This window comes from Podarcis vaucheri (genome assembly GCF_965113315.1).
Source record: "Podarcis vaucheri genome assembly, chromosome: 7".
Lineage (NCBI taxonomy): Eukaryota > Metazoa > Chordata > Lepidosauria > Squamata > Lacertidae > Podarcis > Podarcis vaucheri.
This window is the reverse complement of record NC_138765.1, coordinates 86101345-86223240: the sequence shown is the minus strand read 5'-3', so window position 1 is coordinate 86223240 and position 121896 is coordinate 86101345. Positions and strand designations below refer to the sequence as shown.

The following is a 121896-nucleotide window of genomic DNA, read 5'->3' as shown; positions in this document are numbered from 1 at the left end:
GCAAATGCTGCCCGTGTGATCCTCTTAACCTGCTACTTTTGGAGATGGAGATGGTTATGGTACCGTCACCTCTCCTCCTGTCCCCCCTCTCGCCCCTCCACTATATTTTTCCAGCAGGGATGAGGAAGCAAGCAGGTGCTAAGAGGGTTGCCTACTGCTGCCAAGAACTTGCGCTCTTGTTCCCAGGCACCCGCCTGTTGGCTCGTGGTCATCGCACACTACCGTCATTTAACGTCACACAAGAGTAACACTCTGACCTGGATCCACACAGCTCAGTAGAAACCACTGAAGTTTATTTGCAGCCACAATGCTTACACTGTATGCAGCAAACACCCTTACAAGTCATCCAGCAATCTGCTCACGCAAAAAGGACCCAACACACAGTCGCCAGAGGAGAAAGAACAAAAAAGAATAAAAACCGAGGAGGTGCTATCTGGGAAGAGAAACCAGGGCAGGTTCGGGCTGGCCTTGGGTGGGCACAGAACTAGCAGCAAGAAGAACGGGGAAGTACAAGGCAAACAGGTCATTTCCCCCCATTATTTTCTCTTAAGTAAATTTAAATATTGAAAAACATTGATGTTGGTGCAGCATTTGGGGGGGGGGGGCAGAATGGACTTTTCTCAAGGGGAGTTACATGTCATGCTGGGCCTGCCTTGGTAGCAAGCCTGTGCCCACTCCCCACAGTCCCTACTGTCGACAGGTGTAGACAAGCGGCAGAGATGGCCTCAGGAAGCCCATGGCCAGGCTCTACAAGGCAAGGCAGTTCACCGAGGCTGCTTTTTGGAAGGAGAGAAACTATCTCAGGCCCTCAAGCAGATTCTCTATGCATTTTCCAGCAGCTGAGAAACAAGGAGGTTCACACACGGAGGGAAAAAGCCTGGTGCAATGTTCTGGGGAGGGGAGGCATGGACAGAGCAGCTCAGGCTTCCTTGGTCTGGCCAGCTGGGACCAGGCGGGAAGAGAGCTGTGTCAGTTTGATGGGGCAGAAGGGATGGACACTCACGGAACAGCATGGAGCATGGCATGGCTTTGAGTTCCTAGCGAGAAGGGGTGGGGAGGGGAGAAGGAAGATTGGGGTAGGATGGTGCAAGTCAAAAGGGATGTATAAGAAAAATATACATTTGGAATTTTACACTTCTTGTGCCTCTCTCTCTACACTGGTTACTAAATATAACTCTGCACTTTCACACCCCCTTGCCCAGGAACACGGCAGGCGGCCAGGAGACACAGCTTCCTCACTCACATACAACCCTCACTTCAGCATTGGTGCACTAAACTCTGTAAAAATTTCAGTCACACTTTTTTTTTTTAAACTTGAGTCAATATAAACCTTGTTCAAAATGTTATGAAAAAATGTACATGTTTATACAAGGCAGGCTGCGGCAGGACGCTGGGGTTCCTCTCCAACATTCACCCAGGGAAATACGCTGGTCTCCCCCTTGCTCCGCCCCCAAGGAAACGAGCCCCCTCTGCCCTGGTGAACTTTTTTTTTTTAACACCCCTTCCTCCTGCAGCCTAGCCCCAGGGACCAGCAGGGATCAGAAATGCCCTTTTGTCTTTCCATCGGAAAAGTTAACCTCCCCGGCCCGGGCCAGAGAGAGGTTCCTCGCGAGATGTCAGCTCATCATGTCGTTGCTGTTTACCCCATAGGCGGAGTTCTTCATAGAGTCATTTACCTCCCGCCGGAATGCAGACAGGTTCTGTGTAAACCTGCCAAGGAGGCAAGCCAAAGCTGGGTTAGAAAGTGGGCAAAATCCACCATCCCAAGATGTTAAGTCAGCATATTAAATACAGGCAGCAATATTTTAGGCATGTCCAATGGACATGCGATTGCCAACGTGTGGGCCTTGGAAGAAGGCAGAATGGGGTGAGGCGCACTTAAACGCGCTCTGCCGACACACGGGACCGGGAGAGGAACCCCTGCACGAGGTGGTCACCATCTGTACTGGCAACTGAACTCTCAGAATCACTTGGAAGGCTGCTCAGTGAAGTATAAGGACAGCTCTCGATTTTGCTGCAGGGATGTGAATTGGTAACCTCATTTAAGGCACTTTAAGAAAAGCAAATGAAAATAAAGTGTACAGCCCTTTCTTGAGGCACGGCAAGTCAGTGTTTGGTAAAGACTTGCAGGGGTCATCATTTGTGTCCTGGTTTCTTGCGAGGTTCTTTAGGCCCTGACTCTCTTCCCATTAAGTTCTGCCCCTCTCGGATCTTTCCCTTAAATTTGCTTTAACATCCCCATTCTCTGAAAATCTCTGTTTTGAACAATAATTCTGTAATAATCAGCTGGAAAGTTAGGTTGATAGCAGCTGTGTGCACACATTCCCTTAAGCTGGGCCAATTGGTACCTGCAAAATATTCTTGGAATGGGTTTCCACAGCCACCCTAGGCAGGCTGTCCTATCCCTGAACTGCTCTTCAAGTTGGGAAGGCATTCTTAATGGTTGGGGTGCAATGGCCGAAGCCAGGTCCGCTCCCTTACTTTTGGTCAAGAACCGTTCCCCCACCAATTTCCTTTGACATCCGAAAGCTGTTGACATTTCCTACTTTCCACTCCCACCTCTCTAAAAGAATCTATTTAGGACAGTTAAGCATGCTCACTTTTAGCCTGCAGAACAGGCTTTGCAAAGTATTACCGTATTTTTGCCCTATAGGACGCACCGTCCCATAAGGCGCACCTAGTATTTTTTTTTTGGGGGGGGGGGAATAAAGGAAAAAAAATTATACCCCCCCCAGGCACGGGGCTGGGGCAGGGGAAGCCCGAGCTTCCCCCGACCCCAGCCCCCAGAACAGGCAACTCTCCTCAAGCCGCGGGAGCCCAGCGCCGGGCTCCCGCGCTTTGCGGACAGCTGCGCGAAGCCTGGGTGCGCTGAGCTTGGCGCGCCCAGGCTTCAGCATGCAGGCAACTCTCTGCAAGCCGCAGGAGCCCAGTGCCAGGCTCCCGCACCTTGCGGAGAGCTGCGCGAAGTCTGGAGAGCGAGAGGAGTCGGTGCGCACCGACCCCTCTCGCTCTCCAGGCTTCAGCGAAAGCCTGCATTCGCCCCATGGGACGCACACACATTTCCCCTTCATTTTTGGAGGGGGAAAAGTGCGTCCTATAGGGCGAAAAATACAGTATATTCTTCTGCTCAGGGCCTTGGTAATTAGGAAATGCCAGGACTTAATGAGAAGGGCACGTGGGGGCAGAGGGGAAGACTGCTTTAAATACTTGCAAGTGCAGGGTACTTGCTTCTGCCCTCAAGTAAGAGTTACTGTGAACATTCCCCATTCCTAATATCCGCCCCGTGTCTGAGCCACTAGTGTTGCCCAGCAAATTCCAAGCAGCTCTTAAGGAGCTCATGACCTCATATGTTTTCCAGTGGAGCAACGTTACAGAGAGAAGCTCCGGAGGCAAAGAGTCTCCCCTGATGCCCCCTGGAGGGCCTTGAGTTGCTGGCAGCCTCAGGGGAGATTTCCATCCCCAGCTGTTATGCAGTCTGCTCTCTGCAGCAGAGGAGAGATACTGACCTATCGCGATTCTTGGTGAGCAAATTACGCTCTATGCCTTCCATGAGATTTTCAAAGCAGAGGTGCATAGCTTGCTGCTTCTCTGGAGGCTGGCTGTTCACTATACTGTTCCGTAGGTCTGAGAAATACTGGAAGGGGGAGAAAAGAGGGGATGCTGGTTAAGTTATCCAAGGGACTGCGCTGACAGGAGTCAGCATCTCCTGAGCACTCGTTTTAAGGAGTCCCAGCCGTTGAACAACTCTCTAAGAAGTGCCTTACCTTTTCATTGAGCAGTATCAAACCAAGCAGAGGCCGAGACATGGACCACTGATTCCTGCAGTCCTCAAAGATGATGATATTCAACACTGTTGATAGCATCTAGAAGGAATGAGCAAAATCAAGCTAGCTGTTACACTCTTCAGAGATCGCAGGGACTTTTTTTTTGGAAGGACGTATGACTGAATGGAACCATTTAAAGAGGGAAGGGTCTGCTGCACCTCTGCTTGTAGGCAGTCAGTCAAGGAAACGTAACTCTGGGTGATTACCATGTGCATCCCTAAGCACACCATCGAATCCCCGTGGCGGGGTGAGCTCCCGCCGTTCGGTCCCAGCTCCTGCCCACCTAGCATTTCGAAAGCACCCCTAAGTGCAAGTAGATAAATAGGTACTGCTTTATAGCGGAAGGTAACGGCGTTTCCGTGCGCTGGTGCTGGCTCGCCAGAGCAGCTTCGTCACGCTGGCCACGTGACCCGGACGTGTCTCCGGACAGCGCTGGCTCCCGGTCTCTTAAGCGAGATGATCACGCAACCCCAGAGTCGGTCACGACTGGCCCATACGGGCAGGGGTACCTTTACCTTTACCTTTAAGCACACTAGAAGACTCATCCAGTCTGTTCAGTGTGACCTGGATGAGCATGACAGGTAATGATGGGCATCAGCTAAGTCACTACCCTTGCTGGGCTGGGGCACAGGCTCTCTCTTGCCCCGTCTAGTAGCCTTAACTTTGCCTTGGCCGGTGCACACAAGAATAGCCACACAATAATTCTCAAGCTTGCACTGAAAGGAAGAAGTAGGGAGGCCGCAAATTAGCATCTTGTTGCAGGTGCTTCCCGACTGGCCTCTCGCTCAGGAGAGCTGAGACGCATCATCAGCTCTGATGTGACAGGCTGGCAGCTCCATCAGGTCTCCTCTCCTGTCAACTGCTGGGACAGCCATTCTCCATCAGATGGCCTCAGTGGGAGACACAGGAAACCGGGCTTGTTCCATCTGCTTTGCTAGATGCCCAGTTCCACCAGGCACCACCTGCTCCTGAACTTTTTAAAAAAATAATATTGTAAACCTGTAAGTAGAGACTGTCTTGTTTGGATTGTATGCAAGCCCCTCTGGGAGTCATTTTGCCCAAAGAATGGGATTTGTTGTTGTTGTTTAGTTGTGTCTGACTCTTCGTGACCCCATGGACCAGAGCACTCCGGGCACTCCTGTCTTCCACTGCCTCCCGCAGCTTGGTCAAACTCATGCTGGTAGCTTCGAGAACACTCTCCAACCATCTCGTCCTCTGTCGTCCCCTTCTCCTTGTGCCCGCCATCTTTCCCAACATCAGGGTCTTTCCAAGGGAGTCTTCTCATAAGGTGGCCAAAGTCTTGGAGCCTCAGCTTCACGATCTGTCCCTCCAGTGAGCACTCGGGGCTGATTTCCTTAAGAATGGAGAGGTTTGTTCTTCTTGCAGTCCATGGGACTCTCAAGAGTCTCCTCCAGCACCATAATTCAAAAGCATAAATTCTTCGGCAATCAGCCCTCATTATGGTCCAGCTCCCACTTCCATGAGTGTCATAGGATTAGCCAAGGAGGCCACCGGCTGCCACCACTACCTGCACCCCCCCTTACCTGCTGGATCATCTCTGGGTGCTGCTGCATGATGTGCAGGAACCGGTCGCTCTCCTGCGTCAGGGGGGCAGCCCTCTTCTTGGTGCTGCGGGAGAGCTGCTTGAAGAGATAGGTGACAATGTGGTCCAGGCAGGAGCAGCAGCCAGTGCAAACCATGGTGTCTACAAAGACAGGAAAGAAGGGGCAGAATGGCGTGACTCCCAATACCTCAAGGACCACCTCTCCCCATATGAAACGACCCTGACTATGATCGTCACCTGAGGCCCTTCTTCGTGTGCCTCCTCCACAGGAAGCCCAGAGGGTGGCAACAGAAAAACAGGGCCTTTTCAACAGTGGCTCCCCGTTACTGGAACGCTCTCCCCAAGGAGGCTCGCCTGGCGCCATCGTTCTGTATCTTTAATTATCTGTCTAGGTGCCTATGGCTGCAGGCTTGCAATGCGTCTCAATTGCCCAGTCTCCTCCTCCTGACCCCTGTTCCACCACCACTGACAGCTGCCTCACAGGGAGGCACCCCACCCCACAGGTCACTGGCCCCTTGTATCTTCCTGCCCACCTGCTTCATCTGCCCATACACCCCCCGACTCCTCAGGATCCTGCCCATCCCTGACACATCCAAGGAGACACACAGAGAACATGGATACACTCACCTAGTGCTGTGAGACCTTCCGAAATGGAAGAAAGAATATACATGATTACGTGCGGCTCCAGGCTAGCTATAAAATTCATGTGGTCCTGGGTGAGTACTTCCAGTAATGAATAATAGGACTGGCTGAGTTTAGGGTAGTCCTGCAAACAAAGGAAGGAAGGGAGAATGCAGGTATGAGAGATGTGAAGAGTCATATCCTGGGGCGTCCCAAAACTGCTACAGGGAGCAACAGCACAGTGCTTATACAACCCCACTGCAACCCTGCTGTCAGAAGCAGTATGTTTCAAAGCATAACAGGGGAAATATAGCTTTTTGATTGTTGAGCTTGTGCAAGGCACCAGCCCATGTACTGTGAACCCTCAACACCAGAATTTCAAGGTGTGTGTTTGCAAAGAGAGGTGGTAAGTAAGAGGAGGAATTTGTGGTTTTATTCTCCACAGCACACTTCCTCGTTCTTCAGCATCTACTGACCAACTTCCCATCTGGATCCCACGACGCCATGTTAACCCCATGGTTTTGTCTAGCAAGGGGCATTAGCCTTACTGCCCAAATCACCTGTTAGTAGCAACATGCAGGATTCAGTGCAGACCTTGTAGCACAGGTTGTCAAAAACTACATGGAGGGGAAATACATAAAGGCATGAAAAAGGTGGAATCTTAACTTAAGCTCCGAGAAGGAAAACACTGATAGCAGGTTGCCCATCTGTGGCGCAGAGTAACTGCAAACCAACTGTGACACTTGTGCACAGGCAGCACAGTAAAACAAGGGGCTGTATGTGAAGCAGCACTGAGCCAGGATCCCATCAGTGCAAGGATTATCACTAGTGCAACAGACCTTCTTCCCCTGCACGCCTGCAAATCTGTTGCAGGGGCTTCTCCAACACTCAAGCAGGTTTGAGGATTGTGCGGGGAGAAGTATTGTTGTGCTAGTGATAATCCTTGCGCTTATGGGGAGGAGTTCGTGGAACGCTGCCCAAGGTGCCCCCGAAGTGGGGGACGGTTTGAGGTCCTGATGCAAGGCGGACAAGCTCACCAGAAGGTCGCTGTGGGGGATGGAGAGCAGGAGTTTGATGAAGGTTTGCAAGGCGTTATCAAGTGCGTCGTCCCCATACAGACGGAAGACACCGAAATTGACGTAGCTGCCGCTCAGGGCAGCTTTTAACATGGAGAAGCAGATGGAAATCCCTTTGAGCTTCAAGGCATACACTTGATCCTTTGGAACCTCCCCCAAGGTTAGGATGCGATTTCCTGCAAAAGTATTTTTTAAAAGGCTAGTTATCTCAACTCTGCTCAGTACATTTCCCCTTTAACCTCAGCCCAGAGTATATTATTCTCAGGAGGTCAACAGAGAAGTGGAAGTCAAAAAGCCACACTGAATGTGCAGGAGACTATTACTTCACTCTCAACAAATCGCCTTCACAAGGGGGTGAGGCCAATACCAATCTTTATATTGATACATAAAGGTGCTTTTTAATGTACTCCTGTTTTTAAACATTATAACACAGCATAGTTTGCCCTCTGTTGCTGCTCGCTGTGAGCTTTGCTTCTACTCTAAAACAATCCAAAAATTCATGTGAATGACGTAGCACAGAATGTAATTAGAGAAGAAAAAGTGAGACTATCAACAGCGACCTGGGAAAAGTGCTAGAGGGCAAGGAAGTTCTGGCCTGCCTGCCTGTCTTTTGGCAGGGTCTTTTCTCCCTCCTGCTCCAGGACTTCAGACAGCAGATCTGCTCCTTTAGATGAGGTCTGTGACTGGAGAATGTTGCAGGCTGCCTCTTCCCCCCAGTCACGGAGTGGGGCATCCCTTGGCCATCCACTGCAACCTAGTGCAGCCCATCAAGTGACGCCCGTTCCCTTGAAAGAGACCCACCATAGGTAGTTATCATTTTACTCGTCTCCCGGAAGAGCAGGATGCCATTGGGTGAGGAGACATCAAACTGCAGCCTCTGGGATCTGGAAGGAAGCAACAAAGTTGTGAGTTGGCTGAAGCATAGGGAGAAAAAGAGCTGGAGCTCATATAATGGCCAATGATAGGCCCGTCCTCCATGAATTTAGCTATCCTTTTAAAAAGCCACCGAAAATAAAAAGCCGTTACGGTCTCTTGTGGAATTCCACAGACAAGTATGCGCTGCTCAAAGGACTACTTCTGGTTTGTCCAGATCTTCAGAGGCCCCTGCCAACAGAGGCAACCAGAGGGCAGGGGGTCTTCTATGCTGTTTCCAGGGAAAACTGACCTGGTTCCTGGGGTTACACTTAAGTTTCTTGTGAGTTTTATGTTGTGAACTGCCCTGTGATCTTTGGGTGAAGGGTGGTATCCAAATAAATAAATAAAATAAACAAATGTTTAAATGTTCTCCTGTGATTGTTTCTTGCATTGCTCTTTGTTACTGTCAAGTCTGCGTATTCAGATTTATTTCATAAAATTTATACACGGTTTGCAAAAAAAAAAAAAAAAGCAAGTGGTTTACATAAAAGGTAAAACAATATTATTATTATTATTAGTAATAATAATAGTAAGAAAAAATGACAACCGTAACTGAAGATTTTCAAAAAGTTTAAACAACAATAAACCAAAAACAGATTAAAACTCACACCAGCTTTCTAAACATCTGTGAAGGCTTGTCTAAACAAAAATGTTTTTTTTTAGCCAGCCAGCACCAAATAAGAGTATAATAAAGGCGCCTGCCCGGTGTCAAAAGGCAGGAATTTCCAAAGTGTAGGTGCCACCACACTAAAATAGTGAGTCCTTACAAATGCGGAGTAGCTATTACATGGCACCTGTAGTGGTGCCAGTTCCACCGATTGAAGCAGCCCAGTGGGTGTATATGGAGGCCCCTGCAGATATAAGAATGGCCCCCTTGCATTCCTAGGCAAGTCAGCCCTGGCCTAGCAGTTCCAATCCTCTTCCCCTCACCTACCTGTTGTGCACCAGCTCGGCCATCAACTTGAGCACAGGTGTGGTGCAGGCTGGGTCGTGGTACCAGAGCTCAACTGCCCGCTGCAGGATTGGCATGTAGGATGGGTAGCTGCGAGGCAGAGGTTAAGGAGGCAACACTGCTTCCAGGATGACTTTAAATATTCAGGTTCTTAAAACTCAGGGTGTTATTTGGCTAAAGGTAGGAGGGCAGGGGCACTCACAAAAGACACCTGATGTTGCCAGATTATAGTGCAGATAATAAGCCTGAAAAGTGGATGAGTACTTTACTGGAGGGACGCGGGTGGCGCTGTGGGTTAAACCACAGAGCCTAGGGCTTGTCGATCAGAAGGTCGGCAGTTTGAATCCCCGCGACGGGGTGAGCCCCCGTTGCTCGGTCCCTGCTCCTGCCAACCTAGAAGTTCGAAAGCACGAAGTGCAAGTAGATAAATAGGTACCACTCCGACAGGAAGGTAAATGGCATTTTCCGTGCGCTGCTCTGGTTCGCCAGAAGCGGCTTAGTCATGCTGGCCACATGACCTGGAAGCTTTACGCCGGCTCCCTCGGCCAGTAAAGTGAGATGAGTGCCGCAACCCCAGAGTCGGCCATGACTGGACCTCATGGTCAGGGGTCCCTTTACCTTTATCTTACTGGATCCCTTTGGCTGAGATCCTGGTGGGATCCCACTGCCACCACTATGTATGCACGTTATTGGTGGGTTCTCTTCCCTGGCCACAGTCATGCAGCGTCTCCAGATGTCAAGACAAGAGGAATTCTACAGGTGGCCTTCTGTGGCCCACAGGCCCTGCTTCTTGATCAGGGAAGCAGCTGAGAGCCTATCACCTGAGCTGCAGTATCATCAGAAGGGTTGAAGGCAACACAAGGCAGTTTTCAGCAGCGGCAGGAAGAAGTAAAGGGACATACATAAGGATTAAGGATTAAGGATACATCCACTCGAAGAGCATCATAAAGCTGGTCTTGGCGTTGAAGGCAAAGGCAATCCCCCTTAAATCTCTCACCAGGCCAACCAACGTCCTCTGTGTGAAGGGAGAGGTGTGGGTTAGGGGGAAGAAGCAACTGTAGAAATGGATACAGTATGATCACACCTTGTGCAGGGATTACGTTCTGAGGATGGTTCGTACATACAAAACCATGTGCACTAAAACCACTCCTTGGAACCACCCCTGCACAAGTATCATTGCCTTCCAGACCAAGGCCAAAAAGGCTTTGCCCCCCAAGAAGGTGTAAAGCTTTTAAACATCCACCTTGCTTACCAAGGCAAGGGCTCTGGGATGTTCTTGCCGGTCATCCGAGTTCCCCCGAGAGAATCCCAGAGCCCACCTGCTGAGCAGGACCTGCCCGTTAAGCAAGTTCCTTCCCTGGAAGGAAAACCCGCTGCAAAAAGAGCTCTTAAACTCTCTTTGTGTGCACATAAACTGTGCAATTTCAACCAGCCCATTTTCAACCACACAAGGTTGAAATTGTGAGTCAGCTGCACGTAAGATGAGATCGTGCTGTACTCCCTGAGCAACAGCATCGGAACACAGTTCAGCTCAGTGCTCATCTTCCCCCCTTAGTGGGAAGACACGGAGGACATTGCGTGCATTTCACTGGTGGAAAGTTCCCTGGAGGGTCGCCAGACACCGACATCTACAGGCCCATTGTCTCATTTGATACCACTCAAAGAAGAACAGTGGGACTTACTATGAATGTTCCTTGTGGTGGACGGAGGGTATCCAGAGGGAATTCTTCCTGCCCTCTCACTCACTCTCAAGGCAGGGCTTGCGCCCAAAAGGCAAGCAAACTGAAGCATCCATCAGGAGGAGGCTTGGCACAACGCCACTGAGACCAACCAAAAAGTCTGAATAATTGGCATTAAACAAAACCCCTCAAGATTAGGGAAGGAAGGAGAGGGATGCAACAGCCTCTAAGAAAAACAGGTCAGGGGTACAATAGGGTGGTCCGATAAAGGACTCTGGGGGGCATGGACCTGTCCGAAGCCTATGGAGGTGTGGGCCAAAGGCACGCCCCTGAGCGGTGACCCGGGGGAGCTCCTAGTTGACGTGCCTCAGCAGGAGACTCCCCCCTATAGTGTTAACCCTTCCCGTGTCTCCAGCAAATGGGATGGAGCCGGATAGCCAATAGGACCAATGCCTAAGCCAATGCCTCTCATTCCTGAATTCAATAAAGTTGTGGCCTAATTCGCCCATTTAACCTTAAATTATGGTGTCTTGTGTCTTTATTTATCCTTGGTGGGGGGTGGGAACTCGCCACACAACTGGCTTATGCCATCAGCAGCAAAATAGCCAGGAACTAATATAGCCCCAACTCTCCTGGATGTTAAGCCTAGGTGGGTTCTCGGTCACTCAGTGGCGATGGGGCAGGCTTCTCTCTGCTGGCTAGAGATGAGGAACGGCCTGCTTCCTCTGGAGCAAAGAGTACAGCCTCTGTGGAGTAGGGCTAGGCAGCCAGCTAGATGCAACCTCTTCCTTCTTACCAGGACTTCCCAAGGTCTCTGGTCAGGAGATGGGATGATGGGAAAGATGGGGAACCTATTTCTTTGACACGCTTTGTTGGGAACCTCAAATGAATGGTGTACCTCGGGTTAAGTACTTAATTCTTTCTGGAGGTCCGTTCTTAACCTGAAACTGTTCTTAACCTGAAGCAGCACTTTAGCTAATGGGGCCTCCTGCTGCCGCCGCGCCACCGGAGCACAATTTCTGTTCTCATCCTGTAGCAAAGTTCTTAACCTGAAGCACTATTTCTGGGTTAGTGGAGTCTGTAACCTGAAGTGTATGTAATCTGAGGTACCACTGTACTTTGCCATTCACCAGGCGACTTTGGCAATGCCAAAATGCTTCTGAATCACTTTGCTCACAGAAGGATTCAGACTCTGGTGTCCAAGTCTTGGTGACTTAGCCAGGCAGCCTTGATGATGTTGTATCACAGCAACTGAACCCTGGTCTCTGTGTTCGTCCCAGGAGGAGGATAAGCTTTGTGAAGACAATACAGGCAACAGTCTGAAAGGGTGGGCTCAGAGCTGGCAATATAGATTCCCAAGAAGTCTAGAGTGCCTCAGATGCATTGGAACATGCATTTACTATCAGAGGGGGTAAATCTGGTGGTTGCCTGGGCTCCTGTGATGGAGCAGAGTGCCTCCACTGCACAGGATGAAAAGGTACTCAAGATGCACAACTGCCTTCTAAGTCAACGTTTTCCCGGGCAAGAAAAATACCGGGCGTATACATCAAGAGGTGAACAAGACACGTATCTCAGTTAGTTACTCTACAGTGGTGCCCCGCAAGACAAATGCCTCGCAAGACGAAAAACTCGCTAGACGAAAGGGTTTTTCGGTTTTTGCGTTGCTTCGCTAGACGATTTTCCCTATGGGCTTGCTTCGCAAGACGAAAAACGTCTTGCGAGTTTGTTCGCTTTTTTCTTAAAGCCGCTTGAAGAGGCGCAGTTGCGACGGACCGTGCTTCGCAAGACGAAAAACATCGCAAGACGAAAAGACTCACAGAACGAATTAATTTCGTCTTGCGAGGCACCACTGTATTTGTTTTCAGTATTTAAAATGCCATTTGTTTTGTTATTTGTTTTCCATTACTGAACAGGAGCAAGTGCATTTGACTTCGTTAATCTCACATTTTTGTTCCCGTTTCTTTCAGTAGCAGACCTAGCTAGTCATTTGCTGTCTAATTGCAGGGCTTTCCATCCAAATGACATAAAACTGAGAAGCACCCTGCAACTCTTTAATGGTATCAGACTTGCCAAATTTCAAATGGAGAGGACAAACGGCCTGTTTTATAGGCAACTTTAAAAGGTGCAGACAGTGTCTGACTGCTCTCTTTTCCCGCTCCCTGCAACCAGTACAAGCTGTTCCAGACAGTTTCCATTTTTTATCCCAAAAGAAACAAATGGCTTTTCCCCCATTTAAAACTCATTCTTTTGAATTGCCATTTGTTTTTATACTTAAAAGCAAATGGGGTTCGTTCACTTTGTTTTTTTTTAAAAAAATCATTTAAAAAAGCAACATACACCTCTACTGTACACCCCAAAAATTTCTGAGAATCTGGAATTGTTTTGTACTGTGGCTATCAAGCAGATATTGCATTGCCAGGGAGGCTAGAGTGTATTTTTCTGAAGACCCGGACACTGGTGACATTAACTGGTGCCTTTCTTTTGCTGGAGTCAAAGTATGGCCAAAACTGTTGCTAGGATGATCCCCTTCTTCCGTGTTTCTCCTTCCTGAAGGGAAGGTGTGAATTGTCAAGGGCACATTTGGCTGGGGCTGGGACTCTGGTTTGTTCTGGGAGCGATGGTGTCATCTGACATCAACGCTGCGCCCCGATTCTGCAATCCTCTAGCCCCCAGATGGGCGGGGTACAAATAAAATAAGAGTAAGAATAATGTCTCAATTAGCCTGTCATCGAGGACTTCTTCCCCGTATAGTTTGAGACTCTGACCAGGAACCACAGAAAGGTTTGTTTTAGAGGTTGTTTCCATGATTCAGTGTTTAGGCCATAAATTCATTCTAAGCACACCACCATCTTGTCGCAGGATGAGAAGAAAAAAAAAAGATGCATACAGGCTAGCATCTGCTGCCAGTGACAGTTTTAAGAGTCCTGTGAAATGATCAGGGCCAGATAAGAGAAAAAGCCAGGGACAGCCCCCCTCTGTTGCCAACTGGGGTATAAATGGGTGGGAAATAAATAAATACCGTATTTTTCGCCCTATAGGACGCACCGTCCCATAAGGCGCACCTAGTTTTTTGGGGGGGAAATAAAGGGGAAAAAATTATTTCCCCCCCAGGCGCGGGGCTGGGGCGGCCCGAGCTTCCCCCAACCCCAGCCCCCAAACAGGCAGCTCTCTGCAAGCAGTGGGAGCCCAGCGCTGGCTCCCGCTGCTTGCGGAGAGGTCCGCGAAGCCTGGACGCGCTGATCTCAGCGTGCACAGGCTTCGGGATGCCGGCAAGTCTCCCCAAGCAGCGGGTGCCCAGCGCTGGGCTCCCGCTGCTTGCGGAGAGGTCCGCGAAGCCTGGACGCGCTGATCTCAGCGTGCACAGGCTTCGGCATGCAGGTAGCTCTCCACAAGCAGTGGGAGCGCTCCCGCTGCTTGCGGAGAGGTCCGCGAAGCCTGGAGAGCGAGAGGGGTCGGTGCTCACCTACCGCTCTTGCTCTCCAGGCTTCAGCGAAAGCCTGCATTCGCCCCATAGGACGCACACACATTTCCCCTTCATTTTTGGAGGGGAAAAAGTGCATCTTATAGGGCGAAAAATACGGTAAATAAATACCCACGGCGAGAGTCTGTTTGCTGAGTGGTTGTCTGCCCACTTCCCGCTGAATGAAATTAAGGACTGGCCATTGCTCTTTTCAGGCCAGGATTGCATGAGGAGCCTGATGGCTTTACAGTCCAGGCGGCAGGAAGCATCCTGAAAGCCCAATGAGGTCTGTATGCAGTGAGAAAAAATTTAAGTGGCCAAACACAGGCAGCCACCTAACTAAGCACTGAAGAAGGAGAAAGGGGAGGAAAAAAATTACTGGTAGCCAAAAGAGAACGAGGAAGTTCAGAGAGGCAGAAGGGCTCTGACAAATGCCTAGCCCAGGAGTAGGCAACCTAAGGCCCAGGGGCCAGATCCGGCCCAATTGCATTCTCAATCTGGCCTGCGGACGGTCCAGGAATCAAAGTGTTTTTACATGAGTAGAATGTGTCCTTTTATTTAAAATAACAACATAGTCCAGCCCCACACATGGTCTAAGGGACAGTGGATCACCCCACGGATGAAAAAGCTGGCTGACCTCTGGTCTAGCCTCAACAGCAGGCAGGAGCAGGAATTTGAGGTGTGTGTGTGTTGAGGGAAAGCCTCCTCCTAATGGCCTGATGCACTATGCTTGATTTGTAAAAGACCTGCCTTGAGCCCAAGTCAAAGGATACCGTCCTCCATTGACAGGTAATCCCTGCTTCAGATTCTGAAGGAGGCTGGCCATCACTAGAGACTGTATGTGGAAGAGCCCTCTAGCTTGCACACACAAGCTGAGAGAGAGCCTCCAAGCCAAGTTTTGCCAACCAGGCACCCACTACAAGTTTGGGACTCCAGTTTGCATCAGTCCCAGTGAGCAGGGCCATTGGCTGATGGGTTAAGCTGAAGTCCAGAATGTTTTGCCAAGCAGGCGACAGAAGGCTTGTGCGAGGAGGTGGCTGAAGATTGGGGGAGCGAGAGCTGGACTTTCCTTACCTTTGCCTCCTGCTCATTGAAGGTATTGGTGCTGAACATCTGCGCCACCGTCTCGAAGGCAGCTGTGAGGGGCAGCATAAACTGCTCATACTGATCCTCGTCCTCCCCTGGAAGAGAGGCATGAAGGACTGTTATCTTCTACAGCCCTGTGCACAGCAACACACGCCACACATCTGGGGTCGCCGTCAGCAGAACTAATTCTCCTCAATTGGCCCGTCTAGTGAACTTTGGGGTGCTAACGTGTACAAGATAAAGATCAACATTCAGATTCCTCCCCACCCCTGCCTAGCAGATTTGTTTGCTGTACAGGAAGTTAGCTTATTAACTGCCCCCACCAATAATTAAATTAGTTAAGACTAGAAGAGTCTAGTGGGCCCGTAAGAACAGAGTGCAATACCTAGGTCCACCATGAGGAGGCGCCCAAGTGCAGTGTAGAAAGTTGTCCGACATCTCATATCACTCAGGTTGGACTGATTGTTAATACCCAGGAACGAAAAGTGCTCACTCTGTTGAAGAACAAAAATTAGGTTATTGAGGAGCAGCTGGTCAGGGGGTGAAGGGGCAGGTTTTGTGCCCACTGGCCAGTCAAGAGCACGCTGTCTTCCTCGTCCTGCTTTCGGCAGTTGGGGCAGCTTGACTAGAATTTGGTCATCAATCCCAGCTGTCAAGTGCGTGTAACTCCACTAGATTACTTACAATGCACAGGATTTTTCACTTACTCAAGTGTCATGATTTAGGTGTGGTTTTGAAATTCAATTTGAATTGTCAACAGAAGTGTGAATAACAGGAAATTATAGCAAAACATCCTCTTTTTAGTATTTACTTGCGCAATTTGTAGCACTTAATCTAGCATTTGAAATGCTATCACCAATACTAGCCAGCCATAGAAAGGCCTGGACCTGTGCATACAAGGCAGAGCTGCCATGAGCTTGTGGGGCACAGCGGTCAAATGTGGATGACTCAAGTCAAATGCCCAAGCATTGTAAAGGTAACAGGCGAAGCAACTTTGAACCGGTCTGTATCCTGAAAATTAACAACTGCAAAAAGCTATGCAAACCCTTACCAAAAGGACTAGAACAGCCTAGAAAACAGACCTTCAGCACCTTCCAGAGGTCATTAGCCATACACTCTAATGGGAAAGGAAAAGGCAAGGATCCTGACACGCTTCTCTTCACAAGGGCTGGGGGCATGTGTTTATTTAAAATATTTTAATCCCAGGCTCAAAGCAACTCTAATACACTCTAGGAAAAAAAAAAACATTTTGCATACTCTCTACACCAGGGGTAGGCAACCTAAGGCCCGCGGGCTGGATGCGGCCCAATCACCTTCTCAATCTGGCCCACGGACGGTCAGGGAATCTGTGTGTTTTTACATGAGTAGAATGTGTCCTTTTATTTAAAATGGATCTCTGGGTTATTTGTGGGGCCCTCCTGGTGTTTTCACATGAGTAGAATGTGTGCTTTTATTTAAAATGCATCTCTGGGTTATATGTGGGGCATAGGAATTCATTCATTCCCCCCCCCCAAATATACTCTGGCCTTCCACATGGTTTGAGGGACGGTGGACTGGCCCACGGCTGAAAAAAGTTGCTGACCCCTGCTCTACACAGCAAGAGGAACTGGTCTCTCTCTTGCTTCTGCTCGTATTTCGGATGCTTTGATATCTCAGATCCAGGGTTGTGGAGGTGTGTGCAAAGGAGATGACAGACAGACTAGAAACTCATGCAGTGGGAGCTAAGGGGCCTGCCTAGCTACCTGGGGATGCAATAGTCATTTCCAGGCAAGCAGAAAGACAAGGCTTTTATAAACTGAAAGGGTTCTCTCTCTTTTCCAGGTTGTCATTATCGTACAAGGGACTAACAGAAGGGCAGGTCTGCAGGCCGGATTTGAGGGTCCAAAACAGTCACAGCAGACATCCCAGAGCTCCGGTGCCATGTGGCTTTGGGGACAAACCTTTGTAGGAAGGACAATGGGTTCTGCCCAAGAACAAAACAGCAGGCTTCTGGCAATCTTGAAGGGCAGCCGTGTTCCAAACACGTAGCCCAGCCTCTAGATCTGTGGTTCCCAAGGTGGGTGGTACGTCTCCTTCCGGAGTGTGTGTGGGGGGGTGACCTGGGGGTGCTAAGAGGCAGGAGAGCAGCAGAGGGGCACCGGAGGTGTAAATGAGTGATAGGCTTTGGAAACCTGGCATCATTGGATCGAGTTCACCAATTTTGTTTAATTAATTGAACTAATTGTCTTTTGGATAAATGTACAATTAATGGTTACTGTTTTGAATTTTGCTGTGCTATTATCTGCCTTACTGGGCTGTGCAAACCACTATTCTGTATGCTATTTATAGGGTGGGGGCACTGCAGGGGCTGGGACCTCAAAAATGTTTGGGAACCACTGATCTAGAATAACTCATTTGTGGCATATCTACAAAGACTTGTGAGGAACTGAGCCAAGAATGCTGGGGGTGTCACATGGGAATTGGAGGGGGCGGCAGAGATGCTGCTAGTACTGCTGCCCTCAATTCCTCAAGTTACAGTCTCTCTCCATCTCTGCCTGTCTCTCACATTGTCAGCACAGAGGCCTCCCATGATGATTCATGCATGGATGTGGGAGAATTTTGCCATCTAGAAGCATGGCATGAAAAGCCACCACAGGGGGCAGCGCAGCACAAGCAACAACCCTTGAGAGGAGACATGAGAGCTGCCAAGTATTCAGCAGAGACCTTGGGAACAGAAGCTACCTGGGCCAGGAAGACTTCATCCTAAGGACCAATCAGGGACACCTTTCACCGTGCAAATCCACTCAACCTCAGTGAAGCACCAGAGATGGCTGAAAGCTTACCGTGTGATTGTTCAGCATGAACTGCACAGCGCTGAGTTTCACCAGTTTCCTAACGCTGCTGTAGGTAGAAGCCATGTTAAGGAAACAGCACCAGTCAAAAACTGGTTAGAAAGCCCTGGGAGGATGAAGGGATGGTTCCTGGGATTGCCAACAAGGTAGCCTCATGCAAACCTGGGAAGATGGGTTCCTCAACCTGGTACTCTCCAGATTGTTCTGACTACAACTTCCATCAGCCCCAGCCAGCGTGACTGCAGTTGCATTCACACACTCCGTCCCTGACCCATAGGTCAGGCTGGCTAGTGACCCTAAGAACTTGATAAGTGCCTGCTGGATCAGGCAAATGGTCCATCCAGTCCAGCGTTCTGCTCTCACAGCGGCCAACCAGATGCCTGTGGGAAACTGGCAATTGCGATCTGAGCACAAAAGCCACTCTCCTTCCGTGGTTTCCAGTAATGGATTTTCAGAAACACTGCTGCCTCCAACTCTGGGGGCAGAACATAGCCACAAAGGGATTTCCACCTTCCTTCTGCTGTGTGCAAGTTACCTGCTCTGCAAGTACATTCATGTGGTAGATCTGCTCCCTAGTTATGGTCAGGACTGCAGAGATTAATCTGCATTGGGCTGGGAGTTGAAAAGGCAACGTCTGGGTCCTCTTCCAGCCCATAATTATTGATTAATAGTTTGCTTTTAAAAATCCTAGTTGCACCTACCCAACTAGACTAAGCTTCTTCCCCAATTTATCTGCACTTTATAAATACAAAGCGAGTTAAGAAAATGAACTTAACCTGTTCTAGTGCAAAAGAAGAGTTTGGATTTGATATCCCGCTTTATCACTACCCGAAGGAGTCTCAAAGCGGCAAACAATCTCCTTTTCCCTTCCTCCCCCACAACAAACACTCAGTGAGGTGAGTGGGGCTGAGAGACTTCAGAGAAGTGTGACTGGCCCAAGGTCACCCAGCAGCTGCATGTGGAGCAGCGGAGAGGCGAACCCGGTTCACCAGATTATGAGTCTACTGCTCTTAACCACTACACCACACTGGCTCTCTACAAAACCCTAGTACTTAGCTGGAATCAATCGCCTAGGGGGTAGGGGCCATTTTTTTTCTGGGCAAAATGAGAAATGGGATGATGATTTTGAGGCAGACCAAAGTTATCAAGTGCCAGGCTGGAAATGGGACAGTCAGCCCTGAAGGACATCAAAGCAAGGAAGCCTGGCTTTGCCTGACAGCTGCCTGCAACTGTGACGATGTGTCCGTTGGGTGCCCAAACCCAAGGAAGAGGTCTGCTGAAAAGGATATCCAATGGAGAGGTCGTTGAGAAGCTGTAGTGTCTTGGAGGTGATCGGCTCACACCGCCCCCAGTACTTCAGGTTGGTGATGCTAGAAGGGGAGAAAAAAATGCACTCAGATTCAAGACTGCCCCTCCTTTCTCTCACCCATTTCCATCCTCCCCTAAAGCCACAGACAACGACACAAGCCAGAAAAGACCAGCGTAAAGTCACAGTACTTACATTTGGTTGACTAGAAAATTATCCTTCAGATAATCTTCACTACTTGGATCCCAAAGCTACACTGGCCCAAACTCAGGGCCCGTGGAATGCTGTGGCACTGATGGGCCGATTTCTGCAGCAAGGGCAAGAGAATCCTGCGGCAGTGACAACATGCCCCTCTGCCGTGAGGCAACCTGCCCCTTCCACCACCGGCTGCAGAATTCCAGAAGCCCTTGTGAAGAGTCTCACCCAGCAGCCACAGGCCTCAAGGTGGGCAGCCAAGGGCTGATTCGGCCTGGGGGCTAAGGAGGGAAGTGCTTGACCCCCTTGACCCCTCAGGAGCTCGACTGGCTCATCCCAGGCCACACTTCCGAGAAGGGAGCCTTCAACCATTTAAAACTAAGTAATGCTACCAGGGGGTGGGCAGGGCCAGAACAGTCCTTCCTTGGAAGGTGGCTGCCGTGCAAAACAGAGCATGCCTTTTCACTCCTGCCTAGGCAGGTGAAACTGCTGCTGGGAGGAGAAATCTCATGTGGGGGAAGGTGTAGAGGAGGAGGACAGGTGCATCTCTGGAGCAGCCCATCAGCCAAACTCAGGCCCAAAGTTCAGCCTGTAGCCGGGAGGTGTTCCTGCTCTACTCTCTGAGCATCCCAGCAGAGGCTCAAGGGCTTGAGATGTATGATGGACAAGCGCAACTGGCAAGGAGTCAGAACACTTACATTTTCCCTATGAAGACACTCAGGACCATGGTCTCATCGTTCAGCCCAAGGACCTCCGAGAGCCGCCGATATAGCTAGAAGCGGAAAACAAAGTCAAGCTTAGAGGCTTCAGTAGAAATTGTTGTTTTTCCTTTAAGACCAAAGGTGCCTGGAGGAAACAGAAGCCTAGCAGGTCAGGAAAAAGAAAACACAACACTCAATGGCTGTTTAGTATGGCACCTGCCTCCTAGAATATAACAATACTACTACTACTACTACTACTACTACTACTACTAATAATAATAATAAATAAAATACTTTTATTTATATCCCGCCCTCCCCAGCTGAAACAGGGCTCAGAGCGGCTAACAACAATAAAAGTAACACAGTTTACATAAAATCAATCAATTAATTAAAATGCATTCTAAAATCAATTCATTCTATAATCAATTCAAAATCAAATTAATGGCAACCACTGGGCTAGAGTTCTATGAGGATTACCGAAGGAGGGGGTCAGGCTGTGCCTTGGCCAAAGGCCTGATGGAACAGCTCTTGTCTTACAGGCCCTGCAGAAAGATGTCAAGTCCTGCAGGGCCCCATTCTCTTGTGACAGAGCATTCCACCAGATTGGGGCCACGGCTGAAAAAGCCCTGGCTCTGGTTGAGGCCAGTCTAACCTCCCTGTGGCCCAGGATCTCCAAGATGTTTTTATTTGAAGACTGTAAGGTCCTCCGCGGGGCATACCAGGAGAGGCGGTCCTGTAGGTACGAGGGTCCTAGGCCGTGTAGGGCTTTAAAGGTTAAATCCAGCACCTTCAACCTGACCCTGTACTCCACCGGGAGCCAGTGCAGCTGGTATAGCACCGGGTGAATGTGATCCCATGGCGAGGACCCCGTAAGGAGTCTCGCCGCTGCATTCTGCACCCGCTGGAGTTTCTGGGTCAGCCTCAAGGGCAGCCCTGTGTAGAGTGAGTTACAATAATCTAGCCTGGAGGTTATTAAGAATACAAGAGCCTGCTGCAACAGGCCAATGGCCGATCTAGTCCAGCATCCTGTTCTCACTTTGGTTACGCAGTATTTGAGCACAAGAGCTACTCTCCCCTCCAGTGCTTTCCAGCAACTGGTATTCAGAAGCGTTTCGGCCTAACCATGGAGGCAGAGCATAGTTATTGTGGCCAGAGGTCATCAATAGCTATATAGAGCTCAGGCTTTCTTTCCTGCTGCTTGTGGGGAGGCTCTTTCAGGCTTCACAGCCATGCTGCCCTCTGTCTAGCCCAGACCTCACCCAGGTATTCTCCATTTGGAGGCAGCTGCATTCACTTGGAACTCCTCCAAGCACCCTGCATCTCTTGATTTGGGTACGGAGAAGACATTTGACTTCTTTGGCCACTAGCCTTAACTGTGGCTGACTTCCAACAGCCAGCAACTCACATAAAAGCAGTCGCAGTTGGAGCCTTTCATTATGGCATGAGAGCCAGGTAGGCCCGAAAACATAAAAGCCACTAGGAGGAAGAGGAGGCATTTACCTTGGAAGACTTCTGCACCTGGTCTCCGATGTAGATCTTCCGGAACTGCTCAAAGAAGCTCAGCATGGCAAGCTCGAGCTTCTCATTGCCGGCCTGAGCCAGGCGCGAGTCGGTTAGGTTCATGAGCTGAAGAACCCTAGAGAGGCAACAAGTGAGGGGGTGGGAATTGAAGGTCATGCAACATCACAGAGGCTCAGTACTTAGCCAGCAAGTTTGAGATTGCCCCTGCCATGAGGAAAGGTGCCTCTTGTTACCCCATGTTAGATGAACGCAGGCATTAAGAGCATGAGCTGCAGAACTCTGCACAAATTTTTGACACTAGGAGAGGGGGCTAACTGCAGGGCAGACACTTGTGTCACTGGACACCAGACTAAAGATGCAGCCACAGGACAGTTAGGTAGCCTGCGGCCATGACAGTCACCACTGGAAGGTGCCTCTGAGACGCAGAACTTGCTCCAGTTCACTGGTGTCCAACCACCAGCTAGCAGCATGCGAGAAGAAAGAGTTCTATCAGTGGGCAGAGGGAATATTCAGTCAGGCTTCTGTGCTCTCTGCAGGCTGAAAATGACTCAATGCACTGCCCAAACTTTTATGTAGGATTCAAGCCAAAGAGGGTGTAGTGGTTTTTCTTTGATTAAACACTCCAGTTGTGATGTTTAAAACAGCTTTTACTTGGTCAGAACAACAGCAACCATTGGGAACTCACAAAAGCAGGGTTCAAAGGCTTGTAAGTAAACACAGGTATATCTAGTGGCATTCCTATGCATTAACTTTACACAAGCAGAAAAATTAAGTCACAATCTCAGAGGGAAAGCATGCATGTGTGATCAGAGATGGATGCCGCAACTGGCGTGGATTAATTGAAGAAAATCCACCACAAGGGCTTAAAAGTCTCCCAGGGATCCCTGACCTGTGTGGAATTTTAAGTATTCAGTCAAGTTCAAAATGCTTCTCACCCAACATTTTCTGCTGTTTTAGAAGTGTTTTCGACACTTTCTTAATTATGTTTTACCCCAGAATGCACAACTTGTATTTGGCAAGAGGAACCTTTCTATGTGCAATCAGTCTCTGCGGAATAAGATGGAGATTTGTATAATCTATTCTGCTTCCACTAATTCTGGAATGGACGCTCCTCAGAGTTCAAACTTGCGCAGTACACAGCCCTCGTGATAATCCTGAAGGTAAGAGCAGCCACAGAGCTGCGCCACTAATTCTCCCACCCACCCATCCCAGATAACAGCTCTTCATTATGGCCCTTTCCATATTCTAGTGTTTTCAGCATGAAGAAACCAGGGCTGCTAAGGAATCCAACGGCTCCTACCGACAAACCAGCTCGCCGTCCATTGCGTCCTGCTCATCTGTGCTGGCAAATGACACTCGGCCACCAATCACAGCCCCAATGATATAGACGAGCCACGTCAGGCGTCCTGAAACCAGAAGAGCAAGAGTCCTGATCCACAGAAGTGTTTCCCTGAAAAGCTAAGATCAAGGTCCAACAACTGGGGAAGGTGGGATTCCCTTGCATCTACAGTCCATACTAAAAATATCTCAACCACTGTACTTCTGAAAAAAAGGGAGGAGTGAGTGAGTTTCTACTGTTTTCCTGACAATCTGTTGCACTGCTGATCTGTTCTTATAGTTAGACCTACACTGGCTCCCAGTACGTTTCTGAGCACAATTCAAAGTGTTGGTGCTGACCTTTAAAGCCCTAAACGGCCTCGGTCCAGTACACCTGAAGAAGCGTCTCCACCCCCATCGTTCTGCCCGGACACTGAGGTCCAGCACCGAGGGCCTTCCGGCGGTTCCCTTACTGAGAGAAGTCAAGTTACAGGGAACCAAGGAGAGGGCCTTCTCGGTAGTGGCACCCGCCCTGTGGAACGCCCTCCCACCAGATGTCAAAGAGAAGAATAACTACCAGACTTTTAGAAGACATCTGAAGGCAGCCCTGTTTAGGGAAGCTTTTAATGTTTAATAGGTTATTGTATTTTAGTGTTTTGTTGGAAGCCGCCCAGAGTGGCTGCGGAAACCCAGCCAGATGGGTGGGGTATAAATAATAAATTATTATTATTATTAGTAGTAGCAGTGGTTTTAAATAGCAGATTATGCCAGCACTTTAATTTCTTCTTCCTCCTAACCACAGCCAACCTTTGAACAAATGCTATTCTTTTTTCTTTAACCTCAGCAGTTTCAACCAGCGTCTAATAGGTTCTAATGCCCCTTTCCTCTGATATTTAGATGAAACTTGCCACCTACTCTCTTACTGCCCCAAAGTTCTTTGCCATTTCCACTGCTCCATTACTGCAACACATACTATAATTTGCAGCAAATGATGCAAGATGGGGCAGCAAAACAGAGTCCCTTCCTGCCGTATGCCGTATCTGCTTTGCTGACAAAATCTCTGGAGGAAAGCAATTTATGTCCCCTTTTCCAAGATCTGTTCAAAGCGGTTTATAACCTGAAAAATTCACAGCAAATACCCATGACAAACTAATTAAAATATGTACAAAGGGTCACAATCTTAAAGTACACTGGGTTGGCTAAAGGGTGAAGAAGCAGCAGCACCCTATACAACCCCTTTCCCCGAAATCTTCTTTGCTGTGATGCACAGGAGTGATGCAGCTGATCTCTGGGCCCTCACCTTCCTGCACAGCCACATCCACAGGGATGGCCGTCGCACTCTGCAACAGCTCCTGGTAGGACTGAGCTGACTGGTCAAACAGCTGCACAAGGAGAGCACACGTCTTCTCATATTCACAGCGCCCGATAGTGGACAGCTGGTCTAGCTGCTGCTGCACCAGACCCGTGTCGTCCAGCGGATCTTCCAAGCCGTCTCTGCATGGGGAGCAAGCAGCAAGGCAGGGAGAGAGAGTGAAACGCGGCTCCCAGAAGGTGGACCAAGCTTGTTTCCCAAAGAACGCTGCTCAGTTCTCACCTCTAGGCTGTAAGGCAAGGCCCACTATGCTGTTGTTTTGTGGCAACTCTCTGGAGGAGACCAGCAAATCCACCTGTAAATCACTACCTGGCAGCTCTCTTGAGCCTGAGGCCCACATTTTGTTAAACTGGATATATTCATTCATTCATTCATTCATTCATTTATGCTCATGCAATTTGACTTGTTTACCTTATGATAGAATTGTTTAGCTGTTTATTGGTCATGTTGATATGATTTTGTAATTTTTCTATATCATTTTTCTATGGTTTTTAATTTTTTTTTACTTCCCTTCCCACTCTGGGGACTGAGAACATTCAAATAAGAGGGAGCTACAAGTAAGACTGGTAAGTAAATAAATAACCACAGCATATTTTTGTGTGGGTAATAACTCCCACAACAACAGGTCAATATTAAAATCCCCAAGTTGTAAAGCATTTAAAAAACAAACATGCAGATGCAGCAGATAAAACCAAGTTCTTAAAACACAGCAACCCTAAAATCACCCCAACACAGACCAGAATGAAAAAAGGCCTATGAGAGGGGGAGGGGGAATCATGTGTATTTCCCTGGGAAGGATGTTGTAGGGTTAGGGGGCCACCACAGAAAAGGCGCTGCTGCTGCTGGTACTCACCAACCTAACAGCTTTTACCCGTGCACTGGACAGCAGCTGCAGGGCCAAGCTTATAGCTTGGGTAGGTACGTATGGGTACATGGGTCCTTCAGATAACTGGGTCCTGAACTGCTTAGGTACCAACAAGGGGTTGTGCAGGCTGTTCTCCCTCCACTCCTCTCTTGGCATCTTTACCTCAGTATGATGTGCACAGACTCCAGCCTGGAGGTGATGTAAGCTTTGGTGACTTCAGGCGTGTAAGTCTCCAGCATGTGTGGCTCTGTGGCTTTGACGTAAGGAACGGACGCTGCCAGGCGCTGCCACAGGCTCAGGAGATAGTGAACGCTGTTCGGAGCAAATTCCCAGTGCTGTAGGAACAAAAGGGAGGAAACGGAATGCCACTTGCGGGCTGGCCAGCGTCCCCCACCCCGACCCCCAGCCTTTGGGCTTCAGGACATGGGAGCCATTCAAGCAAGCAGCCGTCAACATTTGTAAATAGAGTAAGCAGGACACTGCAGATCTGTTTGGACACCTGTATGCTTCTAAAGGGGAACCTAAAGTCTGTACTTGGGACCTTGAACATCCTTATTTTGGGTGGGTGTGTCATGCATCTCAGCACCTGAATACAACAAAGGAAGCTCCTCCATTTTTATAAAATTAAACAAGATTCTGCCACGCTGGCCAAGGTAGCAGATTTTCTTCTATTCACCACTCCAGTTGCAACGTTTACGGTAGCTTTTATTTGGTCAGAACAAGAGTAGCTTATACAGAGGCACTCCCTCACCTCAGCTTTACACATGCACAGAAATTACCGTATTTTTTGCTCTATAAGACGCACCAGACCACAAGGCGCACCTAGTTTTTGGAGGAGGAAAACAAGAAAAAAAATATTCTGAATCTCAGCAGCCAGAACAGCAAGAGGGATCGCTGTGCAGTGAAAGCAGCAAACCCTCTTGCTGTTCCGGCTTCTGGGATAGCTGCGCAGCCTGCATTCGCTCCATAAGATGCACACATTTCCCCGTACTTTTTAGGAGGGAAAAAGTGAGTCTTATAGAGCAAAAAATACGGTAAGTCTCAGAGGAAAAGCATGCCTGCATTATCAGAGCTGGATGCCTGGTTAAGGAAGAAGAATTCAGTGTCTACTTTCTATCAAACTGGTCCAAGGCTGAGATTCCGCCCCCCCCCCCAAACATTACAGAAACATACAGTAAGCAGATTCTCCTAACAATATCCTTTCACACACTTTTAAAATTCCCTCACATGCAGGCTACCTAACGTCAGTACATTTCCCAAACATGGGGAGAGGAGATGTTTCAAAGACTGGTGGCCCTGACAGACGGTACACTTTGCCTTGCTGTGGTCTGAACGGCTGGAAGTGTTTTCTGCTCTTAATGAGCTAAAATGCTGTGCAGCGAGGAACAAGCCAAGGCAATTCTGCATAATGACAGGGGGCACAATATTACCTTATGCACCTTATATACCCACAGCAGGTGACTCTGAGAGGGGAGCCCACCACTCCCCTCTCAGTTTCAACCTAATGAGGTCCAAGGTTGCAGTGTGATTTTGGGTGCTCTCCCCCTGCTGAAAACCCTCCCTCCGCAACACACACCCACACAGTGCCAAACCACGCAGCTTCTCACCTGCAAGCTGGTCACGGTGAAGTTGGCAATGAGGCGGATGACCTCAGGGTAATTTTCCACTTTCACCAGCTCCCCGAGCTGGTAATTGCTTTTCAGGCGGGCCAGAAGTCGACAGAACTCATGGTAGTTGTTTGGGTCTGACAAGCTCTGGGAAAGGAGCAAATTTCGAACTGGGTCATGGCACAGGAATCAGTAAACTGGATTGATTATTTAATTTGTATCCCACCCTCCATCTGAAGCTCACAGGGCAGCTCACAACATTAAAGTGTGGCACAGCACAAAACACGTTTGCTCCCATGGCTGGGGACTAGTGAAGGCTCATCACTGTGGCATACAATGAATGGGTCTACCTGAGAGTCCAGGCAACAGCAGCCCAACACTGCTGGTGGGAGGGGCTCATCAATTACAGTATCTGAAACACTAATTTGTTCAGGCACTAAATAACTGAGTACCTAAGACCTCTGACTCGCTCTGCAATGTTGGTGGGCATCCTACCACCGTGAACCAGCCTGGCACACTGTGTGGAGTCAACAGCTGCCCTTGTCTTCAGATGGGGCACAGCAATGTTGCTCAAACCTGTTGTGCACCAAGAATGGTAGGTACTGGCCGGGTGAACTTTATGAAGCCTGGAGTAGGCTGAGGTTCTTGTGACCTGCATCTCTTTGTAACTTCCTATTATCTAGCAGAACAAACAAGTCTACAAAGAGAGACCTTGTTCCAAGTTCCTGCCTTTACCTACCACAAAAGGCACCGTCCACACACAAGAAGGAATCAGCAACTGGGGGGAAAGGTTTGCAGAAGTGGGGGGGGGGGAGAGGAAACAGAAGGAGAGACTGCTGGGTCTATAGTCCAGCATCCTCTTTTCACGATGGCCAACCAGATGTTCCAATCAGAAACCTGTGCAAGAGCACTCTCCTCTCCAGTGGTTTTCAACAACTGGCATAACAGTCCAATGAGAGCAGAGCACTATCAGTGGATATGGAAGGAGTGACTAAAATACTGAAGAGTTCACACAGCAATACACATATGTGTGTGCACTATAGGTTGCAGAGCTCAGCACAGAGACTTGCCAAAAAAATCTTTTGCCACATAATGTTGCTGGTTTCAGTATGAAGCACTCACATACTGACAGATCTCAATTCTGGGACATTTTCTCAGGTACAGCCACTTATTTCTTTCCCCTGATTTTGCCTGCCCAAAGTTAACCACGTGTACGATGAAGCTTTGTGTTTATTCACCCTCTCAAGCTTTGCCCTGGTTGCCAGCTAGTTTACCACCTGTTGCTCAGTTCCATGGGCCTTTGGATCTCCACTGTTTCCAAGCTTCAAGAGGCAGTTTGTGACAAAACACACATATGCGCGGGCGGTTGACTCCCATCCACAGTTCTGACAGACTCACCTGAGGGTTTTCCAGTATTCGCTTGACACCATCAACGAGATGAGACAGGAACTTCGCTCTTTCTGCATTGTTAAATAGGGACCTACGTACAGAGGCAATTTGCACTAGACACGATAAGACCTAAAGGTAGGAGCGTGAATAAAGGGAGAACCGTAAGTTGTCTGGAATAAAATAGAAACCAAATTCACACTTGAATTGACATATAGGTTGTGGAAAGACAATGCAAACCAGCAGGTAACCATTTTGTGGAGGGGGCGGGGAAGAGAAAAACTTCCTCCTGATCTCCAACAGGGTGATCAAACCCACCATGTGAATCTTCTCAATGGGATGTATGCCCCTGGAACATATGCCCCTGCCCACTAAGTCAGGAATGCCACACTCACCAGAGGTGAAAACGTAGGAGGGATGGAATGGTACAGGTCAAAAAACAGCTGTAAAGTTGAGGAATCTAGAAAGGCTGGAAGAAACAAACAACACATCACCGTGGATACCCAAACTCTGGCAAAGTGGTTCAACCCAGCACTCGTGACTATCTCAGGCCTTCAACTTTGCTCAGCGCAGCATCCCTACCAACACCCTTGGCGCTGACGGGTTTTTCACCATCATTATGATCATTAGAGAACTGGGCAAAAAAAATGAGAGGCACAAATACAAGATGGGTGACACCTGGCTTGAGAGCAGTACATGTGAAAAGGATCTAGGAGTCTTGGTTGACCACAAACTTGACATGAGCCAACAGTGTGACGCGGCAGCTAAAAAAGCCAATGCAATTCTGGGCTGCATCAATAGGAGTATAGCATCTAGATCAAGGGAAGTAATAGTGCCACTGTATTCTGCTCTGGCCAGACCTCACCTGGAGTACTGTGTCCAGTTCTGGGCACCACAGTTCAAGAAGGACACTGACAAACTGGAATGTGTCCAGAAGAGGGCAACCAAAATGGTCAAAGGCCTGGAAACGATGCCTTATGAGGAACGGCTAAGGGAGCTGGGCATGTTTAGCCTGGAGAAGAAGAGGTTAAGGGGTGATATGATAGCCATGTTCAAATATATAAAAGGATGTCACATAGAGGAGGGAGAAAGGTTGTTTTCTGCTGCTCCAGAGAAGCGGACACGGAGCAATGGATCCAAACTACAAGAAAGAAGATTCCACCTAAACATTAGGAAGAACTTCCTGACAGTAAGAGCTGTTTGACAGTGGAATTTGCTGCCAAGGCATGTGGTGGAGTCTCCTTCTTTGGAGGTCTTTAAGCAGAGGCTTGACAGCCATATGTCAGGAGTGCTCTGATGGTGTTTCCTGCTTGGCAGGGGGTTGGACTCAATGGCCCTTGTGGTCTCTTCCAACTCTATGATTATAAGATTCCTGCATTACAGGGCGTTGGACTAGAAGGCCTTCCAACTCTAAGATTCTAAAACTGGAGGCCAATCTGCAGCGCCACGGCCCTAATCCCCACTCTCAACAGCTTTTAAAGATGCTGAAAGACCTCAGGAGATCCATGAGTGGTTCTTCTCATGTCACAAATAACTTGGCTTAAATTCAGTGTGAAATGAGGCTTCGACTTAAAGCTGATCTGTCACAAGGAAGCAAAGCAGGAGTTATCCATACATAAAAAGTGGTTCCCTGCATGTGGAATGCTTTCCCTAGGGAAGCTTGCCTGCTATATTTGTTACGTATCTTCAGGCACCAGGCAAAAACATTCCTCTACTCCCAGACCATGGCCTTTTAAACTGTGTGTGTTTTTGTTTGTTACTGTGGGGTGTATTTCTGTGTTTTCCTATTGTAAACCGCCCTGTGATCCTCGGATGAAGATGGTATAGAAATTTTAAACATCACCGCCCACCCAGAGCTGAAAGTGGAAACACAGAGCTTTCAGACTTCAGTATAGTCATACCTCCATGTTATGTTTGCTTCATGTTACGTTTTTTCAGGTTACGTCCTGCGGCGACCCAGAAGTACCAGAAAGGGTTACTTCCGGGTTTCACTGTTTGCACATGTGCAGTAGTGCTAAATCGCGCTTTGCGCATGCGCACAAGCACCAAATCACGTTGTGCACCTGCGCAGATATGGCGCTTCAAGTTGCAGGCTTTTCATGTTGAGAACGGGCCTCCGGAACGGATCCCGTTCGCAACCAGAGGTCCCACTGTACAAACATTAAGAAAATTCTCTAATATTCAGCAGCTGCTGCTGAATGAACCTAGCATGCAGAAGCAAACTGTTTTCTTTCTAAGACAACAACAAAAAGAAAACCAATGCTATTTGCAGAATGTTTCTGCTGAAAGATTTTCCCCACCCCATGCTGGTTCCCCACTGAGGGAGGCGGTCATTCTGGAGAGAATTTTTTTAATTGGCATGAACCGAGTAGCAACTATCAAGTACAGCCTTGTGTAAAAGTGCCATCTTATGCTTCTTGTTTTCGAAGCTTCTACTAAACTAGCCCTCTTCAACCTGGTGCACTCAGTACGTTTGGGACTACAATTCCCATCAACCTCAGCATGTGGGGCTGTGCTCCCAACACTGCCCCCACTACATTGCGGGCCAGTTGCAGTCAATGCGAGTGTCAGTCCAAAACCTAGAGGAGGCACCAGGATGGTAAAAGTTGCACTAAACATCCACCCATTCATTCACCACATGGAAGGGAAAGGGGACAGGGAGGGAAGAGGAAAGTAAGTACACTGGTACCTCTGGATACGAATGGGATCCGTTCCAGAGCCCCGTTCGCATCCTGAAGTAAACACAACCCGTGTCGGCGCGTGTTGCTGTTTCCGCGCATGACGTCATTTTGACTGTCTGCGCATGCGCGAGAGGAGAAACCCGTAAGCAATGTGTTCCGTTACTTCTGGGTCGCCGCGGAGCGCAACCCAAAAGCACTCAACCTGAAGCAACTTCAACCCGAAGTATGACTGTATTTTAAAAAATCAAAACTCAGGCAACAATTTCTAGACATTTTACAGTTCCATACTCATCTTTATCCACACAAGCTACAGCGTGGAGCATTCAAAGCACTTCACTTGTGCCAACCTGGTGCAGTCTGCCTGTTTTGGACTACAGTGGTACCTCGGGTTACATATGCTTCAGGTTACAGACTCCGCTAACCCAGAACTATTACCTCAGATTAAGAACTTTGCTTCAGGATGAGAACAGAAATCGTGCTCCCGCGGCGCGGCAGCAGGAGGCCCCATTAGCTAAAGTGGTGCTTCAGGTTAAGAACAGTTTTAGGTTAAGAACAGACCTCCAGAACGAATTAAGTTCTTAACCCGAGGTACCACTGTACAACTCTCAATAGCTCCAGCACAGGAATACTTGAATTGGGGATCTGTCAGCACTCTGGTCACTCAAAGAGGATGGGAAGACTGCGCACAGCTTGCAAAGTCACACCTGCTACTGATCAAGTTCCCCTCTCACAGCTCAGTTCCCAAGGCCTCTCACGGCTGGGCCAGAGCAGGGAAGAAAGGCGCTTTACCTGATCTCCAGCTGGTGGGGATCTGCACGGTGCAAAGGTCATCTGAGGACTCATCCGTGGATGTACCAATGAAGTCGAAGTTTAGGCAGTTGTGTGTGAGCTTGAGAAGCTGCATGAGGAGGCCGTGCTGGCTTTCATCGTTCAGGTTCAGGTTTTTCCCTGAAGCCTACCAAAAGAAGAAAAATAGAATGGAAAACCACATCTGTTACTGGGCAGAGTTCAAGACAGCTGCCAAGCCTAAAGGAAAAGGGAATCCTGGAGTGGGAAAGCAAAAAGGTTTCATCTCAGGGCTCCGCTACCAGAAACACTGGAATGTCCCAATCTTACAGTAAAAGAAAAAGTAAAAGCTTTATTTCCTGTGGAGCTCAGTTTTAATAAGTAATAATAATGCTTTTATTTATTTATTTATTTATTTATTTATTTATTTATACCCTGCCCATCTGGTTGGGTTTTATATCCAACACATATAAAAACATAATAAAACATTGAACACTAATGTGCGACAAGCACACAAAGTGCAATGAGATTGATTGAGTGGGGGGGGGGAGGCTTGGTTAATTTCATTGTACACAGGTTGTACATTGGCAATAAAGGTATTATTATTATTAATTATTATTATTATTATTATTGTTGTTGTTGTTGTTGTTATGCTGTAGTTCCCTTTTCAGGACAGCTAAATTTCTCGTCAATACAGCTCAGCTACCGCATTTTTCGCCCCATAGGACGCACTGCCCCATAGGACGCACCTAATTTTTTTTTTTGGGGGGGGAATAAAGAAAAAAAAAATTTCCCTCCCCAGGCACGGGGCAGGCGCGGGGGAAGCCCAAGCTTCCCCCAACCCCAGCCCCCAGAACAGCCTGCTATCTGCAAGCCTAGGGAGCCGCGCTGGTCTCCCCAGGCTTGCGGAGAGGTGTGCGAAGCCCGGGGGGGTGGCTCTTCAGCGCGCAACAGGCTTCGGAATGCAGGCAGCTCTGCGCTACCCTCCGGAGCCCCGCGTGGCTTCGCGCCAGGATCCAGAGGGTGGCGCAGAGCTGCAGGAAGCCCGGGAAAGCCTGCATTCGCCCCATAGGACGCACACACATTTCCCCTTCATTTTTGGAGGGGGAAAAGTGCGTCCTATAGGGCGAAAAATACGGTAATTTAAAACCACGCAGGTGTTTGCATGACAGAGCATTCTTCACAGAAGCAATTTCAGGGTCCTAAACCCACAGCTAGAAGAAAACATAGTTCAAAATTCCACCCACCCCCCACCAAAAAATGTTGTTCCCACATCACCTGTTTTAGTAAATTGCACGAGAGAGTGAAAATATCAAACAAAGATGAATCTCGGAATGAAGAGGCTATTTTCCTGTGCTTGGTCAGTGGGTGTGTAGTGTCTGCCTGCGTGGGGTGGGGAGCAGGGAAAGAGAGATAGAGAGAGAGAAAGAGATCATTAGAACTCAAGTGTCTGTTAAAGAGTGCAGAGTCAAAGTAACCATCTCAATAAAGGAAAAACACGAAACAGCAGAACACCCCATATACTGCCCTCTGCCAGTAAATAAAGCATGCTAACCGCCTACAGTACTAATTTCATAGAATTCTAGGGTTTGAAGGGAATCCAAAGGCCATCTAGTCTAACAGCCTGCAACGCAGGAATCCCAGCTAAGAACTTAGAAGTCCGTTTAATCATTTACAGTTCTGAAAAACAAAACTGTGACAGCCTGGCAGCATTCAGGGAATGCCCAAGTTTCCCGACTGAGGTTGACTGTCTCCTTTGCATGGGGGGCAGGCTGAGCCATCTAAATGCCGGGAAAGGAGAAGCTGGAGGAAGAGGGTGATTATTTGCAATTTTGCAAAGAGTGGCTTTGCCATTCTTACTGAAGAAATGAGGACTTTTGGCTGAGGAAGAACTCTGCCATCAGTTAATGCTTTTCATAGAAAGCAGTGCCCTTCTGAGTCTCTGGATAGGGAAGAGGTGTAAACGAAGCCTGAGACAGCAGAGACTAGTCTCTGGAGGGAGTGCTCAATTTCTTACCACCAAAGGACATGAAATCGGTGCATAACATACAGCAGCAATCCAAAGGAGAAGCGTTGACACTGAGTTTACTGGCGAAGGCTGAGGCACTTACTTGATTAATTTCATTCGTTAGCTGAGACAGGATTGTCACTCCTATGATGCAGTGTTCTACACTGTCCTGGAGAAGGAACAGGCAGAGTCAGACTGAATGACAAGAGAGGTCAAAGCAGCAAGATGACAAATGTTACTGCACACACACACACACACACACACACACAGAGAGAGAGAGAGAGAGAGAGAGAGATAGAGACAATTAAGATCCCTTGGGCAGAAGTGATTCTGTACTGTGCATTGATGGTTTTTTGTTTTAATATTTTGGGTACTCTCTATGACTGTGTTTCATTATTTTAATTTATTGTCGCAAACCACCTTGAAGGGTTTTCCATCAGCCCCAGTGCCAAATGGCCTTGCTGGCTGGGAATTACAGTCCAAAACAGCTAGAGAGCGTTAGGTTGGTGGCGACTGTCTGATGGCATCCTGGGAAGCTTCTTGGTTAAACCACTACATACGCCAAGTGGGATGGGTGGGCTGGAGGAAACGGCCAACCTGTAAAAACCTTGTGACGTCAGTGATGACGTTTCTGAAAACATATTCATCTTTCTGACAGTCAAACCAGCCCAGCTTTGTGATCCTGGCGTAGAGCTGAATTAGTGCCTGCGTAACGAAAGTGGCCAGCTTGGGTCTGGTGGCAAGGTAGTTGAGCACGTAGTTCCCTGAAAGACACGGAAACATCCAGATGAAGCAGAATGGCAAAGACAGGAGCCAAAAACTGATAAATAAAGCATCTCCTGAAGCTGACCTTTTGAAACAACCTTCCCCCCTGCTGCAGCAACACAGAAAAGCCACCACAGGGGCTTGGACTATGCTTCTATAGCTGTGCCTGTTGGGTGTCCCTGGCGACTACATAATATCAAACCAAGGAGTAAGTGGGACATCTATTGTAATTTCTACACAGGCATGCGGGACGCGGGTGGCGCTGTGGGTTAAACCACGAGAGCCGAGGACTTGCCGATCAGAAGGTCGGCGGTTCGAATCCCCGCGACGGGGTGAGCTCCCGTTGCTCGGTCCCTGCTCCTGCCAACCTAGCAGTTTGAAAGCAGTCAAAGTGCAAGTAGATAAATAGGTACCGCTCCGGCGGGAAGGTAAACGGCGTTTCCGTGCGCTGCTCTGGTTCGCCAGAAGCGGCTTAGTCATGCTGGCTACATGACCCGGAAGCTGTACACCGACTCCCTCGGCCAATAAAGCGAGATGAGCGCCGCAACCCCAGAGTCGGCCACGACTGGACCTAATGGTCAGGGGCCCCTTTACCTTTTTACACAGGCATGCACATGCTACTTGCTATATGTTGAGGACCCCACACCACATATGGAATGTGTTGGGAAAGGAAATGGTGAGGGGGGAAACATCTGGCTCTGGAAGGATCCAGACCCTTCTGAGGTTAAATGTCCACTTCTCTGTCATTAGCCAGAAGTTACTCTATCTACCTACAGTAACCTCAAAGCAAGTTTCTTGAGGAAAGACTTGCTCAGGGTGACGCATAAATACACTGGCTAGTATTCAACTAACCTCCGACCCACCGACATTCATGGACCTCACTTAATCATGTTCATTAATTTCGGTGGGTCTATACACTTGAGCAAAACTTAGTTGAATACCACCCATTTATGTTTAGGTTACTACAAAGAGTTCCCTACGTATGGCTGCCTTTGAAAAGGGCTCAGAGGCTACAATTGTTCCACAATGCCGCGGCCAGGCTGCTGAAGAGGGGCTGCCAAGACAAAGCATGCCGCCGCCTTACTGACACAGCCAAGCTGGCTTCCCAAGTTGCTTCTGGGCCTAATTCAAAGTGCTTGCGATGACTTTGAAAGCCTTTTATGATTTGGGACCAGAATTTCCGAAGGATGATCTTTTCCTGTGTGGACCTGCCCACCTGCTGACGAGTGTCAGAGGCCCTGCTGTGTGAGTATCAACCGCCCCAGAGATATGTTTAGTTGGGACCAGGGAGAGTGGGGCTTCTGCCTGGTTGCTTCTCTGTGAGTGGCTCTGCAATTCCTCCACAAGGGACACTCATCTTGCCCCCTCTAGCGGCCTTCCATGGGATGAACATAATCTTCCTTTTCAGGAAGGCTTTTGGGCTATAAAGGGTTGGTACCTTTTCGAAGTACAGTCATACCTTGGGTTACAGATACTTGCGCAGAAATTAAGCCAGAAATTAAGGCTGAATAAGTCCCTCCCAAGTGCTACACTTAGCAGGTTACACACTTCAGATCTGGGGATGATGTAACATTGGCTGACCCCTCTCTCAGATAAACTGAAGTTTAGATGTTCTGCTTGGGAACATGCGTGCTTCATTTAAGATTTGGGAGGGGGAACCTGCAGCCTTCCAGATGCTGCATACTACAACAAACCCCATCATCCCTGACCACTGGGATCAATGGAGCCGATGGGAACTGTAGTACAAGAACATATGGAGGGCCAAAGGTTTATCATCACTGGTTTGGATTACACGCCCAACGTCAGTTTCTTAGTGATGAGGAGCAGCCATTGTTTCTTTATCCCAGAATCCTAGGTGTGCAACCTAGTATCTGCAACACTCGGGAGAGATTTATTCAGCTAGTCACCACTATCTTGGACCTGGGCCTCCAAGCTGATCTTAATGCTACAACATCAGCCTTGTGCTTGTACCCTTTTTCTCCTCACTTTTCTCCCCTGTGTAACATCTTGTTTGATGAAAAGCTCAGGAGAACTCAAAAGCTTGCTGCACGTTTTTGATATTTTGGTTTGCCCAACTGCAGATTTTGGCGTCCTCTTTTAATACCATGGGCATCTTATAAACTCCTCATGTAATTGATTTTGGTCTTGGGCATGCTGGCTCTCTTCTTCTACTTACGTATATCTATTCGCTGTTCCAAGGGCAAAGGGTTGTTTGTGCGTGACACCAGTTTCGTAAGGCATGTAGCTGCCAATAACTGGGAGTAAGATGACTGTAAAACACAAACAGAAAGCAAATGGTTAAATTGTAGGCAAAAGCAGGACGGGACAAAGCTTCCCAAGTGATTGTCAAAGGTCAAGGATGTAAGTATGTTCACACTGGTGATGCAGTGTTAAGGCATGAACTGGGAGCCGGTCAGCAGTAATTTACAATATGTCAGTGAAGTAAACTCTGTATTCAAAGAAATGAAAGCAGCTCTGGCCTAGTGAACACAGCAAATCTTCCCAGTAGGCCTTGTCCCAATGAGGCAGTAGTGAGGACTGCAGGTCCCCACCTTCCCAAGCAACTTGAGACTTATTCGCCTTGTCTGTCTTTGCTCCAGCCTCTTCATACCTCTATGGGTTCTAGGAGACCTGGGCGGAAGACTCCCTGCCTCATCTGGGTGTCTCAGTCCCCCTCCTCTCCAGCCTCTGCTTCTGCCCGATTCTGGACTGCTCTCTGTCACAGCTTCTTCCTGTTCGCTAAACCGTTACCACTTCAGCTTCTGACACCTCCTCCTCCTAGTCCGCTCCCTCTTCTCCCTCTGGCCATTCAATGTCATCCCACCACCAATCCCGTGCCTCTGAGCCCTCTCTTTCCTTGGGTGTACCCCAGCTGGTGCCTTCCACCATTCCTCTGCATTCAGCCAGTCCATGACAGACAGGAGGGTCTGATCCTCAGATGCATTCACAGGAAAGACTGTCGTGTATATTGGAGGAAAGAGTGTGTAAGAAGAGCACAAGGATTTATCACAGGAGGTGTTCAAGGCTAGGAACTGTGGAAGTCTGCTGGAGGTGCCTCAATTCTCATGCTGGTCTGCAATGAATCTTATGAACTATCATTCAAGAGTGGACCACATTAATTGGATTTGGATTTGATATCCCGCCTTTCACTCCCCTTCAGGAGTCTCAAAGCGGCTAACAATCTCCTTTCCCTTCCACCCCCACAACAAACACTCTGTGAGGTGAGTGGGGCTGAGAGACTTCAAAGAAGTGTGACTGGCCCAAGGTCACCCAGCAGCTGCATGTGGGGGAGCGGAGACGCGAACCCGGTTCCCCAGATTACGTGACTACCGCTCTTAACCACTACACCACACTGGCTCTTCTGAAATAGTTCCACTCAACTTCCTTTATAGTGCTTTAGAAGTATTTTAAATAGAAAGCCCTGAGAAAGGACCAAGATGTTCTGTGCAAATTACTCCAAAAGAAAGCAGAAGGAGACCCAATAGTGATCAGTTCTCAAGTTCATGGCTGTAAGCAGAGCAGAGGAGAGAGCACGCCAGCAGGACCCCTGCAGTGCTTTTCTGTACCAAGCCATGAGCTCAGGCAAATACCCAGAGAACACTTTAGGTGGTTTGAAAGCAGGGTGGTGGGTTTCTCTGCCTACGTACACTCCCTCTTTCAAGGAGAAGCTGGCACTTGTTCAAGCAGTCTGGACTGTTGGTAAACTCAACCAAGGCTTTCTCCGCCTGGAGCCGTGTTGTGGTGTCGGTTGTCTCATACAGTTGCTTGCACAGGTTCTCTAGCTGGGCTAGACTCTGTAACAAACCAAAGAGGAGAGCTTGATTATTTTATTTTATATTTCTGGTGGGACTTCCTTTAAGGGCACCTGCTAGTAAAAATGCAGGCATGGGGAAGCAAAACACAAACCTTGAAACCCTGACATTTTGCTTGGGGATGAAAACCACACTCTAAAAGAACTGTGTTGCCACCTTATAGGAAGCAAACACCAGATTTTCATTCTCCTATTCCAGCCCTTTGAAAGCACAGTGGTACCTCTACTTACATTCACCTCCGGTTACGTATCCTTCGGGATATGGATGTGGCAAATCCGGAAATATTTTTCCGGGTTTCGCTGCGAGCACATGTGCAGAAGCGGTCCCTCTGGTTGCGGAAACCTCAGGATCCGACCAAAGCTCTGGAACGGATTCCGTCTGCAATCCGAGGTACCACTGTAATAGCAATTCAAAGGGAAACCTGGAAGGAACCCTGTTTCCAAACTCACATAGCCCAGAGACTCTTCTAAATACCACCACCACATTAAATACCAGCTCCGTCCTGGGATCAGGACTTCCAAGGCCTCCAGTTCAGTGGGCTCCTTTAGGTAGTTCTGCCAACCATGTTTGTAGGCCCGGACACACAATCTGAACCTGAATAAGCCAAATATTTAATTTGTGCAAGTTGTTTTAAAAATTGAGAATTGTGTCTAAGTACTGAGGCTTCACAGTTCTCATTCTACTAATTCACTGCATTTGACCATTTTTAGATAGCCATTTACCATTTAATTTTCCAAGACTTTATCATGACAGTGAAGTAACAATCCAGTAGAAAATATGAAATTAAATAAAGGGGAGGAAAGTACCAACCTCCCCACACATCCAGGATTCACAACCATTACCTCATAAAATAAGGTACATTCTCAAGTACACATTGATTTAGATGTTACACCAAAAGCCAACCTGATACAGAGAGAGTACAAGACAAATGTTATGAATACCAAGCCACGCTACATTTCATCAGGATTTGCCACCACCATGATTGGCCTGTCATATTAAATAACAAATGGCCACCTAACGGAGGCAAAATCCATAGGCTTAGGTGAACCCCAAGATACCCTCAATTTATAACTTCATTTCTCAGAAATGAGAATAAACTTTACTTTGTTGAATCAAATGATTAAAGAAAAACCAGGATTCCTTCCAGCCCTGCAATATGGTCAAACAAGCAGTTATGAACAAAAAAAAAAAGTGTTTCATATATTAAGTCCATATTTGATTTATCAGAAATTGATAGAAGACACAGTTTGGGGTCTAAAGGAACCAGCACACCTATTATTTCAGAAAAGTCCTTCATGACCTCTACCCAAAGGTTGTGCACACACTTGTAAGATGCCACATGTGTGAACTGGGTCTTTTTTTGTTACATCTCCTCCAATACACAGGAGAACTGACTCTAGTTATATGTAAAGAACTACTGATGGGCTATTTTAAAAAGATTTTTCTTGGATATTTGCGGAGGCAGATTTAAATGGGGGAGCGAGACATGGTTTCCTCCACTGCACATTATCCACTGCTCTTCTAAGATCCGTCTCCCAAACAGGTTTAAAAGAAAAGATGCGAGAAAACAACAAAGAGTGTATAAAAGAGACAAGTTCTCTAAGGAAATGATTGGCAATGGAATCAACGTGGTTCTCTTCTCCATGTATGTTGTGGAACACAGTTTCCTTAGTGATTCCCAAAATCTAATTCACATTATGTTGCACAATACTATTTATAAACTTTATGCCCATGAGGAAATAAATCATCTAAGGCAGGCATGGGCAAAGTCCGTTTCGGGGGCCTAATTCAGCCCGTCGGTTGGTTTAATCTGGAAATAACAACTTCAGTCCTAAAAAAAGGCCCTTTGGCCAGCCCTTGCGGCCCTTCACTTCATCAAATCTGGCCCTCTTTGAAAAAAGTTTGGACACCGCTGATCTAAGATATTTGAAGATCAACGGCCTGGAATGCAAAAGTACTTCAAACATGCCAAGATTTACTATGACTGAGGAATTCTAACATCTGTTGATATCAACAAATGAGAATTTCCAACACACGTTGGTTCTGTACATTAAACATCAAGAGTGCCAAGAATGATTGGTACATTATACAGGGTTGTCTGCTACAGAGAAAAAGGGCGTATGTTGTTTCTATATATGCACCAGCATTTGGGTCTATTTCACTCTCTAACACCCATCCTCATTATGTGCTTACATTTTATTTGTAACAGCAACCCTCAATGTTAATTCCCAGGAGCCTGACACTTTAAAAGTCTAGACATTTTTTCAAAATGTGCTCAATTCCTGAAGCTGAACAGCATAAATTTATTTCTGAAATGCTGGTTCTGAAAGCCAGGGGATGAAAAACCAAATGCCTTGTATTGTCTGAGGTTTTATGCAGATGTCAACTGGTTTTTGTTCCAAGGCATCAACAAGCAGTGCTAGAAGACTCCCCTGTGCCCTGCCCACTATTTATTTTGCATGTGCATCCTATGGGGCGAATACAGGCTTTCGCTGACAAACCACACCGACCACTCTCGCTCTCCAGGCTTCAGGAAGCTATCAGCAAGCCTGGGGAGCCCGCGGGAGTTCCCGCAGGGCTCCCTAGGCTGCGGATAGCAGCCTGCTGCCCGGCGCGTGGGCGCCCTGAAGCAAGCGCCCCGCACGCCGGGCAGACATCCGCAGCCTGGGGAGCCCTGCGGGAGTTCCCGCAGGGCTCCCTAGGCTACTGATAGCAGCCTGCTGCACAGAGCGCGGGGAGCGCTGAAGCAGAGCGCCCCGCACTTCGTGGAGACATCGGGCAGCCCCACAAGCTCGGGGGACAGCGGGGAGGCGCAGCGCCGCCATCTTGCTGTTCCCCGACCTGGTTTGGATTCCCTGACCTGGTTTTGGGGAAGAAATAAAGGGGGGGGGAATTCCTTTATTTCCCCCCAAAAAACTAGGTGCGTCCTATGGGACGAAAAATACGGTAAATCTCTCAGTTGCAAAAACCATCTCCATCTTTCTGCATTCATTATTTGAAGAATGAGGGCAGCGGATATGGAACTCTATTATTATTATTATTATTATTATTATTATTATTAAGGAATTCTTAGACTGCCTTTTAGGTATAACCATCACAATGTGGCTTATGTACATCTACACAAAAAGTTCTAAAATAAACTACTTAACACTAGATGGCCAGATCACACTATTAAAAACCCCAATGAAACCATACAGAACAAACTGCAATGTTGAGAGCCACAGGAAAACTCAGTTTGTGGCCACTTAAAAAGACTGATTCATTCAAACACACTCTAAGATGGCTTTTGGAGATTCTTAGGGATGGCTGTTTTCCTTTCCAAATGACAAGAGTGCAGAACATTTCAACCCCCTTGGTGCCCCATTCTGTGTCTGTCCCTCCAGCTATACCATCCTGTTCAGACTTGCCAAATAATCATTTCCCAGCTGCCAGCCAATGAAGGCATGTGTTTGGCCAACCCAAGGGTGGGGATTATTCCTTACTATGGCTGGACAATATCAAGCCTTTGAACCTAGATAAAGTAGTATTGAGCATAGCAGCGATGCAGTGAAGGAGCCCTGTGCACACTAGATAAGGATACAAGCATGAGACAGCGAGCAGGAGAGCACTGAAGAAGCACTAGCTGGAGTTTTCCCCAAGGTAAATCTCAAAACAAGATGTAGCAAGCACTCCACCTCCTCTTTCATAATAAAACTACAGGAGTCTGCTAGATCAGGCTAAAGGGAGCCCATCTAGTCCAGGATCTTGACCTGTTCACACAGAATTTGAGCACCAGAGCAATCTCCACTCCTAGGGTAGCCAGCAACTGGAATTCATGAGCATTGTTTTCTCCAACTGTGGAGGCAGAGCTGAGCCATTCTATGAACTTCTACCATGTCACCTCTCACTCACCTTTGGTTTCAGAAGACCCTATACCTATTGTAATTTCAGAAAAGTTGACCCATTTGATGCATGCTTCTCAAGGCACCAAGCCAATGGACTAAACCACTCCACGGTGCATGTTTTTTGATGTTTAATAAGAAACAATCTCATGTCTGGTAGGTTCCCATCAATTTTTTATTTGGTACTGACAGCATACCGATATCCACTATTACTGGCTCTCTCTGTTCCTGTGAAAACAATGATCTTATTTTCTAGTCTGATTTTGGATTGAACCTCTTCATGTCCCAATGTCATATCGAACCATGTATTATGGATTTAAAACAGCAACTCACCACCTAACTCTTTGTTTTGTTGTAGAGTATTTTGATTACTTCATAAAGTAAATAAACAATTTTTTAAAAAAAACCCTACCCTTATTGTCTAGTATGGGCAACGGCGAAATACTTTGAACGGAACCCATTAAGCCAGTAGATCCCACTGCACCCTTTCAGAGCAGGGCTTTGATCACCTCTTTTAAAAGGCGGTGACGGAGGGTTTAACTGATGGTGCCATGGGAAGTGAGACAAACTCTACTGCATACCTAGTACAGCAACCATTGTTAGAAACTGGGATAGAAAAACTAGGAGCCAAATGGCTCCTGGAACCTGGGTTGTGGGCGCCAAAACAGAATGTCTAGTCGCCATTTGGGGGAAGGGGTCGGCAACACTTTTTGTTTATTATTTTGATAAGCATGAACTAATACACAATTCACTTAAGTGAAACACTGTTAATATCACATTTTTAACAGAAATTGTTAATAGATGTTTAATTTGGTGTTTACAATAAAAATATTGGTACCATACTTCAATTTTCAAAACACTCTACTCTTTATTGTTAAACTCCTCAGTATATTGTCTATCCTTAACACATACTGTATTTCGAAGCTTCAAGATATATACTTTTAGGCAATCCTCGAGTATCAGCCAGGCACAGAAAATGGCATGCTGACTTTTTGAGGTGCTCACAAATGCAGAATCTATAAGTCTGAAATGCGCCTGGCGCCAGGCTTAATTTTGAAGCCTGGTGGCAACCAACAACCCACTGGGCTCATGCACCGAGTGTGAATGGAACGGTGGAGTTTGGCACCCAAATGTAAAATGCTGGTGGAACAGGGGCATATGTGAAGTCAAAGCTGATGCTTAAATGCCTCAGGTGTCTTCCAGCAACTGGATGTCAGGAAGTGGACTGGAGAGAGAACTGCACTTCTTGGGAAATGTGAAACATCAGGAAAAGCCCATCTGCTAGTGATGGGAGTGCTGACAGCAAAACTTTCGATGGCCAATTCCCGAGGACCAAAGGGTTCCCAAAAGTCCCTTAGTAACTTTAACTGAGGCCAGGGTGGAGTCTAAAGCCATTCCAGAAGTTGAAGTCAGAACCAAATGGGAAACACTATATTGGTCAGGTGACTGATTTAAAAAGACGGCAGGTACTGATAGCATGCTGAACAGTTAAGTGGGCATTGGTACTGATAAAATGTCAGCCAGTGTAGTTAAGAGTATAACAGATGTCAGTACTGCTATAGTACAAGCAGTTATCAGCAAGCAGTGTTAGAAACTCAGATGTATAATCTAATCACCGAATGGCACCTTAAAGCTCGGTTACGGTTGCCACAACTGATAATCTAGGCACTTTTTGTTTTAATAGAGTTGAGCTTTTTGATTATTATTATTATTATTATTATTGCCACTTTATACTCTGGGGGTAGGGGTAGGGGGAATGCTACAGAAAGGACTGAAAAAGTGCTACTTTATGTTATGTAGATTCTCTTCCCAAAACTCAAACGACTGAATGAAAGAAATATACACCAAGTCAGTTGTTTTATAGTAGCCATCATGATGTGTGGTGTTGGGGCTGACATCACAAGCAGTCCCATAACAGCAACACAGACAGATACACTTTCAACAGGCAGCGATACTGAAGAGAAGAAAACTCAAAAGTAGACAAGTGGGGCAGCAGCAGGGTTAGGGAAAGCCCACCTTTGCGGTACTTTTTTGACTATCGCAGAACCTGCTGTTTGGAGAAACCTTCAAATGGGACTGGGACATTCAAATGATGGCTTCAACATACTTTCCAGTAATGGCAGCATCAAGCCACTCTGAGCATCTTCTGCAATGGATATGCAGAATAACAGCCCTTCCAAGTCCAAAGCAAAAGTCATGAGCACCGAGCAAAAATACAGTGGTACCTCGGGTTAAGAACTTAATTCGCTCCAGAGGTCCGTTCTTAACCTGAAACTGTTCTTAACCTGAAGCACCACTTTAGCTAGTGGGGCCTCCTGCTGCCGCTGCTGCACGATTTCTATTCTCATCCTGAAGCAAAGTTCTTAACCAGAGGTAATGTTTCCGGGTTAGAGGAGTCTGTAACCTGAAGCATATGTAACCTGAGCTACCACTGCACACCAACTTTCTCCCTCAGTTAACAGTGGCAGCCTTGTTTTTCAAGCCGTTACAGGGCTAGAGAATAAGCACTGATCTGCTCCTGTATCCAAACCAGCCAGCCCCAACCCAGTGTCCTCCAAATGTTTTACATTTAACTCCCCTCAGCCTTATATGGCCAAGCTGGTTGGGGCTGAAAGGAGTTGCAGTCATGGGGAGATGAAACTAGGCTGGGGAAGGCTTGCATAAAACTACACAAATTATTCCTGCACCGCAGGGGGTTGGACTAGATGACCCTCAGGATCCCTTCCAACCTAAAATTCCGTGATTCTAACTTGTGGACCTCCGTGGCCTAAACAGACTACCTTTTGCCAATTCCCAGGGATCGCAAAACATAGGACTGATCAAGACCCCAGCAGGCCATAATCTGTATTGGACTGTGCTTGCCTCGATGACTTACAAGTTGCCCAGGAGTGCATTAGGGTGGGGAGAGAACATTTACATAAGATCAGAACTAAAAGAGCCATGCTATCTTGTCCAATTTCATGCCATTCACCACCTCTACTCTGATCTGGCTATCTACCGAATCCAGATGACAGCAGTGCACCACAAACTGAGAGCAAGTACAGGGCTCTAGAAGAACAGCTCTAGACAACATGTCATGTGCTACAGAGTGAGGAAAAAAACCCTCCAAGATAACTATCCAATCTTACCTAGGAAGGATTATTTCAAAAGCCCAAATGTGATACCCAACAAGGCCTGCTTCCAGAAAAGTTCTGTTCAAATGCAATCCACACCAGCCATCAACATCCTGCTGTGACAGTAAAGAACTCTCTCTTAGAACAATTTCTAAAACCACCCAACTAGTTTCACCATTAAATCCCAGAAAGGAGGACAAACAGCAGGACAGCTGAGAGAAACAGTCAGGGAGAAGGTGGTTCAAGCAGCTACTTCTCTTGATATGCAGTTGAGTTCAGAGGCATCTACCATGTGCTACATTCAGATGACAACTGGACTGAAAGCAACAAGGGCCTGTGGACTAAAAAAACAAGACAAAATGGCTAACCTATCTGCAGGAAGAAAACTGCAACTCTCTGCACCTGTGGCAGTATTTTGAAGGGTTGCCCAAACAAAACAAGGAGAGGGAGGGGATGTTATTTTTTTTTTTCGATTTACAGATACCTTCTTGGGTTTTAGAATGTGATGAAAGGTTACACATTCGTGGAGGAGAGGGCTATCAACGGCTATTAGTCAGGAGAGCAGAAATGCTTCCGAATACCAGTTGCTGGAAACTGCAGGAGTGAAAAATGGTCGTGTTCAGGTTGTGCTTGCAGGTTTCCCACAATGGGCATCTGGTTGGCCACTGTGAGAACAAGATGCTGAACTGGATGTACCATTGGAGTGATCCATCAGGCTCTTACCTGCTGGGTAACTTCCCTTCTCACGTACACATACATTATTTGTTAATCACTTCTTTTTCAATATTAAACTGACAGGTAACACCTGGTAAACACAGGTCTCTCTCTATTGAACTGGAACTTCCTATTATCTGACTAAAGGTTGACCTGAGGAGAGGTGTGGACAGGCTTCTTGCTTGCTGGATTTACTTACCATTTTTACTAGAACCCCAAGATCTATCAATCACAGCTGGTGCAAAAAACATACACTTAAAACTGAACCCAGGAATGTGCTTTGCATTCCAGAGCTCACAGTTTTTTCCACAAAAGGGGCTCCTAGTTACCCCAAGCTTTCTCCCTTTTAGAAGCACAAATTAGGTTAGTTGTGTGTGTGTGTGTTTATGTGTGTTGGGAGGAGGGTAATTTTGTTGCTGCTACTCTTAAACTAGGAGACAGAACTCCTTGCCAGTTTGCTGCAAACAATCCAGAGATCTATCAGCAAATCCAGATTACCTCTCTGCATTTGGACCCCATACATCCTGCAATGAAATATATCCACCCAAGCATTGGTGTGGGGAATCATACACTAGACCTGCAAATAACTGCTTGCCAGGTCAATATCTTTATGCAAGGAGGGCTAGTATTTTTTTGTTTTAAAAGCTGAGAACTCATGTTCATTTATTCACAAGATCACCACATATAGTCAGTATGATCCAAGCAATAAAGTTCTGAATTGATTGAGATGTGTTAAATCCAAGCTGCTTGGAAGCCAACCAGAACCTGCAGTTGATCAGGGAAGCAGTGGGCTTTTTCACATTTGGTATACACCAGACTTCACTAGAGAAGGACATTCAAGATACTCCTTAATTTTAGGGTTGTGGGTTCAAGCCCCACATTGGGCAAAAGATCTCTGCATTGCAGAGGGTTGGAGCAAATTACTCTTGTGTTCCCTTCCCACTCTGAAATTCTATGATTCTCCTCGTGCCAGTGTGATGTAGAGGTTAGAGGGCTGGACTAGAACCTAGAAGACCAGGATTCAAATCTCCACTCGGACCCAAAGCTCCGTAGGTGACCTTGACTCAGTCGCTGCCACTCAGCCTAACAGGGTTGTTGTGGGGATTAAATGAGGAAGGGGAGAAACATGTACGTCACCTTGAGCTCCTTTGAGAAAAGGTGAGATACATATGCAATAAATAAATACATTCATTGGAATGAATTTAAATTATCATCCCCGTTGATGGTAACTCGAAACTTTTGATAGTAGAGCGAAGTTCAATCTCTAGCTAGGGAATCAGGTGGTGGAAAAGGCATTCACTGAAGACTGCAGAGCTGCAGCAAGCTAGAGTAGACAATCCTGGGCTCAATGGACAAGAAAGCTCACCTGGTATAAAGGCAGCCTGAACAAACTTAACAGAAAACCGGATGTTTTGCCATTATGAAACTTGAGAAACTTATTTTACATTTGCGCATATGGTGTATTAAAACAAATGACTAGTGAATATATCCAAAGATTAACATAAGAACATATAAAGAGCCTGCTGGATCAGGCCAATTGTCCATTGTGTCTTATTCTCACAGTGGACCATCATGTGCCCAAAGGAAAGCCTGCAAGCAGGACCCAAACACAGGGAGCACTCTTGCCTCCTGTAGCGTATTCTGAAGCATTGCTGCGCCAACTGTGAAGGCACAGTATAGACCTCATAGCCAGTGGTCATCAATAGCTGTTTCTTCTTATCTTCTTTTGAAGCCATTCAGGTTGGTGGCCACTATCGTCTCCTGTGGGAGTGAGTTCTATAGCTTAACTATTCTGCTAGATACAGATAGGTGTTGGTCTGCCATAGTCAAAATAAAAAAATTCCTTCCAGTAGCACCTTAAAGACCAACTAACTTAGGTGGTCTTTAAGGTGCTACTGGAAGGAATACTTTTATTCTGCTAGAAAGAATGATCTACATACATAAAGTTCACATTTAGTCAGACGACTACTAATTCTTATTAATGGCAAAACTAAGGAAAATGGAAAAAAGAAAAGAAATCTATCTGGGAAACACTTGGGGCACTTCATGCATTCCAACAGACAGGTGCTCGCATTCCCACTTGGTGTCAACCATAGCCACTTGTAAATCTGAGGGGAGATGGTACACACATACCTCCTCTCAGTCTGCTGCTGTTCCTGGGGGCATAATTATAAGGAGTTACACAAATGCCTTTCAGAAAAGACATGTCCACCTATGATGGGTGGTGGAGGAGCGGGGAGCCATTTTTCTCTGCAATGTGCAAAGTGACTCCAAAGCATTTCATCTCCAAGAACTTGCACAGCCAAGTTACGAGCAAATGAACAGCTCACCCTTGTGGCACTTGGAGGTACCAAATCCAGAAGGAGCAGGCTGGGGGATGTTATGCCCAGAGCCACTGCCCTGGAGGAGCCCAAGGACCACATCCCCCTCCGAGCAACTCCTGCAAGCCAGTGGTCGTGAGCTACACGGGCCGCCCAGGGCTCCGGCCGTGACCGGGGAGCCACGCGCTTCGAACCGGCGGCCACCCTCCCACCGGCCCGGCCGCGAACTTCTCCCGGGCGCCCGTCCTCCTCCTCCTCCATTCCGGCGCAGGCCCAGGAGGCGCCCGCCGAGCTCGGCCCGCGCGCGCTCTCTCTCACGGCCCCCGGCAGGCTAGGCCCGGCCCCCGAGTGGCCCCCGCCAGGCTAGGCCCCGAGAGCCCCCTCAGGTCTCTGGCCCGGCGGCGCGGCCTGTCCGCCGAGCCCCGCTCTCCCTCGCGCATCCCCTCACCTGCACATGATCCGCCATTTTGCTCCATTCATGTTCCGCTCCCGCCGCCGCTCTCGCTGCCGCTGCCGCCGCCGCCGCCGCTTCTCGCCCCCTCCCACCGCAGGCGACCCAGCCAGGGCTGCCGCGCCTGCGCACTGGCGCCGGCCCTCCTCACGCACTCGGCGTCAAGCGGGGGCCTCGAGGGCTGAGAACGAACCAGGGACGCCGCCGCCGCTGCGGCCGCCGCGCGGGCTTTCGGAATGGCTCGGCTGCTCTGCGGCGGCGTAGAGGAGGGAGCCGCCGGTCGCGCCGCAGTGACGTCACCGCGCAGGACGCGGGGCGGGGGAGAGAGAGAGACTGTTGCGCGCGCGCGCCGGGACGGGGCAGGGGAATGCGCGGGGTGGAATCGGACTTTGTTTACATGGCTTCTTAAAGGGGCCGCGCGTCGTGGCGCGGGGCAGGGCTCCTCCACGGAGGGCGGGCGGTAAGGAGCTAGTCTGAAACAGCCAGCCTCTGAGGGGCAGGCGGTGTGGGGACAGGGAGGAGGCGTCTGAGGGAGCCTTCTCCAACCGGGCGCCCTTCAGGTGTTTTTGGACTACATCTCCCGTCATCCTCAGCGTCGTACGGCCGCGCTGGCAGGGGCTGATGGGAGTTGTAGTCCATAAGCGGTCAGACCAGGCAGCCCCTTTTGACAGGGGCCGACCAGATTCGAAATACGAACATAAAAAGAGCATCCATCAAGGAGCCCAGCCTCCTCTTTTCACAAGGGGCCGATCAGATAGGTGCCTCTTGTTGGAAACCCACAAGCAGGATCTGATCCCAAGAGAACTCTCCCATCCTATGGTTGCCCAGCAACCGGTATTCAGAAGCACCACTTCCCATTTTACCCCTTACCCTTGGCTTGTTCTTGTTTGTGCCAAGGGCATTTCCCATAGTACCCCAAGTCGTATTTATTTATTGCATTTATACCACATCCTAAGGAGTTCAAGGGACGTGGGTGGCGCTGTGGGTTAAACCACAGAGCTTATGAATGTTAAAATGTCGAGGTTCTAGGGAAAAATGGGGGTTACAACTGTAAAGATTAAGTAAAAGAAAAGAATAAGGGAAAAATTTGATAAAATTAAGTTTTGTTAGGATTTGCTGAAATAATTTTGGAAATTGGGATGTAGAAAGGGGAGGTATGGGGAAGTCGATGAAGTAAGGTTTAAGGAAAAAAAAGGATATGAAATGATACATGTTTGTTTGTTTGTTTGTTTGTTTATGTTTATTAAAACTTTGTAAAACCAATAAAAATTTCTTTAAAAAAAACAAAAAACCACAGAGCTTAGGACTTGCTGATCAGAAGGTTGGCAGTTTGAATCCCCGCGACAGGGTAAGCTCCCATTGCTCAGTCCCAGCTCCTGCTAACCTAGCAGTTTGAAAGCACATTAAAGTGCAAGTAGATAAATAGGTACCGCTCCGGCGGGAAGGTAAACGGCGTTTCCGTGCGCTGCGCTGGTTCTCCAGAAGCAGCTTAGTCCTGCTGGCCACATGACCTGGAAGCTGTACGCCGGCTCCCTCGGCCAATAAAGCGAGATGAGCGCCGCAACCCCAGAGTCGGCTACAACTGGACCTAATGGTCAGTGGAGTACGTCAGCACCAGATTTAGGGCGATGTGGGTGGTTCCTGTGCGCAGGGTGCACTGAACTGAGGGGGTACAAAATTGAGAAGATCCATAATTGAGAAGATCCATTGGGGGGGGCATATTACAAAAGTCTGCCCCTGTATACATGGTTCCCCTTGTGAGGTAGTTCAGGCTGAGGGGTAGTGACTGTCCTTCCAAGTTCACACAGTGAGCTTCATGGCTGAATGGGGATTTGAAACGGGATCTCTCCCAGATCCTAGTCTGACACTTTAACCACTACACCCCACTGGCTCTTGCTCCTTCTCTCTAAAGCTCTGTAGACATGGGGATATTCACACTTACCTTTCTTCACTCTTCCCAGGCACAATCTGCAATTTAAAACCTCTGTATCCAAGCTCCCTTCTCTGGAGCTTTTCCTTCAGAAAGCTCTGGAACAAGACAAAAAAGTTTGCTTGGAAACAGGCAGGGCAAAAGCTAAGTGTGGGTAAGTCCATGGTGACAGGAGAGATGTACAGTACAGTGGTTCCTCTAGTTAACGAACTTAATTTGTTCCGGAGGTCCGTTCTTAACCTGAAACTGTACTTAACTAGAGGCAAGCTTTTGCTAACGGGGCCTCTTGCTGCCGCTGCTCCGCCGGCACACAATTTCTGTTCTCATCCTGGGACAAAGTTCTCAACTCAAGGTAACTCTTCCAGGTTAAAACAAAATAAAAAAATTCCTTCCAGTAGCACCTTAGAGACCAACTAAGTTTGTTATTGGTATGAGCTTTCATGTGCATGCACACTTTTTGAGATACACTGAAACAGAAGTATCTGAAGAAGTGCGGATGCACACGCAAGCTCATACCAATAACAAATTTAGTTGGTCTCTAAGGAGCTACTGGAAGGAATTTTTTAATTTTGTTTTGACTATGGCAGACCAACACGGCTACCTACCTCCACCAGGTTGGTGGAGTTGGTAACCTGAAGCGTTTGTAACCTGAGGCGTTTGTAACTCGAGGTACCACTATATATAGGATCAAAGCTTCCCGGCTTGGTCTTACATGGTAGTGGGCCTTGACCGGCTGTGGGGTGGAGGAGATTGAACTGGAGGCAGTTGAGGCAGCAGGAATGAGCACTGAGCAACCCTAAGGGGTCAAGCAGGGTCAGCTCACCATCTCACAACCCCTCCCTTCCTCTCCCGCTTGCACCAGCAGGGGTCCTACTAACATAATGGCATTACTACCCAGCATGTACCGTATTTTTCGCCATATGGGACGCACTTTTCCCCCTCCAAAAATGAAGGGGAAATGTGTGTGCATCCTATGGGGCGAATGCAGGCTTTCGCTGAAGCCTGGAGAGCGAGAGGGGTCGGTGCACACCGACCCCTCTTGCTCTCCAGGCTTCAGGAAGCTTTGCGCAACCCTCGGGAGACTGGCTCCAATGGCCGCGCAGAGCTGCCTGCAGTCCCGGGCTCAGCGCACTTCTCCCCATCGCCAGCCCCACAAGCTCGGGGGACAGCGGGGAGGCGGAGCGCGCCTTCCCACTGTTCCCCGAACTGGTTCTTCCAGCCCCGCACCTGGGGGGAAATAATTTTTTTTTCTTTATTCCCCCCCCCCAAAAAAAAACCCTAAGTGCGTCCTATGGGCCGGTGCGTCCTATGGGGCGCAAAACATGGTATGTTTCCCCCCTGCCAAGTGCAGTAAAAAGATTTAGGAGCAATCCTTTCACCATCTGTAGTTATAAACTGACAACAGGATCACTTTGTGTATAAGAACATGAAAAGAGCCTGCTGGATCAGGTCAACGGCCCATTTATTCCAGCATCTTGTTCTCATATGGGACGCAGGTGGCGCTGTGGGTTAAACCACAGAGCCTAGGACTTGCCGATCAGAAGGTCGGCGGTTCGAATCCCCGTGACGGAGTGAGCTCCCGTTGCTCGGTCCCTGCTCCTGCCAACCTAGCAGTTCAAAAGCACACCAAAGTGCAAGTAGATAAATAGGTACCACTCTGTTGGAAAGGTAAATGGTGTTTCCGTGCGCTGCTCTCATTCGCCAGAAGCGGCTTAGTCATGCTGGCCACATGACCCGAAAGCTGTATGCTGGCTCCCTCGGCCAATAAAGCCTTTACCTTTTATAGCTATTCAAGTTGGAAGTCACCACTGCCTCATGTGGGTGTGAGTTCCATCATTGTTTTTATTGTTGTTGTTGTTGTTGTTATTATTTTATACCCTGCCCTTCCTGGTTCAAAAACCAGGCTCAGGGCAGCTAACAACAAATTTAAAACACTTTAAAACACTTAATTATAAAAGCAGCATAAAATACAGTATAATAACATGAATAACAATGTAAATCAAAAATCAATCAGATAATCCCCAGGGCTATCTGGCTGAATTGGACCTACTTGGGCCAGCAAGGAGACCAGGGGAGAATTTGCTGTGGGGTCTCAGAGTGGGTGATCTTCATAAAAAGGGGAGGGGAAGGGAAGGGAAGGAAAATAAAAGATCCGGCTAAATTCAAATTAAAGGCCAGGCAGAATAGCTCTGTCTTACAGGCCTGAATGAAAGAGATTAAATCCTGAAGGGCCCTAGTCTCATGAGACACAGCATTCCGCCAGTTCGGAGCCATCACTGAAAAGGCCCTGGCCCTGGTGGAGGATAGTCTGACTTCCTTAGGGCCCGGGACCTCTAAACTATGGTTATTCATGGACCTTAAGGTCCTCTGCGGGGCATACCAGGAGAGGCAGTCCCATAGATACGAAAGCCCTAAGCCACATGTATGCACTGCATGAAGACCTACTACCTTCCATCTGCCTTGAAGTTTACAACCTTCAGCTTCATTGGGTGTCCAGTTCTACTGCTGAGCGAGAGGGAGAAATACTTTTCTCTGTGTATATATGGCACAGTGATCTGTGTCTTCAGCTTCTGCCCTTCTCGATGAGACCGCAACCACAGGAAGCTGACGTGAAAACGCTTTTTAGAAAGCGAGAAAGAGAAAGGGTGGTGGAGGAAGGAAAACGGAGCCTTGTTGAGCAGTGCTGAGTGCGCGGTGCACCCACAGAGAGGCCGGGAGTGGGGCCAAGGAGACGTTCTGTGTCCCCACCTGCTGCTGCTGCCGCTGCTCCTCCTTGACCATGGAAGAGACAGTGGCGAAGAAAGGCTTGCTCTACTTGCTCCAGCACCAGACCTTTGGGAAGGTAAGACGGGCTTCTCCTCGCTGAATGTTGGAACAAGGTGTTCGCTAAGATCTCTTTGATACCCAAACAATTTATTGTTTTGATGCATTTACATTCTTAATCTGAGCATATTAGCATGTCTTTTTAAGAGCAATATTTTGTCATATAATCATCAAAGCATTGCCATTCATTTTTTTTTTTAGTTTTTGTTTTGATTGCTGTCGTATGGATGCTGTTCATTTAGCCAATTTTAAATATTCATTTAATTTGAGAAGCCATTCCTCCTTGGTAGGTAGTTCTTTAGCTTTCCATTTAGACGCTATTACTATCCTGGCTGTGGTGGTCGCATATAAGAAAATTCTTTTTTTCGATTTTGGTATTTCTTTTCCTAAAAGGAAGCTCAGTAGGTAAGCCTCTGGTTTTTTCGTTAATGGGATTTTAAGCATTTTTTTCAACTCCTCATGTATTTCTCCCCAGAAGTACTTAATCGGGGTGCAACTCCACCACATATGCTTTGTTGTACCAGCTTCCTTGTTGCATTTCCAACAGAGGTTGGATTTCAGTTTATAGATTATAAATACCACCTGCAGAACATTTTGATGAAATTTTCTTTTATTGTACTACAGGCAGTAAACCTTATATCTTCCTGCCAAAGTTTCTCCCTTTGCTCTAAATACATTGTGTGGCCGAAGTCTTGTGTCCATTTAATCACTGTCTCTTTCACTTCCATGTCAATCATGTCCAAATCTAGCAAAAGGTTATACAGTGGTACCTCGCAAGACGAATGCCTCGCAAGACGTAAAACGCGCAAGACGAAAGAGTTTTCTGTTTTTTGAGTCGTTCCGCAAGACGAATTTCCCTATGGGCTTGCTTCGCAAGATGAAACGTCTTGCGAGTTCTTTTTTTTAAAAAAGATATTTATTGCAATTTTTAAACAACAAACAAACCACCAAACATATAAAATACCATCACCACACAGACAGAAAAAGTCAAAGCAAAATTAAGAAATGAACAAAAATTGAAACAAAAGTACAGATAAAATACAGTTATTCATAAGTCATATTTTCATAATCTTTGGACTTCCTCACATCACCCTTCCCTGCGTTCTCAGTCACATAGTTATAGACAGCAATTTATTACCTTATTTCAGTTCTTATTTTATAAATCTCAGATATTATGTCCCAAGTTTTAAATAACTTTATCGTAAATTACCATATTTTTCGCCCCATAGGACGCACCGGCCCATAGGACGCATCAAGTTTTTTGGGGGGAAATAAAGGGAAAAAAATTATTTCCCCCCCAGGCACTTGTGGGGCAGGTAGTGGGGAGAAGCGCTCTTCTCCCCGCTGCCCGCCTTGCCATCAGGTCCAGGGACAGCAAGGAGACGCAGCGCGTCTCCCTGCTGTCCCCGGAGTGGTGGGGCAGGCAGCGGGGAGAAGCGCTCTTCTCCCCGCCGCCCGCCTTGCGATCAAGTCCAGGGACAGCAGGGAGACGCAGCGCGTCTCCCTGCTTTCCCCGGAGTGGTGGGGCAGGCAGCGGGGAGAAGCGCTCTTTCCCCCCCCGCCCGCCTTGTGATCAGGTCCGGGGACAGCAGGGAGACGCAGCGCGTCTCCCTGCTGTCCCCGGAGTGGTGGGGCAGGCAGCGGGGAGAAGCGCTCTTCTCCCCGCCGCCCGCCTGGAGATCAGGTCCGGGGACAGCAGGGAGACGCGCTGTGTCTCCCTGCTGTCCCCGGAGTGGTGGGGCAGGCAGCGGGAAGAAACGCTCTTCTCCCCGCCGTCAGCCTCCAAACCACTTCGGGAGACAGCGGGATGGCGGCGTTCCGCCTCCCTCTGTCCCCCGACCTTGTGGGGCTGGCGCTGGGGCTCTCCTGAAGCCTGGAGAGCGAGAGGGGTCGGTGCGCACCAACCCCTCTCGCTCTCCAGGCTTCAGTGAAAGCCTGCATTCGCCCCATAAGATGCACCCACATTTCCCCTTCATTTTTGGAGTGGAAAAAGTGCGTCTTATAGGGCGAAAAATACGGTAAACTGCTTGACTTGAACATACTATTGCTTCAAATTTCATCATTTCCTTAAACATCACTTATTCTCATATATCTTACAACAAAATTACTGCTGCCGTGTTACTTTCAATCGTGCATTCTCCTAGCATTCATACAGTTTATAGTGTTTTTGTAAATAGTCTTTAAATTTTTTCCAGTCCTCTTCCACCGTCTCTTCTCCCAGGTCCCGAATTCTGCCAGTCATTTCAGCCAGTTCCATGTAGTCTATCAGTTGCGTCTGCCATTCTTCCAGTGTGGGTAAATCTTGGGTCTTCCAGTGCTTTGCGACGAGTATTCTTGCTGCTGTTGTTGCATACATGAAAAAAGTTCTATCTTTCTTTAGCACCCCTTGGCCGACAATGCCCAGAAGGAAGGCCTCTGGTTTCTTAAGGAAGGTATACTTAAATACCTTTTTAAACTCATTATAGATCATTTCACAGAAAGCCTTAACCCTTGAGCACGTCCACCAGAGATGAAAGAATGTTCCTTCAGTTCCTTTACATTTCCAACATTTATTATCTGGCAAATAATATATTTTTGCCAGCTTGACTGGGGTCATGTACCACCTGTATATCATTTTCATAATGTTTTCTTTCAAGGCATTACATGCCGTGAACCTCACTCCGGTGGTCCATAACTTTTCCCAGTCAGCAAACATAATATTGTGCCCAATGTCCTGTGCCCATTTTATCATAGCTGATTTGACAGTTTCATCCTGCGTATTCCATTTCAACAGCAAGTTATACATTTTTGAAAGTACCTTGGTCTTAGGTTCTGACAGTTCTGTTTCTAATTTCGATTTTTCCACCTGGAAACCTGTTTTTTTGTCCAAATTAAAGACCTCCCTGATCTGAGCATAATGTAACCAATCTCGCACTTTGTCCTTTAATTTCTCAAAACTCTGCAATCTCCAAATATCTCCTTCTTTTTCTAGTATTTCCCAATATTTCGGCCATTTGGCCTCCATATTGAGTCTTTTCTGAGCCTTGGCTTCCATTGGTGACAACCACCTTGGGGTCTTGTTTTCTAATATCTTGTTTTCTAATATCTTGTTTTCTAATATGTTTCCTTTTAGCAGAGCCTTTCTTTGATTTCGAGATACCCAAACAAATTATTGTTCCATTTTTGCACCTGGCTCTGTTGAACCTGTCTATGGAAACCAAACAGGATTTGAAAAGCAAAGAACTGATTTCTCATCTCTCCTAACAGCAGCTCAGGGCTGAATTGACAAACTCTGTAAGGCCTTTCATCTTAAGAATTTGGATTGCTGGTGTTCAAGGGTTTGGCAAATTGCCCTTCTTGAATAGATACATCATAAACTAAAAGTATCTAAAGGGCAGAGTGTGAAAATATATATAGAAAGAGAGACAGAGAGAATTATTTCATTTCTTATGCCAAATCTGAGAGTTGTGGTCACTCATTGCCACCAGTCAGGGCCGGATTTAGATTAGATGAGGCTCTAAGCTATTGAAGGTAATGGAGCTCTTTATATGTCCAGCTGTCCTTTGTCAACAACAAATTGTTGCTGTTTTTTGTGTTGAATATATGCTATATGGTAATTTATGGACCTAATAGGTATCTAAAGCCATTTGCACATAACAAAATATGTATTTTTTCAAAGTAATTGATATAGAAATGAGCAAACCAGTGATATTTTAGTGAGCAGGAGGGGCCCATTACTTACATCATAGGAGCCTATACAACACAAAACACTGTTGCTGTATGTAGGTTTTATTTTATTTCTTTTTTATCTTATATTTTGGAAATGTACATCCAGTTGTTGTTTTTCCTTTATTTTTGGGGGGCCCTAAGCTATAGCTTGTTTAGCTTATACGTAACTTCGGCACTGCCACCAGTGTAGGTAAATGTCTGGCTCAGACATTTAAGACTAGAACCTTTCATCTCAATAATGATGGAACTCACAAGTGGGGAATGCTTTTATATTTGTACATATTTATGATTTGTAAACGGAACCTTTGTATGAGTTAATACTTTATTATTCCTTTGGAGCTCTGCTGGATCTGTGTATTTTTGTCCTTACAGGCTGTGATGCTTTATGGCTTACATTATGTATTCCTTTTTGGTTTTGTTATGCTTGCACTTCTTGTTCTTGTTCTTGTTCTTGTTGTTAATAAATTAATACAATTTAGCAAAAAAAAAAGACCAGCTGGTCCTTCTCCAGCCTCGAACCTCCTTTTTTGCTTTAGGCTAGAAGCTCAGGGATCACTTCCACCAGGCTCCAGATATCTTGCCTCTCCTGTCCTTTTAAAACCCTTTAAAAATTGCTCTGCTCCCTCTGAAATTTGGCCCCACTTTGCCTCCGAATGTATAAATTATTGTAACTCACCCAGGGAATTGCTTGATAAAGGGCAAATGAAAAATACTCTTAACGAAGAGAAAGAAAACAGGCGAATTTCTTCAACGCGCAGGCTGTGCCCTGAGTCTTTTAAGGATCAGGCTGGATAGAGCCCAGCCTTTCCATAGGCAGGAGCTGAACACAGGGCTTAAATACCTTAGCACTTCTTTCAAACGTTGTTGTTGTTTAGTCGTTTAGTTGTGTCCGACTCTTCGTGACCCCCTGGACCAGAGCACACCAGGCACTCCTGTCTTCCACTGCCTCCTGCAGTTTGGCCAAACTCATGCTGGTAGCTTCGAGAACACTGTCCAACCATCTCGTCCTCTGTTGTCCCCTTCTCCTTGTGCCCTCCATCTTTCCCAACATCAGTGTCTTTTCCAGGGAGTCTTCTCTTCTCATGAGGTGGCCAAAGTATTGGAGCCTCAGCTTCAGGATCTGTCCTTCCCGTGAGCACTCAGGGCTGATTTCCTGAAGAATGGAGAGGTTTGATCTTCTTGCAGTCCATGGGACTCTCAAGAGTCTCCTCCAGCACCAGAATTCAAAAGCATCCATTCTTCGGCGATCAGCCTTCTTGATGGTCCAGCTCTCACTTCCATACATCACTACTGGGAAAACCATAGCTTTAACTATACGGACCTTTGTTGGCAAGGTGATGTCTCTGCTTTTGCAGTATAGAAAGGTTTTTTTATGACTAGAGAAACAAACCTTCATGTACGTTTTTTCTCCCCCTCAGAAATGGCGGAAGTTCTGGGCTGTCCTGTACAGGGAAAGTGCCTGTGCCCTGGCCCGCCTTGAGCTCCTGGAGTCGGCGGAGAAAGCCAAGAAAGGGGAGAGCAGCAGACGCATCATCAAGTTGGAGGACTGTGTTCAGGTGGCTGAGGCAGGTGGAGAGACCGGCAGCCCCAAGGAGACAGTGCCTTTCTTCCTGGAGACCACCGAGAAATGCTACCTGCTGGCTGCTGAGAGGCCCGAGGCGGAGGCCTGGATCCTGGAGCTGTGCAAGCTTGCTTTCACTGTGAGGAAAATGGCACTCGGTAGTACAGGTCATGTCTCATGCAGAGGGAGGTGTGGAAAGCTGCACCTCATCATCCTGTGTGTGTAGCAGTTTAGAAACTGCCTTTCACTGGCCCATGGTCTGTCAGAGGACTGACGAAATGAAATCCTTCTTCACTGTAATGGTTGGGAGTTACTCGTGCGTAAACCTTCCCCTTTGGAAGCTTGGTTGCATAGTTTAAACCGTTTTGACTGCACAGCCCATCTCAGCGTGGCTGCCTTAGTCGCTAGCAGAATCTGTCTGTGGGCGTTTCTTAAACCTTTGCCAGCATAAAAGCTGTTTGACACCCAACCGTCTCCGCCTCTCATTGCGCGGAAGTCTTCTGCGCAGGGAGGGCGTGGGTAGTGGAGGACCAGTGCTCTCCTCACTGACTTCCAAGGAAGAATCCCGGAGCCCTTCCACCTCCTCTGCCATTTGCTCTCCTGGATCCTTGGTGTTACGCTGATTTCCTTCCCCCTCTATCAAGCTACATCTCCCCCTTGTGCTGGTACCTTCCCCTGCAGAATCGGAGAGCCTCTCCTTCTCCTGATGCTCTGATGTCAGTTCCCTGACATTCACATATAGTTAAACTTGTGGGAATGTTCTGGGGTGCAGGAGAGGATATATTGACTAATTATATCCTTATCCAACTTGTGCTAACAAGTTCCCAAAATATCAGCAGAGTTTACAAACATTCCCCTTTAAGTTCGCAACGGTAACGTGTGCACAGGTTCACTAGAACCTCTATAATAATTACTCTGGTAATTTCCCCTTTGTTCCCTCTTAAAATACAAGACACAACACAGTCTTTATAAAAGTATAAAAGAGTTTACTCACGTTCTGTTCACAACATGATCCCAGACGGCAGACAGGCTTAAAAAGGTAAAATACACTTAGAATCTATCTTATAGGAAGATAGCCCTCTCCTCTCTTGGCTGAGAGCCAAGAGGGCATCCTGCTTCTTCGAAAGGTGATGGCAGAGAGAGAGAGATGGCTGCCTGCCCTGTGCTTTTGTCATTACCTGCACAGGTGAGGCCACACCCACCTCTGGTCACATGCGGAGGAAGTCCGTCCCCAGGAAGTTTACCTGCTTGCTGGACAGACATCCCTCCCCATGTTGTAACATGTACACTCTAGGAATGTTGTCATTGACTGCTCCTGTGTTTACATCCCACAAAACTTTGGAATGCCTTGTCGCAGGAGGCAGTGACCCCCAACTTGGCATCCGCTTGGTCACCATGAGGACAGGATGCCAGACTAGACGAGCCCCCTTTGGCCCCATCCAGCAGAGGGCTCGTCTTATAGAATCATAGAATCATAGAGTTGGAAGAGACCACAAGGGCCATTGAGTCCAACCCCCTGCCAAGCAGGAAACACCATCAGAGCACACCTGACATATGGTTGTCAAGCCTCTGCTTAAAGACCTCCAAAGTAGGAGACTCCACCACACTCCTTGGCAGCAAATTCCACTGTCAAACAGCTCTTACTGCCAGGAAGTTCTTCCTAAGGTTTAGGTGGAATCTTCTTTCTTGTAGTTTGGATCCATTGCTCCGTGTCCGCTTCTCTGGAGCAGCAGAAAACAACCTTTCTCCCTCCTCTATGTGACATCCTTTTATATATTTGAACATGGCTATCATATCACCCCTTAACCTCCTCTTCTCCAGGCTAAACATGCCCAGCTCCCTTAGCTGTTCCTCATAAGGCATCGTTTCCAGGCCTTTGACCATTTTGGTTGCCCTCCTCTGGACACGTTCCAGTTTGTCAGTGTCCTTCTTGAACTGTGATGCCCAGAATTGGACACAGTACTCCAGGTGAGGTCTGACCAGAGCAGAATACAGTGGCACTATTACTTCCCTTGATCTATATTTATATTTGTATTGATATGTGAGAAACAACCAAAGCATGCACACACCCTTCTAATTCTAAGGTGTCAAATCAATAAAATAAATGTTCATAAAGACACAGGGTGGGCGCACACACATAGGTACATAAGCCATAATTTCAAATGGTGCAGGAGAGCAATCCTGGAGCCATTTGGACTCTCACCTCAAATATTTCTCTTTGGTAGCAGGAAACCGCCTTTCTAGATTGTTTATTTACAGGATTTACAAGTGAAAAACAACTAACTGCTTGGAATGAAGGGGCTTATCCCTCTGCAAAACCGGTCTGGCAAGTACCATATCTGTTGAGCAGAGCAGACCAGTCAACAGAGCATTTCCTTTGTATCAATAGGTGTGAATTTGTGAAAGGATTCGGGATATTTACCATTTCAAAAGGATGGCCCAGATAGGGCCATCAGCAAAAAACATCATCAGATAGTCTGACAGACAGGAGACAAGCCACTCTCTCAAATTTCTGTTGTAGACTGCCTCATTCCTGTGTAGGATGCTTTTGGGTGATCCTTGGCTAAGGGGCTGGGAAATTTCCAAAGCTTTTAAAAGTTCTTTCACACCTTTGTTCAGGGTCCTCGCCTCTTACCTAAGGTGTGGAAGAGATCATAGAATCATAGAATCATAGAGTTGGAAGAGACCACAAGGGCTATCGAGTCCAACCCCCTGCCAAGCAGGAAACACCATCAGAGCACTCTTGACATATGGTTGTCAAGCCTCTGCTTAAAGACCTCCAAAGAAGGAGACTCCACCACACTCCTTGGCAGCAAATTCCACTGTCGAACAGCTCTTACTGTCAGGAAGTTCTTCCTAAGGTTTAGGTGGAATCTTCTTTCTTGTAGTTTGGATCCATTGTTTGTTGTAACAGGAAAATAAAGATCTGCCTTGCTTTCACAGGATCCTGCCTCAGCTGAGGCTTCTCTGAGGTTCCTCTTTGAGGTTCCTCTGATACGGACCGTGGGGGACGCTTGAGTCCCTTAATGGGGAGCTGGGCTGTAGAAGCCACACACCCCGCTGTTTTCTGGTAACAATATGTTCTCTTTGGGTTTTAGAGAAGCACTGAAGACTGGAAAGTGATGCTGGAGAAGGAACTCCTGAAGGGCAAGGCCACGTCTCCCACTGCTCTCTCCATGGAAGAGAATTCCCTGTACAGCACCACCTGCAAAGGTAGGAGAGGAGAGCAAGAGACCCCGAGTTGGGCAGGGAGCAAAGAGGAAGGGGCTGCCGCCATCGAGAGAGGGTGCTTGTGTTGTGAGTCGAGGATCCCCCCACCCGCATAGAATTATAATAAGACACACAGACACATTATTTTAGGTTAATGGGCAAAATTAGGACACAACTTTTATTGGTTACAGCATGTGAGTAGTATTGGCTTAGGCACTGGATGAAACAGCAATACAAGACTCCACCCCACAGAGCCGGGAGTCATATCAGGGTTAATAATAATAATATATTTATACCCCGCCCATCGGGCTGAGTTTTCCTATCCACTCTGGGCGGCTTCCAATCGAGTATTAAAAACAATACAGCATTAAATATCAAAAACGTCCCTAAACAGGGCTGCCTTCAGATGTCTTTTAAAGATAAGATAGCTGCTTATTTACTTCACATCTGGTGGGAGGGTTTTCCATAGGGCAGGTGCCACTACCAAGAAGGCCCTCTGTCTGGTTCCCTGTAACCTCACTTCTTGCAATGAGGGAACTGCCAGAAGGCCCTCGGAGCTGGACCTCAGTGTCTGGGCTGAACGATGGGGGTGGAGACGCTCCTTCAGGTATACAGGACCAATGGGAGGAGCTTGTTGATGCAAATACAACTGGAGGTTCCCCCGTGACGTCACCAGGGGTCGTGCCATGGCCCTAGCCACCAGCAGGGCATCGGACAGGATCCACGACCGCCGGATTCCTTTAACGGAATACCCAAAAGAGGAGGGGTAGATGATGGCGCATACCCAATCCTCCAACACAGCAGACACATTCCAATGCCTAACCGCCAATACCAGAAAGTTGTGATGAATTGCTACAAGGTAGGCGGAAAAACCAAGAGGCTGGTGCCAATTTGCCAAATGGATAAAAGAAGTCCTACCAGGCCCCTTGGGCAACCAAGGCAACCAACCGAAGTCCATAGCAAGGTCAATACGCAAAAGAAGCTGACCTAAGAGGGAGGGCAGGAGATCTGAAGAAAGCAGGAACAGACTGGGAGCTGAGCGCTGCCGCGGCTGTTTAAATGCGTCTAGCCCCGGCCACCAGCTGGCCTTATTGGTCGGCTGGGAGGCTTGGCTGCGGCAGCAGAAGCAATCAGGAGCAGGGAGCTGAGCACGCCTCCCTGCTCCTGCAGGAAGCTGCTCCCGCTCACAACCCCTCCCCTCTGGGAGGAGGAGAGGCCTTGTAAACAAGATTTACATTTAGCTGAGATTCCAGCATAGCAGGAGTTTGGACTGCATGGCCCTTTGGGGGGGGGGCAGTCTTTTCCACTTCTACAATTCCATGATTCTGTGTCGGGGGAAAGACCGAAAGGATCAGCTCTCCAACTCCAGCTGCCCAGCACTACTCTTAGAGCTCCAGCGTTTAAACCAAGACGATGTTCTGTTCTAGCATGCATGCTAGTGATGTATGGAAGTGAGAGCTGGACCATACAGAAGGCTGATCGCCGAAGAATGGATGCTTTTGAATTCTGGTGCTGGAGGAGACTCTTGAGAGTCCCATGGACTGCAAGAAGATCAAACGCATCCATTCTGAAGGAAATCGGCCCCGAGTGCTCACTGGAAGGACAGATCCTGAAGCTGAGGCTCGAAGACTTTGGCCACCTCACAAGAATAGAAGACTCCCTGGAAAAGACCCTGATGTTGGGAAAGATGGAGGGCACAAGGAGAAGGGGACGACAGAGGACGAGATGGTTGGACAGTGTTCTCGAAGCTACCAGCATGAGTTTGACCAAACTGCAGGAGGCAGTGGAAGACAGGAGTGCCTGGCGTGCTCTGGTCCATGGGGTCATGAAGAGTCGGACACGACTAAACGACTAAACAACAACAGGCATGCATGCAGCGTGCACCACAGTGGAGCCTGTCTTCCAAGAACTGGCATGTAAAGTGCTCACTCCGACCGAGGCGGCGTCATGGAAAATCTGCCTTAGCTCTCGCTTGCCCTCTTCCTGACTGTGGTTTTGCGGGCCGCGCAGGGCTCACACCGATACGGCTGCCTGTTCTCCCCAGGCACTTATCGTCCCTTCCCCATTTCCTGCCCTCCTCCCTCCCCCCACTTGTCCTTGTTATAAGAATTTAAGGTCTCAAATATATAAATTAAATGTACAAGGCAAACTCGTACGTAAATACTTAAACCGCATGTCTGAAACAGTACAGGAAGACAGTCCTGAAACCATTTTGACTCTCCCAAACTGACCAAACGTTTCTCTGCAAGGAGGGAAGAACTGAAAAAACCTGCTCATTGTCTCTGTGCTCACAAATCCTGCTTTAAGGGCACATTTAAGGTGTGAATAGGGTGAGCCTGAGACCTGTGACCTGGATTCAGGAATTAAGTAGTTAGAAGGTTTGAATCCCAGCGACAGAAGCTCCCATTGCTCGGTCCCTGCTCCTGCCAACCTAGCAGTTCGAAAGCACGTCAAAGTGCAAGTAGATAAATAGGTACTGCTCCGGTGGGAAGGTAAATGGCATTTCCGTGCGCTGCTCTGGTTCGCCAGCTTAGTCATGCTGGCCACATGACCCGGAAGCTGTACGCCAGCTCCCTCGGCCAATAAAGCGAGATGAGTGCCGCGATCCCAGAGTCGTCCATGACTGGACGTAACGGTCAGGGGTCCCTTTACCTTTAGTAACCTGCCAGACAGGAGATAAACAACACACTCAGGATTCTGTTTTAGACCGCCCCCTTCTGTGATGTATGTATGATGTTTCTGGGGGTGATGTGGAGTTTGAGGGTGGGCAATTGAGGGTGGGCAATTCCAATAGTCTATATAAGGGCGGGCACACCTTTGTTCTGGGTCCTCCTCCTCTCTCCAGCGTGTGAGGGGAGCACCCTGTTGCAACAGCTTTAATAAAGATCAGGCTTACTAGCCTCTCAATATTCTCTGGCTGGCCTCTGTTATTTTCTCCTACCGATGGAGAACCTACAAAGGACTCTATAAGAGCTCTTGTGTACCCCATAAGGGAATAAGGCCAATTTTTGTTGACAACACCTTCAGTGTCTTTGGGCGGAACCTGCACCTTAGAAAGGGGGCTGGGGGCAGGACATTGGAAAGAAGCCTGCGTTGACACGGAATTCCTTTTTATTTCATTAAATTTATGCACTGCTCAATTGTAAAAAAGACGGAGAAGAAATTTCAAAGCAGATTTGCAAAGAGAATAAAGCAATAAAAACCTATTAAAAACATTCAGAAGATAAACTCAGCAGTTAACTAAAACATACAGCAGAATACTACATGTCTGGGCAGGCTTCTCTAAACAAAAATGTTTTTTAGCAGGCGCCAAGAAGGAGCACAGAGAAGGCACCTGCCCCGTGTAAATAGGCAGGGAGATCCAAAGTTTGGGTGCTGCCACAGGAGAAGAATGGGAGCCACTTGCCACGATGGCTATGCTTACCTCCCTTGTCCAAGGCAGTAGTGCTTCTGAATACCAGTTGCATGTGTCCCACTAGGGCAGGCATAGGCAAACTCGGCCCTCCAGATGTTTTGGGACTACAACTCCCACCACCCCTAGCTAACGGGACCAGTGGTCAGGGATGATGGGAATTGTAGTCTCAGAACATCTGGAGGGCCGAGTTTGCCTTTGCCTGCATTAGGGCATCTGGTTGGCCACCGTAAGAACAGGACGCTGGACTAGACGGGCCACTGGCCTGATACCGCAGCCAAGATCTTTTAAAGTTCTTATGTTTCCTTCCAGCTGCTGAGAGGCAGTTTCCCGTGGCCGTGAGGGCAACTGAGGCCTCTGAGCGCTGTCAGATCTGGGGCATGTTCTTTCTCTGTGCCAAAGTGGATGCCTTGGAGCTGCGGGACAAGCAAGCGGGGGAAGTGATCTACACCTGGCCGTACAAGTTCCTGCGGAGATTCGGTCATGACAAGGTAATGGCAGTGGGGTGTTTGTCTCCGGCGCAGCACATTTCAGGGGTGCAATGCCAGACAGTTGCTGTTCCTAAGCAGACTTCGTGGTGTGGATAGGAAGTTGCCAGTGGCCTGGTACTGCCTCCTTTCCGCTGACCATGCCTCCCAGATGTGCCTCCTTTCCAGATGTGTTTCCGCTCCCTGCCTCCTTGCTGTTCCTTCCTGGCTGTTTAAGGGAGGGAGGGTTGTCCTGCTCACCTGGTTTTCCACTGACAGTGTGCACCCACCTTGGGCAGCAGTAGGAGATGGTACGCCGCTGGGGAAGCGGAGGAGGGAGCTGAGATAGGAGCCAAGTCTGTGAAATGGGTGGTAGTGGGGGAATCATGATGTGCTGGTCCTGTGGGTTACCTAAGGCGAGGTCCAAGTCCGGTCCCTGGTCAAAGGTGCAACGTGGAGGCAGTCCATAGTAGCTGAAGCTGGGTGCAGGGCAGGGAGTCGGGTGAAGTCAGGAACAGGCTTGCAAGCAGGGAGCCAGGGCGGGTCAGGAGGTCAGGCAGGAAAGCAGGACAGGGTTCAGGCAGGAACTAGCAACCAACAATGTTGCTCCCACAACTTGGGACTGGGGCTGGCCGGCTTTTATCTGCCCCGAGGCATAGGGCGGCCCCGATCCTCTGGTGACTCGCCCCTCCTGGCCTGGAGGCGAGCACTCCTCCTTCGGGAACTTAGTTCCCTCCGCCTCTCTGCCCTGAGCCTCTGCAGCCCAGGAGAGGCTGGAGGGTCACCGGACCCAGAGGCAACTTCAGCTTCCTCTGACGGGGCTGAGAGTGGAGCACCTGCAGGCAATGGGTCCTCCATCACCTCCGGAGCCAGAGCAGACTCGGCTGGTGCCTGCACCTGAGGACCCAGCACAGGTGAGGACCCTTCAGGCTCAGGCCCCAGCCCCGGCTCAGCTGGTTCTGGAGGCAGGGAATCATGTGCAGGCTGGGATCCCTCAGGTTCAGCCTCTGAGTCCGAATCCCAGGCCATCACACATGATTTTGCAGAAACATTTCCTGTCTTTGGAGGAAGTTTTGTGTCAGCTGGGTGGGGCTTTCCTGCCCCCCTCCACTCTGCCTCCTGCAGGATGCCCTGAGTTCTTCTCTTCCCAAATCCCAGGGAAGGAACCATGCAGAGGAAGTAAGTCTTGTATTGCAGGGGTTTGGATTAGATGACCCATTGGGCCTCTTCCAGCTCTACAATTCTATGTTTGAGTTCTCTAAGGGCTGAACCAAGACCAGTCTTGGGGCTGAACCAGATGTGAAGATGGAGGGCTGTGATGGGAACCCCCACCTCACAGTTTCCTGGTCCTACCTAATATCTGCCACCCAACCGTGGCGGTCCTAAGTCTCACCTGGCTTTGCCTAGCAGAGAGGAGCATTTTAAGTCCCACGGGAAGCAGTGAGGGCCACCAACTTGCATAGCTTTTAAAGAGCATTGGATAAATTCATTGGAGGAGAGGGCTATCGATGGCTACCAGCCATGGTGGCTCTGTTCTGCCTCCTCAGTTGGAGGCAGCAATGCTGATGAATACTAGTTGCCAGAAACCACAGGTGGTGTGGTTCTTGGGCTCAAATCCTGCTTGCTGGTTTCCTAATAGAGGTATCTAGTTGACCACTGTGAGAAGGGGATGCTGGACTAGATGGGTCCCTGGCCTGATCCCTGGCTCTTCCTAAGTTCTTAGAAGATGGAGAATTGTTATGGGAGCTCCCGGCTCCCAGCCTCCTGGTCCCATTGACTCCCCACCCCCCCATTTTTTATTAGTTTTCCAAATTTATAATGAACAGATAGAAAAAAGAATGTCAAAAAACAAACAAGCAAACCGACAAACATTTAACCTGATTATAGTAGTTCCACTTTTATTAACATTGTTAGGTGACTTCCTCAAATCCCCCTGGCTGAGTTTCCATATAAACCATTGTAACTTTTCCAAAATTATTTTCACATAAAATTTACTTGGTCAATTAACATCTTTCTTTCTTTTCATTTTTAACTTTAATATAGTATTTTACACATCACATTTTCAAATCCTAAGCCTATTTGGTACTCCCAAGTGATTCTATTTACCGTATTTTTTGCTCTATAAGACTCACTTTGTCCCTCCTAAAAAGTAAGGGGAAATGTGTGTGCGTCTTATGGAGCGAATACAGGCTGTGCAGCTATCACAGAAGCCAGAACAGCAAGAGGGATTGCTGCTTTCACTGCGCAGCGATCCCTCTTGCTGTTCTGGCTTCTGAGATTCAGAATATTTTTTTTCTTGTTTTCCTCCTCCAAAAACTAGGTGTGTCTTATGGTCTGGTGCGTCTTATAGAGCGAAAAATACGGTATATTATCTTAACATATTTAGCTAAATTTGAATTTCTTCCACTCCTCTTGGTGCTCTTCCTCCCTCTGGTCACGGACTCTTCTGGTCAGGTTGGCTAGCTCCCCAAAATCCATCATCTTCATCTGCCATTCTTCCACTGTTGGTACTTCTTGTAGTTTCCAGTTTTTGGCCAGCAAAATTCTAGCTGCAGTTGTGGCATACAAAAACAATCTAACATCTTTTTTTGGGCAATTCCAAACCTATTATTCCAAGTAGAAAGGCTTCTGGTTTCTTTATAAATGTATATTTCAACATTTATTCAACAGCTAGTTTTACAGGGGTTAAGTACCATCTATACATCATTTTCACCTGGTCCCATTGACTCTCTGCTTACCTTGATGGGCCTCACCTGACTTTGCCCAGCAGAGAGGAGCATTTCAAGCTGCTGGTCCACTTGTCCCTCCCTACAGACTGACCCCAGGAGACCTTGTGTTTCTTCTCCTAGGCCATCTTCTCCTTTGAAGCTGGGCGGAGATGTGCCTCTGGCGAAGGCAGTTTTGAATTTGCCACCAAGCAGGGCAGCGAGATCATCCAGGTCATTGAAGGTGCCATCAATGCTCAGAGGAACTCCACCAGTGCATCTTCAGGTGCCACCCTTCTTGCCGGGGCCGCCAGTACAGCCAAGCCTGTCGAAGGTGCCCAGGGGGCGAAAGCCACTGGGCTGGTAGAAGGGCAGTCATTCCATACTGCGGGCACCAAATCCCTCTCCTTCGAGTCCACCTGGCAAGGAAGACCAGCGAAGGGCAGGTTAGTCAAGCCCACGGCCAGCTGCCCTCTCTCCAGCACCAACTGCCCCTATATGGAGGGGTCTGATGCCCACCCCAGGCGAGAACTCCAGCAGGAATCAATGTCTGAGTACTCGGAGCCATTTGATGCCATCTCCAAGTCGTTGGGAAGCTCAGGTGGCAGCTGTTTCCCCTTGCCTACCACCGAGGAGCCACCGGGGGCAGCGGGCTTGCATGCCAGCACCAGAGGGTTGGGCCTGTCCCCTGCCTCTCTGGGGCTGCACCACATCTATGATGACCCAGAGGCTCTGGCCCACCTGGTGTACGATGAGCCTCAGGAGTTTACAGGGGACGCCTGGAAGGTGCAGGCCACTCCCGAGGACCCTATTGGCCACGAATACCCCTACAACCCAAGCTTGGATGACTACTCTGTGCCTAAGATGGCGGCAGCTTATGCCCCCTTGCAAGATCAAAATGGGCTTGGAGAAAGTGCATATGATCAGGTGATCTTGAGCCTCAAGAACAAGAAAAATGCACAGTGAAAGGAGAGGATGGATGGAATGAATGAATGAATGAATGAATGAAGGGGTGGATGGGAAATGAGAGGATCGCTTTGTTTCATTTGTTGTGGGAGATGAGCCCAGATGCAGCCTCCCTGCCTGCTCAAGTACCGTATTTTTCGCTCTATAAGACGCACTTTTCTCCTCCTAAAAAGTAAGGGGAAATGTGTGTGCGTCTTACGGAGCGAATGCAGGCGGGAGGCTCTGCTCAGCGCTCCCTTTAAAGAGCCGCGCGGAGCGTGTGTGCGGCTCTTCGGGGAAAAGCCCCCAGGAGCCACACACACACTCCGCACACTCTTTAAAGGGAGTGCGGCTCTTGGGGACCCTTAGCCGCACGCAGCCTCTCCCAGGCAATGGAAGCCTTCATCCCACTGCCCGGGAGAAGCTGTGCGCGGCTATCCCTTAAGCCAGGACAGCAAGCAGGATCGCTGCGCAGCGTTCCCGCTTGCTGTCCTGGCTTCTGGGATTCAGAATATTTTTTTTCTTGTTTTCCTCTTCCAAAAACTAGGTGCGCCTTATGGTCTGGTGCATCTTATAGAGCGAAATGTGGTATGTTTATAGAGGAAGTCTGCTGACCCTTTGTTGCGACCGCTGGGATAATCCAGGAACAGGGGTTGAAGTTGGTACAAAAATGGTATTATACACCTGTAAGGTTATATCATATTACAAAATCTGGAAGTAAGAATTGTTGGAGGAAATGTGGAGTGATGGGAACGTACAGTCATATGTGGTGGGATTGTCCATTAGTTAATGAATTTTGGAAACAGATTGGTATAGAAATTCTGGGTAGGAAGGTGGGAATATCTAAATTAATGGTTCTTATTAGTCTGAGTAGCACCGAGTTCAAAACAAAAGAGGAATGTAAATGGGTAAAATGGATGGTAACTGTGGCCAGACAGGTTATAGCGAGTAACTGGAAAAATGTAGAAGGGTTGGGGTGAACCAATGGAGGAAAAGATTGAATATTATAATTTTAGAATATCTAACTGTGAAGATACACAGAATGAAAGGGTTTAAGGTCAATGAGAAAGAGGAGGAATGGTTTGAGAAGATATTGAATTATTTGGGTAGGTTTGAACAATTTGGGGCAATTAAAATGTTAAAAGTCAAATAAACTTTGTGGATGGAGGAGTATTAACGTTTACAAAATTGTACATATGGTTGATTTGAATATGTTATTATTGATTATGTATACCCAATGTATCAGCCGCCTGGGGGGGTTCACTGTTTGTGGTTTGGTTGTTGGTAAAACATAAAAATTTTAAACATAAAAAAGGAAGTATTCTGGCCATCATTATTGCAGGTAGATCCAACTGAGTGGGAGAGAGCAGGCTTGCTGCAATTTTGAAGGCTGTGTGCCATGGGATGCATTATTCGCCAGTACGGCTTCTCTACATGAAATATATTAAAGGGTGAAGACTATGATATATAGCTGCTCCGCAAACACGCATAAGGTTTTTCATTCTGCAGGGCGCTTGCCTTCCACTTGTGGCTCAGCTGATCTGAGGTGAAGCAAAGTTCTGACCTGAGCCACCAAGAGGCCTTGGTCTCTCTTCCACTCTTCTGAGCTGCTCCCACTCATTTACCTGTCAGGAGTTCAACCTACACTCGAGTAGGACCCTGGCAGAGACACATGCTGGACTGGCATGTTCCCTCCCTCCTGGGTGATCGTTCAGGAGCTTCAAAAGCTTTCTTCAGCCCGAACATCACAGCGACCGATGCCAACAGATATCGACACACTTAGGGATCCACAGAGTTTGTGCAACTTGTGTGACAGACCTCAGCAACTCAGCATTTTGGCTAATCTACTTTATTTACATATAAACACACACGGAGCGCTGCAAAATGGCTCCCTCTCTCTCTAGCATCAGAAAGCAAAGAGAGAGAACAAAGGACAAGAGTCCCACTTCACAGAACACAGTAACACAAACATCCTGTCTCCGTCAGTTCCCACTCTGTGGAGTCAAAACATATACAGTGGTGCCTCGCAAGGCGAAAAGAATCCGTTCTGTGATTCTCTTCGTCTAGCGGTTTTTTCCGTCTTGCGAAGCAAGCCCATTGAAGGATAAGCGGATTAGCGCTATTAGCGGCTTTTAGAGGCTTTTAGCGGCTTATCTGCTGATCGGATCAGCTGATAAGCGGCTTAGAAAAAAGGGGGGGAAGGAAAAAAAACCCAGCAGGAACTCGCAAGACATTGTCGTCTTGCGAAGCAAGCCCATAGGAGATTCGTTTTGCGAAGCACCTCCAAAACGGAAAACTCTTTCATCTAGCGAGTTTTCCGTCTTGCGAGGCATTTGTCTTGCGGGGCACCACTGTACAGTGATACCTCGGGTTACAGATGCTTCAGGTTACAGACTCCTCTAACCCAGAAATAGTACCTTGGGGTTAAGAACTTTGCTTCAGGATGAGAACAGAAATTGCGCAGGAGCAGTGGGAGGCCCCATTAGCTAAAGTGGTACCTCAGGTTAAGAACAGTTTCAGGTTAAGAACAGACCTCCAGAACGAATTAAGTTCTTAACCGAGGTACCATTGTAGGGTCATGTGATAGACAAAAATCCCAGGACTGCAATCATGGAGCAGGAATTCTAACATTACCATCCGAGGCAGTGAAGGAGCCACAGGCCCTGGAGTAACTCTGCCCCCACTGCCCCGGCTGACCACTGGATCCTTCTGGACAGGAATGGGTAAAGAAGACTTCCTGTTCCAGGAGTGCAAAGATCTTGCAGAGCTGTGGGGTGCCCCTCTATCCTTTGCCTGCTCCTTGGCCCTGACCTCTGATTCCATTACCAACAGAAGCTGGTCTCCACTATATCTTGAGGGTACCAAGTTGACCTGGTGCAACTTCTGCTGCCTGGCTTATCTTTACCTGTTGCCTTGTCGGCAATTTGTGGAAATGGGATTTAAACATTCAGCACCACTGGACCCAGCAGTGCCGGATTTACATATAAGCTAAACAAGCTATAGCTTAGGGCCCTGCTCTCTTCCCCCTCCCCCAAATTTCACTATTAATCTACAGTGGTACCTCAGGTTACAAACGCTTCAGGTTACATATGCTTCAGGTTACAGACTCTGCTAACCCAGAAATAGTGCTTCAGGTTAAGAACTTTGCTTCAGGATGAGAACAGAAATCGTGCTCCGGCGGTGCGGCAGCAGCAGGAGGCCCCATTAGCTAAAGTGGTGCTTCAGGTTAAGAACAATTTCAGGTTAAGTACAGACCTCCGGAACGAATTACCGTAAGTACTTAACCCGAGGTACCACTGTACTAAGGGACGCAGGTGGCGCTGTGGGTTAAACCACAGAGCCTAGGACTTGCCGATCAGAAGGTCAGCGGTTCGAATCCCCGTGACGGGGTGAGCTCCAGTTGCTTGGTCCCTGCTCCTCACAACCTAGCAGTTCGAAAGCACACCAGTGCAAGTAGATAAATAGGTACTGCTCCGGCGGGAAGCTAAACAGCATTTCCGTGCACTGCTCTGGTTCGCCAGAAGCAGCTTAGTCATGCTGGCCACATGACCCGGAAGCTGTACGCTGGCTCCCTCGGCCAATAAAGCGAGATGAGCACCGCAACCCCAGAGTTGGCCACGACTGGACCTAATGGTCAGGGGTCCCTTTACCTTTACTACCACTGTACTCTTAATTGTATTTCAGTTCACTTTGTTTTTACTTTGTTTACTCAGTTTTACTTTGATAAAATACATATTTTGTTATGCGCAAATGGCTTTAGATACCTACTAGGTCCATAAATTACCATATAGCATATCTATTCAACAGAAAAAAGCGACAATTTGTTGTTGACAAAGGGCAGCTGGACATATAAAGGGCCCCATTACCTTCAGTAGCTTAGGGCCTCATCAAACCTAAATCCGGCCCCGGGACCCAGTTGGGAGCTTGTTCATCAAAGAGGTCCTACAAACCTGGAGAGAACTAGTCTCACACCCACTGATGGTGGCAGAGAATTTTCAGTCGCAGCCAAATCAAAACCAAAAAACTAGGTTGGATAAAATCTGGGAGTCCCAGTACTTGGCAATTTCAGTGCAAATTAAAGGAAGCATATATAAGCATCCGTCCCCAATACAGTGACATATTTCTTGGGGAAATTATCATGGTTCGTTAACTAAGCAGACTTGAGGAAAAATCTTTGTGGCAGACCAGAGCAGTTACAATTATGTTCTTGTGTTGTTGGGTATCTTCTGTGCTGCCATTCAAACTGTGAGCTTCCAGAGTACGAGAGATCCCACAAGTGCACAAACTCTGGGATTTGCTCCCACTGGCAATAGTGATGGCCACCAATTTGGATGGCTTTAAAAGGGGATTGGACCATTTCACGGAGAAGCAGAAAGCTTTCGGGGATCATCTAGGGCTTATCCAAACTGACCCTTTGCCCCACTCTTTCCAGGCAGTCCCACACTTTCCAGGTCTCCCTTTTTTCTGTGTGTCCTGCTACTTTCCGTAGGAATATCCACCACCCACCACTGAATCAAAAACAATAGCAATCCACAGAAAACCCAATTGCCATTTTTTCAGATTTGGCAGTAAACTGAGTTTTCCCAGGGAAAGTGGAAGGACCCCAAAAAAACCTGCTTGGTCACGGTTGGTGGTAGCCAAATATGCTTGGTGAAGGGATCTCAAATGACTCGGGGGCAACGCGGAACATCCAGAACCAAAATACCTGGAGTCTGAGAGGGTTAAATTTTGGAGTCATAGTTATGGATGGACTGAGTCCCCTCATTTGGGACTTTTTAGTTTAGAGATAAGGCAAATATAATAATAATAATAATAATAATAATAATAATAATAATAATAATAATAATACAGTGTTACCTCGGGTTAAGTACTTAATTCGTTCCGGAGGTCCGTTCTTAACCTGAAACTGTTCTTAACCTGAAGCACCACTTTAGCTAATGGGGCCTCCTGCTGCTGCTGCGCTGCCGGAGCACGATTTCTGTTCTCATCCTGAAGCAGAGTTCTTAACCCGAGGTACTATTTCTGGGTTAGCGGAGTTTGTAACCTGAAGCATATGTAACCTGAAGCGTATGTAACCCAAGGTACCACCAAATATATTATTATCATTTATACCCCACCCATCTGGCTGGCTCCCAATTGAATATTAAAAACACAATACAGTATTAAACATTAAAAACTTCCCTAAATAGGGCTGCCTTCAGATGTCTTTTAAAAGGAAGATAGTTGCTTATTTCCTTGACATCTGATGGGAGGGCGTTCCACAGGGGCGGGCGCCACTACCAAGAAGGCCCTCCGCCTGGTTCCCTGTAACCTCACTTCTCGCAATGAGGGAACTGCCAGAAGGCCCTCGGCGCTGGACCTCAGTGTCCGGGCAGAACGATGGGGGTGGAGACGCTCCTTCAGATATACAGGACCAAGGCCGTTTAGGGCTATAAGGTCAGCACCAACACTTTGAATTGTGCTCAGAAATGTACTGGGAGCCAATGTAGGTCTTTCAAGACCGGTGTTATGTGGTCCTGGTGGCCGCTCCCAGTCACCAGTCTAGCTGCCGCGTTCTGGATTAGTTGTAGTTTCCGGGTCACCTTCAAAAGTAGCCCCACATAGAGCACAAGCGGGAGATAACCAGAGCATGCACCACTCTGGCAGAAAGAAGTGACACGATAGATTTTTTTCTTTAAAAAATCATGTATGACATGGAGAAAGTGGAGAGACTGTTAGTATCTTGGCTCACAGGCAGAGGTACATAGAAATGCGACTGTTCCCTTCAGACTCCATCAGAAGAGTCACACACTCCTCCCCTGTACTTCCAGCACAGGTCATATGACACTCTGAGCTAACATCCGGTGCTCAGTACAGAGAATAGGCTCCACCTTCTCTCCAACAGCACATCTGCAAAACACAGATTTTCATTCGAGCCATCTGGAGCTGGCTTTTGCCTTGGTGCTTTTTCCTGACATCGACCCCCCCTTCCTCTCACATAGCACTAGAACTCCTGGACTCCAGTGAAGCTGAATGTTGGAAGGTTCAGGGCAGAGAAAAGGAAGCATTTATTTGTGCAGCACAGAGTTAATGGAACCCACTGCCAAAGGAGGCAGTGACGGTCACTAACTGAGATGACGTTTAAAGGGGAGTGGACAAATTCATGGAGTAGAGAGGGCTATTGATGACTACTAGGCAGGACGGCTCTAGTCTACCTTCACGGTTGGAGGCAGAAGTGCTTCTGAAAGTCCTTCTGCTGAAAACCACTGAAGGAGAGCAAATTCCCCTTGTGCATCTGGCTGGAACAGGCCCTTGGCTTGTTCCAGCAGACTCTTCTTCTGTTCTTATGTCAAGTCCAGTTGTGGCCGACCCTGGGGTTGCGGTGCTCATCTCGCTTTATTGGCTGAGGGAGCCTGCATACAGCTTCCGGGTCATGTGGCCAGCATGACTAAGCCGCTTCTGGCGAACCAGAGCAGGTCCTCATAGGTGCCTGAGTTGGCTTTCCTTCCTCTCCCCTCCCCATCCCTTCTTCCTTTAAAAGTAAGGGACCCCTGACCATTAGGTCCAGTCGTGGCCGACCCTGGGGTTGCGGTGCTCATCTCGCTTTATTGGCTGAGGGAGCCTGCATACAGCTTCTGGGTCATGTGGCCAGCATGACGAAGCCGCTTCTGGCATGGAAACGCCGTTTACCTTCCCACCGGAGTGGTACCTATTTATCTACTTGCACTTTGACGTGTTTTTGAACTGCTAGGTTGGCAGGAGCAGGGACCGAGCAATGGGAGCTCACCCCGTCATGGGGATTCGAACCGCCGACCTTCTGATCGGCGAGTCCTAGGCTCTGTGGTTTAACCCACAGTGCCACCCGCATCCCCACTGAAGTATTAAGGAGGAAGAATTCGAAACCTGCGGGTCCAGAGATTCACAGAAGACTATTTGAAAAGTAATTGTGATGACCAGAATACATTTGTAGGTTTGCAAGAAGTTTTGTGAAGTAAATTATTTCAATTATTGCAAAAATGGTTAAAGAGGTGGATTGTGAGTTAAGATAATTAAAGGCAATAGGAATTCCAGAAATGCAGAAGAAATGATAAAAATGGTGGATCATCAGAGGTGCTGATGGAAGTCCAAAAAGATTGTATAAGATGTGAAGCTCTGTGGAATGTATAATAATTGGTATGTTGATATTAATAAAAATTATATATTAAAAAAGAAGAAGTATTAAGGAGGTTCAATGGAATGTAATAATATTAAAGATTAAAAGAGAAAAACTAAACAGGGTCTCAATGGCACTGGTTGGCCATTGGAAAATGTAAGTACCACATATCCCAGCCCCAAGTGACCTCTGAGCAGGCAGAGAGGTCTGCTCCACAGCCAGTTTCAGCTGAGAAAGGTGTGTGCCAGAAGGCTGGTGGAGTGCAGCAGTTCTGCCACAGGAGGGCAGCATTGTCCCACTGCCAGCTCAGGAACTGCTCCTGAACGAAGCGTTCGCCCAAGCAGGAATCTTTGATCCTAGGAGCCGAGCAAGGAAGAGGAGCCGCAGAGCATCTTGGAAAGCTGGGCCACCCATGTCGGATTTCCCTGCCTCGGGCACTGCCAGAGGAGTCTGTGCCCACGCAGCTGGGACTGAGCTGAGTTCCTGGGTGCGATCTGACCAGAGAGAAGGGGCAAGCTAGAGTTAAGCCTGCTCACGCACCCTTATAAATCACCTCTCTTTTAAATCAGAACCAGAGAAGGCGGTGAAGGTCCTGCGTGAGTGTCTGGAGGCGGTTGGAGGATGGATGGCGGCTAACAGATTGAGGTTGAATCCTGACAAGACAGAAGTACTGTTTTTGGGGGACAGGGGGCGGGCAGGTGTGGAGGATTCCCTGGTCCTGAATGGGGTAACTGTGCCCCTGAAGGACCAGGTGCGCAGCCTGAGAGTCATTTTGGACTCACAGCTGTCCATGGAGGCACAGGTCAAATCTGTATCCAGGGCAGCTGTTTACCAGCTCCATCTGGTACGCAGGCTGAGACCCTACCTGCCCGCGGACTGCCTCGCCAGAGTGGTGCATGCTCTGGTTATCTCCCGCTTGGACTACTGCAATGCGCTCTACGTGGGGCTACCTTTGAAGGTGACCCAGAAACTACAACTAATCCAGAATGCGGCAGCTAGACTGGTGACTGGGAGCGGCCGCCGAGACCATATAACACCGGTCTTGAAAGACCTGCATTGGCTCCCAGTATGTTTCCGAGCACAATTCAAAGTGTTGGTGCTGACCTTTAAAGCCCTAAACGGCCTCGGTCCAGTATACCTGAAGGAGCGTCTCCACCCCCATCATTCTGCCCGGACACTGAGGTCCAGCGCCGAGGGCCTTCTGGCGGTTCCCTCATTGCGAGAAGCAAAGCTACAGGGAAGCAGGCAGAGGGCCTTCTCGGTAGTGGCGCCCGCCCTGTGGAACGCCCTTCCAGCAGATGTCAAAGCGATAAACAACTACCTGACATTCAGGAGACATCTTAAGGCAGCCCTGTTCAGGGAAGTTTTTAACGTGTGATATTTTACTGTATTTTTGGTTTCTATGGAAGCCGCCCAGAGTGGCTGGGGAGGCCCAGCCAGATGGGCGGGGTATAAATAATAAATTATTATTATTATTATTATTATTATTATTATTATTATTTTGAGCAGGGGCACCCAGAGTGGGCCAGGTAGAGCGTGGGCGCTGCTGCCCTGTCTTATAGTGCCCACCCTCAAGTTATACACCCAGCACTTTTTAAAGAACAAAGGAACATGAGCCTGTTGAATCGGCCAATGGGCATCCTATTTTCACAATGACCAACCAGATGCCTCAGTGGCTCCTCCGATGTCCTGACACCACGCGCATGATGTTGGCATGCATCGCACAACGTCGACGCCTGCATTCTCCTTCAGAAACTGCCGCCTCTGGGAAGGAGGCACCGGCCAGGGAATCCCCTAGGGAACCTCCATGGGAAGAGGGCTCCGAGCCAAGGGATTTGTGGTCAGACAGTGAGTGGTCAGAGTGGTCAGAGAAGGAGCAGACTGGGAGGAGGAGGAAAAAGAAGAGGTTGCAGGGTTTAGTGAACAGGAAGAGGTTGCAGCAGAGCACAGTTCAGACTCCCAGGTGGTTGTTGGGGCTGGAGAGGAGGTGGAGACAGGCTGCTAAAGAATTGAAGGAGTCTCCCTGAAATATACTCGGAGTGTGGATTTCATGCTCTTTATTCAGCTCATAGCAGCGAGGAATGAAAGTTCCCCCAAAATACCTGCTTTATATATATTATTTACACAATGGGCCGCACATGATTGGCTAATTCCGGGATTCTCCTGTAGGCCAATCGGGTTGCGGATTCACCTTCACCTGGAGCTGCATTGGGTGGCTCCTGTGGACCAATCATACTGCTGCATTGTTCTAGGACCAACCAGACTGCTGCATTCTGAATCCTATTGTTCTAGGACCAACCAGACTGCTGCATTCTGAATCCTATTGTTCTAGGACCAACCAGACTGCTGCATTCTGAATCCTATTGTTCTAGGACCAACCAGACTGCTGCATTCTGAATCCTATTGTTCTAGGACCAACCAGACTGCTGCATTCTGAATCCTATTGTTCTAGGACCAATCAGACTGCTGCATTCTGAATCCTATTGTTCTAGGACCAATCAGACTGCTGCATTCTGAATCCTATTGTTCTAGGACCAATCAGACTGCTGCATTCTGAATCCTATTGTTCTAGGACCAATCAGACTGCTGCATTCTGAATCCTATTGTTCTAGGACCAACCAGACTGCTGCATTTTGGATCCTATTGTTCTAGGACCAATCAGACTGCTGCATTTTGGACACTATTCAACTCTGTACATAACACTCCCCATCCTGCTGTGACCAGCTCCCCTCCCCTCCTTTCTCCTAGAACACACGGAGAAATGAAATGGGCAGAGCAAAGGGTGGTTGCATGCAGACGCAGCCTCAGATTGCGTGGGGAAGACCCTGGAGTCCTAGTAGAAACCAGGAAGGAGGGATGACCATTGGTCCTTCCAGCTGCTTCACTGGGGCGAGACCTCCTAGAAAGAATTGCTGAGCTCACTAGGCCTGAGCTGTGGTTTATTTCCTGGAATGAAGAGCTACCTTCACTGGGTGACCTGCGCACCTGTCTCCATCCCTGATGGGCAGGCAGGTGGGGGCTGGCTGAGGGCTGCCTGTGGCTAGTGGGCCAGAGCCCCATTCACCCCAAAGGACCAGATGACCTCTGGCAAGCCCAGGCCAGAGCGCTGCTTGGCATTTTGACCCCAGGAGGGCCTGTCCTAGGGGAGAACCTCTCAAGGGCTGAGGCCTTGGCGATGGCTCGTGTCGGGGGCCGAGTGACTCTTTTGAAAGTCACCGTCCTCCCCAAGGGGCCTCTTCTGGAAAGCATGTCAAGAGACCAGAGTTTTGACTGCCTCAGCCCGTCTTTAAAAACCACTTTCCAGCTGCCTCTGAATTATAAATGAAACACTTTGCTTTATTGTCATCCTGATTCCAGTGGCTTCCTTGGCAGAGCAGAGCAGCAGGGGGCCTCGCTGTGGACCAACCGGCCTTGGCATCAAGGGCTCTTTTGCAAAAGGAGAAGGATTCAAACCGCACCCCCCCTCCACCCGCCCCCAAGCTCGCTTTTAAGTTCAGGTTATAGTTTGGAGGGGATTTTTGTTTTAAGCAATTAACGCAGCAATACTGAAGCGGGGGCTCCTGTCGTGCTGAGAGCTTGAATTTCCTTCCTGGATGCTGCTGGAGCCGAAAGCTTTCACCATAAAAACGAAACAACTCTCTGGGGACTTGGGGTTTTGCTGCAGCGGGGAAAAGAGGCAGGTATCAGCTGTCCTGCGCCACCCATGGGCCTCGTTGGCTGCTGAGACGGCAGTTGGTTGCCGGCGAGATCCAGACTCTGCGCTCCTGAAATGTCAGGTGCCGGCGCGGCGGCAGCGCAGGGGAGCAGAGATGGACGCGTTCCCGATTCCAAGGGCTCCGGTGTGTGGCTATGCGACTGACAGCGAGAGGAACGCTTTTGGGTGGTCTGGGAAAGTATCCCTCCTGGCTCTGCCGCTTTATTTACAGCACAGTTCTATACACATCTTCTCAGAAATGTGTCCCATTGAGCTAAAAGTAAAAGTAAAGGGACCCCTGACCATTAGGTCCAGTGGTAACTGACTCTGGGGTTGTGGCGCTCATCTTGCTTTATTGGCCAAGGGAGCCGGCGTACAGCTTCCAGGTAATGTGGCCAGCATGACTAAGCCACTTCTGGCGAACCAGAGCAGCGCACGGAAACGCCATTTACCTTCCCGCCGGAGTGGTACCTACTTATCTACTTGCACTTTGAGGTGCTTTCTAACTGCTAGGTTGGCATGAGCAGGGACCGAGCAACGGGAGCTCACCACGTCGCGGGGATTCGAACCGCCGACCTTCTGATCGGCAAGTCCTAGGCTCTGTGGTTTAACCCACACCGCCACCCGCGTCCCTTTCCCTTTGAGCTAGAGGTCACTTAAGTGCGTACCGGACTGCCGTCAGGTTAATTAGCAGAAGTTCCAGCATTATGATGGTAAACGTGTATTTCATTGCGGTTGACAAACTGCACTGGTTGCCAATTTGCTACGGGGCCAAATCATACTATTGGTATACACACCCACTCAGCTGCTTCAATTGGTGGAACTGGAACTGCTGCAGGTGTCACATAATACCTGTCCCACATTTCTAAAAACTCAGTCTTTTAGTGTGGAAGGCACCTGAACTCTGAAACTCCCTGCCTATTGACATTGGGCAAGCGCCTTCGCTGTACAGTCATACCTTGGGTTAAAGACGCTTCGGGTTAAATCTTTTCAGGTTGCGTCCCACGGCGACCCAGAAGTACTGAAAATGGTTACTTCCGGGTTTCACTGCTCGCAATCGCAGATGCTCAAAATGACGTCACACGCATGCGCAGAAGTGGCGATTCGTGACCCGTGCATGCACAGATGCGCAGACGCGGGTTGCGTTCTGCTCATGTTGAGAACGGGGCTCCGAGGCGGATCCCGTTCGCAACCAGAGGTACCACTGTACTCTTTTGGAAGCCTTCTAAAAACATTTTTGTTTAGACAAGCCTACCCAGACATGTAGAATGTGAATGCATCTGTTTTTGGCTTATTGTTGATTTTATGTTTTAAGTTTTAAGTTATTGATGGGATTTCTTTACTAACAATTTTATTGTTTTATTCTCTTTGTAAACCGCTTTGAGGTTTTAGGGATTTTTAACAATCATGCAGTGTATAAATTTTATGAAATAAACTAAGTAAAACAATCAGACTCGCTTATGCCATATGGGCCCAATTGCTGATGCAACAATCCAGAAGTTAAGCTGGCCATTTTGTTTGTTTGTTTTGCACAGGAGGACAAAATTATTTGAAGGGAGCTTTCTCCCTCCCATTCTACTGTCGTTCACTGCAATTTCCTGACTTTCACTGTAACTTAAAACACATACACACACATCCTGTGACAATGTGCAGTTCTATATGTCAGCCACCTATTTGGATGCTTTTGAGTAATGGTTATGGTTTTTTAAGTAATGTGCAAGCATTACTCAAAAGCATTCAAATAGGTGCTTTATATATTCTGACATGCCACCCCAATCTCTGCTGGGAGGTGTGAGATTCCAGGGGCTGCAGAAACGCTTACCAGGGTTTGTGTTCCCTTTTGAGACAATGAGGCTCAGCGGAGACTGCAGTGTCTTTATGAAATGTGGTTTATTTACGCATATTTGCAACCTGTGTCTGGATGGAGAGAGTTCAGAGCATTCACAACTCAAGAGGGGCTGGCTTCCTGCAGGAATACAGCCTTGGACTCCAAGGACAGCCAAAAGCCATCCTCTGTAATTTATTTCCTCCACCCCATCATCCCTAACTCACATGTCCCTGCTTCTCCTTCTTGCTAACCCACTCCAGCCTACATCACTCAAACTTGAAATCCTAAACCTGCCCTTCGTCCGCTACCATTGGCCTTTGCCTCTGTGACTCACTCAGGTGTGTATGTGGTGGGGAGGGCTCCACCCCTCTCCAACCAGCCATATAGGTTTGGCCTGCCTTTTTTGACCCAGCTAGATTCAGAATCTAGCAACTTAATACTGCAAGCATTGGTTTATTCCTGACATTCACGAAATCTAAGAATTAGGGAGATCTGCTCCCCAACTCATAACACATTTAGGAGGATCTAACCCCCATAACAGGATGCGGTGGTGCTGTGGTCTAAACCACTGAGCCTAGGGCTTGCAGATCAGAAGGTCAGCGGTTCGGATCCCTGCGATGGGGTGAGCTCCCGTTGCTGGGTCCCTGCTCCTGCCAACCTAGCAGTTCGAAAGCACGTCAAAGTGCAAGTAGATAAATAGGTACCACTCTGGAGGGAAGGTAAACGGCATTTCTGTGTGCTGCTCTGGTTCACCAGAAAGCGGTTTAGTCATGCTGAGAAGGCCCTCTGCTTGGTTCCCTGCAACCTCATTTCTCGCAGTGAGGGAACCACCAGAAGGCCCTCGGTGCTGGACCTCAGTGTCCGGGCAGAATGATGCGGGTGGAGACGCTTCTTCAGGTATACAGGACCGAGGCTGTGTAGGGCTTTAAATGCACTGACACTTTGAATTGTGCTCAGAAACATACTGGGAGCCAATATAGGTTTTTCAGGACCGGTGTTATATGGTCTCGGAGGCCACTCCCAGTCACCAGTCTAGCTGCTGCATTCTGGATTAATTGCAATTTCCGGGTCACCTTCAAAGATAGAGCGTGTTGCAGTAGTCCAAGCAGGAGATAACCAGAGCATGCACCACTCTGGCGAGACAGTCTGCCAGTCTGAGCCTGTGTACCAGATGGAGCTGGTAAACAGCTGCCCTGGGCACAGATTTGACCTGTGCCTCCATGGACAGCTGTGAGTCCAAAATGACTCCCAGGCTGCGCACCTGGTCCTTCAGGGACACAGTTACCCCATTCAGGACCAGGGAGTCCCCCCCACCTGCCTACCCCCTGTCCCCCCAAAACAGATGGACCACTGACCTGATCCAGCAGGTCTTTCTAATATTTTTATGATAAAGTGTGCAAGTCTACACTTTTACCTTCTTTACCTTCTTCAACAAGGAGCCACATTGCTGCTGCCAAGGCTTGTTTGGAATCTGACACCTATTTCTATTCTTCCTTTGACTTTCCCCCCCCTTAGAGGAGTTATTTGCTCCTCTTTTTTTACCACCCCTTAGAAATAAACAAGCAATTGTCAGTGCAGTCTGAGTACAGCCTAGGTAATTAATGGATTCTTCTGCTCTTGTAATAAACTGCACCCTCTTTCCCTCTAAGCCCTGGTATGCTGCTTGATTGTTAATTTCCCGCTGTAAGTGGCATTTGCCCAATTATGCAGCATGACTCTGAGTGAAGGACCCAAGTGCTTGCCAGCTGGGTTCCTGTGTACATCTGGGCGTGTGCATGGAGACAAGGAGGCTGTTCAGAATCCCGAGACGTCCGTATCCAGAGGGTCTCCAAGCTTGCACAGATTTATTCTATGGCCGAACGAGGAAAAAAGAAAAGGAGAACAGAACAAACATTTGCTTTGAAAATTACATTTAGCCGAAGACAATGTACCAAAGAGAGAGAGAGAGTGAGGGAGGGAGGGAGAGAGCGCGCGCAGTGTTGATAAGAGAATGAGCCTGTTGCTTTCTCAAATAGGAATTTCAACTCTATATGCAACATTAGCTTGGGACAATTACGCTGAGTTGATTGACACACTGCCACCAAAGGAGATGTTGCAAGAGAAAGAGATGATTAAGAAAAAGAATGCTATGGGAAACCAAATGATTGATGCAGATTTTGTCGTTGCAACTCAGAACCTAGGTGGAACAGATTCCATGTGGATGGTTGGCACCTTCCTCTGGGAGACCAAGAACATTCAGGTGCAACCAGAAGGCAATGGACTTCTGCAAAGGTGTGAAGCCCTTTGGCCTTTTTCTGAACTTAGTGACAAAAACATTCATGCACCTTTCCCCTTTCTGCCGGTTGAAGCCTTCCTTTACATAAAACTTCTTAAAACGGTTGTTGGGGTCCTTGTATGGGTTTGTACCAGACTCAAATGGACATTTCCTGCTCATGTGTCCAGACGTGTGTGTGTGGAGGATTATTGACATTTACCCTGCTGTGTGTGTGTGTCAGTGGGATTTTGAGTGGGAAAAGAAGTCCCCTTGCTCTTCTGAGGAATGTGAGAGGGATGGTGTTATGTACTGAGTTGAATAGGATCCAAAATGCAGCAGTCTGATTGGTCCTAGAACAATAGGATTCAGAATGCAGAAGTCTGATTTGTCCGCAGGAGCCACCCAATCCAACTCCAGGTGGAGGTGAATCTGCAACCTGATTGGCCTACAGGAGAATCCCAGAATTAGCCAATCACGTGGGGCCCATTGTGTAAATAATGTATATAAAGCAGACATCTCGGGGTAACTGGCACTCCTCACTACCATGAGCTGAATAAAGAGCATGAAATCCACACTCAACTCCGAGTATATTTCAGATGGGCTGGATGCTACCTTCTCCCCAGAACCAAAATTACCCCTCCCCGAGTGAATGGTCCTCACTCCAAGATTAGAGGAGAAAGGAGGGCTGGTGGCAGCCAATGTCCATTTTGTGGAGCCCTGGGCTTCTCCTCGTCCCTGTGCCGGTGAGGACGGAGCTTGCAGTTCTTTTCCAGGGACCACAAATTAGAGAAAGGCATTTCCTGGTCCCAACTGAAGGTCTGTTGCTGCTGGTCACTTTTTGAAAAAAATGCTGCAATAATAATCCTCAGAGGTTCTGGTCTGAAATGATGTTCTCATTTCTTTTTCTCATTTCACAGTCAAATGAGGGCACTTCATTTGGTTGGATGTTTGTCGAGAGTCACCGGGGGCCGAGGTTATATTGTGTTCACGGTGTTTCTTGGCACAGGGGCACCATTAACGCAGAGGCGTAGAAGAAGTACGGAGGTGGCCCCTCACAAGTCAAGGAGGGCAGGTGAAATTGCCTCTCTACATCCAGCCACTTCCAGAATGTAGATGTGCCAAGAGGGTCCTGTTACCATCCCAGACAGCACAGGGGTTTCTAGCCTGGAAGTGAGCTGGAGGTGCCTTATCGCAGGATCTCTTTCCATCAATGTGTTTGTTACCCAGAAATCTGTCAGTATCTCAGCTCGCAGTCAGAGGTAACTGGCCTCCCCCGGGCAAACCGAGTGAGATACTTGTTGACCTTCCCTTCTGCGTCTCCCGGCAGGCAAGGTCGTAAATCGGCGATTCTCCTCGTCAAACATGAGAAGAACACACCCTCCTCCTCTCCCTCCCTGCATTCCCCCAGGGAGGGGAAAAGAGACAGACAGGAGTCTATTTACATGTCTTTTATTCCTGTCATTTCAGCAGTACATAGAAACGTGACTGCACTCTCCAGACTCCAACAGTAGAGTCACACCTCCACCCCTGTACTTCCAGTACGGGTCAGATGACACTCTGAGCTAACATCCGGTGCTCAGTACAGAGAATATACTCCCCCTTTTCCCCAACAGTACAGTTCCAGACCACAACATCCTGTTTTGCTTTCCAGCCACCTGCAGCTGGCTTTTGCATTGCTGCTTTTATCCAACAAAATCACCACAAACAAACATTTAGCATCCCAGTGCTTCCAGGAGATCACCGGCAAGAGAAACAAACACAGAGCAGAATCAATGTGTTATGTTTGTTTCAGATTGCCTAAGCCAGGTTTTCCCCATCCTGGTGCTTTCCAAATAGCTTGGACTACAACTCCCATCAGTCGCAGCTTGATGTGGCTCTGTTGGCCGGGGCTGATGGGAATTGTAGTTCAAAATCTCCAGAAAATATTTAAGTACACCTTCCCCAAAAAACCAGAAGCCTTTTTGTTAGGTTTGATGGGGAAAGAAATTAAGAAAGTTGATCAAAGACTTTTTATGTATACCATAGCAGCGGCAAGAAACATGCTCGCCCCAAACTGGAAATCACAAGAAATTCCTACTATTGCGGAGTGGCAGATGAAAATGATGAGTTATGCAGAGCTAGCCAAACTGATGGGACGAATCTGGGACCAGGACGATCAGAGGTTTCCAGAAAGTTGGAGTAAATTTATGGTGTATATAAAGGATAATTGTCAGAGCTGCCCGAGGTCCCAGCTCACAAAGGACCAACGCCGGTTCGTTGTTATATACAAAAGTCTTTATTGAAGTTCAGTTTCGCTTTCACAGCTGCAGCGCGCAGCTCTACGTCTGAAACTCTAGACCGCTGAAGCTCCATCTGAATCTCCTCCCCCCAGACACCAGTTTAAGACTCTAGCCTTGCTCCACCTCTTCCTTTGCTCTTTCCTCCTCTGGTTCCACCTGTCCGCTGGGGTCTTGCCCTTCCTAGACTCTTCTGACGCTGAGTCCCCTGAGTCTTCCCCCTGCCTCCGGCGGGCTTTAGGACCTGGTTCCCAATCCGGGTTTTCTGCTGTCCCACAAGCCTGTACATTTGAACTTGGCGCGCGCGCCCAGCCGGCAACCTTCCTCCTGACCGTTACACTGCTCCTGTCACTGCTTCCCCCTTCGGGGGGGGGGCTAGCTGGACCTGACCTCCCCTCCATTCCCCCACTCTCCGATAGAGGCGTGGTCAGCCCTGACTCATCTTCTCTCCCTGCTGGAGGAGACGCTGGCCCTGACACATGGGACTCTTCCCCCCCACTACGCTCTGGTGGGGAAGCTGGTCCTGATCTCTCGCTGCTGCTTTGGGAGTCCCCGCTGGCCCCTTGTTTCTGGTGCGTCCCCCCTGGGACCCCCCTTGCCCTGACCATCGGCGCCTCCTTCTGGGAATCTTCCGATTCGCTGGAGAAGCTCATGGAATCTCTCGGGTCACTATCATACTCCCCTACGCTGCCCTCAGATTCTTCCCCTTCGCTCTCCATTTCCTCCCTCCCCTGTGCCTCTGTTCCTGAGCCCCTGACAATAATAGTTCCCGGGGACCGATTTGCAAATCCGGGGACATTCCGTGGATGGAATTTGTCTGGGACAGATTTGCAAATCCGGGGACTGTCCCCGGGAACCGGGGATGTCTAGTAACCCTACAGTAGATTTACTCTGAACAGAAGCTAGTTAGATGCATCCCACAATTGCAAAGGAGCCACAATTCCAAATGGCTGTGGCAAGCATTAAAATTTTCTCAATAGCACTGGACTTAAAAAAAAAAAATCCATCAAAGACCTTGGGACCTTGACAATTCAATGTTCTTCATCATGCACAGCTCTTCTCTTGAATTTCTGCCATGTTGGATGGCAGGCACGAGCAGGTTCCTGTCTCCATACAGCTTTGTATCTGTAACTTGAATCAGACGGAGAATGTATATTATGCATTAAAATGTCCCTTATATGATGGGCCAAAGGAAAAAAAACCAGGGAAACGTTTTGTCTCGATTAACATTTTGTTCTGATCAAGAAGTCATCTGTTTTTTGTTAAAGGCATTTTGTCCTTTTGCGACCTATAATGCATCAGTTTAACAGCAAGGAAACTTACTGTGAAAGAAACAGAAAAGATTGGGGCAGAAACTGCTGCAGACGTCTAAAAGGCAGTGCTTTTTCTGGTGGTACTCACTGGTACGCAGTAACAGCACCTTTTTTTCTAGGAAAAAAGCACTGATTACAGGTATTTTTAAGCTTCGTTTAATTTGGGATTCTATGGTACTGGGAAATAAGCAAATTATTTTAACTTAATTATTTCACTGCAACTTGTATAACTAGAATTTTTATACTGGAAATGTTACATTGAAACTTTCTTCGAAAATTGCGATTGCTTTCAAGGGCTATTAAAATAAAGCTGATGGCAATAACATTGATAATAGATTGGGCCAGTTTCTTCAACCTTCTGCATCAGTTTCATTAGTTACATTGGTGAACCCACATAAGATGGGTATTATAGATGTTCAGATACTAGGAGAAACTGAAACTAGAGGACAACCGCACCCCTGGCAGTTTCCTTCTCAGGTCATTCCCAGATTTTCTTCAAAACACTCCGTCAGAAAACATAAGGCCTTGAGTGGGAAATCTGGTACCAGGGCAAGGTCTGAAGACGCAGCTCAGTAGTTCTGGGCAGGTCCATGTCTGTGAAGGAGCCAAGATGGGATATAGATAGATGAACCAGGGCTTGGTGAACCAAAGGTCTAAGCCATGGGTAGGCAAACTAAGGCCCAGGGGCCGGATCCAGCCCAACTGCCTTCTCAATCCGGCTGGCGTACAGTCTGGGAATCAGTGTGTTTCTACATGAGTAGAATGTGACCTTTTATTTAAAATGCATCTCTGGGTTATTTGTGGGGCATAGGAATTCATTCATTTTTTCCCTTCAAAATATAGTCCGGCCCCCCACAAGGTCTGAGGGACAGTGGACCGGCCCCCTGCTGAAAAAAGTTTGCTGACTCCTGGTCTCAGCCCACTACTTGCGTTTAGCACATTTTCAATTAACATCTCTGTGTGGTCGTGTGTGTTCCCCAGAATGCTTTGCATGGGGACAGAATCTTATAATCAAGGAACTGTAGAGTTGGAAGGAACCCAAAAAGTAATCTAGTCCAACCCCCTGCAAAGCAGGAACCATAGCTAAAGAACCCACGATGGATGGCCCCCCAACCTTTGCTTGAAAACCTCCACCAAAGGAGAGGCCGCCATTTTCTGAGGGAGTCCTTGCCACTGTCAAACAGCTGACATCTTAATAGTGTGCATTTCAGAGATGACCAAGGGGTCGGTCAGACTTCCTTCCAGGGAGAAACCTGCTCTTTAGCAGTCGATTGGAACAAATGGCAATCAGGGAAAACCAGAATTGCTGTTTATTCCAACAGAGTCAGAAGCGTTGGGAGATGAGGAAGTCTGGATAAACCCAAAGTGGTAAAACCCTCTGGGAAAGCAGCGGGACAACAACAACAACAACATGTTATCCCACAACATGGATGAGCTATGTTAATTACTTCCCCAGCTTATTTTGTGGACTCGGTATATTGCAAGGAGAAATTTAAATCCAGAAGAGGTAAAACACAGAAGAGGTAAAACACAGAAGAGGAAGATGGGTGCAGAGGCTGTCACTGTCCAGGGGTTGGTGGCCATCCCTGCTTCATGTGTGAACATGTTCCATCATTTAAGAGCCTGCTGGATCAAGCCATCTAGGACAGCATCCAGTTCTCACAGGAGCCAACCAGATGCCTGTGGGAAACCAGGAAGCAGGATTCAAGCACGAAAACAGCCCTCTCCCCTCCTGTGGTTTCCCACAACTGGTATTCAGAATCATTGCTGCCTATATCCATAGAGGCAGAGCATAAGCTAACAGCCAATGCTGTCAATAGCCCTCTCTTCCACGAGTGTGTCTAATTTTCTTTTAAAGCCATTTAGCTGGGTGACGGGGAGCAACTGGGCTGTCTGTGCTCAAAGCGTGCCTGGGGGTGGTGGTGAAATATACTTGGATTCGAGAGTGGATTTCATGCTCTTTATTCAGCTCATAGTGGTGAGGAGGAATGGAAGTTCCCCCAGGACGTCTGCTTTATATACATTATATACACAATGGGCTGCACGTGATTGGCTAATTCCGGGATTCTCCTGTAGGCCAATCAGGTTGCGGAATCCCTTCCACCAGGAGCTGGATCAGGTGGCTCCTGTGGACCAATCAGACTGCTGTATTCTGAATCCTATTGTTCTAGGACCAATCAGACTGCTGCCTTTTGGATCCTATTCAACTCAGTACATAACGGGGGGGAACAGACATTACAGGAAGTACAAGCCGCAGAAAGGACAAGGGCCAGGGGTCAGCAAACTTTTTCAGCAGGGGGCCGGTCCACTGTCCCTCAGACCTTGTGGAGGCCGGACTACATTTTGAAAAAATATATGAACGAATTCCAGTGCTCCACAAATAACCCAGAGATGCATTTTAAATAAAAGGACACACTCTACTCATATAAAAACATGCTGATTCCTGGACCATCTGCGGGCTGGATTTAGAAAGCAATTGGGCCAGATCCGGCCCCGGGGCCTTAGGCTGCCTACCCACGGAGTAGGCCCTCCTAATTCCTCCCCCCCCCAATCAACACTGAAAGGTGTTCATGGTTAACAATTAATCATTAATTCTTAACCAAGCCAACCTGTGGTGCTGTTGTTCATCATGTGTTCATTAATGCAGACATCTTTCAGCCCGCCCTTCTGAGGCATTCGCACTGCCTAGTGTGGTCTGCAAGAATCCCATAAAAAGAAAACCAGTGCGAGAGCAAAAAATAATGGAAACAAACGTGGCAGATAAAAACATTTCAGAATGAGGATCTGCCAGTCAAAAACCGTCAATAGTTAATTAATAGCCACCATGTGCTGCTATTTATTCACGTCCATCATTTGCAGCTATGCATTCTCATTAATGCATCCTGGTGTCTCCTGTAGGGGGTTGGTCAGTCTTGGCTCCCAAGAGTACTCTCAGCCAACTGTCGGGTGTGCGGGGGGGGGGGGGTATTCATGTCCTCCCTTCATTAAAAAAAAATTAAACATTAATATAATTATGTGTGTTTGTGTGTGTAAGCTTGCGAAGACAGGCAAACTAGTATCAGTGTACTGGAAGAAGCAAAGATTACCAGTGTTGAAGCAATGATTCTTCAACATCAACTTTGTTGGACTGGTCATGTTGTGTGGGTGCCTGATGATCGTTTTCCAAAGCAACTACAGTCATACCTCGGGTTGAATATGCTTCATGTTGAGCGTGTTCGAGTTGAGCTCCGTGGCAAGCCGGAAGTAATGGAGCGCGGTACTTCCGGGTTTTGCCGCTCGCGCATGCACAGATGCTCAAAATGACATCACGCGCATGTGCAGAAGTGGCGAAAAGCGACACACGTGTGCGCAGACCTGCCATCGCTAGTTACATTTGCTTCTGGATGCGAACAGGGCTCCGGAACGGATCCTATTTGCATCCCAAGGTACCACTGTACTCTATTCCCAACTTAAAAATGGAAAATGTAATGCTGGTGGTCAACAAAAGAGGTTTAAAGACTGTCTCAAGGCAAATCTTAAAAAATGTAGTATAAACACTGACAACTGGGAAACACTAATCTGTGAGCACTCCAGTTGGAGAACAGCCTTTACCAAAGGTGTCACGGGCTTTGAAGACACTCGAACTCAGGACACAAGGGAGAAACGTGCTAGGAGGAAGGCACGCTTGGCAAATCCACACCGTGATCAACTCCCGCCCGGAAATCAATGTCCCCACTGTGGAAGGACGTGTGGATCCGGAATTGGCCTCCACAGTAACATACGGACTCATTGTTAAAACCGTGTTTATGGAAGACAATCTTACTCGGTTACGAGTGATCGCTAAAGAAAGAAGAAGAATTAAAAACATACAAATAATTACAATAAAAACAGCACAGCCGTAGCCCTTTCATTTAATGCAGTCACTTCCCAAAGCCTGTTGGAAAAAGCAAGTCTTCATTTGCTGGTGGAAGGACAGCAAGGATTCTCTAGGGAGAGAGTTCCAAGTCTGGGAGCAGCCACCGAGAAGGCCCTCTCCTGCGTCCCCACCAAGTGTGCCTGGGAGGGTGGCAGGACTGAGAGAAGGGACTTTCCTGAAGACCTCAAAACCTGGGCAGGATCTTTAAGGAGCCTGGAGCTATCAACCTGAACGGTTTGCAGATGGCTGTTTGCAGAGCATTCATTCTGGTCTGCAAGAGGGGAGGTCTTATTGCGCTGTGTCAAGCAATTGTCTAGTGCATTTTCCCACCGCTTCCTTTCTTAGAAAAAGCGTGGAGTTCTTTTTTGGGGGGGGGAGGGGAGCAGTTTTGCTGTGCAAAAGCGCCAGATCCACTTTGTGCATCAGTTTGCTGCTATTAATGTCGCTGAATGCAAAAGAGCAGCAGCCTGGAAGGGCCCCAGGATGCTAAGTGTTGCTGCGACACCCCTGGAGGCTATGAGGCAGAGGCAACGAGGGGGGGGGGCTGGCAGAAGAACAAACAGGAGCCTGCAAATGAAATGTCCCTCAGAGAGGCCCTGCTTGTCATCAGGTGAGGAACCTAACCTGATTAGAGAGTTCCCACTCGGATTGTGTTACACTGAGCCTAATGTATTTCAGAGCTTGGCTCATCAAAACAGAGACTTAGCCCAGCTCCGCATCCAGAGGCTGCTGTTTGGCAGGAGCCGCTCAGCTGGGGAACAAATGTGTATGTGAGAGAGAGTGAGAGAGCAAAGCCCAGGGCTTCCATCAGATTGTGGGGAGAGTCAGGGCTGCTGTCGCTGCTGCTCTTGAATGACAGCCACCTCCTCCATCGAAATGGCAGAAAACGATTCCAGGCAGGGAGGAGGAGGAGGACAGGGGTTGAGAGCATTAGAACATACTGTTAACAGAGAAATCTGGGGGCTCCCTTGGACAAAAAAGCAAGGACACCAGCCAGGAATACCAGAGCAAAACAGCAGCCAGTAGGCTTGGTCTTCATTGAAGACTGTCGCGACAGGACTCCCACCTGCCACCAGGTGAAACAAAATGGAAGCCCAGAAGAAAAGAAGACCCCCAACTTTTATTTGTTACTAATCCCCCAAGCTATACCCCTAGAACTACATCACAACTACATCATGACTACATCATTGACACATCACCAAAAGGAGGGGTTGAGGGAGGGGTTGTGGAAGTAACCTGAGTATCTTGTCACCTGGCTGGTTCCTCCTTTCCCCCTCCCCATGAGTCATTTCCAGAGGACAAAGGGGAGTTGGTAGTTTCCTGCCCCCAGAGAGAAGATCCGATCATTGTCCTTTGTTCCAGCCCATGTTGAATCCACTCCCATATGCAAGTTCTTTGTGACCTTGGTGGTCTTCTGTCTAGGACCATCAGGGTTGGCATAGGAACTGGCCAGGGCTCCTGTGGATGTGCTGGCATGCTCAAGGGGCTATGGCTGCCCTGTACCAAACCTTCCCCATTTTGTAGTCCTTCCTTCATGGAGTAAAATAATACTAATATTTCGTCGGAATCTCCTCTCCTGTAATTTGAATCCATTGGTTCAGATCCTCTCCTTCAGGTGACTGTCAGGAGTGTGTGCAGGAGCCGGGCCCTTTGAACAGTAAGGCTTTGCAGGACTGGGGCCTTCCTAAGTTTGTTCCGGAGAAGCAAGGTGCAGCCGCACAGGTGAGGCTGCTTGGTAACTCACGGGAAGGGATATAAGGTCAGCTGCGTTTGGCTTCTTGTTTCCTGATCCTTGGACCCTTAACTTTGTGACTCCCTGCTTCCTGACCCTCGGACCCCTGGCTTCTGGACTCTCGTTCCTGCTCCCACCCCGCCATCTTGCCCCCGGTCCCGACGTCCTCAGCCAGGACTTCGATCGCCCGTAGACCGGACCGTGACAGCCCTTCAGATATTCAAAGATGACTCTCATATCATCTCTCCAGACTAAACCTAACCAACTGCCTCAAGCATGATTCCTCATAAGGCTTGGTTTCCAGCCCCCTCGATCACCTTTAAACCATTGGTGGTCCCAGTAGAGGAAGGGATGGAGTGCTTTGATTTGCCCCTGGGAGCCAACCTATGGGGCAGTGGTTTGCAAACAAGGGACCTCTGAGTGTGAACCGGTGGGTTTCATTCTGCCTGCGCACGGCCACTGCTCTTTCCCACTCGGAGGCTCCGGCCCCCCCGCCCCCCCTTCTCGGCTGTCTCCTCAGATTAGGCAGCTACTCTGTTACCACATGCTCTCTCTGGGCGGGCGCCGAGTCCCGGGTGCCGCCACGGTGCAGCTCCAAACCACATTAGTGGCTGGAGTAGGAGGCGGTAATGACATTACCCAGGAGGTATTAGAGGTGCTAAATGACAATCCCCATCCCTGATGCTGGGATTTATGTCAGTCAAACTGACAGGGCGAGGCAATACAGAGGCCTCCACTCGCAGAATTGCATAATTGGGGAGGCCTGGTTTTCATCGTGCTCTGCCTCCCTGACACTCAGGTTTGTCTGTTGCTGAAGAGGGGGGAGGAAGGACTCCTAGCAGGACAAAGAACTTGATGGGTGCTGCAGTCGCAGGTGGAGAAACAGGGCAAAAGCACTGCAACCCTAAGGACCTAACAAGAGCCTGCTGGACCAGGCCAAAGGGACCCCATCTAGTCCGGCAGCCTGTTCTCGCAGCTGCCAACCTGATGCCTGTGGGAAACCAGCAAGCAGGGTTTGAGCGCAAGAGCCCTCCCCCCTCCTGTGGTTTTGTGCTGGTCCCGTGGGTTACCCGAGAGGCGAGGTCCAAGTCCGGTCCATGGTCAAAGGTGCAACGGGGAGGCAGTCCGTAGTAGCTGAAGCTGGGTACAGGCCAGGGAGCCAGGTGAACAGGCTTGCAAGCAGGGAGCCAGGGCGGGTCAGGCAGGAAAGCAGGACAGGGTTCAGGCAGGAACTAGGTAAAGGTAAAGGGGCCCTTGACCATTAGGTCCAGTCGTGGTCGACTCTGGGGTTGCGGCGCTCATCTTGCTTTATTGGCCGAGGGAGCTGGCGTACAGCTTCCGGATCATGTGGCCAGCCTGACTAAGCCACTTCTGGCAAAATCAGAGCAGTGCACGGAAACGCCGTTTACCTTCCCGCCGGAGCGCTACCTATTTATCTACTTTGATGTGCTTTTGAACTGCTAGGTGGGTAGGAGCAGGGACCGAGCAACGGGAGCTCACCCCGTTACAGGGATTTGAACTGTCAACCTTCTGATCGGCAAGCCCTAGGCTCTGTGGTTTAACCCACAGCGCTACCCGCATCCTAGTAGCATGATCCAAAATCAAGGTACACCTGTGAATGGCCAAGGTGCGGCTCGCTGACAGCAGTGAGCCTCCCTTGCCAAGCAACAATCGGGATTTTTTTAAAAAAGAAATGGTTTAACGACTGCCTCTTTCAGCGGGTCTGGGGAAGGCTCCCTCACAGAGCCCATTGCCCAGCTCTTCCTGGCTCGCTTTTATTAGCCAGGATGGGTTGGATCAAGGAGACAGGTGGTTGGTTTCACTCGTCCTAGCAGCCTGTCCACATCCTTGGAGGTAGCAGATTGGAACTGATCCCACGCAACTTGACTAGACAGGATTCTAGCACTCTCTCGCCTCGGCGCTGCTCCTATGGTGGAGTCTACCTCTTTCTGAATCTGAGCGACTATCTGCAAAAAACTTTGCAAAATCATTGCAGGAGGTCCTGGGGCCTTACCAGGCCCCAATGGTGCAGGTGGTTCCGTTAAATTGCAAACCACCTGAAAGAGTCTCCTGCTGCTGTTTTCTGTGCAAATAGAGGTGGTGAAGAATGTCCTCTTCGCCGTCGCTATCGCCACTTGCTAATTTGATCCAAAAATGTTGGAGGATGTGGTAGCGTACCCCTATTTTCATCAGAGAAATGTTGTAGGGTATGCTGTTGACACCAGGCAGACACCTTCACTGTACTGTTTTTGCCACCTGCGAAAAGCATTTAAAATCTGTTTTTAGTTTGTTGCTATTTTAACTTTATGAAAGTCTTTCCCCCCCAATTTTTTTTATTAATTTTTCCACAATTATAACAAATATGACATAGAAAAAGACAGAAAAACATACCAAAGAAAAAACAATACAATACTAAAAAACAAAAACAAAACAACAATAAAAAAGCAATGTTAATCCCATATCCCTTAAAAACCCAATTTTATTTACATTGTTAATTGACTTCCCCAAATCCCTCCCTTCTGAATTTCATTGTATCTACATGTAACAGCGTTCCAATATCATCTTTAAACTAAAAATATTTCCAGCTATGAACTATTTTATTCTCTTTTCTTACTGTTCTAAATCAAACTTACTTAATTAAATCCTAATTTTTAGATTTATGAAAGTCTTAAATTAATTTTTCTTATTGATAATTTCATTTTTAATTTCTTTTTGTAAACAGCTTCAAGACGTTTTGTTTGTTTGTTTACAATCAAGTGGTGTATATACATTATTAAATAAATAAATAAATAAATAAGGTGCTGGGGCCAATTAAACGTAAAGGTAAAGGTACCCCTGCCCGTACGGGCCAGTCGTGTCCGACTCTAGGGTTGTGCGCCCATCTCACTTAAGAGGCTGGGAGCCAGCGCTGTCCGGAGACACTTCCGGGTCACATGGCCAGCGTGATGAAGCTGCTCTGGCGAGCCAGCACCAGCGCAGCACACGGAAACGCCGTTTACCTTCCCACTAGAAAGCGGTACCTATTTATCTACTTCCACTTAGGAGTGCTTTCGACCTGCTAGGTGGGCAGGAGCTGGGACCGAACAATGGGAGCTCACCCCGCCGTGGGGATTCGAACCGCCGACCATGCGATCGGCAAGCCCTAGGAGCTGAGGTTTTACCCGCAGCACCACCCGCGTCCAATTGGGGCCTGCCAAATTGGGTCCTGTGCCAGGCCTACTGAGCCCCCCCCCCCGGCATGGTAGACATTACTGCGCTGGAGGACCCAGGGGGTCTGGCTCAGCTCAAGGCAGCTTCCTCTGTTCCAAAATAAGATGGAAACATCTGGTATATTTTCCTCCCAAATATTTTTGCATTTGTGGAACTAGGAAGAAAAATAATCAGGGAATCTCAGCGAATGCATTCTAATGAGGCTGCTCCCACCTTGCTCTTATTAAGGGTTAGACCAGTGGTTCCCAATTAGCTAATTACAGAGGACCCCCTGTTTTTCAAAAGCCAAGCCATGGGCCCCCTTCTTTTGAAAATTTTGATAACTCTGTGGTAGTTACCTCTGCAAAGCAGTTTTTTGAATGAAACGTGGGGCAGCCCCTAACAAGCAAAGGATTTCAGGTATGCTAAAAAACAGACTAGGGCTGAGCGATATCTGGTTTTCAACGTCGTGATGTATCAGCAGCTAAACATTGTGATATTCCGATATATCACAATGTCTGAAATTGGAGATCAGGTGTGGGGATGAGGGGAAGAGTAGCCATGAAGATTGGATGGGGAAGGGAGAAGAAGCAGAGTCATCTTCCACTGTATGTTGAGTGGGAAAGGATGGGGATAGGGAACACATCAAGCTGGCCTCAGTGGGGCAGCCAGCAAAGGGGCACCTCCACTGTGGCTGCTGCTGCTTTCCTGCTAACTGAGAAAAGCTGCACTGCCTCCATGACAGGAGAAGGTAGCTCCAAGGTGCCTTGAATTGAGAGTGATCAGCTGCCCTGTTTTCCCTCAGCGTGAGGGAAGGCAGCTCAGATCAGCTGCGTTATTGGCTGAGATCGGGGCTGGATTTACATTTGATGAGGCCCTAAGCTACTGAAGGTAACGGGGCCCTCTATATGTCCAGCTGTCCTTTGTCAACAACAAATTGTCGCAGTTTTTGTTGTTGTTGAATATATGCTATAAGGCATGGATAGGCAACCTAAGGTCTGGGGGCCGGATCTGGCCCAATCGCCTTCTCAATCCAGTCCGCGGACGGTCCGGGAATCAGCGTGTTTTTACATGAGTAGAATGTGTGCTTTCATTTAAAATGCATCTCTGGGGCATAGGAATTCGTTCATTATTTTTTTCCAAAATATAATCCGCCCCCCCCCAAGTGGACCGGCTCCCTGCTGAAAAAGTTTGCTGACCCCTGCTATATGATAATTTATGGACCTAATACTGTAGGTATCTAAAGACATTTGCACATACTGCCATGCAACCAGTCCATGCAGAATGTAGGCACCCTATATATAGAAAGGAGCAAACCAGGGATATTTCTGGGAGCAGGCTAGCAGGCGGGGCCCATGACTTACATCACAGGAGCCTACACAATACAAAACACTGTTGCTGTATGTAGGTTTTATTTTATTTGTTTTTATCTTATATTTTGGAAGTGTACATCCCGTTTTCCCCCTTTACATTTTTTTGGGCACCCCCAAGAGAGTGGGGCTCTAAGCTATAGCTTGTTTAGCTTATACGTAAATCCGGCACTGGCTGAGATCACTGTGCAATATCGGCAGTGCCTTGAATTCGTCTGCTCTGTTCTCCCTTACATGAGCAGCGGTATATTGCTGGGTCAAAGTCGTTATCGCAGTGCGATTTCAAAACTGATTTTGGCCAGTCCGTTGGAAAATCACACTGTGCTAAAACAGACTGAGCCTCTTTGGCTTGCTGATCAGAAAGTCGGCGGTTCGAATCCCTGCGATGGGTTGAGCTCCCATTGCTCGGTCCCAGCTCCTGCCCACCTAGCAGTTCGAAAGCACATCAAAAGTGCAAGTAGATAAATAGGTACCGCTCCGGCGGGAAGGTAAGCGGTGTTTCTGTGCGCTGCTCTGGTTTTGGTATTCCGTTGCGCCAGAAGCGGCTTAGTCATGCTGGCCACATGACCCGGAAAAACTGTCTGCGGACAAACGCTGGCTCCCTTGGCCTGTAAAGCAAGATGAGCGCCACAACCCCAGAGTTGTCTGTGACTGGACTTAACTGTCAGGGGTCCTTTACCTTTACCTTTTACCATGCAAAAATGGCAGAAATTTAGTTGGGGAGCGGGAGGCAAGGGATGGGACCGTGGACTTCCTGGGTGCATTCCACGGATCCCCAGGGGTCCCCGAACCCCTAATTGAGAACCGCTGTGTTGCTCCTAAGATCACAAGGGGGCATTGTGATGCCTTGCTGAAATATTTCCACACAAAGGAGGTGTCTGCCCTGTAGAAGTCAGTTAAAAAGGTGACCCCCCACCCCCAGCAAACAAAACAAGCAAAACAAGTTTTCTTCTTCATCACCATTTGGAAAAGATTTGTGGGGCCACCTCCCACTCCACCTCCTATCTTAGCGAAGGAGCTGAGATTCTTCTTTACATATTTAATCTCTGAGCATCTGCAAAACACTTTCCCCAGGCAGGATCTTACTTCTTTCCTGCAAGAGACAAAGTGGCTCTTTCTTTTCTTAGAGGCCATAATAATTGTGAATGTTCGTCAACAAGGAACAAGGGCAATTTCTGAAAGCCAAGATTAATTTCCTTGTGCCCTCCATCTTTCCCAACATCAGGGTCTTTTCCAGGGAGTCTTCTCTTCTCATGAGGTGGCCAAAGTATTGGAGCCTCAGCTTCAGGATCTGTCCTTCCAGTGAGCACTCAGGGCTGATTTCCTTAAGAATGGAGAGGTTGGATCTTCTTGCAGTCCACGGGACTCTCAAGAGTCTCCTCCAGCACCATAATTCAAAAGCATCAATTCTTTTGTGATCAGCCTTAATCTTCCAACATTTGGCTCCATGGGATGTTACGAAAGAGGGAGGAAAAGGCTTTTCTCTGTGTGCTTTGTCCATTCCATGTGTTAATGAGAATTATAAGGTCTAAGATATAAAATAAGTGCTCATAACTGTAGCAGGCAAACACATACATTAATATATAAACCACATGCCTGAAACAGTACAGGAAAACAGTCCTGAAGCCATTTTGACTCTTTCAGTGACCTCAAATATTTCTCTGCAGTTTGGATGGAAATGGGGAAAGCCGTCCCATTGCCTCTGTGCTCACAAATCCTGCCTTAAGGGCACATTTGTGTATGAATAGGGTGAGCCTGTGACCTGGACTCAGGAACTAAAGTATTTTTCATCACAAAAGAATGGCCAGGCTGCCTGGTAGAGCAATCAGTTACCATTAACAGGTTTCCTGCCAGACAGGATTCTGCTGTAGACCACCCCTTCTGTGATGTATGTATGATGTATTGGGGGGTGGTCTTGAGCTATAGGGTGGGCAATTTCAAAAGTCTATTTAAGGGCTTGCACACCAGTGTTCTGCGTTCGTCTCCTCCCTCCCTGTGTAAGGTGAGTGGGGGACCCTGTTGCAACAGTTTAATAGGCTTACTAGCTGCTTTGCTTTTCAATGTTCTCTGGTGGGCCTCTGTTATATTCTCCTACCGATAGAGAACCTACATAAGGACTCTATACGGGCTCTTGGGTACCCCATAAGGGAAAAGGAGCAGTATTTCTTATAACACGGTGCATGTTTTATAATCTTCCATCCTGCCACCTCTTCCTCACCTTTTCTCTCATCCACCTTGGCCTTCCAGCCTAAGGACACAATCTTTTGCTGTGTGGGTGAAAAACATGCGCACAGAAAGTGCGTCTGTGCCCTGACACCCATACACAGAGTACAGTGGTGCCCCGCAAGACGAATGCCTCGCAAGACGAAAAACTCGCTAGACGAAAGGGTTTTTCAGTTTTGCGTTGCTTCACTAGACAAATTTCCCTATGGGCTTGCTTCGCAAGACGAAAACGTCTTGCGCCTTTTTTTTTAAAAGCCGCTTGAAGAGGCGCAGTTGCGACGGACCGTGCTTCGCAAGTCGAAAAACATTGCAAGATGAAAAGACTCGCGGAACGAATTATTTTCGTCTTGCGAGGCACCACTGTACAGCTTTGTTTCCCCACTCCCTGCAGGGAGACATGGCAATTGCAAGGGGGCAATGGAAGGGCTTTGCCTGTCTCCCGTACCCCCTCCCCTCAAACCAAGAGAAAGGGTAGGTTAGCTAGAAATGGAGAAGACCAGCACCTCTCTATGGCAAAGAGGATTTTTAAAAAGCTCACAATCTTGCTGCAGAAATGTCAGTATTTCCAGACTGGAAAAACGGAGAGAATTGAAATGGACAGATTGCAGGGTTCATATACCAGGGGAGACAAATGTTAGGTAAGGGAGGCCCCCCCCCCCAGCTTTTCCTTGCAGAGAGACAGCAGCTATCAGGTTGGTGCTGCTAGCGAGCATACCTGACCTTTCTCCTCTGCCTCTTCCCTGTCCACCCCCCACTGGAAAAAATAGTACACTGGCACCTTGGTTCTCAAGGGACACGGGTTGCACTGTGGGTTAAACCACAGAGCCTAGGGCTTGCTGATCAGAAGGTTGGCGGTTCGAATCCCCGCAACAGGGTGAGCTCCCGTTGCTCGGTCCCTGCTCCTGCCAACCTAGCAGTTTGAAAGCACATCAAAGTGCAAGTAGATAAATAGGTACTGCTCTGGTGGGAAGGTAAATGGCATTTCCGTGTGCTGCTTTTGTTCGCCAGAAGTGGCTTAGTCATGCTGGCCACATGACCTAGGTTTAAAAACCTCCAGGGAATCACAGACTCCTAGAATTGTTTTTCGAAGGGACCTCCAAAGGGCATCCAGTCCAACCCCTTGAATTGCACATCTCAAAACGCTTCACCAGCCAATGCAAAAATCACACGCAGAAGGGCCAGTTGGCCCGACACCTCCTCATCCGTCCCAGAGGGACCTGCTTTCTGTGCCAGTCACTGGCAGGGGATAATATCTTCCCTCCCTCCCTCCCTCTTATTCCCATTTACATGAAACCCAGGCCTCTCCAGAGTCAGGGGATGGAGAGAAACCTCACTGATGTCAGCTGGCTTCTGGGGCTCTTGCCCAGGTCCTTGCCGAAAGCAGCCATTTCCTGCCCCTTCTTTATCGTCGCTTGAGTGAAATTAATTGGCAATTACTGGAGCTTCGTAAACACCCAGACAAGTGTTTCCTGTGAGGGCTGCCAAGGCCCGGCTGCGTTTCCTTCACATGTGCCATCGATCCCCTTGGCCTCCTCTGCTCATTTAACACCTCTTAGCTCATTAGCCGGTCACCCCAAACACCTATTGATCCAAGGAGGTCTCCTGGCCACTGGGGTTTAGCTCTGATTCCACGAAAGCCGCCCCATAATAGGTGGGCACTTGCCATTCTCGCCCTCTGCTGCTTTGGGGTTCATCACCCCTGGAGCTTATTCCTACTCAGGGGTTGTTCCTGAGCAGAACCCCCCCAACCTTCTTCCAGGGGGAACTTGGAATCTCTCATCCCTCCTTTCTGGAAAGGGCCTTTCAAGCCTCAGAAATGCCTTTCGCCCAACCATGGACTGAATCTGGTTTTGATATTCAGCTCCTCACCGCAAACCCCCTCAGGTTGGAGCCCCTTCAGTCATCACACCCCCCCAGCCCAGTTCCAGCACTCAATTAACCCCTGTTGAAGCCATCACCCCACCCCAGCCCCATTCGTCTTACCTGCAGATGTGTTGCACTTTAAACATCTAAACCCATGGGTAGGCAAACTAAGGCCCAGGGGCCGGATCTGGCCCAATTGCCTTCTAAATCCGGCCCGCGGACGGTCCAGGAATCAGTGTGTTTTTGCATGAATAGAATGTGTCCTTTTATTTAAAATGCATCTCTGGGTTATTTGTGGGGCCTGCCTGGTGTTATAATAATAATAATAATAATAATAATAATAATAATAATAATAATAATTTATTATTTATACCCCGCCCATGTGGCTGGGTTTCCCCAGCCACTCTGGGCGGCTTCCAACAGAACACTAAAATACAATAACCTATTAAACATTAAAAGCTTCCCTAAACAGGGCTGCCTTCAGATGTCTTCTAAAAGTTTGGTAGTTATTTTTCTCTTTGACATCTGGTGGGAGGGCGTTCCATAGGGCGGGCGCCACCACCGAGAAGGCCCTCTGCCTGGTTCCCTGTAACTTGGCTTTTCGCAGCGAGAGAACCGCCAGAAGGCCCTAAGCGCTGGACCTCAGTGTCCGGGCAGAACGATGGAGGTGGAGACGCTCCTTTAGGTATACTGGACCAAGGCCATTTATGGCTTTAAAGGTCAGCACCAACACTTTGAATTGTGCCCGGAAACGTACTGGGAGCCAGTGTAGGTCTTTCAATACTGGTGTTATATGGTCTCGGTGGCCACTCCCAGTCACCAGTCTAGCTGCCGCATTCTGGATTAGTTGTAGTTTCCGGGTCACCTTCAAAGGTAGCCCCATGTAGAGCGCATTGCAGTAGAAGAATGGATGCTTTTATTTAAAATGCATCTCTGGGTTATTTGTGGGGCATAGGAATTCATCATCCCCCCCCCAAATATAGTCTGGCCCCCCACAAGGTTTGCGGGACAGCAAACCTGCCCCCTGCTGAAAAAGTTTGCTGACCCCTGATCTAAACCCTTTTCAGAAGAAATAACAACAGAAAGAGAAAGGATCCCTGCCTTTATTGCTACCCCTTTCATTTTGAGGGTGGGTGGCTGACCTCCTGCTGCCACCCAATCCCTGCTATTGCAAAACCCTGGATATTTTGCTGGTGGACTCTGGATTCTGCCCAGGGAGAGGCTGAAAACAGCCCACTGAAGCTGGGAATTCAAGTTAGGGGTCATCTGCAGCCTTTGCTACCACTGTGTTCTGAATCGTGAAATGCTGGCTCAAAATGTGAGATGGAAAGCACACCAGGGAATTCTCGAGGGCAGGGCTACCTGTCTCCTCCCTCTGCCCCCCCCGGAAGTGATGTCACCAAGGACCTCTCTGTGTGAAACAGGAGGGAAGCCTCTGGTCCTTCTCTTCACCTGAAAAAATTGCAGGAGATCCAGCCTTTGTACAGTTCTGGTTGCCTCAACTCAAAAAGAATATTGTAGAGTTGGGAAAGGTTCAGAAAAGGGGCACCAAAATGATCCAGAAGATGGAATGACTCCCCTATGAAAAAAGGTTGCAGCGTTTTGGACTTTTAAGTTTAGAGAAAAGGTGATTAAGGGCTCATTCACACTTCAATCCACGTTAACTGAAGGAGCATCTCCACCCCCATTGTTCAGCCTGGACACTGAGGTCCAGCTCCAAGGGTCTTCCGATAGTTCCCTTACTGTGAGAAGTGAGGTTAGAGGGCCTTCTCGGTAGTGGCACCCTCCCATCAGATATAAAGGAAACAAACAACCATCTGATGTTTTGAAGACATCGGAAAACAGCCCTGGTTATGGAAGTTTTTACTGACTGATGTTTTATCGCGTTTTTAATATTCTATTGGGAGCACCCAGAGTGGCTGGGGAAACCCAGACAGATGGGCGGGGTATAAATAATAAATTATCATCATCATTAATTGAACCCAAATCATTGATAAAGAGCAGGTTTTCTTGGGGGGAAGCTGTTCCAGAGGGGAGGAACCGAACCAATGGATTCAAATAACAAGAAAGGAGATTCCAACTAAACATTGGGAAGAACTTTGTGATGGTAAGAGCTATTTGACTGTGGAATAGAGTCCTTTGGAAGGCTGTGGAGTCTCCTTCCTTGGAGGCTTCTGAACAGAGGTTGGGTGGCTGTCTGTCAGGGATTCTTTAGCTGTGGGACTAGATGACCCTTGGGAATCCCGTCCAACGTTGCCATTCACTCTCCACAGGTAAGACAAGAGAGCTCTATGTCTTGCAAGATGACTCAATTTGCATTTGGCATCTGGATTATGGCCTCCTCTTGGACCAGCTTGGTGCCAGATTCCTTGAATCTGAGCAGAGATGGCCTTGGAAGATAGAGTGTGACAAGAGAGCCCTTGCAGGTGAGTGGCAGGTGCCTCCTTCTGCTGAGCCTGGGAGGTCATGGGCCTTGGAGCTGTTTGGTCATACCAGGGGCAGGGAGCCAGTCCTTGGACTGGCAGCTCAGCTGCGCCGCTGCCCTCTTGCACGAGTGCAAGAGCTCTTTGGCTAATTGTTTCCGCGTTTCACTGCCCGTCAGCCTGGCATATCCCCCCCCCCCCAGCTCCTGCTGAATACTTGACGAAGGCTAAAATAACAATAAACTGCATTAAAGCTGAGCTGATGGAGCCCTGGAGAGTATTTCAGCTCTCGAGATATTGCACAGCCATCCTCCTTGTTCAATTATGGAAATACCATTAACGGGATCAGCCTGACCCTAATGATGACTAAGAGGGAAAGACAAGAACTGCTGAAAAAGATTGAGTGGTGGGGGGGAGGATGCTGAGGAATGAGGAGACCAGGGGAGTGGGGAGGAGACAGGCAAAAGGACACGTTTCCCTCCTCTGCAAACAGAGTCTCTTTGTTCCACGTCACCCCAATCTCTGAGCAGCATGAGATTCCAGTGGTTCCAGGCACTTAACCAAGTTCTGGTTTCCTTGGAATGAAGGCGAGTGGAGTCTATAAACCTGAGCAAAAGATGGAGAGCCGACAGCATTAATACCCCACAGATCTTAGTTCTCCATTAGTCATAGCTTTGGATCTAGCACAGACCAAGCAGTTCTCTACATCTCCAGCTTCCAGTTTGCGTCCAAGCTCAGCTCATGCAAATTCCCCGGGCTGGAAGGGACTCAGGCCGTCGTCCAGACTGTTGTTGTTGTTGTTTAGTCATTTAGTCATGTCTGACTCTTCGTGACCCCCTGGACCAGAGCAAGCCTGGCTCACCTGTCTTCCACTGCCTCCCGCAGTTTGGTCAAACTCATGCTGGTAGCTTCGAGAACACTGTCCAACCATCTCATCCTCTGCCGTCCCCTTCTCCCTGTGCCTTCCATCTTTCCCAACATCAGGGTCTTTTCCAGGGAGTCTTCTCTTCTCCTGAGGTGGCCACCTCCCCAAACTTACAACACTCTTTAAGGATGTAGCAAGAGGATGGGGCCTTACTCTGCAATCAACGAATCCTTCACAATTCTGGAAATGTTGGGTATAAATTAAGGTTACCAGTTTTCCCCCCAATGAATCTGGGGACACTTTAATTAATTACTACACGTTCAGGACGGTGATGCTGCAGCGATGGTGGTGGCAGAGGGGTGGCCTTGACCTCAATGGCCATGTTTCCCCTTCCTCCGAGGCTTCTATCTCCTTTCTCCATGAGCCTGGGCAGCCCCTGAGTTGTTGGTTCTTTGGTGGTGGTGGTGGTGAAGTGGTGTGCAGTGGGTGAGGCAGGGAAGGCGGAGAAGGAGGGCCGAGAGTGGCGGTGGCAGTGAGGCTCAGGCAGTGCGATGCCTCCCTTCCCGTCGGAGCAGCCCCAATCCCATTCCTACTTGTGTGCAAGCAGGAGGGGGTGGGGATCCCTCAGCTGGGAAGGGTGGCTTCACACTGCCTTTCGGAGCAGCCCCATCCCAACTTCTACTTGCGTCCAAGCAGGAGGGGGCAGGGATCTCTCAGGCCGCGCAATGCCTCCCTTCCCATCAGAGCGGCCCCCTGCTCCCTCCTACTTGCACGCAAGCTCTGATAGGCAGCGTGAAGCCTCCCTTCACAGCTGAGAGATCCCCACCCCTCTCCTGCTTCCACGCAAGTAGGAGTTGGGAGGCTGCTCCGATAGGCAGCATGAAGCCTCCCTTCACAGCTTAGTTGCTGGGGTCAGGGAAGGTGGAGGCAGCCCGGAAACTGCGTCTTCGAGCCCCTGCACCACCATCACATGGGGACTTCCGAGCAGCTCCTGAAGCCAGCCAGAGCCAACTGCTCTGGGCTGCTGAGACTGCCGCTGCTGCGTTTCCCAGGGACATTAGATGAAATCCGGGGACATTCCAGGGATGGAATTTGTCCGGGGACTTATTCGCAAATCCGGGGATTGTCCCTGGGAAACGGGGACGTCTGGTAACCCTAGTATAAATGGGTCCTCAACTTTTCCAGACAGCTAGCAGCAGAGTAAGCGGCTTGGGTGCCTGGGGCGATGTGCCCGGGGGCAGTGCAAGCCGCCCATGGGGTGGGGCGAGGGCCTATGGAGTCTGCCTGCCTCCTCCCACTCAGCCTCCCTACAGCTGGGGGGGGGAGAGGATTGGGCGTGCTGCAGGCCCCGTGGTGAGTGCCGCCCGGCATTTTGTCACCCCCCTCAGTGGTGACACCCGGGGCGGCCTGCACCCTCCGCACCCCTTTCCTCCGCCCATGCAGACAGCTGCAGCCACATGGCACCCCTGCACCCCTGGGCTGTCTCTGTAGTACCTGGCATGGGTTGCTTGTTTCCACTCTCATGCTCTGCGCTGTTTTGCAAAACTAAGGCAAATTATGCAAATTGAAGAGATTCCTCTTCTATATAATCTGTCAGCCACATCATGCAATTGTCGCTGAGCAGCCTCCACTCACACCCACCTCCACAGTCTGCGATGTGGTTGCATGGAGACATTCCGTGTGCTCTCCCTCAGGGCTCATCTGCCACTGAAGGTAAGATCTGGGCTACACCTCAGAGCAGCTTTTCCAAAGGGGGGCATCCCTTCGCCTGAACAGAGCCTCACAAGAACCGGTGTTATGGTTGTGTAACTAAATCAACTCTTTGAAATGTCGACAGCGGATCATATTTATTTATTTATTGCCTTTATATCCAGCCGTTTTCCTCCGGGGAAACCAAGGTGGTGTATATGGTTCTTCCCGTCCTTCTTCTTTTTTTAAAAAAAGTTTTTTATTAGGAATTTCAACATAACATTTTATCAAAAACATATCCTCCTTAATTCACCCCTACTTTCCCCTCCCTCCTCCCCCTCCCCTCCCCCCCCAGACTTCCCTCAGCTCCTCTCTCTGGGTTTTCAATACATGTACTTCTCAGCATATTATAAAGTTATAAAAATCCTTAATTTATCTATCTATGTGTTATTATTAATAAATTTGTGTATGTTTATTCAAAACCTGAATAAACCTTGTTTCTTTAAGTACTGTGTAAAAGGTTCCCATTCTTCTTTGAAGTCACAATTGTCCCTGTCACCCAGTTTGTGTGTCAGTTTCACCAATTCCGCATAATCCACCAGTTTCTCTTGCCACAGTTCTTCAGTCGGGATTTCTTCATTCTTCCATCCTTGTGGTACTAAGACTCTTGCCGCCGTTGTCGCATACATGAAAATGTTCTTAAGTTTCCTTGGCAAGTCTTTTCCTACAATCCCTAACAGAAATGGTTCAGGTTTTTTAACAAATGTTAATTGGAACATTTTCTTCAACTCATTATATATCATTTCCCAGACTTTTTAACCCCCCCCATCCTTCTTCAATCTCCACAACATCCTTGTGAGATGTAGGCTGAGAGTGAGTGTCTGGCGCAAGGTCACCCAAAGAGCCTCATGGCTGAGTGCGGATTTCAACCCTGGTCTCCCAGGTCCTAGTTCAACACTCTAAGAACACCAGATCCGGCCAATGCCCCATCTAGTCCAGCACCCTGTTCTTGCAGTGCCCAGCCACATGCCACCATGGGAAACCAGCAAGCACATCCCCTGGCATGTTGCGTTGTTCTTAAGCTGTTCATGTCTTCTCTGTGTCAAGTAGAGAATTAGCTGGTACATTTCCTCTCCCCTGCCAATCCCCTATAATTATTAACTTTCCAAATTCTGCTTGGGCTGGTTTTTCCCTGTCTCTGAGAGCATTGCTCCACACCCATGTAGACGAGTTGCATGGCTTTCCACTCATCCTCCTTTATCAGTGTCCTGCAAATACACAGCCATTTTGGTTGTTTCTGACATCTGAATACAAATCTGTTTGGAGGAATTTGTCACCCTCCAAATCTTACTGGTTTCTAGAACATCCTATGGATGCATTCCATCCGATACAATATGATATGATAATCTTTATTGTCATTGTCCCATACAGAACAACAAAATTGAAAAAAATCTACATCAGACATTCAAAAACCAACAAGCCTGCTATCCCAGTCTGGCTAACCCCCTAAAAACTCTGATACCCCATAATTAAATACGATATACTCCCACAGAGACTACCTTACACTGCGTTTAAAACCAAAATCACATTTGGATAAAAACTGTTTCTCAGGCGGCTAGTCCTGGTCTTTATAACCCTGTACCTTCTTCCACAAGGCAGAAGCTGAAAGAGATCATTTCCGGGGTGCGCACTATCCTGCGCTATCTCTGCAGCTTTCTTATGGCACCTGGAAGCATAGATTTGATCCAAGGTGGGAAGAGTGCACCCAATTATTCTCTCCGCAGTCTTTACAACCCTAGACAGCATTGTTTTTCCCCTGACCGTGCAGCTCCCAAATCCAATCTTGCGACGGAAGAATGGTTTTGTTTCTGCCTTTCATTTTGCTTTGTGGTTCTTGCTACCAGTTTTATGTAATGCTGTTGTAGAAATGAATAAATAATATGTGTAATGTATGTGTGTGTGTGTGTGTGTGTGTGTGTGTGTGTGTGTGTGAGAGAGAGAGAGAGAGAGAGAGAGAGAGAGAGAGAGTTTGTCCACAGCTTGAGTGTGGATATAGTGGGAAAGGCTGCAAAGTTAAAACAGAAATATGCAGGATATGTAACAAGGGACGACTCATACTGATAGAATAAAGCAATGTTAGGGCTTATTTGCAAATACACCTTCTAGGCACAGGTCTTCCCTTACCTGATCTGTGTCCAAGCACATTTGTTTGCTCCACTGCTTTCCCCAGGAAACCTGCTCTTTCATGCTGAATCGGAACAAACAGCAATTTGGGTTTTCCACTGAGAAAGTGCAGGGCTAAAATAAAGAAGAAGAAAAAGGGTCAGCCGCAGACTGGGAAAACGTGGGCTTGTACCTAGAAATGTGGAGCAAAGCTAAGTGTGGATGAGCCCTTAGTGTGGAAACGTCACAGTTTCAAAAGACCAAGGGGACAACCACCAACTGCACTGGGTTGACTGGGAAACTAACAACAGGGCTGTTGTGAAAGCAGGAAGCAAACAACAGAAAGCGATGGAGATAACCTGAAGAGGTGTGTATCAAAAGGTGGGATGAAGAAGGAGAAGGAGAATTATTTACTAAGCAACACTAGCAAATCTTTCTAAAAGACATAGAAGAAAGATCTTGGAAGGAATACTCCTGTCAATATCTGGAAATGAGATTTGGCAGGGTGGAGGCGATGTAAATTGCTATTGGTGCATATTTTTAGGGGGTGGGTGGGTGGGAGAGATATTCCCACAATCTTGGAAGCTAGTACAGTATTGCAGAATGTATGACAGATAACAAGGTATGTCATACTCAAATGTCATCCTTTGACCGTCACTTGGGAACGTCTATTGCTACAGCAGTTGAAATTGCAAAATGTCAAGGCAATGTAGATCCTTGCATGTTGTTTCATAATCTCCTTTATAATAAAAGCTATTTTTGAAAAAGAAATTACGACATGCCCTGTGTGATGCATTTGTGGATTCCTGCAGAGTTTTCAAAGAGGAACCCACAAGCCCAGTGCCAGAAACCTCACAGGTTTGTTGTGGGGAGGAGGCGGAGAACAATGTTTGGAGGGGGAAAAGGGGAGTTAAATGCAATGAATAAATAAATAGCAAAACAGATAGGGACATTTGCTGCTGTTCCAGCAACTCCAATCCAGCTTTTTTCAGAATCAGCTCACCTGACCCCTGGGCCTGAGACATAGGTGGATTTAGGGCAGCATGACTGGTTCCCCTGCACTGGGTGCCAAGTCGAGGGGGCACCTTGGGGCATTGAAAATATGATGTGGCGCATGTGGGGTGTGAAACACAAGAGCAGTCAAGTACAACATTCCTAGAATGAACATGTTGACACATGGGGAGGAATGTTTGTTCACCCAGCAGGTAAACTTCCTGTTTCCTTCTGGGCTGGGACAGACTTCCTCTGCATGTCACTAGAAGTGGGCATGTCCTCACCTGTGCAGGTAACAACAAAAGCACAGGGCAGGGCAGCCATCTCTCTCTTTTTGACTACATGCATTGAAGAAGAAACATCTGCTTAGCCAAAGATGCTTCCAGCCAAGAGAGGACAAAGGGACTGTCTCCTTATGAGATCGCTACCAGGTGTATGCAACTTTTCTAAGCTAAGTCTGCCTTCTGGGATCCGATTGTGAACAGAATGTGAGTAAACTCTTTTTATACTTTATAGAAGACTGTGTTGTGTCTTATCTTTTATGAGGGAATAAGGGGAAAATCGAAGAACAGTTATTATAGAGGCTTTAGCGAGCCTGAGGAAACGCATCCGCTGCAAGTTTAAAAAGGGGAATGTTACTCTGCTAAATTGTGAACTTGTTAACACAAGTTGGAAAGGCTATAATCAAATAATATATCCTCTCCTGCACCCCTGAACATCCCCACAGTGCACACACAGAAGTCGAGAAGCAGGGGGCACCAAATGTGGCCTCGCACAGGGCACCACTGAAATTTCAAAGACCAAAGTCCGCCCCTGCCCGAGGTTCTTCACACCTTTGATAGATAACCCACCTGCTCCCTCCTGGCAAAAAACTGCTTGCAAGGCCAGACATTCTTCCTTGGCCCTAAAGCAAACAGTTAAACCCAGGATGGCCCCAAATCCAAAGTGGGCAGAGGCAGGAGCCAGGCAGGCCAAAAGAGCCTTGGCTGTCTCTGCCCCTTCCATACTGGGTACCTAGCATCGTTTTCATCCAGAGGCTTCCATTCTCCTGCCTAAAAGTGCTCCTGTGCCTCTCGTGGTTCTCTTGCAAATACAACCTTCACATTCCAAGCTTCATGTGCTGCTCAACCCCTCTTGCACCCATTTAAAAGTTCAGCCTTTGATTTCTTCTTCTTTGGTGATCACTCGTAGCCGAGTAAGATTGTCTTCCATAAACACAGTTTTAACAGTGAGTCCGTAAGTGACTGTGGAGGCCAATTCTGGATCCACACATCCTTCCACAGTGGGGACATTGGTTCCCGGGCAGGAGTTGATCACGGTGTGGATTTGCCAAGCGTGCCTTCCTCTTAGCACGTTTCTCCCTTGAGTCCTGAGTTTGAGTGTCTTCAAAGCCCATGACACCTTTGGTAAAGGCTGTTCTCCAACTGGAGCGCTCACAAGCCAGTGTTTCCCAGTTGTCAGTGTTTATGCTACATTTTTTTAGATTTGCCTTGAGAGAGTCTTTAAACCTCTTTTGTTGACCACCAGCATTACGTTTTCCATTTTTAAGTTCAGAATAGAGTAGTTGCTTTGGAAGACGATAATCAGGCACCCACACAACATGACCAGTCCAACAAAGTTGATGTTGAGGAATCGTTGCTTCAACACTGGTGATCTTTGCTTCTTCCAATACACTGATATTAGTTTGCCTGTCTTCCCAAGTGATGTGTAAAATTTTTCAGAGACACCTTTGATGGAACCTTTTGAGGAGTTGGAGATGGCGTTTATAAGTGGTCCATGTTTCACAAGAATACAGTAAGGTTGGTAGTACAATAGCTTTGTAAACAAGCATTTTGGTTTCCCTGCAAATGTCCCGGTTCTCAAACACTCTGCACTTCAATCGGGAGAAAGCCGCACTCACAGAGCTCAGGCGTTGCTGGATTTTGGCATCAGTGTTGGCCCTTGTGGAAAGATAACTGCCCAGGTAGGAGAAGTGATTGACATTTTCCAACATTACACCACTGAGTTGGATTTGTGGCACTGCAGAGGGGTTGTTTTGTACTTGTTGGTGCAATTCTCCGACGCTGGCATGGGCACAAAGCAGAGAGCCAGTGGTAGCGTAGAGGTCAGAGTGTCAGACTAGGACCTGGGAGAGCACTCGGTTCAAATCTTCACTTGCCCATGAAGCTCCTTCGTCCAGTCACTGTCTCTCTTAATCGAAACCCCCTTCACAGGGTTGTTACAGGAATTAAATGAGGAGGAAGCCATTGTGAGCTCCTTGGGGGAAAAGGAGAGATAGAAAGGCAATAAATAAATTTGCTAACCCTGAGTACAAGAAAGGAACCCAGAGGAGGTTTGCATGCTTGTCGGGGGGCCTGGTGCGCTGCCTGAGTGACTGATGCTTCTGCCTGTGCGGCCAGAGGCCCTGTGTTATGGCCCATGGATTGCCCTGTCTCAGCTGCTCCTCCCTTGGAAAAGCGCCTCAGCCTTCCCCGGAATGGGCTGTTGCGTCATGAGAGGAGATGCTGGATTTCCACACTGCTGCTCTCCGTTATCTGTGCGAAAGTGAAGCCAATTACTAGCAGCTGGCGAGGGTGAAAATTATTATTAATTTCAAAGGCGGCATATGCTTTGTGTTAACAATCCTCCGTGGTGTGGCAGGAGGGCCAGCTTCATCCAGATGGCTCCACGTGGAAGGGGGAATGATGAATGTGCCCCAGCACTGCTGCTGTTGAGCGGGGAGGGGTTGCCAGGAGGCAGGGGAACCGGCGGGTCACGCCTGTCCCAGGAAGGGCTCTGCCCAGAGGAGGCTGGCGCATGTCAGTGCTGTGCAACCACTTATCCAGGGCTGGTCCAAGACATTTTCAGGTCAGCTGGAAGATGGTGCAGCCTCTTGCCTGCCCATACCCTCCAACATTTCTCCGATGAAAATTGGGGTGTCCCTGTGCTGGGCCCAGGGGTAACCCAAGTAGCACGGTCCAGGTCTGGTCCCGAATCCAGGGGTTCCGCGAGGAGTCAGTCCTGCAGGGCCAAGGCAGGACATGAGCCGGAAAACCAGGCAAGATCAGGAACAGGATCACAGGCAGGTTCTGGCAAACAGCGATGTTGCTCCTGCAACCTGGGGCGGGGTCTGACAGCCTTTACTCTTTGTCAGGGTAACGGCCGGTCCTGATCCCCCAGTAACTCACCTCCCTGTCTCGCCTGAAGGTGAGCACTCCTCCTGCGAGTACTCAGGTCTCCCCTTCTCTCAGACCTCAGTCTCTGCAGCTCGGGAGACATCGGTGGGTTACTAGACCCAGAGGCCGCCTCAGCCTCCCCTGACCCAACTGGTAGTGGAGCAGCTGTAGGTGATGGCCCAGCTGGAGGCAACGAGGTCATCCCTGCATGTGGAGCCAGGGCAGGCTCAGGCCCCTGACTCAGCCCAGCTGGTGCTTGTTGCAGGGGAACCTGTGCAGACTGGGGCTCTTCAGAATCAGGCCCCAGACTTGGTTCAGATGCCACCTGAGGCAAAGGACTGAGACTCCTCCGGTTCCAAGCCCGAGTCCCAGGCCATCACAGTCCCATTCCGTAATGATAATTTTACTATTTCTACCCCCCACATCTTATTGGGTTTCCCCAGCCACTCTGGGCAGCTTCCAACATACATAGAAACATAATAAAACGTTAAACGTTAAAAAAACCCCTTCCCTATACAAGATTTCCTTCAGACGGCTTGGGTTGGATAGCTCCATACCCTCCAACATTTCTCTGATGAAAATAGGGACATCCTAAGGAAAAGTGGGGCATTCTGGGATCAAACCAGAAACCGGGACGGTTTCTCTAAATCAGATATGTCCCTGGAGAATAAGGACACTTGGAGGGGCTGCCTGCCCCCAGCTTCACGTGTGGGATGAGATCAGGCCCCGCTCCTTGTGACCTCTGCCATGCTGCGCTCACTTTATGGAGGAGAGCCAAAGAGCCTGCCCACCCACCGACCTGCCTGCCCCATCAGGGGGCTGAGAGGGTGGAGGTCCAGATGGGTCTGGCTTGGTCCAGAGCCCAGCCAAGGCCAGATTTTTCCAGTGCCTGCCTTCTTACTTTGGTCTTGCAGGCTGGCCCCCTGTAAGAGAAGGAGCCCCAGGCAGCTCTGAGGAGAGGAGGACTGGTTCTCGGTTCCAGGTGTCTCTGCTGCTGGCTCTGGAGCCAGAGTCCCCCTTGCCCTCCAGGCCCAGGCTTGGCAGGGGAGAGGAGTTTGGTGCTTGACCACCTGAGGCCTATGCCTGTCCCTCAGGCACCTCAGCCCAAGCGCAGCAGCAGGGAGTGCCAGGCTCCATAGCTCCTCAGTTCTCTCCCTGCAACATCTGCTGGGGGGAGAGGGTGCTTTGATTGCTGGTGCCAACCCGCCACTGGGGGACAAAACGCAAATCTGCCACCCCTCTCAGCTTTCTCCAAGTGCCCCTTGAAACGGCGAGGCTCAAGGATGCTTGTCACGGCTGTGGCAGGTGCGTATTATTTTTGTGTGTGTTGGAAGCATCTGTGGAGATCTCTCTTGGGCCCCCTTCTAGGGATGCCCATCTGAACGCTGCATCCTTTGGGTCCTCAAAGACACACATCCTCTCTGGCCCTGTGATTTGCACACCATGTCACACGCTGAGCTGAACACCAGCTGAAATTTCCAGCGAGTGAATCCGGGTGCATTAAATTAGGATTACTTCGGCATGAGCGCAGTTCAGATCTGGAACCTCTTCAGAAACGGGGGCTGAATATGCCATTAGCTGGAGATGAGCGACATCAATTCCTGGTTCCTCACTCCGAGGTTAAGTCCAGGCCCAGCTGGAAGAGCTTCGTCTGGTGCGGTTGCCGTCCTTTCCAAGGGAGCAAAAAGCTGGCCATTGATCATTTATTTAAATGTTGGCAAAGTTAGACGTTTTTCATGGCCTAGTATTAAAGCCGAATTTATCAGCTTGTCTGGACCAGCTTGAAAGTAGGCAGATGGAAAATCAGTCTGCTTAATGACAAACACCTTGAAAGGGTTGGCGCTCTTTAATTTAAAAAAGGGGAGGGGAGGTTAGATTCATATTTCAAGAAGGTATTGCAGAGTCCAGAAGCCTGTGTGTGTGTGCATAAGTGTGTGCATATCCTCAAGCAAACCTGTGTCAACTTGCCTAGGGATGTGGGGACACTCAATCAGACCTTCTGTGGGACTTAATTTTGGTGTCTTCCAAGAGATGCATTGTGTCCCCTTCTAAGAAATCCACACTAAAGGAATAGGAGCATAGGCTCTGCCTTGTGAGACCCTCCAAGTGTCCCTATTTTCCATCCCTATTTTTGGTGGTGCAAGGAACATGGGTGGCGCTGTGGGTTAAACCACAGAGCCTAGGACTTGCCAGTCAGAAGGTCGGAGGTTCGAATGCCCATGATGGGGTGAGCTCCCATTGCTCGGTCCCTGCTCCTGCCAACCTAGCAGTTTGAAAGCACGTCAAAGTGCAAGTAGATAAATAGGTACCTGTCCGGTGGGAAGGTAAACGGCGTTTCCATGCGCTGATCTGGCTCGCCAGAAGCAGTTTAGTCATGCTAGCCACACCACCAGGAAGCTGTACGCCGGCTCCCTCAGCCAATAAAGTGAGATGAGTGCCGCAACCCCAGAGTTGGCCATGAGTGGACCTAATGGTCAGGGGTCCCTTTACCTTTATGCTTTATACTGAATCTGACCATTGGTCCATCTAGCTTCAGACTGCCTTTCCCTGAGGAGGATCCATGGATGGCCAAACAAACTTGCATGGAAGGAGAAACATGATGTGTGAAAACTGTTCACTCCGGTGCAGGAATTTTGCCCAGTTGGGTGGCGAGCCTCACACAATCTCTACAAGCAGCGTGCCTTATTTCTTCATTGCTGGAAGCCTTTTCCCACGCTGCCCAGATGCCTCCTGCTCTTGGCTGCCCAAGTGGTGGGAACGGCCTGCCTTTGTTGCAGCCACATAAAATACCCAGCTGAGTGATAACAGGCCAAGAAGTGACTGAGCATAATCCTGGAGAAATATTGGTGCATTAAAATATAGCAGAGGCTGAGGCTTGCAGCTGCTGAAAAGATTGCCGTGTGTGGCGTTCCTCCCCCTCTGGCCATCAATCTCTCCTCCCTGAAGGTGAATCTTTGGGGAGGCCACTGAGGCATCCTATGCATTGAAGGCAGTGGTTCGCATAAAATCGGTGTATGCTAATAATATGCAAATTGAGAAATATTTACTACAGTTTAGCTAGAGGCAAAATGCATCTCGAGACAGGTTGTGACTGGGAGGCCAGCTCCGTTTACTCCCTGATCGCTGCTGTCTGTGGATGGCCGGCTCCAAAACTCACCCTTCTTAGGGGTCTTTCTCTTTAAACTGGGTTTGGACCAGGCAGCCTTCCACCTGCTTGCTCACTCAGCCCCTCTTGAAGCTACCCTGCGGCAGGGATATTTTCCCGAAAGCTGCCTAGACTGCTAGCAGAATTCCCCACTGCTGCTGGCCCATGCCCTGACAGCTGGTACTACCCCCTGGTGCCTTTGTTCAAAGCTCAAGGAGATGTTTCTTCTGCTTTTGCTGATTCCAACGTGCAAGGAGTGCTTTTGAGGGGCTGCTGCGAGGGGGAAGCGGCTGGGCGCAAGCTGTGAAAAGGAAGCTCAGATCTGCTGCCTGAGCAATTTGGTGACTTCTGACTCATGAAGCGTGCATGGGCATAGCTGGGCTGGGCGGCACATGCAACCGAGAGCCCTGTGGGGCTGGATGTAGCTGGCTGCTGAGCCTGTGCAAACTGGTTTTGCAAGAGGCCCTTTTGCACCATCCCCATTACTCCCTCCTGATGTATAAATGCACTATATTGATGAAACCATGAATCAGATTTCCTGGCAGGGTCAGCAGGAAAATCACTCCTGAGTTTGCAGCCTCCCTTCGGGAACTGGCTCTGAAATGAGCAGGCTGATGTCTTTCCAGTTGGCAGGCCCTGAATGTGCCTTGCTCCTCCCCATTCTTTGGTTTCATCCCTTCCTTCTGGGAAGGGCTTGAGATACAATGCCATAGCAGGAATGTGGAGAAGAGACCTCCCCCCACCCCTTAGATACTTTGGACTATCCCAGAATACTACACTTATCCTGGCTGAGGCCAATGGGAGTTGTGGTCTAAAACAAGGTTGCCAGTTTTCTTACAATCTCGGTCAGTAAATGGGATGAGGCCATCTCAGGTTCAGTTCTCAACATGAAACAGAAAGCTCACTGGGATCCACACGACGGTCACTTCCAGACTGGATTATTGTAACTCGCTCTCCGTGGGGCTGCCCTTGAGACTGACCCAGAAACTCCAGCAGGTGCAGATTGCCATGGCGAGACTCCTTACGGGGTCCTCACCGCGGGATCACATTCACCCAGTGCTATATCAGCTGCACCGGCTACCAGTGGAGTACAGGATCAGGTTTAAGGTGCTGGTTTTAACCTTTAAAGCTCTATACAGCCTAGGACCCTCGTACCTACGGGACCGCCTCTCCTGGTATGTCCCATGGAGGACCTTACGGTCTTCAAACAAAAACATCTTGGAGGTCCTGGGCCACAGAGAGGTTAGGCTGGCCTCAACCAGAGCCAGGGCTTTTTCGGCCATGGCCCTGATCTGGTGGAATGCTCTGTCACAAGAGACAAGGGCCCTGCAGGACTTGACATCTTTCCGCAGGGCCTGCAAGACAGAGCTGTTCCACCAGGCTTTTGGCCAAGGCACAGCTTGACCCCTCCTTTGGTAATCCTCACAGAACTCTAGCCCAATGGTTGCCATTAATTTGATTCTGAACTGATTTTATAATGAATTGATTTTGGAATGCAGTATTATTTTACTGTTATTAGCCGCTCTGAGCCCGGCTTTGGCTGGGGAGGGTGGGATAGAAATAAAATATTATTATTATTATTATTATTATTAGTCATTCACTCCATACTTTCCATGAGCAATTTGCTCTGTGTTGCTGCTGAAATATTCAAGACGGAAAAAAGAAAGGCTTGCATCATGCAGCACATAGCTAAAACTATGGCACTCCCTCCCATGGAGATGGGTGCCAACTTAGATGGCTTTCCAATGGAGGAGGAGAAGAGGGCTATTGATGGCTACTAGGCAGGATACCTATGCTCTGCCCCCCCCTGCCAGAGGGAGTAGTAATGCTTCTGAATACCAAATACTGGAAACCACAGGAGGGATGTCTTGTTCTGCTCCTCAGATTCCGCTTGCAGGTTTCCTACAGGCAGCTGGTTGGCTACTGTGAGATCAGGACGTTGGAGTAGATGGATTCAGCAGGCTCTTATTATTCATTCATTCATTCATTCACTTTTAATTTGTATACCGTCTTTCTATTTTACAACACCCAAGGCAGTTTACAAGCTGAAGAAATAAAGAATGAGCAACTTATGACAATCTAATCCAATACAAAAATGCGATAATAAAACATAACTTTAAAATAAGCAACTTATATCAAATAAAGTACCGTGTTTTTTGCTCTATAAGACTCACTTTTTCCCTCCTAAAAAGTAAGGGGAAATGTGTGTGCGTCTTATGGAGCGAACGCAGGCTGCGCAGCCATCCCAGAAGCCAGAACAGCAAGAGGGACTGCTGCTTTTGCTGCGCAGCGATCCCTCTTGCTGTTCTGGCTTCTGGGATTCAGAATATTTCTTTTCTTGTTTTCCTCCTCCAAAAACTAGGTGCGTCTTATGGTCTGGTGCGTTTTATAGAGTGAAAAATATGGTGATATTCAACAATCCGTTAGAATATCAGCTGTCAGGGGGCTGCCATCGGAACAGGGAAGGGAAACAGAGGGGCAGCTGGGTTACAGGGAACCTCCAAAAATCTTGCGAAGCAGTTCCTCTTTCTGTGGTGGGGAAAGCCACACCTCCAGTGGGGAAGGGACCAGAGGATGCTGCCGGGAGCCTCAGCACCGCTCCTGGTCAAGCCGGCCAGGAGGGAAGCACACCTCTTCCGTCGCCCACCCTGCACAGAGGTGTAAAACGCAAAGAAGGAAGGAAAAGGCTGGGGTTGACCAAGCTAATATGTTGGGGGAGGACCCAGAAACGACCACTCCTGGATTCTGCTAGTGATTGAAATATTTTTGCACCAAAATAAAGCCTGTAAAAGACAGGTCGGAGTCCTGACTGGTTACTCACGAGCAACCGCCATTTCCATCTGACATCAGCATATAAAAATTAAACAGAAATCCACTCTTAACAATCATAATAAATAATTTCTAAACTATCATCAGTAAAAACAACGGCAAGTCACAGGGCATGAAATAATACAAGACAAATTGAGAAGCGGAGACTGGAGGGTGGGACAAGGCAGGCGGAAGAAGGTCTTGCCTGATGAAGTCTCTCCCCTCACACTTCCGTGACTGACAGACAAACTTTATTCACTTCTTTCTGACCTATTCATTTGAAATATATTTATGCTGTTTACTATTAAGGAAATCTCAAAGCGCTTCACAGCATAAGGTGGTATTTCTGGTGGCCTGAAGCATATCTTGTGGTTCCTTACCTGTGCATGTTCAGGGGTACATGACGCCTTGACTTTGGGGAGGGTGGAGGTGAAATTTCCCTTCTGGTGGCCAAACGGCTTGGGCCAGCCTGGCTTAGTCTTTGCACTGGTCTCCTGAGCCCTGGAATGGGGGTGAAGGAGGGGATGGCATCTGGCAGCCAGGCATCTGCAAGTGTTAAAGACAGAGTGTAAGATGGCATATTTTACTGGCATAGTCACTGCTGGTGAACGCCCATTTGATGAAGCCCATCTGTTGGCACCTCCTGTGGGAGGTCTGGAGGCAAGTGTTGACAGGCCTTAAGTATTTGTGTGTGTTTTTTCAAAAGTTTTTTTATTGGTTTTCCAAATTTACAACAAACACGCATAGAAGAAAAACATTACATTATTAAAAAGAAAAAACCAAACAAACATATAAACACCTAACTGTTTGAAGCCCAATTTAATTTTCATTGTTAAGTGACTTCCTCAAATCCCCCCAACTGAGTTCCCATAAATCTCATTGTTGCAGTTTTCCAATATCCACTTTCTAATAAAATTAACTTAATCAAATTGCTATCTTTCTTTCTCTTCTTGATAATTTCAATCCATAATGTTATTCAATTCAACATATTTTACTCCTAGGCTGATTTGGTACTTACAAATAGGTCTACTTATGGTATATTAGAATATCTAGCTAAATAATCCTTAAATTTCTTCCAATCTTCTTGATATGCCTCCTCTTTCTGATCGCGGATCCTTCCAGTCAGGTCGGCCAGCTCCAAAAAGTCCACCATCTTCATCTGCCATTCCTCCACTGTTGGTATTTCTTGTAATTTCCAATCTTTGGATAACAATTTTATTTTTTAAAAAAATTGTATTTATTACTTTTCAAACAGTTTCAACACAACACTACAAACAAAAAAAGGGAAAAAAAGAACAATACAAATACAATACAAAAACACTACATACAAAACAAAACAAAAACAAACAAAAACAATTTAAAAACACCTCAAACATTTTCAATATCTTATCTTTCATTCGCTTATTTCCAACGACCTCCTCACACCTCCCTTTTTGTATTCCACTTCTATTAATTGTTTCAGCAATTCCTTTCCATCTTCCTCTGTTTTCTATCCTATAATTATCTTAACACATTCTTGCCTTATTTTTTCCTTTAATTTTCTATTAATCTATTTATACTTAATTCCTTATAACATTTCTACTAAAGCCATATAACTTCATTCCAACATTCTTCTAACATTCATTAATTTTACAGTATTTCTATAAATAGTCTTTAAACTTTTTCCAGTCTTCTTGCTCCGACTCTTCTCCCTGGTCTCGGATCTTGCCAGTCATTTCCACCAATTCCATATAGTCCATCAACTTCATCTGCCATTATCCAACACTTCAGTGCTTTCAAGAAGCAACCATTCTCTCAGCCAGCAAAAAGCAGATGGTTCACAACAAAGTTTAGGGGTCTGGCAGTGCAAGTCCACCTCCTTCTTTGGCATCTGTCAATATCTTAAATTTTACTCGAGGCTTCCTGCCTTCCAAACAAATCTAGAGATGTCCCTCTGCCACCTCCTGAAACAATCCATCCCATCCAAAGCTTGCAATGTTTGAAACAAAAGCAACATCCCCGACAACACAGCAATCCTCATCCCCACCACAGCAACTCGGCCCAACTATAACAACTTCAGATTTGCCCATATTTCCAAATCCCCCTTCTCTTCAATCCAATGTCCTTCACAGTTATCCTTGAATAAATTCACATCTCTGGCGATCATACTAACCCCCAAATACCTCTCTTTCTCAACCGATGTTAGTCCTGTCTCCTCCTGAAACTCTGTCAAGCTTTCCTTTTCCTCAGGTAGGGCTCTGATCCTCAAATTCATCTGTTTCTCTTTAAGTTCAATCATAACAAATGTCAGCTTATGTTCAAGTTGTCCTTGTATG

General features: G+C 48.2%; 2 protein-coding genes across 2 annotated transcripts; one reads left to right on the top strand and one right to left on the bottom strand.

The window, feature by feature from the left end:
* Positions 1 to 262: 262 nt before the first annotated feature.
* Positions 263 to 49008, bottom strand: XPO7 (exportin 7). The gene is made up of 28 exons (XM_082229880.1): positions 48808 to 49008; positions 38166 to 38312; positions 36695 to 36788; positions 34351 to 34517; positions 33857 to 33922; positions 33024 to 33128; positions 31749 to 31914; positions 28674 to 28747; positions 28291 to 28410; positions 26893 to 27039; positions 25448 to 25620; positions 24349 to 24542; positions 23032 to 23137; positions 21711 to 21846; positions 20208 to 20281; positions 19298 to 19378; positions 18000 to 18063; positions 15563 to 15671; positions 15166 to 15272; positions 9879 to 9967; positions 8935 to 9042; positions 7887 to 7969; positions 7047 to 7261; positions 6016 to 6154; positions 5369 to 5529; positions 3765 to 3863; positions 3507 to 3634; positions 263 to 1710 (listed from the first exon to the last, which is right to left on the bottom strand). Exons 1-28 carry the CDS (start codon positions 48823 to 48825, stop codon positions 1617 to 1619), a joined length of 3264 nt encoding a protein of 1087 aa, XP_082086006.1. The 5' UTR covers positions 48826 to 49008; the 3' UTR covers positions 263 to 1616.
* A 3997-nt stretch (positions 49009 to 53005) lies between these two features.
* On the top strand, positions 53006 to 69888 carry DOK2 (docking protein 2). Its single transcript, XM_082230200.1, has 5 exons — positions 53006 to 53582; positions 58690 to 58971; positions 61931 to 62045; positions 65767 to 65945; positions 68771 to 69888. The coding sequence occupies exons 1-5, from the start codon at positions 53520 to 53522 to the stop codon at positions 69590 to 69592; spliced, it is 1461 nt and encodes a 486-aa protein (XP_082086326.1). The 5' UTR covers positions 53006 to 53519; the 3' UTR covers positions 69593 to 69888.
* The last annotated feature ends 52008 nt before the right edge of the window (positions 69889 to 121896 follow it).

Coding starts and splice junctions, on each gene's coding strand:
- XPO7 (XM_082229880.1), bottom strand. Junction 19,379..20,207: donor AGTGTCTTCATAGGGAAAAT/GTAAGTGTTCTG, acceptor CTCCCCTTCTAG/CATCACCAACCTGAAGTACT. Junction 15,672..17,999: donor TCATGCTGAACAATCACACG/GTAAGCTTTCAG, acceptor GTTCTTCAACAG/AGTGAGCACTTTTCGTTCCT.
- DOK2 (XM_082230200.1), top strand. CDS start 53,520: ATGGAAGAGACAGTGGCGAAGAAAGGCTTGCTCTACTTGCTCCAGCAC. Junction 53,583..58,689: donor AGCACCAGACCTTTGGGAAG/GTAAGACGGGCT, acceptor TCTCCCCCTCAG/AAATGGCGGAAGTTCTGGGC. Junction 58,972..61,930: donor TGTGCAAGCTTGCTTTCACT/GTGAGGAAAATG, acceptor TTTGGGTTTTAG/AGAAGCACTGAAGACTGGAA.